The following is a 131,392-nucleotide window of genomic DNA, read 5'->3' as shown; positions in this document are numbered from 1 at the left end:
AAGACAATTTTGAAAAAGAGCAAAGTTGAAGGGCTCACACTACCTGATTTCAAGATGTACTAAAAGCTACCACAATCAAAACACTCTGATATTCATGAAAGGAGAGACAGATGTATAAATAAATAGAACAAAATTAAGAATGTAGAAATAGACCCACAAATATATGGTCAATAATTTTTTTGATAAATATGCAAAGACAATTTAATGGAGAAACTATATTCTTTTCCAGAACAAACTGTTTTGGAACCACTAAACAGCCACATACAACAACAACAAAAACTTTGGCTGATACCTCTCACCTTATTCGTAAATTTAAAAATAGAATCATACTATAAAGGAAAAAAATGTTAGTTTGGCACAATCTTGGCAACCCTATGTGCAGTAAAGCAGGAAAGCAATATCTTCAATCTTCTTACATAGAAATTCAGCTAACATTGATTGAACATCTGTGTCAATAAACCTAATGAACACAGAATTTACCTTCCTTCCATCTAGTGCCAAACACAAATAAATGCCACATAAAATGCAACATTAAAAAATAAACACTAGGCCAGCATGGTGGTTCACACATGTTATTCCAGTACTTTGGGAGGCCAAGGCAGAAGGATCTTGAACTCACTTGAAGCCAAGAGTTCAAAACCAGCCTGGGTAAAACCCTCTCTCTATGAAAATAAAATTTTAAAAAACCTTAGCTGAGGGTGGTGGCATATGCCTGTATTCCCAGTAACTTGGGAGGCTGAGTCAGGAGGATCACTTGAGCCCAGGAGTTTGAGGTTACAGTGAGCTGTGATCCCACCAATCTACACCAGCCTGAGTGATATGAGCAAGATCCCAACTCAAAAACAAAAATAAAAATAATTTTTAGAATAAACACTAAACTTACTCATTAAAAGGTGGGATTACCCTAGTTTCATAAACCCAAATTAGAGGGATCAGTGAAGCAGAGCTGAAAAGCCCTTGAGGGAATTGTAACTACTTATGGGTTAACAATTGCCAGCTGGGACTTTATTGTCCAAATAGGGAACAGAGTCAGACTGAAACCTCATAAGCAAGGAAAATAGGGCATTGATTACAGGAATCCTACAGATCAGTCCCATGTATAAGCAGGGTTTATGATTAATAGATATAAAAAGCAAATGAACATTTCAAAAAAGCATCACTTTGGGTAAAAAGACAAAATTCCCCAAAAGAGGCCAGGCACGGTGGCTCACGCCTGTAATCCCAGCACTTTGGGAGGCTGAAGTGGGTATATCACCTGAGGTTAAGAGTTTGAGATCGGCCTGGCCACAGGCTGAAACCCCATCTCTACTAAAAATACCAAAAAAGAAAAATTAGACAGGTGTGGTGGTGGGTGCCTGTAATCCCATCTACTCGAGAGGCTGAGGCAGGAGAATCGCTTGACCCTGGGAGGTGGGGGTTGCAGTGAGCTGAGATAATGCCACTGCACTCCAGCCTGGGTGACAAGATCAAGACTCCATCTCAAAAAAAAAAAAAAAGAAAAAAGAAAAGAAGAGGCTGGGCGTGGTGGCTCACACCTGTAATCCCAGAACTTTCGGAGGCTGAGGTGGGCGGATCACCTGAGGTGGAGACCAGCCTGACCAACATGGAGAAACCCCGTCTCTACTAAAAATACAAAATTAGCTGGGCGTGGTGGTGCATACCTGTAATCCCAGCTAATTAGGAGGCTGAGGCAGGCGAATCACTTGAACCGGGGAGGCAGAGGTTGTGGTGAGCCGAGCTCACGCCATTGCACTCCAGGCTGGGCAACAAGAGTAAAACTCCATCTCAAAAAAAAAGAAATTTCCCAAAAGAAATCAGAGTTCCAGGTCAGGACCATGGTTACATATATGATTTGAAATCACATTTACACTACACACATGGGATTGGTGTCTAAAGTAAAAATTAACAACAACAACAAAAATATTCTTGAACAAGAGAAACATCACTGAATGCAAATTACCAATTGTGTATAAAGAAAAACAATTCAGATATATAAGCTAATGCAATATGAATAAATATGCACTTAAAAATACTAGAGAGTTGGGCGCAGTGGTGTGTACCTGTAGTCCCAGCTACTTGGGAAGCTGAGACAGGAGAATCACTTAAGCCCAGGAGTTCGAGGCTATAGTACACTATAATTGTGTTTGTGAATAGCCACTATACTCTAACCTGGGCAACATAGTGAGACCCCATCTCTAAACAATTATGAACAGGTAAATAGATAAACAAATTGTGGCATAACCAGAAAATAGAATAATACCCAGTAATAAAAACAATGAACTACTGATATACACAAAACATGGATATCTCAAAGATAATATATTGAGCAACAGAAGTCAAAAAGAGATGAAGGGCCTGGGATCATGCCTGTAATTCCAGCACTTTGGGAGTTCAAGGTGGGAGGATCACTTGAGGCCAGCAGTTCGACAGCAGCCTGGCCAACATGGTGACATCCCATCTCTACTAAAAATACAATAATTAGCCAGACACAGTGACAGGCACCTGTAAACCCAGCTACTTGGGAGGCTAATGCAAAAGAATCTCTTGAACCTGGGAGGTGGAGGTTGCAGAGAGCCGAGATTGTGTCACTGCATTCCGGCCTAGGCAACAGAAGGAGTCTCCATCCCCCTAACCACCCTCAAAAAAGAAACAGACCAAGGCAGTGGCTCAAGCCCATAATCCCAGCACTTTGGGAGGCTGAGGTGGCAGATTACATGAGCCAGGAGTTTGAAACCAGCCTGGGCAAGGCAAAATCCCATCTCTATAAAAAATACAGAAAAAAAAAAGAAAAATTAGTCAGGCATGGTAGTGTACACCTATAGTCCCAGTTACTTGGAAGTCTGAGGTGGAAGAATGCTGAGCCTGTCAGATCGAGGCTGCAGTGAGCTGTGATCACGCCACTGCACTCCAGCCTGGGCGAAAGAGCAAGACCCCATCTCAAAAGCAAAACACAACCTTAAAATGTTCAGTTTTCAACAACAGAAAAATAGGTATGCAAAGAAACAAGAAAGTTTCTACACAACCAAGGACCTCAACAAATCCCAAGAAGGATAAGCTCAAAGAGATTCCTACTGAGACAAATCATAATCAAACTTTTTTTTGAGACAAGGTCTCATTCTGTCACCAAGCCTGGAGTGTGGTTGCATGAACATAGCTCATTGTAACCTCAAAATCCTAGGCTCAAGCAATCCTCCTGCCTTGGCCTCCCAAAGAGTCGAGATTACAAGCATAAGCCATCACGCCAGGCCATTATCAAACTATTCAAAGCTGAAGAAGGAATTCAGAAGGTAGCAAGAGAGAAGCAATTAATTATATACCAGTAATGCTCAATAAGATTAACAGCTAATTTTTCATCAGAAACCATGGAGGCCAGGTGGTACTGGAATAACATAAAGTGTAGAAAGAAGGGAAAAACTCTCTAAACCAAGAATTTTATGTCCAGCCAAATGATTCTTAAAAAGTGAAAGGAGGGCTGGTCACGGTAGGTCACGCCTGTAATCCCAGAACTTTGCGACGCCAAGACAGGCAGATCACTTGAGGTCAGGAGTTTAAGACCAGACTGGCCAACATGATGAAACCCCATCTCTACTAAAAATACAAAAAATTAGTCGGGCATGGTGGTGGGCACTTGTAATCCCAGCTACTCAGGACGCTGAGGCAGGAGAATCACTTGAACCTGGGAGGCAGAGGTTACAGTGAGCCAAGATCATGCCATTTGCACTCCAGTCTGGGCAACAAGAGCGAAACCCTATCTCAAAAAAAAAAAAAAAATTAAAAGAAAAAGTGAAAGGAAAACATAAGACCTAAAACTATAAAACTCCTAGATGAAAAACATAGGGGAAAATCTTTATGTCATTGGATTTGTCAATAATTTCTTATATATAACACCAAAAGCATATGTAACAAAAAGAAAAAATAGATAAATGGGACTACATCAGACTTAAAACTTTCTGTGCATCAAAGGCCATAACCAATAATGTGAAAAGGCAAGCTACAGAATGGGAGAAAATATTTGCAAATCATATATCTGATGAGATTAATATTTAAAATATAGAGAGAACTTCTCAGCCTGGGCAACAAAGTGAGAATCCATATCTACAGAAAATAAATTAATTAGCTGGGCATACTGGCACACACCTGTAGCCCCAGACTCTCAGAAGGCTGAAGCAGGAAAATTGCTTAAGCCTAGGAGTTCAAGGCTGCAGTGAGCTATGATCGTGCCACTACACTGAAGTCTAGGTGATAGAGCGGGACCCTAGCTCTTAAAAAAGAAAAAAAACTATAATAAAACAAATAACCTGGCTGGGCACAGTGGCTCACACTTGTAACACTTTGGGAGGTGGAAGTGGGAGGATAATTTGAGGCCAGGAGTTTGAGACCAGCCTGAGTAACATAGCAAGGCCTCATCTCCCACAACATATGCACATACTCTTAAGTTGATTTTAAAATGGTCAAAGACATGAAAACATTTTTCCCAAGAAGATACACAAATAGCCCACAAATATATGAAAAGATCCTCAATATCACTAATTATCAAAGAAAAAAACAGAATGAGATATCACCTTGCACCCATTTGGCTGGCCATAATTTAAAACACACACACACACTGCACACACACATAGAGATACACACAACCAAGAAATAACTTGTGTTGGCGAGGATGTGGAGAAATGGAAAGCCTTGTGCACTGTTGGTGGGAATGTAAAATGGTACAGGTGCTATGAAAAATAGTATGGTGGTTCCTCAAACAATTAAAAATAGAATTACCATAGGATCTAGCACCTATGGGATCTCACTTGTGAGTATATGTCCAAAAGAACTGAAAGCAGAATCTCAAAGAAATACTTGAACACACATGTTCACTGCACCATTATTCACAAGAGTAAAAAAAGGGAAACAGGCCAGGTAATGTGGCTCACACCTGTAATCCCAGCACTTTGGGAGGCCAAGGCAGACGGATCAGGAGGTCAAAAGACTGAGATCAGCCTGGCCAATATGGTGAAACCCCATCTCTACTAAAAATACAAAAAAATTAGCTGGGCGTGGTGGTGCGCACCTGTAGTCCCAGCTACTCTGGAGGCTGAGGCAGGAGAATTCCTTGAAGACCCAGGAGGCGGAGGTTGCAGTGAGCTGAGATCACGCCATTGCACTCCAGCCTGGTGACAGAGTAAGACTCTGTCTCAAAAAAAAAGGAAAGAAAAGTGTCTATCCGTGGACAAATGTCCATAGATAGATGAATAGGTAAAGAAAATGTGCCACACACAAATGATGAAATATTATGCAGCCTTTAAAAAGAAAACAACTCCTCTCTCATGCTATATCATAGATGAACCTTGAGGACATTATGCTAATTGAAATAAGCCAATCACAAAAGGACAAATGTTGTATGATTCCACTCATACGAATTATGTAAAGTACTCAAATTTATAATGGTGGTTGCCAGAGTCTGAGGCAAGCGGGAAATAGGGAGTTATTGATCTATAGGTACAGAATTTCAGTTTTGCAAGATAAAAAAGTTCTGTAGATATGTTACTTACACAACAATGTGAATACAATTAACAGTACTGAACTGTACACTTAAAAATGGTTAACATAATAAATTTTATGTTATGTGTTTTTAACTATAATTTTAAATTTCTTTTTAAACAAAGGAAAATTAAACATATTCCCAGATAAATACAAACTGAGAGAGTTATTTACTAGTAGTCCTGCTCTACACGAAAAGGTAGTACGTCAGGCTGAAATGAAAGGACACGGCCACTGCCACTGCACGACCTGTAGGAGGAAGGTGCAAGCAGTAGCAGCAGGAGCCGCTGCAGGAGCAGCAGTGGCGGCGGTGGGTCCCCTGTGCCCTGCGTCCCAAAGGCAGCTAACTGCGCCACACCCACCCTTGCGCAGCCGGACAGGACCCGCTCCTAGGCCTCGCCGGGAGGGAACCAGGAGGACTTGGAGCTGGGTCCACGGCGGTGCCGCGCTCCACGGAGATGGCGGGAGCCAGGGACAAGCGGGAACCCCCAACCAAAGCCCACCGCCCTGGGGGTCTCTGCTATGGGGCAAGGCGGGGCTGCCCGTCCGTGGGGGAGAAGCCATTCGGGTACAGAGGGTTGGGCAGAGAGGGGCCCAGCGAGGAGCTGGGGCCCCGCCCCAGGCTGTGAGGAGGCGCAGCCAGGGCTGCCAGCATACTCCATGCAACGGGTGGGAGCCCCGCCCTTCCAAGCACAGGACCTGGGCGTCTCTGCAGTCTGCACTATGGAGAACCGGGGAAGACCCCCTTCTCCCCACAGGTTCGGGAGTGTCTGGTCCCACTGCCTGGCTCTCCCCACTGCCTGGCTCTCCCCACTGCCTGGCTCTCCCCACTCCCGGCACTCGCGCCTATCTCAGAGTGAAATTGGGGCTGGGCCCGGGTGCTGTCACAGCCTGACCGGGTGTGCACATGCTCGGGCAGCCCTGATATGCCAGGCCCCTGTCACCTCAGCCCCTCTGGACTGTGGGTGCCCATGAGCGTCAGGGGGAAGCCAAGAGGGAGCTGAGGGCAGCTCAGCACTGGCCTGCAGGTGTCCCTGGGTGCAAGCAGCCTGGGCGCCATGGACGGCAGCAGGAGGCAGACAGGCTCCTTGGGCAGAAGAGGGCAGGTAACTGGTGAGGCCCTACCTTCAGGCCAGGGAGGTCCTGAAGGCTGAGGGCCAAGCTGCCAATCCTGTGGACTGGAGTGGGAACTTGTGGTGCCCTTCTGGGGCCTGCCCATGGCTGCTTCTCCTCTGAGGCCAATAAAAGCCTTGGGATCAGCTAGAGGTGAACAGACCACAGGACTACCAGCTGTAGAGAGGCGCTACCTTCTCTGCTGAGAGAAGAACACTTGTTGGGATGACCAACTGTAGAGAGGAGCTACCCTCTCTGCTGGGAGATGAACACTTGTTGGGACGATCCACCTGCAGAGAGGAGCTACCCTCTCTGCTGTGAACTGAACACTCAAATGGACACCCTGGCTATGGAAAGGAGCTGCCCCTGTGAGTCTCCTCTGAGCTATTCTATGGCTTAATAAAGCTTGCTCTTCCTCCATTTGTCTGAGTACCTCATTCTTCCTGGTCACAGGACACGAACTTGGGGCCCACCAAATGGTGAGGCTAAAAGAGTTGTAACACAAACAGGGCTGAAACATGCCCCTTGCTCACCATGTTGTGGGTGAAGAGAAGATCTGTGGCTCTTTGGGGAGTCCCAACCTGGGAGCTCCCCAGGTCAGGGCTGTGACTCCCTCTTTGGGGCCCTGTGGTTCCTGGCATCTCCAAGCTTCCAGGCACCTGGGTTTCCCAATGCCAGCTGTGGAAGCTGCTTGCCATGCGCCTTATCCAGCTGCAACCTCGCAGAGAGTTGGAGCCCGTGCTGGCACCTGAAGCTGCCTGCCCCTCTGCAGCAGCCAGGGTGTCTGACTGTGCAGTGGCCAGATCCCAGAGTCAGCTCCACGCCTGACTCATTCACACACACCTCACTACCCCATGCCTGACTCGTCCTTGGCAAGCCTGGGATCCAGACCGGTAGCATGAGCCTAGCACAGCCTGCCAGGTCCAGTGGGCGGAACGAGCCCAGTGGGCATAAGCAAAACTTGGGCAAAGGCACCACCAGCCACAGAGGTTACCAGCCAGAAAAGCAACAAAGATCCTGTAACAAAAACCATATGAGGAAATAAAGAATTCTAGTAAAGGTAACTACCTAGGTAAATATTAACGTCAGTATAGGCCGGTTGCAGTGCCTCATGCCTGTAATCCCAGCACTTTGGGAGACTGGGGCAGGCGGATCACTTAAGGTCAGGAGCTCGTGACCGGCCTGGTCAACATAGTGAAACCTTGTCTGTACTAAATGTTTTGTTTTTTCTAAGACCACCAGAACGGGCGTAAAGGAACCAGCGACTAGGCAAGGGTAGGAGCAAAACTGCAAGTTTATTTTGGTCACCTAAGGTGTGGGGAAGAGGTCTGTCGGCCTCTGGCAAAGAAGGCGGACAGAGTTCCCCCGTGGGGCTCTCGGACGGCGTTCCTGGAGTCCTGACATCCCGACAGGAGTGAAGGACTGAGGAAGGCCGCGCGTGGCGTCCCTCCAGAGCAGCTTTTCTAGGAGTGGGAGGGCAATAGGCGGGGCACGGGCGTGTCGGGGGGCGTTCCACAGGTGAGACCAGGTAAATCTTGGTCTCTTCAGATTGACGTCACCTGGCGCATGCCCAGTTGGTCTGCACCTTCCCGGGCGTCGGCTGCATTTTCGCGCGCACGGGAAAAGTTGGGGGGGATGAAGAACCCGAAAGTGCGCCATCTTGCCTCCGTTCGTCCAAACAGTCCAACCTTTTATTGATAATAGTGATAAAGGGGCGCCGTGGTCTGTCTGGCTACTTCCTGCTGTTAAGGGGCGTCGTTAAGGTCAGGGCCCATGGTTGGCATTTGGACGTACGGATGAAGAATAAAATAAGGCACAGTATTAGTATAGGAACGAGGTATGGAAGCATTTGTCGGAATATGGGCAAAACCCAGAAGGAAGGTCCCGGCAAGGTTGGGGTGTTAAGGTTTTGTATCTCAGTTTTTTATTTTATTGAGGGTTTGAATGTTAGTGTCTACTAGGCCTGACTTGCTAACATAATAGCAGCACTCTTCTCCAAGGAAGAGACAAGTGCCTCCTTTTTCAGCTGTAAGCAAGTCTAGGGCTCGCCTGTTTTGGGCAGCTACTTAGGCTATTGAGGTAGTTCGGCGCTGCAGGGAGGCCAGGCTTTCAGCTGATTCCAATAACTAGAGGGAGGAAAACAGCCCGTTTTTTTTATGGGGGTGGCGTAGTGGCATGGAAAGTTGCTGGAAAAGCTCTGCTACTTCTGCCTGGCTGTATAAAGTTAGACTGGGGACCAAGGACACGGGGACATAGAGGGATCAGTTAATGGCTGTATGGTTAAGAGTTTTAGAGAGAGAGATCAGTTGCACGAGAAATAGCCTTCAATGGGGGCTGTTTGGCCTCCATTGGGTGCCTGAGTATGATTACCTCAGGATGAATTTGGAGTTGAATAACGGAAAGGAAGGATTGGGCAGTTTGGACGAGAAATAGCCTTCAATGGGGGCTGTGTGGCCTCCATTGGGTGCCTGAGTATGATTACCTCAGGATGAACTTGGAGTTGAATAACGGAAAGGAAGGATTGGGCAGTTTGGATTTCTGGTATAGTGGCGCCTGGAGCGTAAGTGAATTGTGGGATGTTTGACCAGTTGTGTTGAAGGCCATGGGCAGGGGGCTGCCACTAGGTGGGGGCCTTCTAAAGCCTCACAGAGGAAGCAGTGGGAGAGATTGGTTATATTCACAGTGTAGGTTAAGTCTAGCCTTTGGCAGATAAGTGCGAGCCATGAGAAGGGGTCTCTATTGTGTGGAGAGAAGTTTGATAGCCTTAAGGAAGACAACTGGCAGAACTATGTACTACTGAGTGTGTTCGGCTGTCTTGTGGCCAAGTTTCAGTGATGAGAAAAAAATTGCCATACAGTAGGCGGACTAGCAAAGGTCTGAGTGTATGAGTGAAACAGCAATATAAGTATAAAATGAGACTTCATTGACTAGCCTAAGATCCTGTACTAACCTATACGTTCCGTCTGCCTTTTTAACTGGAAGTATTGGAGTGTTACAGGGGGAATGTGTGCAGACAAGAATATGTTGGCTAAGTAGTCGCGTGATAATTGGCTTTAAACCTTGTAGATGTGTCAGAGAGAGAGAGAATTGGGGGCGGTTTGGGAAACGAGTGGGATCTTTGAGCTTGACGAGAACTGGTGGGTGGTGGGCAGCTATGACCGGGGTGGAAGTGTCCCACACTTGAGGGTGTACAGAAATAGGGAAGATGGGGGGTGGGGGCGACATAGGAGGAGCCTGTGCACTTGCACAAAGCATGAGCAACAGGTCATGAGGGGGTTGAAGGGGAGTGGATGAGTTGGTGGGAATGTATATGGAGGCCTTTAAGGTGCTCAGGATGTCTCGGCCTAGTAAGGGGGTAGGGCATGAGGGTATAATGAGGAACGAGTGCGCAAAGTAGTTGTTGGCCAGGCAGCAATTAAGGAGTGGAGTTTTTGTGGAGTGGATGGCTTTCCACTTACTCCTACTACAGAGATATTGGATGGAAGGCTAGGTCCAGAGAAGGACGGCAAAACAGAATAGGTAGCCTCGCTGTTGATTAAAAAATTGATTGTCTTACCCGCTACCAGGAGAGTTACCCGCGGCTCGGCGAGGGTGATGGGGGTCCCCAAGTCTCGGCACCTTCAGTTGTCGTTGTCGTCCAGATGTAGGAGCTGGAAGGAGCTCCCAGGATCCTGGGAAAGGGGGTCACGTGGAGACGCAGCACCTGTTCTCAGGGTGGGGCAATCAGACTTCCAGTGTCCTCCCTGCTGGCAAGCAGGGCAGGGGGGTTGCTGGTGGACGAGGCTTAGGACATTCATTGGCCCAATGTCCTGACGCCTTGCACTTATGGCAAGGCTGCGTTGGGGCTCGGGGACCTTGTGGACACCTATTGGCATAGTGTCCCGCCTTGCCGCACTTATAGCAGGCTCCTTTCGTAGCCTTGGAGTCTGCGGAGTGTGTACTCTCTGGTCTGGGGTTACAATTGGGCCGTAAAGCCGCTGCTAGGAGTTGGGCCTTCTGTTTGAGGCGTGCCTGTCGCACTGCCTCAGCCGTCTCCTCTCTGGAGTTATAGACCTTAAAGGCTAATTTAACCAGATCTTGTATTGGTGCCTGAGGACCATCCTCTACCTTTTGAAGTTTCTTACGAATGTCAGGAGCTGATTGAGAAATGAAATAAGACGCCAAAATGGTGGCCCCTGTAGGGGAGGCCGGATCTAACCGGGTATATTGGGTTAGAACCTCAGTCAGCCTATTTAAGAATACGGCTGGATTTTCTTCTGGATTTTGAATAATTTCTTTTAATTTGTTAAAATTTACAGTTTTGTTTGAGACTGTTTGCATACCAGCCAACAAACACTGAACCATTATGTCTCACCTACGGCGCCCAGGCTGGTTTGCTTGGTAGTTCCAGTCTGGGTCTGCCGAGGGTACTGCTTGCTCCCCTAGTGGGATGGTGGCATCAGTTAAATGTAGTTGGTTGGCGTGCTGCCTGGCGGCCGCTAGGATGCACTCTTGCTCCTCAGGTTTAGGGTGGAGGTTAGGATAACCTGGAGGTCATGCCAAGTTAAGTCATAGGCCTGACAAAGATATCTAAATTCCTTTATGTAAACGGTGGGATTAGCTGAGAAATCCCCTAAACGCTTTTCAATTTTGGAAAGATCGGCTAATGAAAAAGGGACATGTACTCTGACTACCCCCTCCGCCCCAGCCACCTCTCGCAAAGGCGCTAACACTGTAGGAGGGTGTGGGGCAGGAGTGGAGGCATCAGCAGGGCACTTAGAGCGGGTGTGTGCAGAGACAGGAGACTCAAGACAGCCAGTTGGGGGCCCCGAAGGAAGCACGGGACTGAGTGGATTACTAGTAGGTAAGGAAGAGGAAGGAGGAGTCCGGGCGGAGGGAGGAGAAGTATAGGGCGGAAGTGAGGGAAACCCTAGATCCTCCGGCTGAACAGAAAGGAATGAAGACTCCTCTTTCGGGTTCCTGTGAGCCGGCGTCCTTGGCTAGCATAACTTGGGCCGAAGAGCACCGGCTACACAGGTCGGGACGAGAGCGTAAGGCCCAAAAGCCTTGTATGTACGTAATTTCAGACCACTTGCCTAGCCACTGGCAGAAATTGCTGAGGTCGATCACGCCACAGTGGAAAGGAAAATTAACCGCTTCCTCCTAAGGTCTTGTTCAAGCTGTAAGGTTTTTAAATTGGCTAGGAGGCACCCCAAGGGGGTGCTCTTTGGAAATTTGGACTGGGGGTTTCCCATTTGTTTCCTCTTTACCGACACAATGGACCCAATGGACATGGGAATGGATCCCTGCCTGGCTTCAAAGCGTCCTTTGGAACCAGCAGAGACAGACGAGAGGCTCTTGAAGCCTAAGTGGAGATTACCTTCAGGCGGACGTCTCCATCCTGAACGGGTCTCCCGAGCCACGTGGTGGCTCCAAATGGACCCCGGACCTGTGCAGGATTTCTGGCCGAGGGAGGTAAAGAGGAGACAAGGGCACTTACCCCAGAGAGGCCGTGACAGTGAGGGAAGCGGGTCTCAGGTCCTGGTCCGTCTGCGGCGTGGAACGAGGAGGAGGAGGAGGCTCCCCAGACCCTGGGGGCCCCGAGGAGGGGTCTCCTCCCGGGTTTCGGCACCAACTGTTTTGTTTTTTCTAAGACCACCAGAACGGGCGTAAAGGAACCAGCGACTAGGCAAGGGTAGGAGCAAAACTGCAAGTTTATTTTGGTCACCTAAGGTGTGGGGAAGAGGTCTGTCGGCCTCTGGCAAAGAAGGCGGACAGAGTCCCCCCGTGGGGCTCTCGGACGGCGTTCCTGGAGTCCTGACATCCCGACAGGAGTGAAGGACTGAGGAAGGCCGCGCGTGGCGTCCCTCCAGAGCGGCTTTTCTAGGAGTGGGAGGGCAATAGGCGGGGCACGGGCGTGTCGGGGGGCGTTCCACAGGTGAGACCAGGTAAATCTTGGTCTCTTCAGATTGACGTCACCTGGCGCATGCCCAGTTGGTCTGCACCTTCCCGGGCGTCGGCTGCATTTTCGCGCGCACGGGAAAAGTTGGGGGGATGAAGAACCCGGAAGTGCGCCATCTTGCCTCCGTCCGTCCAAACACTAAAAATATAAAAATTAGCCAGGTGTAGTAGCAGGTGCCTGTAATTCCAACTACTTGGGAGGCTGAGGCAGGAGAATTGCTTGAGCCTGGGAGGCGGAGGTTGCAGTGAGCCGAGGTCGTGCCATTGTACTCTAGCCTGGGTGACAAGAGTGAGACGCCGTCTCAAAAAATAATAATAATTAATTTAAAATAAATAAATAAATAGGCCTGGTACAGTGGCTCACAACTGTAATCCCAGCACTTCGGGAGGCCGAGGCGGGCAGATCAGCTGAGGTCAGGAGTTCGAGATCAGCTTGGCTAACATGGTGAAAAATGTTTCTACTAAAAATACAAAAAATTAGCCGAATGTGGTGGCGTGTGCCTGTAATCCCAGCTACTTGGAGGCTGAGGCAGGAGAATCTCTTGAACCCAGGAGGCAGAGGTTGCAGTGAGCCGAGATTAAGCCATTGCACTCCAGCTTGGGCGACAAGAGTGAAACGCCGTCTCAAAATAATAATAATAATAATAAAAAATAAAGTCAGTATAAAATATATTTTTGGACTGGGTGGAGTGGCTCACGCCTGTAACCCCAGCACTTTGGGAGGCTGAGGTGGGCGGATCACCTAAGGTCAGGAGTTAGAGACCAGCTTGAGCAACATGGTGAAATCCCGGCTCTACTAAAAATCAAAATTAGCCAGGCGTGGTGGCACATGCCTGAAATCCCAGCTACTCGGGAGGCTGAGGCAGAAGAATCGCTTGAACCTGGGAGGCAGAGGTTGTAATGAGCCGAGGTCACGCCATTGCATTCTAGCTGGGGAAACAAGAGCAAAACTCCATCTCAAAACAAAAACAAAAACAAATATATATATATACAAAATTTGGCTTATAACCTTCCCCTTTACATAGGCTGGGTTTGGTTTGGGATTACATGCCTGTAATCCCAGGCATGAGCCTCCTTGGGAGGCTGAGGCAGGTGGATCACAAGGTCAGGAGTTCGAGACCAGCCTGGCCAATATGATGAAACTCTGCCTCTACTAAAAAAATACAAAAATTAGCCAGGTGTGGTGGTGCACACCTGTAATCCCAGCTACTTGGGAGGCTGAGGCAGGAGAATCACTGGAACCCAGGAGGTGGAGGTTGCAGTGAGCTGAGATTGTGCCACAGCACTCCAGCCTGGGTGACAGAGCAAGATTGCATCTCAAATAAATAAATAAATACAACTACACAAAACTGTAATTATAAATCTATGCTGATAGGCACAATGTATAAAGCTAAATATGTGACAATAACAATATGGGAGGGGAGATAAAGCTATAAACAGTAAGGTTTTTGTATACTATTGAAACTAAGTTGGTATTAATTCACCTAGATTGTTATAAATTAAGATGTTAATTTTACTTTCCAGGGCAATCATTAAGAAATTAACTTTACAAAAATGCCAATCAAAATGACAATCATTTGATTGTGGCTGAGCAAGGTGGCTCACACCTGCAATCCTAACACTTTGGGAGGACAAGGCAGGCCTGAGCAACACAGCAAAATCCCGTGACTACAAAAAATACAAAAAATTAGCTGGGTGTGGTGGCATGCATCTGTTAGTTCTAGCTATGTGGCAGGCTGAGGTAGGAGGATCACTTGAGCCCAGGAGGTCAAGGCTGCAGTGAGCCGTGATCGGGCCCCTGCACGCCAGCCTGAGTGACACAGTGAGACCCTGTCTCAAAAAAAAAAAAAAAAAGATATTACTTCACACCTACTAGAATGGCTGTAATTAAAAAACAAAAGAGAAATTAACTGTTGGGGAGGATATGGAGAAATCTGAACCTTGCTGGTACAAACGTAAAATGTTGCAGCAGCTGGAGGGAACAGTTCAGTGATTCTTCAAAAAGTTAAAGACACTGAATTATATGACCCAGCAATTCTGTTAACAGCATAATCAATTCAATCTGGTTCAACCTTTGTGTAACAAAGTTCTGAGCAGTTTCTCAGTGGACCCCCAGGTTGCAAGTTATATAACCTAAGCATGCCCAGATGAGCCAAATGTGCCCCATTGGACTTAGGAGCCAGGACGAATGAAAAAGTTCATCACAAGCAGAACCAAAGTGCTTGGATCAAGGAACGGGGACCAAATTCAGAAACAAGGAGTGCCCTATTTTGTTGCAGTACAGACTTAAGAGCCAAGGACCCTCAGCATGACCCAATCAGATCATATCTCATTGCATTTTTCCTTTTTTTTTTTTTTTTTTGATGGAGTCTTACTTTGTCTCCCAGGCTGGAGGGCAGTGGCGCGATCTCAGCTCATTGCAACCTCCACCTCCCAAGTTCAAGTGATTCTCCTGCCTCAGCCTCCCAAGCAGCTGGGACTACAGGTGTGCACCACTATGCCTGGCTAATTTTTTTATTTTTAGTAGAGATGAGGTTTCACCATGTTTGTTAGGTTGGTCTTGAACTCCTGACCTCAAGTGATCCACTCACCTGGGCCTCCCAAAGTGTTGAGATTATAGGTGTGAGCCACCACACCTGGCCTACCTCATTGCATTTTCCTATCTTCCTCATTGTAACTATCTGCCTATAAAACCTGTCCCCATTCTCCAGCTCAGGCAGACAGATTTGAGCATGGCAAGTCAACTTTGCAATAAAGGTTTCTATTTTCTCAAAAGCAAGTGCCATGGTATTGTTACTGGTGAAGGGTCTTGACTATGTTGTCCAGGTCTTGACGAGTTGTCCAGGTTCTTGGTGTGTTGAACAAAGAATCAAACGAAATGCACAAACAAAGCAACAAAAGAATGAAGCAATGAAGCAGTGATTTATTGAAGCGAAATTACACGCCACAGAGGGGAGCTGGCTTGAGCAAGCAGCTCAAGAGCTCCTGGCTGCAAAATCTTCTGGAGTTTAAGTACCCTTTAGAAGTTTCCTATTGGTTACACCCTATGTAGATGAAGACTTGGCCCCTGACCAATTGGAAGCTGAAGTAAGTTACACTCTATGCAAATTAAGACTTGGCCTGCGACTAATCAGAGGCTGAAGTGAAGGCTCCCTGTCTCCACACCCTATTCTCCTGCCTCAGTATTGGCTTCTATGCCTATCAGGCAGTGAGCCCTTGCTCCGTAACAATTCCACTCCTGGGTGTACTTTATACCCCACAGAACTGAAACTTAAAGTGAAAATAACCCAAATGTCTACCAGGTGATGAACTGATAACTAAAATGGGATATATCTATACCACAGACTATTACTCAGCAATGAAAAGGAATGAAGTATTAATACATGCTATAACATGGAGAATCCTTGGAAACATTATGCTAAGTGAAAGAAATCAGACACAAAAGGTCACATATTGTATAATTCCATTTATATGAAATGTCAAAAATAGGCAAATCCATAGAAACAAAAAGTAGATTTGAGGTTTCCAGGGGCTGGGAAGAGGGGAAAATTGAAGTGATTGCTTAATAGTTACAGGGTTTCTTTCCGGGCTAATGAAAATGTTCTGGAACTATATAGTGGTAATGTCTGTATAACCCTGTAAACATATTAAAAGTCACTGAATTGTATACTTTAAAATGAATAAAATGGTGAATTTTATGCTATGTAAATATACCTCAATTAGAAAAAAATTTGCCCAGCATGGTAGCTCACACCTGTAATCCCAGCACTCTTGGAGGCTGAGGCAGAAGGATTGCTTGAGGCCAGGGTTTCGAAAACAGCCTGGGTAACACAGCAAGACCCAGTTTAAAAAAAAATAAGATAGCCAGCACAGTGACACATGCCTGTAATCTTAACTACTCAGGAGGCTGAGGCAGGAGGATCACTTGAGTTCAGGAGGCTGAAGCTACAGTGAGCTATGGTCACCACTGCACTCCAGCCTGGGCCACAAGAGTGAGACTTTGGTTTTTTTTTTTTTTGAGGTGGAGTTTCACTCTTGTGGCCCAGGTTGGAGTGCAATGGTGCAATCTCAGCTCACCACAACCTCTGCCTCCCGGGTTCAAGTGATTCTCCTGCCTCAGCCTCCTGCGTAGCTGGGATTACAGGCATGCGCCACCACGCCCAGCTAATTTTTGTATTTTTAGTAGAGATGGGTTTTCTCCATGTTGGTCAAGTTGGTCTCGAACTCCTGACCTCAGGTGATCCACCCGCCTAGGCCTCCCAAAGTGCTGGGATTACAGGCATGAGCCACCGCACCTGGCCTGAGACCATCTTTTTTTTTTTTTTTTTTTTTTTTTTGAGACAGAGTCTCGCACCGCTCCCAGCCTGAGACCATCTTTCTAAAAATAAATAAATAAATGAATAAAATAACTGAGTTATACACTTAAAATGGATTATTATAGGTAAATTATACCTCAATAGTGTTTTTAAAAAATGTTAATGATACCAGGTTCTTATTCAGGAATGTTTTGGCTCTTTTCTGTCATTTTCTCTTCTGCATCAATCTTAGACTCAACTTTCAAAATTCCTCCAAATACCTGTACTTGTTCAAATTAATGTTGGTTTTGAATGACAAAAAACCTGAAATAACGGTGGTTTAAACAACAAAGAAGCTTATTTTTCTCTGTTTCTGTTCCTAGAACAGGTCAACTTCTTTTCTGCTTAAAGTCTTGGCACACGTGATTCTCTCTCTACCTGAAACTCTTCCCACTCTCCTTGTATAACTGGCTCCTCCTATACTTAAAGTCCTTACTTGTCACGTTCTTAGAAAGACCTCCCTCGACCAGGGACTGAGGTGGTCTCCCTTTTTTATTTTCTTCTCTTTTTTCCATGTCAGACAGGTCACGTGCACGGAACAATGTTTGAGGGTAGCACATCTCAACCCTGTGCATGAACACGCATTCTTCACACTTAGGAACTACAAAAGGATTTCTTTGTTATTTTCTTCCCTTTTTTTGAGACAGTTTTGCTCTCATTGCTCAGGCTCAAGTGCAGTGGCACAATCTTGGCTCACTGCAATCTCCGCCTTCCTGGGTTCAAGCAATTCTCCTGCCTCAAACTCTGGAGTAGCTGGGATTACAGGCATGCGCCAGCACCCCTGGCTAATATTGTATTTTCAGTAGAGACAGGGGTTTCTCCATGTTGGTCAGGCTGGTCTCAAACTCCCAACCTCAGGTGATTCGCCCGCCTCGGCCTCCCAAAGTGCTGGGATTACAGGCATGAGCCACCGCACCTGGCCTTGTTATTTTCTATCACAGTACTCTGATTATTTACTTCACAATTTTCATTCATTTACCTAACAATTATTTACTAAAAACGTTCTATATGAAAGTTTCAGGCCGGGAGCAATGACTCATGCCTGTAATCCCAGCAATTTGGGAGGTGGAGGTGGGTGGATCACCTATCTCTACTAAAAACACAAAAAAATTAGCCAGGCATGGTGGTGCATGCCTGTAATTCCAGCTACTTGGGAGGCTGAGGTAGGAGAATCGCTTGAATTGCTTGAAACCTGGGAGAATATTATTTTCATTCTATTCAAGATTAGGGACATAAATGAGGCAATCACCTCAAAGAATGATAAACCTGATTAGAAAACGGAATTGTTAGCCATTACCAAATAAAATAAATCAAATATATTTTTTTAATCTCAAAAAGCTCAAGGCCAGGCACAGTGGCCCACGCCTGTAATCCCAGCAGTTTGGGAGGCTGAAGCGGGTGGATCACTTGAGGTCAGGAGTTTGAGACCAGCCTGGCCAATGTGATGAAACTCCACCTCTACCAAAAAATACAAAAGTTAGCTGGGTGTGGTGGCACGCACCTGTAGTCCCAGCTACTCAGGAGGTTGGGGTGGGAGAATCACTTAAACCAGGGAAGCGGCCAGGCGCAGTGGCTCACGCCTGTAATCCCAGCACTTTGTGAGGCCAAGAAGGGTGGATCATGAGGTCAGGAGTTCAAGACCAGCCTGGCCAAGATGCTGAAACCCCATCTCTACTAAAAATACAAAAAAATTAGCTGGGTGTGATGGTGGGCACCTGCAATCCCAGCTACTCAGGAGGCTGAGGCAGAGAATTGCTTGAATGTGGGAGGCGGAGGTTGCAGTGAGCTGAGATCGTACCACTGTACTCCAGCCTGGGCGACAGAGCAAGACTATGTCTCAAAAAAAACAAAACAAAAACCAGGGAAGCAGAGGTTGCAGTGAGTTGAAATAATGCCACTGCACCCTAGCTTGGGCGACAGAGTGGGATGCTCTGTATTAGTCCATTTTCACACTACTGATAAAGACACACCCGAGCCTGAGTAATTTATAAAGAAAAAGAGGCTTAATGGACTCATAGTTCCTCGTGGCTGGGGAGGCCTCACAATCATGGTGAAAGATTAAAGGCACGTCTTACATGGTGGCACACGAGACAGAATTAGAGCTAAGCGGGGCCGGGTGCGGTGGCTCAAGCCTGTAATCCCAGCACTTTGGGAGGCCGAGACGGGTGGATCACGAGGTCAGGAGATCCAGACCATCCTGGCGAACATGGTGAAACCCCGTCCCTACTAAAAAATACAAAAAAAATACAAAAAACTAGCCGGGCGAGGTGGCGGGCGCTTGTAGTCCCAGCTACTTGGGAGGCTGAGGCAGGAGAATGGCGTGAACCTGGGAGGCGGAGCTTGCAGTGAGCTGAGATCCGGCCACTGCACTCCAGCCTGGGTGACAGAGCGAGACTCCATCTCAAAAAAAAAAAAAAAAAAAAAATAAGAATTAGAGCTAAGCAAAAGGGGAAACACCTTATAAAACCATCAGATCTCATGAGACTTATTTACTACCATGAGAACAGTATGGGGGAACCACCCCTATGATTCATTTACCTGCCACTGGGTCCTTCCCACAATTCATAAGAATTATGGAAGCTACAATTTAAGATGAGATTTGAGTGGCGACACAGCCAAACCATATAACCCTGTCTCAAAAAAGAAAAGAACAGAACAAAACAGAACAGAACTCAGTCTCCAGCTCCCAGCAAGCAGGCAGGCCTCATTTTTGCATCTCAGTAAGGATCCTCTGACATGCAAACTTCATACTTTTCTCCATGTTCTACTACACATAGAGTGGTCCTACATTGTCCAAACTGGAACCTTTTAGAGAGATAACAGGAAGACACTGAACACGTGAATGAAAAATGGCCAGACCATATGCAAAAATAGAACTCTGACTCACAATCTGCAGCAACCAGACCAGAAAACCAATCTATCATCTACAAGTCAGACATGTAGGAAGTTAGATCACTATCACTAACAAACAATCCAGGAACCCAGCAACAACCCCTGTAACAAATGGCCCCAGATGTCAAGAACTTTATTAATAAATGATAGCTTTTTAAATTTTTGGACCTGCTGTCAACATAGGACCAAAAGAAAACCAACTGTGCATCCCAACCAAACACATAGGATGCTCTGCTAGTTCTAGTTACCCCACCTATAGCTTCCCTATGACAACAGTCTTCAGTTAGGGCACACCTGAAGCCTTCCCGTATTCCCCACTGTAAAGTTTTCCCACTCCTCTGTTTTTGAGGCTCTGACAAAACGCAAGTGATGGTGGTTGACTCCCTTGTTAAAGCAAACTCTGAACAAATAGTCTTCACCTCTTCTCATGTAGTCTTCAAATAGTCTTCATGTATTTCCACAAAGGGGATACTAGTAATAATTTTGCTGAATCAACAGACAAAAATCAGGACTGCCCTAAGCAAATCTGGACATAAATCACCCTAGTTAAGAAGCACAATTAGACCAGAAGCTGTTTGCTAGTGAAATACTGTATGAGGTTTGGGAGAATTAAAGTGTGAAAGACAAAAGATAAAATATGCCACCACCACTAGGTGGGGTTACACCACTAAAGAATGGAGGATGTTTCAATTAAAGAGGGAAGTGCTTGAAGTGTACATGCTCTTAGGTTACTGTTCAGTAATATTTTTGGTTTTGATGCATGATACTGTAAATCCAAACATTGGAATCAATGTAAAATGGTCTTCAGGGCAATAATTGATGAACTAATTCCAATGGGAAATGTTTGAGCATATTATCATCTAGTATTAATTCACTTTCAATTATTGCCTTCTGCACCTGAAGCAGTAATGAGATGAACAACACATTCCCTGCCTTTAAGAAGGTGGCTGGGTGCAGTGGCTCACGCCTGTAATCCCAGCACTTTGAGAGGCCGAGGCAGGCGAATCACAAGGATAGGAGTTCGAGATCAGCCTGGCCAATATGGTGAAACCCCGTCTTTACTAAAAATACAAAAATTAGCTGGGCATGGTGGCGTGCACCTGGAGTCCCAGCTACTTGGGAGGCTGAGGCAGAAGAACCGCTTGAACCTGGGAGGCCGAGGTTACAGTGAGGCAAGATTATACCACTGCACTCTAGCCTGGCAACAGAGTGAGACGCCACCTCAGAAAAAAAAAAAAAAAAAGGAATAAAAAGGCAGCATTCTAGAGTACTTCAAGTTTACATATGAAGGGCTGGTTACATAAGTTGTAAGACCCAGTGCAAAATGAAAATAAGGGACAGCTTATTCAGAAAGTATTTCAAGATGGCAACAGTAGAGCATTGAACCACCTGTGGGGCCCTTCTGAGGACAGGGCCCTGTGTGACTGCACAGGTCACACACCCATGAAGTCAACTCTAAGTGTAGGATAGTATTCTATGACAAATTATAGACTAATAAACTATGTTGCTTAGTACACGTTGTGATGCTACTAGGCCTTTCAATGTGGTTATTTGTTTATTTGAGATGGAGTTTTGCTCTTGTTGCCCAGGCTGGAGTACAATGGCATGATCTCAGCTCACTGCAACCTCTGCCTCCCAGGTTCAAGTGATTCTCCTGCCTCAGCCTCACAAGTAGCTAGAATTACAGGCATGCGCCACCATGCCCAGATAATTTTGTATTTTTAAGTAGAGACAGGGGTTCACCACATTGGTCAGGCTGGTCTTGAACTCCTGACCTCAGGTGATCCACCTGCCTCTGCCTCCCAAAGTGCTGGGATTATAGGCATAAGCCACCATGCCCGGCCTCAGTGTGTTTTCATTCTATGTTGGACATTTGGCATGCAAAGAATTACACTTCATTTTAAAAATTACTAAGCATTGACTACATTTGTACTATATGCTGTAGAGAATCTTTCCTACCATTTAATGTAATCAAGCATATAAATAACTAATCTAATTTTTTAAATGTTATAAAAAATATATTAAAAAATTTTTAAATGTTATATAATTCTTCCACTTTTCCCCATAAGCCTAAAGCGCAGAGCAGAGACTGAAACTGGTAGGCACTCAATAAACACTTGTCAAATGAATGCAAGGAGGCTGGAAAGTCCCATATCAAGAAGTTGTTATTTGGTGAGAGCCTTCTTGCTGTGTCATCCCATGGCAAGAGGCAGAATGGCAAAAGAGTCAAATTTTACTCGCCTTAAAAGTGAAGGAAAGGCCAGGTGCAGTGGCTCATACCTGTAATTCCAGCACTTTAGGAGGCCAAGGCAGGTGGATCACCTGAGGTCAGGAATTCGAGATCAGTCTGGCCAACATGGCAACATGCCATTTCTACTAAAAATACAAAAAATTAGCCAGGCATGGTGGCACACACCTGTAGTCCCAACTACTCAGGAGGCTGAGGTGTTAGAATCTCTTGAATCCAGGAGGCGAAGGTTGCAGTGAGCCGAGATTGTGCCACTGCACTCCAGCCTGGGCAACAGAGCAAGACTCCCTCTAAAAAAAAAAAAGAAGAAAAGAAGGAAATTCTAACACATGCTATATGAGGGCATTAAGCTAAGAAACAAGCCACTCACAAAAGTCAAATATGGGAAGATTCCACTTATACGAGGAAGCTAGTGTAGTCAAAATCATGAAGACAGTAAGTAGAATGGCAGTTGCCAGGGGCTGGGGGGAGGGAGGAATGGGGAGTTATTTTTTAATTAGTATAGAGTTTCGGTTTTACAAGATGAAAAGAGTTCTGGAGCTAGATGGCAGTGATGCTTCCATATTATGAATGTATTAATATCACTAAACTGCACACTTTAAAATGTTTGATTGTAAATGTTCTTATATTTTACCACAACTAAAAAAAATAAAAATAAAACAGTACATATAGTGAAGAAGTAAGAAATGAAGTTGCAACCAAAGGGACCAATATTTTGGGTGAGAAATCTAATACTTAATTCAGTGCTAATTTTTATATTTTTAGTAGAGACAAGGTTTCACCATGTTGGCCAGGCTGGTCGTGAACTCCTGACCTCAAGTGATCTGCCCGCCTTGGCCTCCCAAAGTGCTGTGATTACAGGTGAGAGCCACCTCGTCCGGCCTCACACCCTTGTGTGTGATTCTCTTAATTCCATTTTCTCTCCTCCCCTCTGCCCCTTAATATACTGCACTTCACCTTGTCATCAGCCAAGTAGGACCTGAAATAAGAATACTCAAAACACGATAGAAATAAACAAGAAGACAGAAACTAAAGCCTGTATCTTTTTTTTTTTTTTTAGTGCTTGGTAACTGTCCCTTTGTGTCTCCCTAAGTGCAGGATAAACTTCTTGGGGCAAATACAAATGTTCGATAAAATTCTGGGCCAAGGAGTCTTGCACTGGATATATTCAACAAATTACCTGCCGATGATAACAGCGTAAGTAAAACGAGCTCTAAAAGTGACAAATGACTTAGTTATCCTCAGTTATAAGGATAAATCCGTCCTTCCTTTTCTTTTTCACCTAGCCCTTTTGTTGGGCCTCTAAAATGTAACTACATGGGAAAGCAAGCAACAGCTGGTGGTGTGTTTTTACCCTGATTTTATCACTCCAATTATCTACCGTCGCTGGCTTTGCTGAGACTAGCTTTGTACCAGAACGAGGTGTGGCTGGAACGCCTGAGGAAAGCAAACCAACTTTCCCAGCCGACGCCGTTGACAGCGTGTCCGCACGCTGCGCGGGGGTAGGAACTTCCTTCCTCCAGCCTGGTTCGCCCGGCGGGGAACCAATAAAGTTGAGCGCGTTCAAAGGGGTCCTAATCTTCCAGGGCCCACTGGGCAGGCCTGCAAAATAAGGGCCCTAGAAACTCCCTGAGGTTTGCAAGTCTTCTCCCGCTCCTCGGAATTTTTTCCCCCTCATTCGCATTACTTTTATTCTGACGGAAACGGGGCGGGCTAGGCCCCAGGAGGGGCGCTTTTCAGGTGCAACTGGCCCGGCGATCGCGGTGGGCAACCCCTACGAGGCCCCCGGTTGACTGGGAGCTGGCGGTCCGAGCTGTGGCTTGGAAGACCCACACGATGAAGCCTAGACCCGCCGGGTTCGTGGATAATAAACTCAAGCAACGAGTCATCCACGTGTGTATTCTGCACCGCTCGGTCTCGCCCAGGGCCCCGATCACTGCCCCAGGGTGCCACTCCCCTTTTTTTCGGGTGGCGTCCACGTGGAACTCAACTAGTCTTCTTTCCCCAGTCTGGGTCTGGGCGTGCGTCTGTTCCTCCTTTGTTGGTGGTGCCGGGGCCTTCCCTACCCACGTTGGTGCGGAGTCTCAGGAGAAACCGGGGACGGTGGGAGGGTGCAGCTTGGTGGGGCTGCCGAGGATGTCTGGTCGTCTTCAGCGCAGATCATTCAGTAGAGTGGAATTAACCTTTGAATTTTAACCTCTTTGACTTGTGAATTTAATACAGGAATGGTCTTCAAATGCTCGCATTGTAAGAGGTCCTTGAGAAGGGGTGGCATAAATAATACGTTAATTTCCGCTCTCAAGGAACTTACACACTAAAACGAGGTAACATGGGTCTGGCAACAGTAACAGGCACTTTGCCTACGGTTTTCTCATTTTCATGACCATCAGTAAAAAGCAGTGTGGGCAAATACCTTAGAATGTAAACAAGCAGTCTGAGTTAAAAGGCGGGAGAGAATTTTCTTCACTTAGGAATTGGTGAGCTACACATTCTCCTTGTTTTTCTTTCACTTCACCAGCCCCTAAACAATCTCCTTTTCGGACCCATCTTTTCCTACCAACTTGTAAATGTTGGAAGTGCTCTGAGCCCTGTTCTCTTACCTCCCCTTCCTCCTCTTTCCTCATACACCTTTCTTATCTATCCATACTTCCTATGTGATCTAATTTAGTCTAATAACCTTTGAATAGTGTCTACATATTCTATTATCTATATATTTATTTCATTTTGTTTTTATTTTTCTGAGACACAGTCTCGCTCTGTTGCCCGGGCTAGAGTTCAGTGGCTGTTCATGGGCACAATCATAGCTCACTGCACCCCCGGCCTCCCTGGCTCAAGCAATCCTCCCTCCTCAGCCTCCCCAGTAGCTGGGACTACAGGTGTGCACCACCACATCTGGCCAATTTATTATTATTATTGTTATTATCATTTGTAGAGACGGGGTTCCACTATGTTACTCTGTCTGGTCTTTAACTCCTAGGCTCAAACGATCTGGCCTCAGCCTCCCAAAGTGCTGGGATTACCGGTGCAAGCTGCTGTCCTGTCCTCTATATATTTATGACTGCTAAATTTGTATCTGCCGTCCAGATTTTATCTTGAAGTACAGATTGATATATCCAGCTGCCTAGTCAGCATATCTCCAAATTAAAATGGCCAAGTGGAACTTGTAATTTTTCTTCCTTCAAACCTGCCCTTTCTTAGTGTTCTGTATCTCGGTAAATGATACCACCGTTTGTTCAGTTGTTAAGACCAAAAGCCTTAAGGATCATTCTGAGTCTCATTTCCTGTATACCATCCATCAACAGCCTGGTTTGCTTTACTTTCAAAATATATTCCAAGTACTTCTTACTGTCTTTCCGTATAACCATCTTAGTCCAAACCATCATCTCTACCTTATACTATTGCAATAGCCTCCTAACTGGTCTTTCTGATTCTGCTTTTACCTAAAGCCTGTTCCCCACAGAGCAGCCAGAGACATCTAATTTTTTTTTTTTTTCGCTCACTGCGACCTCTGTCTCCTGGGTTCAAGCGATTCTTCTGCCTCAGCCTCCCAAGTAGGTGGGATTACAAGTGCATGCCATCACGCCTGGCTAATTTTTCTATTTTTAGTAGAGACGAGGTTTCACCATGTTGGCCAGGCTGGTCTTGAATTCCTGACCTCAGTTGATCTGCCCGCCTCAGCCTTCCAAAGTGCTGGGATTACAGGCGTGGCCAAGACATCGTTTTAAAGGGAAAATTTAGGCTACGGGAGGGATAGCATTAGGAGAAATACCTAATGTAAATGACAGGTTGATGGGTCTAGGAAACCACCATGGGCCTTGTATACCTGTATAACAAACCTGCATGTTCTGTACATGAATCCCAGAACTTAAAGTATAATTAAAAAAAAAAAGGGAAAAATCAGAGCTTGCCATAGCCCAGCTCAAATCCTTTCAGTGGAGTCACAGATATCTAGAGTAAAACCCAGTCAAAAAAGCCCTGCGTATTCTGGCCTCTGTTGTCCTAGTTTACTTTTCGTCTCCTGTCCCAACCACACAGACCTTCTCAAACATGCCAAGCACAGGACCTTTGTTCTCGTTGTTCGCTCACTCTGAATTACTCTTCTTCTGGATGTTCCCGCGTCCCACAACTTACTCCTTCACTTTATTCAAGTTTCTGAGCAGTGACTCCTAATTACTGGATCTAGTGGCCTCTTCTCTGTCCTCACACTTGACTGCTTTTCAGCATTTGACATTATCAGTTTTCCTCTATAGCTTTCACTTCGGTTCATTATAAAAGTACAAATTGAATATCCCTTATTCTAAATGCTTAAGACCAAAAAAATGTTTCAGATTGATTTTTTTCAGGGTTTGGAATGTTTGCGTATACATAATGAGATATTTGGGGATGGGACCCAAGTTAAACATGAAGTTTACTTATGTTTCATATGCACCTTATACACACGGCCTGAAGATAGTCTTACACAAGATTTTAAATAAATTTTCACTTAGCTATATATTTAATTTAATTTAATTTTAATTTTTTATTTTTGAGACTGGGTCTCACTCTGTCACCCAGGCTGGAGTGCAGTGGTGTGAACACTGCTCACTACCACCTCAAACTCGTGGGGTCAAGTGATTCTCCCACCTCAGCCTCCCATGTAGCTGGGACCACAGGTATGCACCATCATGCCTGGCTAATTTTTAAATTTTTCGTAGAGATGAGATCTTACCATCTTGGCCAGGCTGGTCTGGAACACCTGGACTCAAGCAATCCTCCCGCTTTGGCCTCTCAAAGTGCTGGGATTACAGGTGCAAGCCACCATGCTCAGGCTATTTTATTTATTTTTGAGACAAGGTCTCGTTCTGTTATCCAGGCTGGAGTGCAGCGGCTCTATCATAGCTCACTGCAGTCTCTAAGTCTGGGCTTAAGCGATCTCCCACCTTGGCCTCCCAAAATGCTGGGAGTATAAGCACAAGCCACTACACCCAACCAATTTTTAAATTTTTTTGTAGAGATGAGGTCAAACTTTGTTGCCCAGGGTGGTCTCGAACTCCTGAGCTCCCAAAGTGTTGGGATTACAGGTATGAGCCACCATGCCCAGCCAAAAGGTGATTTAATATTGAAACTAAATTGCCTCAAGCTAGTAGTTCTGCAGTATCTGACAGATGTCAAATATCACTGTGTTCCTTAAAGTTTAAAATATCCCCTGCTGCCCTTATGAGTTTATTGCAGTGTTCTAGGGTGTTTGGAAACCTAGGATATTAGTAAGTAAGTCATCACTTACTGCCTTGTAACTATGCTAATAATAATATTGTGTTATAGTGATTAATAATGTTAATTAAAATTTTTGATTTCAGACTTGACAATTATTGGTTACTTTTATTTATGTTTCTGGTATGCTTTATTAATGAAGAGTTTATCTTAAAGTATAATGTGTTCAGATAGCTCAATCTGTTGATTAAAATCACTGAGTTTGAAATATTGAGTGTTTTATATTTGTTATATTTTCTGTTTTAGTACCTTACCGGTAACAAATGTGGCAAATATGTGGACATTGGAGTCTTAGCATCTGATTTACAAAGAATGTACAGGTAAATAAATAGTTTCCAGATCCTTGAATTTTTATTTCCCCTTTACCATTTTAAAAGTTTATATCCTGCTTAAATTTCCAGTTGATATCAATAACTGCTGGCATTAGTTCACCAATCCATAATCTTGGAACTCAATTCGGTTATGCATACATTTATCAAATACCTATTATGTGCAGTAAGATGTCTTTTGTATTGTGGGAAATGGTCGCTGCTTATCTTTTAGTACCTCACAGTCTGGTCAAGAGATAGAGATGTTATTATATCACTTCCTTTCCTGCTTCATTAGAAAATTAAAACCGGGCCAGGCATAATGGCTCGTGCCCGTAATCTCAGCACTTTGGGAGGCTGAGGTGGGAGGATGGCTTAAGCCCAGGAGTTTGAGACCACCCTGAGCAACATGGTGAAACTCCATCTGTACAAAAAATATACAAAAATTTGCCAGGCTTGGTGGCATGCACCTGTGGTCCCACCTACTTGGGAAACTGAGGTGGGAGGATCACTTGAGCCCAGGAGGTCAAGGCTGTAGTGAGTTGTGGTCACGCCACTGTACTCTAACCTCAGTGACAGAATGATATCCTTTCCCAAAAAAGAAAGAAAGAAAATTAAAACCATCACCAGCAGGTATGATCTCCCTGAGTTTTCTGACTCCTTTTTTTTTTTTTTTGAGACGGATTTTCGCTCTGTTGCCCAGGCTGGAGTGCAATGGTGCAACCTCAGCTAACCACAACCTCTGCTTCCCAGGTTCAAGCAATCCTCCTGCCTTAGCCTCCCAAGTAGCTGGGATTACAGGCATGTGCCATCACACCTGGATAATTTTGTATTTTTAGTAGAGACAGGGTTTCACCATGTTGGCCAGGCTGGTCTCAAACTCCTGACCTCGGGTGACCTGCCCGCCTCGGCCTACCAAGGTGCTGGGATTACAGGCGTGAGCCATGGCACCTGGCCTCTTTTTTTTTTTTTTTTTTTTTTTTTTTTTTTTTTTTTGAGGCGGAGTCTCGCTCTGTCGCCTGGACTGGAGTGCAGTGGCCGGATCTCAGCTCACTGCAAGCTCCATCTCCCAGGTTTACGCCATTCTCCTGCCTCAGCCTCCCGAGTAGCTGGGACTACAGGCGCCGCCACCTCGCCCGGCTAGTTTTTGTATTTTTAGTAGAGGCGGGGTTTCACCGTGTTAGCCAGGATGGTCTCGATCTCCTGACCTCGTGATCCGCCCGTCTCGGCCTCCCAAAGTGCTGGGATTACAGGCTTGAGCCACCGCGCCCGGCCTCTTTTTTTTTTAAATACAATTTTTAGTTTTATTTTTTGTGGAGACAGGACCTTCTGTATTTGCCCAGGTTGGTCTTGAACACCTGACCTCAAGTGATCCTTCCACGTTGGCCTCTCTAAGTGCTAGGATGATAGGCATGAGCCAGCATGCCCAGCCAGCTTCCTGAATTTGTTTTTTTTTTTTTTTTCAAGACAGAGTCTTGCTCTGTTGTCCGGGCTGGAGTGCAGTGGATCTCGGCTCACTGCAAGCTCCGCCTCCTGAGTTCAAGTGATTCTCCTGCCTCAGCCTCCTGAATAGCTGGGATTACAGGCATGTGCTAACCACCCACCCAATTTTTTTTTTTTTTTTTTTTTTTTTTTTTTTTTTTTGAGACGGAGTCTCGCTCTGTCGCCCAGGCTGGAGTGCAGTGGCCGGATCTCAGCTCACTGCACGCTCCGCCTCCCAGGTTCACGCCATTCTCCTGCCTCAGCCTCCCAAGTAGCTGGGACTACAGGCGCCTGCCACCTCGCCCGGCTAGTTTTTTGTATATTTTAGTAGAGACGGGGTTTCACCGTGTTAGCCAGGATGGTCTCGATCTCCTGACCTCGTGATCCGCCCGTCTCGGCCTCCCAAAGTGCTGGGATTACAGGCTTGAGCCACCGCGCCCGGCCATTTTTGTATTTTTAATAGAGATGGGGTTTCACCATGTTGGCCAGGCTGGTCTTGAACTCCTGACCTTAGGTGATCCTCCTGCCTCGTCCTCCCAAAGTGCTAGGGTTATAGGTGTGAGCCACCCCACCTGGCCAAGAATACCTTAATTATTTCTAAAGGCCCTATCCCCAAATATAGTCACATTTTGAGGTACTAGGGGTTAGGACATCAACGTAAGAATTTAAGGGAAACACAATTCAGCTTATTGGACTCTGCTGTGGCTCCCAAAATTCATGTCGTCGTATGCAGATACATTCATTCCATTCCACAAGCCCCAAAAGTCTTAACTCATTTTAGCATTGACTCTTAAGTCCAAACTCTTATCTAAGTATCATCTAAATCAGGCCAGATGCAAGGACTCACACCAATAATCCCAGCATTTTGAGAGGCCAATGGCTTAAGGCCATAGAGTTCAAGACCAGCCTGGGGAACACAGTGAGACCCCCGTCTCTACAAAATAAAAATAGAAATAAATAGCTGGGCATGGTGGCATGAACCTGTATTCCTTGCTGTTCCAGAGGCTGAGATGAGGGGATCACTTGAGCCCAGGAGTTCAAGGTTGCAATGAGCTGTGATTGCACCAGTACACTCCAGCTGGGTAACAGAGCAAGACCCTGTCTCTAAATATGAAATAAATAAATAAAAATAATGTTATATAAATTAATTGGTAATGGCTGAGATTCAAAGTATGATTTATCCTGGGGCAAAATTCCTCTATTAACCTGTGAAACCAGACAAGTTATCTGCTTCCAAAATACAGGCATGTCCTGTATAACAATGTTTTAGTCAATGATGGACCTCATGTATGATGGTGATCCCATAAGATTGTTACATCGTATTTGTACCGTACCTTTTCTGTGTTTAGATGTGTTTAAATACACAATACCATTGTTTTACAGTTGCCTATAGTATTTAGTGCAATAATACGCTGTATAGGTTTGTAGGCAGAGTAGGCTATACCATGTAGTCTAGGTGTGTAATAGGCTAGCCCATCTAGGTTTGTGTAAGTACACTCTCACTTATTTTTGTTTTCATACAATGAGAATGCCTAATGATACACTTCTCAGAATGTGTCTCCATTGTTTAGTGATGCATGATTGTACAATGGCAGGACAGGCATAGGTGTAGGTTAGACATTCCTATTCTAAAAGAGAGCGATTGGAAAAAAGAAAGGGTCATGGGTCCCAAGCAAGTCCAAAACCAAGCAGGGCAAATGTCATTAGATTTTCAGGCTTTAGAGTAATCCTCCTTGGCTTGATGCCCTGCCCTGTGGGCTCAGTAGGGTGGTGATCCTGCCCTGTTACCTAGGAGGAGACAGCCCCACCTGCCACACCTGTGCCCTCTGGGCCTGTGTTAGCAGTGGCAGCCCTGCCTTCTTTTGAGCCTCCTTAAGGGTATTCTTCCCTTTCCTTAAAGGATAACTTGTGTTCACAGCTGGATAGTTTTATTAGCCCTGTCCTATAGATTCCTGAAAGTCCAACAGCCTTCCTTAATTTTGTCCCCATCTCTGTCCCTTCAGTCCAAGCTGGCAGTGTTTCTGTTGCTTTAACCCCGTCTCTATTCCTGGCTTCTGCTGAGATGGCTGACTGAATCCATAAGTCATATGCTGGTAATCGCTTTAGCAAATTGTTGTCCCCCCACACTCTTGATGTCCTCTTTAGATTATGCTTTTTCATTTTTTACAATGTGGATAAACTGAGAATTTTCTAATCTTCAGGTTCTGGTTTCCTTTTTGTTGAACAATTCCTTCTTTATCTCTCTTTATACTGTAAAATTTCACTATAAGCAGCAAGGAGAAATCAGGCCACACTTCAGCACTTTGCTTGGAAATCTGAGTGAAATATCCAGATTCATCACTTACAAGTTCTACTTTTAAAACAATAAAACACAAGTCCTCTGCCACTTCATAACATGGACTGCCTTTCTTCCAGTTTCCAATAACATGCTTCTCATTTCTGTCTGAGACCTCACCAGAAGCATCCTTAGCATTCAAGTTTCTACTAGCATTCTCTCTCTATATATGTAACTATAGAACCTTCCTGTACAACTCTTCTCTTGTTTTTCTGAGCTCTTACCAGAATTGCCTTCAGTGTCCGTTTTTTGTTTTGTTTTTTTTTTTCTTTTTTGTGAGATGGAGTCTCACTCTGTCACCCAGGCTGGAGTGCGGTGGTGCAGTCTCAGCTCACTGCAACCTCTGCCTCCCAGGTTCAAGCAATTCTCCTGCCTCAGCCTCCCAAGTAGCTGGGACTATGGGTGCACACCGCCATGTCTGGCTAATTTTTTGTATTTTAGTAGAGACAGGGTTGTTTAGTAGAGACACCGTGTTGCCAAGGCTGGTCTTAAACTCCTGAGCTCAGGCAATTTGCCCACCTCAGCCTCCCGACATGCTAGGATTACAGGTGTGAGCCACCACGCCCTGCAGTGTTCATATTTCTAACAGCAGTCACTTCAGAGCCATCTAGGTTTCTTCTAACATGCACCTCAAAGCTCTCTGGCCTCTATTACCTAGTTCCAAAACCATTTCTACATTTTAAGGTGTTTGTCACAGTAGCACTATACTAACCAGTACCAAACTGTATTAGGAAGGAAGAAAAGAAGAGAAACTAAGACAGAAGGCTTTTTAAAACAATAGTGTACCTCACTTTGGCTACCACCCAGTAGTATTTTTCCTTCTCTTTATCAGAATTTATTTAACGAGTGGTCTAAGGCCAAGGCACAGTGGCTCACACCTGTAATTTCAGCACTTAGAGAGGCTGACACAGGAGGATCGCTTGAGGCCAGGAGTTTGAGACCAGCCTGGGCAACATAGCAAGAATCTGTCTCTACAAAAAAAATTAAAAATTAGCGCGTGACATGCAGCTGTAGTCGGTCCTAGCTACTTGGAAAGTTGAGGCAGGAGGATCCCTTGAGGCCAGGAATTCAAGGCTACAGTGAGCTACGATCGCACCACTGCACTGAAGCGTGGGTGACAGAGCAAGACCCTGTCTTTTAAAAAATAAAAATAAAGACTCAGCTAAGATTGTTTCTATCCCCACCACTCACTCCATTGAAATCTATGAACTGTGTTTTGTTGGTAACCTTTTTTCTTAGTTGATGGTATGACTGTTACTCAGCCAGTCACCCAGGTTAATCTATCTGTTGTCTACTTCCTTCTACCTAGCCTTGAATCCCCCTGCCATGTCTATAATAAGTCACCAAGAAGCCTTGCTGTTGTCTCTTAAATAGTTCATGATGCCTGTTCTCTCCTTTCCTTACCATTACTAGCCTAATCCAGAGCCTCATTATTTCTTGTCTGGACTACTGTTTCAGGTTTTTTTTTTTTTTTTTTTTTTTTTGAGATAGACTCTCACTCTGTTGCCTAGGCTGGACTGCAGCGGCACAATCTCGGCTCACTGCAGCCTCCACTTCCTGGGTTCAAGTGACTCTCCTGCCTCAGCCTCCCGAGTAGCCAGGACTACAGGTCCATGCCACCATACCCAGCTATTTTTTTTTTTTTTTTTTTTTTTTTTTTTTGAGACGGAGTCTCGCGCTGTCACCCAGCTGGAGTGCTGTGGCCGGATCTCAGCTCACTGCAAGCTCCGCCTCCCGGATTCACGCCATTCTCCTGCCTCACCTCCCGAGTAGCTGGACTACAGGCGCCGCCACCTCGCCCGGCTAGTTTTTTGTAGTTTTTAGTAGAGACGGGGTTTCACCGTGTTAGTCAGGATGGTCTCGATCTCCTGACCTCGTGATCCGCCCGTCTCGGCCTCCCAAAGTGCTAGGATTACAGGCTTGAGCCACCGCGCCCGGCCTATACCCAGCTAATTTTTGTATTTTTAGTAGAGATAGGGTTTCGCCATGCTGGCCAGGCTGGTCTTGAATTCCTGACCTCAAGTGATCCTCCCGCCTTGACCTCCCAGTGTGTTGGGATTATAGGCATGAGCCACTGCGCCTGGCCTGTTTCAGCTTTTAAACATTCTTCCTACATCTATCTGCCATCTTCTCTTATCCAGGTGTTGGCAAACTATGGCCCTCAAACCGGTTCCTGCCTGTCACCTTGTTTTGTATGGCCCATGAGCTAAGAATCATTTTTACATCTTTCTTTCTCCCTTTATTTTAATTTTTAATTTATTATTATTATTATTATTATTATTATTTTGGAGACACAGTCTTGCCCTGTCACCCAGGTTGGAGTGCAGTGGCGCAATCTCGGCTCACTGCAGCTTCAGCCCCCTGGGCTCAAGTGATCCTCCCACCTCAGCCCCCAGATAGCTGGCACTAAGCACATGCCACCATGCCCCGCTAATTTTTTGTATTTTTTGTAGAGACAGGGTTTTGCCATGTTGCCCAGGCTGGCCTTGAACTCTTGAGCTAAAGTGATCCTCCCGCCTCAGCTTCCCAAAGTGCTAGGATTCCAGGCATGAGCCACCACGCCAGGTCCCAAGTTGCCTTTTTAAATGGTCATGATTTAGTACAATATTTGCCTCATCTAAAACTTTGTGTTTTGATGTAATTTCACATTTAAGAAAAGCTGACCCAGACCAGCTTAGACAACATAGTGAGACCCCCGTCTCTACAAAAATAATCGAAAAATTAACTAGGTGTGCTGACACGTATCTGTCATCGTACCTACTCGGGAGGCTGGGGTGGGAGGATTGCTTGACACCAGGAGGTTGAGGTTGTGGTACGCTCTGATTGCACAACTACACTCCAGCCTGACTGAGAGAATGAGACCCTGTCTCAAAAACATAAAGAATTTTTTTTTTTTTTTTTGAGATGGAGTCTCACTCTGTCACCCAGGCTGGAGTGCGGTGGTGTGATCTTGGCTCACTGCAACCTTCACCTCCTGGGCTCAAGCGATACTCCTGCCTCAGCCTCCCAAGTAGCTGGGATTACAGGCACCCACCACCATGCCTGGCTAGTTTTTGTATTTTTAGTAGACATTGGGGTTTTACCATGTTGGCCAGACTGGTTTTGAACTCCTGATCACAAATGATCCGCCCACTTTGGCCTCCCAAAGTACTGGGATTACAGGTGTGAGCCACTGCGCCGGCAAGAATTTTTATAAAGAGGAAAATGGAAAGAATAGAACAAAGAACACCCATATACTCTACCTAGAATGTCCCTTTATCCATGCATACTATCTATTCCCTAAGGACAAAGGCTTTTATTATATAACCACAGTTTATTTATTAAAACCAGAAAATGTAATCTTGATTCAATAATGTTATCAAATCCACCATTCATATTCAGAGTTTGCCTGTCTCAATAATGTTCTTTGTAGCTGTTATTTTATGGGAATTTTTTTTCCAGAACTGAAATCCAACCCCTAAATTATGCTTGTTTTGCTTTTTAGTTTCCTTTAATCTGCAACAGTTCCTCAACCTTTTTTTGTTTTTCATGATCTTTACATTTTTGAAGATTACTGGTAGTTATTATATTAGAATATCCCTCAATTTGGATTTTTCTGCTGTTTCCACATGGTTGGAATCAGGTTATATGTTTTTGGAAGGAAAACCAAAGAAGCAATTTGACTTCAAAAGGCACAGAATATCTGTGTAGGGTGTTATTCGGTAATGTTAGTTTTGATCCAGCCCGGGCAACAGAGCAAGACTCCACCTCAAAAAAAAAAAAAAAAAAGAAATTAATAAATAATTTATAAGAAGATACTTTCAGATTATATTAATATCCTGTACTCATCATACTTTCACCCATATTTTTAGCAGATGGTCTTGCTAAAAATATTTAACTTGAATTTAATAATGAGGAGACATAAATTCAGATTGTGGGACATTTTATAAATTAGCTGGCCTGGATCCTTCAAAAATGTTGGTATTATATGCACAAAGGTTACAAGTTAAAAGAGTTCAAAGAGAAACAACAACCAAGTAAATGCATGAACCTTGACTAGACACTGGGTCAAAGAAAAACAACTATAAAGACCATTTTTTGGAAATAATTTGAGAAATTTTAATGTGGACTATATATTAGATAATTTACCAATATTAAATTTCTTATTTGTGCTAATTGTATTGTGGCTGTGCAGATATCTTTTTTTTTTTTTTTTTTTTTTTGAGATGGAGTCTGGCTCTGTTGCCCAGACTGGAGTACAGTGGTGCAATCTCGGCTCACTGCAACCTCTGCCTCCCGGGTTCACAGGATTCTCCTGCCTCAGTCTCCTGAGTAGCTGGGACCACAGGTGTGTGCCACCACACCCAGCTGATTTTTTTTTTTTTTTGAGACAGAGTCTTACTCTGTCACCCAGACTGGATTGCAGTGGTGTGATCTCGGCTCACTGCAAGCTCTGCCTCCCAGGTTCACGCATTCTCTTGCTTCAGGCTCCCGAGTAGCTGGGACTACAGGCGCCTGCCACCACACCTGGCTAATTATTTTTTTATTTTTTTATTTTTAGAAGAGACGGGGTTTCACCGTGTTAGCCAGGATGGTCTCGATCTCCTGACCTTGTGATCTGCCCACCTCGGCCTCCTGAAGTTTTGGAATTACAGGTGTTAACCACGGTGCCTGGCTGCAGATATTCTTTTTTACAGAGATACATGCTGAGAATTTTTGAGATGAAGGGTCTGTAACTTAGTTTCTTCTTACTAGTTTTTTAATTTATTATTTTTTTTGAGATGAGATCTTGCTCTGTTGGCCAAGCCAAGTGCATTGGTGCAATCACGGCTCACAGCAGCCTTCACCTCCCAGACTCAAGCTGTCCTCCCACCTCAGCCTCCCAAGTAGCTGGGACTACAGCCATGTACTACCATGCCTGGCTAATTTTTTTATATTTTGTAGGGACAGGGTTTCCCTATGTTGGCAGGGATGGTCTCAAACTCCTGGGCTCAAGTGATTCTCCCACCTCGGCCTCCCAAAGTGCTGGGATTACAGGCATGAGCCACTGTGCCTGGCCTAGAACTTATTTTCAAATGGTTCTGCCCTATCCCTCCAAAAGAAATCTCTGTATACGGACAGAAGTAAAGTAAATGTGGCAGCTTGAGAATACCACAGGTAAAGAATATATGAGTGTTAATTAGATTATTTCTTTAATATTTTTAGTAAGTTTGAAATTTTAAAAATATTTGAAGCAGAGAAGGTTAGTTAAAAAAAGGGAAAAAATAGGCCAGGCACGGTGGCTCAAGCCTGTAATCCCAGCACTTTGGGAGGCCGAGACGGGCGGATCACAAGGTCAGGAGATCGAGACCATCCTGGTGAACACGGTGAAACCCCGTCTCTACTAAAAAAAATACAAAAAACTAGCTGGGCGAGGTGGTGGGTGCCTGTAGTCCCAGCTACTCGGGTGGCTGAGGCAGGAGAATGGCATAAACCTGGGAGGCGGAGCTTGCAGTCAGCTGAGAGCGCGCCACTGCACTCCAGCCTGGGCGACAGAGCGAGACTCTGTCTCAAAAAAAAAAAGGGAAAAAATGGAAAAGGGTCACAATAGTAAATATATAAACTTAGAAGTTTGAAAATAGGTTTATGGCAAGCATCTATACTGTAACATAATGAAATATTCATGCAAATTTATTTGATCCATGTAGATTGAACTTAATGGAAAAATATTGGTGGAAACTTCTATGCTAAACTTCATGTTTTCTTTTTTCAGTATAGACTATGGTCGAAGAAAAAGAAATGCTTTTAGGATTCAGGTAGAAAAAGGTGAGTCTTTTATTGTTAGAGCTAAATTATCAATAAAGTTATATAAACAATTGTTTTAGCTCATAGCATTTTTCTTTTTGTTTCAGTATTTAGCATAATTAGTAGTGAGAAGGAACTTAAGAATTTAACAGAATTAGAAGATAAACATTTAGCAAAAAGAGCAAGACAAGATGAAGAGGACAATGAGTAAGTATACAAAATGCAGCGTTTTTTTAAACCATGAACCTTGTCACGTTACATTCCTGCTTGTAAAACTTTCAATGGCTCTTCCTTGCCAACAAAGCCCTGCGTAGTATTTACCTAACCTCTTCAGCCATATTGAATGTTCTTTATTCCCCAAAGAGATCAAATTCTCTGTGGCTGTGGTTTTCTTGAGTTAGAGTATCATTTCCCTTTCACAAACTCCCACTCAGCCCTCAAGAATCAGTTGAAATGTTACTGCCTTTATTAGGCCTAAGACCCCTTTTTAAATGTTTCCTTAGCTTCTAGTTACGGATATTTGTTATAATCCTTATGATATCATATGGCATTGAAATTATTTGCTTACTTGTTTGCATTACCAACAGTACTGTCTCATTACCTTCTTCTGCCCTAACACAATGTCAGATATATAAAAAGGTGCCAATTAATTTTGTTTAAGAAATAGTATTGAGAGTTTTAAAAATATCTTTATTGAGATATAATTGACATCAGTAAGCTCTACTTTTTTTTTTTTTTTTTTTGATATTAAGTCTCACTCGGTCACCTAGGCTGGAGTGCAGTGGCACAATCTCGGCTCACTGCAACCTCCGCCTCCTGGATTCAAGTGATTCTCCTGCCTTAACCTCCCAAGTAGCTGGGGTTATAGTCATGTGCCACCACACCCGGCTACTTTTTTATATTTTTGGTAGAGACGGGGTTTCACCATGTTGGCCAGGCTGGTCTCAAACTCCTGACATCTAGTGATCCACCCACCTTGGCCTCCCAAAGTGCTGGGATTACAGGTGTGAGCCATTGCGCCCACCCAGCCAAGCTCTATGTTTTTAAAGTGTACAATTTGTTAAGTTTTGACGTAGGTATATACTCATTGAACTATCACCATAAGCAAGATACCGAACCTTTCCGTAAATATCAAAAGTCTTCTTGTTCCCCTTTGCAATTCATTTCTCCCTCCACCCCTGTTTCTAGGCAAACTTTTTTCTTTTTTTTTTTTTTTTTGAGATAGTGTTTTACTCTGTCACCCAGGCTGGAGTTCGATCACAGCTCATTGCAGCCTTGACTTCCCAGGTTACTTGATTCTTCTACTTCAGCCTCCCAAGTAGCTGTAGGCACATGCTACCACACCTAGCTAATTTTTTGTAGAAATGGGGTTTTGCCATGTTGCCCAGGTTGGTCTTGAACTTCTGGGCTCAAGCAGTCTGCCTGCTTCAGCCTCCCAAAGTGTTGGGATTATAGGTGTGAGCCATAGCACCCAGCTTTAGGCAACCATTGATTTGCTTTCTGTCACTGTGTGTTACGTTGTATTTTGTAGAATTTTATTTGGAATCATACTTTTAAAGTCTGGATTCTTTCATTCTTTCACTTAGCATAATGATTTTGAGATTTATCAATGTTGTGTGTATCAATAGTTCATTGCTTTTTATTGATGAGTATGTGTGGACATGCCACAATTATTTTATCTGTTTATCTTTGGTTTTTGTTTTTGTTTTTTTTGAGACAGGGTCTCACTTTGTTGCCCAGGCTGGAATGTAGTGGAGTGGCATATCACAACTCACTGCAGCCTCTACCTCCTGGGCTCAAGTGATTCTCCCATACAAGTGCATGCTACCATGCCCAGTTAATTTTCTGATTTTTTGTAGAAACAGGGTCTCACTATGTTTCCAGGCTGCTCTCATACCACTGGGCTCAAGCAGTTCTCTTGCCTCAGACTCCCAGAGTGCCGGGATTACAGGTGTGGACTACCTTGCCTGACCTATCTGTTTATCTCTTGTTGGGCAGTTGGTTTGTTTCCAGTTTCTGGCTATTACAAATTAAGCTGCGATGAACATTTATGTCCAGGTCTTTATGTGGACAGTATTTTCATTTCTTTTATTAAATATGTAAGATTGGAATAGCTGGGTCATGTGATAGATGCATATTTAAGAAATTGCCAAACTATTTTCCAATGTATTTGTACCATTTTACTTTTACATTAGCAGTTTATGAGAATTCTACTCTTTCCACAAATTGCTAATATTTGGTATGGTCAGTGTTTAATTTTCAGTAGTATTTCACTGTAAATATGACATTAGCTTTAGGTTTTTTTGTAGATGTCCTTTGTCAGATTGAGGAAGTTTCCTAATATTCCTAGATTGCTGAGAATTTTTGTCATGAATAGATACTGCATTTGTCAAATGCTGTTCTGCATCTGTTGAAACATCTCATTATGGCCTTTCCCCTTTAGTCTATTAATTTGGTGAATTACATTGGTTCCCAGTATTAAGCCAATCTTGCATTCCGGGGATAAACACTACTTGGTCCTGATATGTTATCTTTTTAATGTATTGTTGGCAGCCTGAGCAACATAGCGAGACTCTGTCTCTACAGAAAGTTTAAAAATTAGCCAGGCATGGCGGTGCATGATTCTATCCCAGCTTCTTTGGTAGCTGAGGTAGGAGGATTGCTTGAGCCCCGGAGTTGAAGGTTACAATGAGCTATAATTATGCCACTGCACTCCAGCCTGGGTGACAGAATGAGATCTAGTCTCTGAAGAAAAAAAAAAAAGAAAAAGAGTATTTGTTTGATGTTGTTTTCTTGAGATGGAGTCTCGCTCTTGTTGCCCAGGCTGGAGTGCAATAGCGTGATCTCGGCTCACTGCAACCACTGCCTCCCGGGTTTAAGCCATTCTCCTGCCTCAGCCTCCTGAGTAGCTGGGATTACAGGCACCTGCCACCATGCCCGGCTAATTTTCGAAAAAAAGTGTATTAATTGGATTCAGTTTACTAATCTTTTTCTACAGATGTTTGCATTTGTATGTCATATTGATCCGAATTTTCTTTTGTTCATTTTTGGAATGTCGGTCATGTTTTGGTGTTAGGGTTACACCGGCCTCATGATATTAGTGGGAAAGTGTTCTTTTGTTCTCTATTTCTTGAAAACAAATTATGGAAATTCTTTTTTGAATATTTATTAGTGTTCACCCACAGTTTATCTAGGCCTAGAATCAACTTCCCCCAGAGTCTTCTTTTTCTGAAGGATTTTGATAAATTTTAATTTTGCTAGATATACAGCTCTTCTTTACATCTCTCCTTATGTCAATTGTGATAAATTGTATTTTTAAATCATTTGTTCATTTTCTTTCAGGTGTGGAGTTTGTTGGCATAATGCTTCTGCAATATTCTCTTGTCATCCTTTTAATGTCTATAGGATTTGGGGTGATAGCCCCATTTTACTGTTTGTAGCTCAGCCTTTTTCATTTAGATTTATCATAATTTTCTTCAGTTCCATATTCATGAGTATTTGTTTGTGTTACACTGTTGCATAATAAATAACTCTTTACTGCATATATCTTTGTACACATCACTTTTTTTTTTTTTTTTTTTTTTTTTGAGATGGAGTCTGGTTCTGTGGCCCAGGCTGGAGTGCAGTGGCGTGATCTCGGCTTACTGCAAGCTCCGCTTCCCGGGTTCATGCCATTCTCCTGACTTAGCCCCCCGAGTAGCTGGGCCTACAGGCGCCCGCCATCACTCCCGGCTAATTTTTCTATTTTTAGTAGAGTCGGGGTTTCACTGTGTTTGCCAGGATGATCTCGATCTCGTGACCTTGTGATCCACCCGCCTCGGCCTCCCAAAGTGCTGGGATTACAGGCGTGAGCCACCGCGCCCAGCCCACATCACTTTTTTTATGTTGAATTTTTGAGGTGGAATTTCTCAAAGATTGATATTTTTGAGATTTCTCGTGCATTTGGACTTACCTTCCTAAAAATGTTGCCTCAGTTTATATTCCCAACAACTTTGTATAAAGGGCACATTTCTCTGCATCCCTGCAATCTTAGTTATACTATAATTTGTCTTTGCTGTTTTTATAGGCAAAATATTGATCTTTTTTTTTTTTTTTTTTTTTGAGACGGAGTCTTGCTCTGTCACCCAGGCTGGAGTCCAGTGGTGCGATCTCAGCTCACTGCATCCTCTGCCTCCCGAGTTAAAGCAATTCTCCTGCCTCAGCCTCCGGAGTAGTTGGGACTACAGGCGTCCACCACCACTCCTAGCCAGTTTTTGTATTTTTAGTAGACAGGGTTTCATCATGTTGGCCAGGCTGGTCTTGAACTCCTGACCTCAGGCAATCCGCCCACCTCGGCCTCCCAAAGTTCTGGGATCACAGGCTTGAGCCACTGCTCCTGGCCTTGATCATATTTTTCTTTGTAATTTTATGATTACTGAGGTTAGTTTTTTTGTTATTTCATATTTGTTTTGTGAATGGCTCGCTTTATGGGTTTTTTTCTATTTCATTTGAGAGGTATTTGAATTTTCCTTATTAGTTGTCGGAGTGTTTTGCCTAAAATATACCTCTTTTTATATGTGTTACAACTGCTTTCCCCATGTTGCCACTTCCCTTTTAATTTTTGTTTGCACAGTCTTTTGATTAGAGAAGTTTTGCGTTTTTATGTAGTCAGATCTCTCAGTCTTTTTCGTTTTGGTTTATGCTGATATGCTTAGAAAGACCTCTCTCACAAGAGTGTGTAAAATAATTACTTACACTTTTTTCTTCTTTCTTTATGATGTTTAACTCTTTAATCCACTTGGAATTTTTTTCTTTTTTTAGGGCATAAGTTGTAAGGCAAAACTTTTTTTTTCCAAATAGTTGAATGATATACCTTATTTACATTGATTAGAATTGCTCCCAAGTAATACTGATTAATTTTAATGTACATAGAATTTGCTGGTTATTTTTTTTTTTTTTTTTTGAGACAGGGTCTTGCTCTGTCACCCAGGCTTCAGTGCACTGGCGCAATCATGGCTCACCACAGTCTTGACGTCCCAGGCCCAAGTGATCCTCCCACCTCAGCCTCACAAGTAGCTGGGACTACAGGTGTGCACCAGCATGCCCAGCTAATTTTTTAATTTTTTTTGTAGAGACACAGTCTCCCTTGGTTGCCCAGGCTGTAATTTGTATCTTAATATCTTAATTATAACAGCATTTCGTTGCATTCATATGAAGCTTTCTACAAAAAAAAAAAAAAGTCCTTTTCTTTTTTTTTTTTTTTTTTTTTTGAGGCGGAGTCTCACTCTGTCGCCCAGGCTGGAGTGCAGTGGCCGGATCTCAGCTCACTGCAAGCTCCGCCTCCCGGGTTCACGCCATTCTCCTGCCTCAGCCTCCGGAGTAGCTGGGACTACAGGCGCCCGCCACCTCGCCCGGCTAGTTTTTTTTTTTTGTATTTTTAGTAGAGACGGGGTTTCACCGTGTTCGCCAGGATGGTCTCGATCTCCTGACCTTGTGATCCGCCCGTCTCGGCCTCCCAAAGTGCTGGGATTACAGGCTTGAGCCACCGCGCCCAGCCAGTCCTTTTCTTATTTAAGTAATTTTTTTTTTTTTTTTTTTTTTGAGACAGAGTCTCATACTGTCGGCCAGGCTGGAGCACAGTGGCACCATCTTGGCTCACTGCAACCTCCATATCCTGGGCTCAAGCAATTCTCCTGCCTCAGCCTCCCGAGTAGCTGGGATGTGCCACCACACCTGGCTGAGTTTTGTATTTTTAGTAGAGACGGGGTTTCACCATGTTGACCAGACTGGTCTCTGTGAACTCCTGACCTCAGGTGATCCACCTGCCTCGGCCTCCCAAAGTGCTGGGATTACAGGCGTGAGCCACCGCGCTGGGCCTATTTAAATAATTTCTGAAGAAGTTTTAAATACTAGCAGAGTCCTGAAGTTACTTGAAGCTATTAGATAACAACTTTCAGTTATAATGAATTAAGACTACATTCTCAGCTTGTAGTTTATTAGGATTTATACATCTTTTTTGATCCAGGAAATTTATTTGCTCCTTCATCCCTGATGAACAGTCTTGGAGAAGTTGCATTTGGTTACATGGTTTGGTCATGTTGACTTTGTGAATTTGTTACTAAGAGTGCTTAATTATAGGTTGCTGAAATATTTCCTCTACCTGAATCTGATATCCCCAAATGAGACCCTTGGGCCTGAGGGAATTTGTATCTTTTATTTATTGCTAGGATAAATATAACTATAATATATTTTGCATTTATTATATATTGTAAATGCATAAGGACTTTGCAAGCGTTTATTTAATCCTTTGATAACTCTGGGAGACAGACATTACTTATTAAATCTCCGTTTTATAGATAAGGAAGCTGACACTTAGAGAGGTTAAGTAATAACTGGTTAAGTTGGATTTTGAATCCTAGTTTCTCTGATTCCAGAGTTTGGACTCTTAACCACCATAATCGTTTGCCTGAATATATTTACTTGTGTTGGGTAATCTTTTTTTTAGGATATGGGAGAGGAAGTCTTTAAAACATTTTTCCCTCTTTTTACTGAGGTATACTGAAAGCTATTCTGATGATGATTCAAGTATGGAAGACTACCAAGATCCACAGGTAAGCCAAACATTTAGTGGGTCCACTTTGATATTTTCTTTTTTAGTCGTTATGATACCTCCTTTCAAAAACTCAGTAAGAGCTGGGCATGGTGACTCACACCTGTAATCCCAGCACTTTGGGAGGCTGAGGCATGCAGATCACTTGAACCCAGGAATTTGAGACCATCCTGGCCTACATGGCAAAACCCTGTATCTATAAAAAGTACCAAAAAATAAGCCTGGCCAACATGGTGAAACCTTGTCTCTATAAAAAATACAAAAATTTGCCGGGCATGGTGGCATGCACCTGTGATCCCAGCTACCTGGGGGGGCTGAGGTGGGAGAATCACTTGAGCCCCGGAGGTTGAGGCTGCAGTGAGCTGCAGTGAGCTGTGATTGTGCCACTTTACTCCAGCCTGGGTGACAGAGTGAGACCCTGTCTTTTAAAAAAAAATAAGGTTAGCTGTCGTGGCTCACACCTGTAATCCTAGCACTTTGGAAGGCCAAGGAGGGTGGATCACTTGAACCGAGGAGTTTGAGACCAGCCTATGCAACATGGCAGAACCCCATCTCTACCAAAAAAACCCCCCGAAATTAGCCAGGTGTAATGAATGCCTTGCACCTGTGGTCCCAGCTACTCAGGAAGCTGGGGTGGGAGGATCACTTGAGCCCAGGAGGCAGAGGTTGCAGTGAGCTGGGATTGCACCACTGCACTCCAGCCTGAGCAACAAAACCAGATCCTGTCTCAAAAAAAAAAAAAAAAATTAGTAAGGAATAGAATAAAAGGCCAGGTGCTATGGCTCACGTCTGTAATCCCAGCACTTTGGGAGGCTGAGGCAGGAAAATCACTTGAAACCAGAGGTTCAAGACCAGCTTGGGCAACACAGCAAGACTCTGTCTCTACAAAATACAAACAAAAATTAGCTGGGTCTGGTGGCATACACCCATAGTCCTAGCTACTGAGAAGGCTGATGCTGGAGGATCGCTTGAGCCTAGGAGTTTGAGGCTGCAGTGAGCTATGATTGTGCCATTCTACTTCAGCCTGGGTGACAGACCTTATGGCAAAAGAGAGAGAGAGAAGAGAAGGAAAGAAAGAGGGAAAGAAAAAAAAAGGATTAGGGCTAAAGGGAGGGAGAGAGGAAGGACAGGGAATAGACTAAGAGACTTTAGACATCTTCATCAATAAATAATTGAACACTTCCTGTGTTCGTTCAGTATTGGTGATGGATTAACCATCCTTCCAGTATTTGTGTTATAAGTCAGTTATACAAGGAAAAAGAAGGGAAGAGGATAGCTAGAAATAAGGGCAGACAAGAATAGAGTAATTAATAGTAAAAATGGAAAAAGGGATATACTTTTTGTCAAGGAGATGGCATTACTAATGAAGAGGCTTGATTAAAGGAGAATATGGAGATAGTATAGTCAGCCCTCACCCTCCATGGGGGATTGGTCCTAGGGCCCCACATGAATACCTGCAAATGTTCAGGTCCTTCATGTAAAATGGCATCATGTTTGCATATAACCTTATATACATTCTCTTGTATACTTTAAATTATCTCTGGATTACTTGTAATACCTAATACAATGTAAATAAGATGTAAATAGTTTTGACACTATTTGTTTCTTTTTTTTTTTGAAAGGGAGTCTCACTCTGTTGCCCAAGCTGGAGTGCAGTGGTGCAATCTCAGCTCACTGCAACCTCTGCCTCGCAGGCTCAAGCAATTCTCCTGACTCAGCCTCCTGAGTAGCTGGGATTACAGGCAGGGTCTCACTTCGTCGCCCAAACTGGAGTGGAGTGGCGTCATCTTGGCTCACTGCAACCTCTGCCTCCCAAGTTCAAGTGATTCTCATGCCTCAGCCTCCTGAGTAGGTGGGATTACAGGCATGCACCACCACACCTAGCCAATTTTTGGTGTTTTTAGTAGAGATGGGGTTTCACCATGTTGACCAGGCTGATCTTAAACTCCTGGCCTTGAGTGATCCACCCACCTTGGCCTCCCAAAGTGCTGGGATTACAAACGTGAGCCACCATGCCCAGCCTACACTGTATTTCTTAATATTTGTATTTTTATTGGTTTTTTTTTATTGCTTTTTGTTTCCCAAATATTTTCGATTGAGGTTCATTGAATCCCTGGATGCAGAACCCTTGGATATAGAGGGCCAACTGTTTGTCAAATTGTTTATAATCTGCTTTTTATTTTTTCCCTTGGTGTATCAGTTTTGACTTTATTATCAAAATATTTGATCCAATTTTTATGGGGACAGGGTCTCGCTCTGTCACCCAGGCTGGAGTACAGTGGCATGGTCCTAGCTCACTGCAACCTCAAACTCTTGGACTCAAGTTGTTCTCCTACCTTAGCCTCCCAAGTAGCTGGGATAACAGACATATGCCACTATGTCTGGGTAAATTTTAAATTTTTTGTAGAGACAGGGTCTCCCTGTGTTGCCCAGGATAGTCTCGAACTCCAGGCCTCAAGCAGTTTTCCCAGTTTGGCCTCCCAAAGCGTTGGGATTACAGGGCATGAGCCACCACGCCTAGCCCCAATTTTGATTTAATGGAATAATAGTGACTCTCACTGGCAACCAGCTCATTTTCATACTTCTTTAGTGTATTTTTTTTAGAAGCAACCATACTTACTTATTTTATTTAACCACCAATTATGAATTGGTTTTTCATTGGAACGAAGTCTTTTTGAATAGTAAATGCTTGTTTGCAAGTCATCTTATTGTGAACACCCATATATTCTTTTCTTTTTTTTTTTTTTTTTGAGGTGGAGTCTCACTCTGTCACCCAGGCTGGAGTGCAGTGGCTCGATCTCGGCTCACCGCAACTTCTGCCTGCCAGGTTCAAGTGATTCTTCTGCCTTAGCCTCCCAAGTAGCTGGGATTACAAGTGCCTGTCACTGTGCCCAACTAATTTTTGTGTTTCTAGTAGAGACAGTGTTTTACCATGTTGGCTAGGCTGATCTTGAACTCCTGACCTCAAGTGATCTGCCCACCTCGGCCTCCCAAAGTGCTGGGATTACAGGCATGAGCTACTGTGCCCAGCCTAACACCTATATATCTGATTATAAATGTTCTGAGAGAAGTTGTTAAAAAACAAAATAAAGAAAACATTACTATAGGCAGTACAACTTTTATGAGTACCTCTTGAGTAATTTATGCTTAAATTTTGTTTTATGTTTCTGCCAGTCAGCAAATCACATGAACAGTTCCCTGCTGTCTTTGTATCGAAAAGGAAATCCTGATTCTGTTTCAAATACTCCTGAGATGGAGCAAAGAGAAACCACCTCTTCAACACCACGGATAAGTTCCAAAACAGGCTCTGTTCCCTTGAAGACCCCTGCCAAAGATTCTGAGGGAGGATGGTTTATTGACAAAACCCCAAGTGGAAAGAAGGACAGTTTTTTCTTGGACCTATCAGATGAGAAAAGTGATCCTAAGAAGTCAATAACTGAGATACAGGTATTTTTGTAATGAAATTTTAGCCCCATATCATCGAAGTACATTTTGACCTTTTAATTGAATACAGTATCAAGCAGATACTTGTGCTTTGTGGAAGACATAAGAACTTTGAAATATATGGAGAATTTGATCACATCGCGCTACTTGCCATTCTTTCTATCCTAGTCTAAGCCTTTTCTTGTTCTTGACTTAATTATTGAAACAGCCTTCCAGCTGGAGTCTGTGTCCTTTCTTGTTCCCCTAGTTTATTCTTCACACTGAGATAGCTTTTTTTTTTTTTTTTTGAGACTGGATCTGGCTCTGTCACCAAGACTGGAGTGCAGTGATGTGATCTTGGCTTACTATAACCTCTGCCTTCTGGGCTCAAGCCGTCTGCGACCTCAGCCTCCTATGTAACTAGGACTACCGGCATGCGCCACCACACCTAGCTCACTTTTATATCTTTTCTAGAGATGGAGTTTTGCCGTGTTGCCCAGGCTGGTCTTGAACTCTTGGGGTCAAGCGATCCACCCGCCTCAGACTCCTAAAGTTCTGGGATTGTAGGCATAAGCCATCACATATTATCATTCTTCTATTTAAAACCCTCCAGTGGCTTCATTCAGTCTCAAATCCAAAGGCCTGTGACAGCCACTAAGGTCCTTCATGATTTGGCTGTCTGGCTTTCTCTTCAGTTTCATCTCCTACCACCCTTTTAGGTATGTGAATCTATTTCCTCAGCTGTAAATTTTACAAACTCTTAAGTACAAATCAAGTGTTTCCCGTGAAAATTTAGTGTCCAAATTGAGATGTGCTATTAACTTAAAGTGTACATTAGACTTTGAAGACTTACTAAAAAATATAGAACGTGAAACATCTCATTAATAATTTTTTATATTGACTGTTGAAATGATAATATTTTGGATATACTGGGTTAAGTAAAATAGATTATTAAATGAATTTCGTATGTGACTCACATATTCCTCATGGACAATGATGCTTCAACTGGTTTCTAAGAACCAAGCCCTTTGATTTGGCAGAACCTTTCCCCTTTTGATTTATTAATAGGGCTGTCCAAATCTCTTTGCTTTAATTATCCGTGTCGTCCATCTATAGAGAACATTGTTATGGTGGGCAAGAACTCGAGTCTTAATGCTGAATTACTTTTTTTGGTTTGAGACAGGGTCTGCCTTGTCACCTAGGCTGACATAGTACAGTGGCATGATCACAACTCACTGTAACCTCCACCTCCTGGGCATAAGCCATCCTCCCACCTCAGCCTTCCAAGTAGCTGGGACTACAGGTGCCCACCACCACACCTGGCTAAGTTTTGTATTTTTTGTAGAGATGGGGTTTGGCCATGTTGCTCAGGCTGGTCTTGAACTTCTGAGCTCAAGTGATCCACCCACCTCAGCCTGAATTATACTTTAAAAAAATTTTTTTTGGCTGGGCGTGGTGGCTTACACCTGTAATCCCAGCACTTTGGAAAGCCGAGGCGGGCGGATCACAAGGTCAGGAGATTGAGACTATCCTGGCTAACATGGTGAAACCCCATCTCTACTAAAAATACAAAAAGTATTAGGAGGCTGAGGCAGGAGAATGGCGTGAACCCAAGAGGCGGAGCTTGCAGTGAGCTGAGTTCGTGCCACTGCACTCCAGCCTGGGCGACAGAACGAGACCCCGTCTCAAAAGAAAAAAAAATTTTTTTTTAAGAGTTGGAGTATTGCTGCATTGCCCAGGCTGGAGTGCAGTCACTTTTCGCAGGCATGATCACAGAACATTATAGCCTCGAAACCCTGAACTCAAGTGGTCCTTCTGCCTCTCAGGTAGCTGGGGCTACAGGTGTGTCCCAGTGTGCTTGGCTGAATTTGTTATGACTGTCAAAGCAACTCTATAGTCATATTTAATTTAGTGAATCATCAGCTGTCAGATGAAGACAACTATGTAGAAGACTCAGTGAGAAATAAAAGGCAAATATCAGTGTCCTTAATCAAGGAGCTCACGATTCAGAGAGAGAGACAGAGATAAGTAAATCACTCATACAAGGCAGATTATGCTAACTGATAATAGTTGCAAATGCAGTGTCCTGGGAATGTGAAGACGAGGTTAAATCTAACTGAAAGAGGGCCTTGCAGTGTGTCTCACGCCTGTAATCCCAGCACTTTGGGAGGCTGAGATGGGCAGATCACCTGAGGTCAGGAGTTCGATACCAGCCTGGCCATCATGGCGAAACCCCGTCTCTACTAATAATATAAAAATTAACTGGGCGTGGTGGTGGGCATCTCTAGTCCCAGCTACTTTTGGGAGGCTGAGGCAGGAGAAACGTTTGAATCTAGGAGGCAGAGTTGCAGTGAGCTGAGATCACGCCGTTGCACTCCAGCCTTGGTGACAAGAGCGAAACTCTGTCTCAAAAAACAAAACAAAACAAAACAAAACAAAAACCTCTAACTGAAAAAATCTGGAAAAGAAGTGGCATTCAAATGTTAAGAATTCTTTTTTCTTTTTTTCCCCCCATATGGAATGCTTCACAAATTTCCATGTCATCCTTGCACAGGGACCATGCTAATCTTCTTTGTATCATTCCAATTTTAGTATATGTGCTGCCAAGGCCAGCACCAAATGTTAAGATTTAAATTGAGCTTTAAGTGCATGAGGAGAAGGACATTCCCAATAGACAACATCTTTGAGCAAAGAGATTGGTAATAGTTAACAGAGGTGAAAGTGCTAAGGCAGGAATTAATTTTCTTTACAATGCCCCTCTTTAAAAAATAAAACAATTATTGGCATAGAATTTGAAGCATGGCATATTTAAATTTATTTTCTTTTCAGAGTTCAAAAGATTCTTCTCTTTTGGAGAGTGCTATGAAACGGAAAGGCAGGCTAAAGAATAAAGGAAGCAAAAGGAAGAAAGAAGATCTTCAGGAAGTAGATGGAGAAATTGAAGCTGTCCTGCAAAAGAAAGGTAAGGTGTGAGTCTTGTTGGTGGCAGTGGTCGTGTTTGCTGTGAGAGAAACATCATTCTGTTCCAAGCTGTTTTGCTTGAGGGACCTTCTATGTACAGAAATGTTTATTAGAAAATGTTTCTATATTTAATGGACCTTTGTTTACTTAAAGACTATTCATTATAATTATGAGTTACTACTGAACCATTAATCTTTTCATCTCCTTATTTTTGTTTACCAGCTAAAGCCAGGGGGTTAGAATTCCAGATCTCCAACGTGAAGTTTGAAGATGTGGGAGGCAATGATATGACATTAAAAGTTAGTGCAAATTCTGAATTTTACCTCAAATGGATATATTACTAATCAGTTATGAAAAAAAAGCCTACCTCTTTGTTTCTAATATGATCTGAGTATAGAAAAGGAAACTGGGAAGGTTGAGAAGGGCAAACCTGACCTGTACCCTTTAGGGCGTTGCAGGAGAAAAGATGCATACTATTTTGAACTTTTCTATTATTTTGATTATAGTATATATATATAAAGATCCATGTTTTTTAAAGATCCATGCTTTATAGGTAATATTGTCTTAATAGTACTAATAGTAATGGTAACTGTATTTATTTTTTATGTTTTTGTTTTTGTTTTGTTTTGTTTTTTGCTTTTTTTTTTTGAGGAGTGTAGCTCTGTCACCAGGCTGGAGTGCAGTGGCGTGATCTCAGCTTGCTGCAACCTCCGCCTTCCAGGTTCAAGCATTTCTCCTGCCTCAGCTTCCTGAGTAGCTGGGATTACAGGCACACGCCGCCATGGCCAGCTAATTTTTGTATTTTTAGTAGAGACAGGGCTTCACCATGTTGGCCAGGATGGTGTCGATCTCCTGACTTCCTGATCTGCCCACCTCGGCCTCCCAAAGTGCTGGGATTACAGGCATGAGCCACCACGCCCGGCCGTAATGGTAACTTTATTTTTAATGCCTATTCTTTTTCATCGGCCATGTTCTTTAACTTTGCATTACATCCTCAAGGTACATAATGTTACACTTTAGGAAATAGCTCCTCAGAGAGGTTATTGCTGAAATCACACAGTAGGTACCAGAGCCAGGATTCAAACTCTGATCTAAGTTTAAATTGTATATTCTACCTATCTGTTCCATTTTGCTGCTCCGAAAAATAGGACATTTCATTCTACTTTGATTCTTCTGCCTTGAAAGACGTCTTTGTGCTTTTCCTCTGCTAGGAGGTCTGCAAGATGCTCATACACATGCGTCACCCGGAGGTGTACCACCACCTGGGCGTCGTGCCCCCTCGTGGAGTTCTCCTTCATGGGCCACCAGGCTGTGGGAAGACTTTACTTGCACATGCAATTGCTGGGGTGAGGCTTGCTGACACTTGTTTGCTTTTGCTGTTTTTGTTGTTATTATTTGTTTTTGTTTTTTCTCTTTGGTCAACGTAAACCAGACATGGTATTCTTCAGGAAGAGAACATAGTCATTGGAACTGATCCCTTTGTTATCATGCTGATATTATTTGTGGTATTTATTCATTTAGTTTATTTATTGTTTCTCAGAGCAACTTGAGGGTTTTTTGTTTTTTTTTTTTAATGTATGTAATTGTTTATATGGCAAGAGTTAGGCAGAAAGTAAAATAATACAGTTCTTTTTTTTTTTTGGAGACGGACTCACTCTGTCGCCCAGGCTGGAATGCAGTGGCGTGATCTTGGCTCACTGCAACCTCCGCCTCCCAAGTTCAAGCAATTCTCCTGTCTCAGCCTCCCCAGTAGCTGGGACTACAGGCACACGCCACCACGCCCGGCTAATTTATTACATTTTAGTAGAGACAGGGTTTCACCCTGTTGCCCAGGCTGGTCTCGAACTCCTGAGCTCAGGCAATCCGCTCATCTCAGCCTCCCAAAGTGCTAGGGTTACAGGTGTGAGCCACCGCGCCCAGCCATAATAATACAGTTTTAAACAAACCTTTTTATTAACACATAGCTTACATTTTAGTTACTTCGCTTTCCCTTTAACCCAATACTTATTTTATTTTACTTATTTTTTTGAGATAGAGTTTCACTGTCGCCCAGGCTGGAGTGCAGTGGTGCAGTCATGACTCACTACAGCCTCAACCTCCCAGGCTCAAGTTGTCCTCCCACCTCAGCCTCCCAAGTAACTGGAACCACAGACACACACCACCACGCCCAACTAATGTTTTTGTTTTTTTTATAGAGATGGAATCCCACTATGTTGCCCAGGCTGGTCTTAAACTCCTGGCCTCAAGCAGTCCCCCTGTCTCAGTCTTCCAAAGTGCTGGGATTACAGGCATGGGCCACAGCACCTGCCCTCCCAGTGGTTCTTAGGAGCAGTAAAATAAGAAAATTAGGGTTATATTATTTTCCATAGAGCTAAATTTATTCAAAATTTCTATTTAGAGTCATGTTCTTATACTTTTTAGTTTTAAAATAATTCTTTCTGAAATGGTAATAATAGACACTTACTTTGTGAAATTAAAAGTTTGCAATCTTATTTTAACCCTCTCAGATTTTTCAGAAACTGTAGGTGGCAGTAATGTAAAATATCCGAGTAACTTCAATTAGAAAAATAGCATGCTTGCCGGGCACAGTGGCTCATGCCTGTAATCCCAGCACTTTGGGAGGCCGAGGCGTGTGGATCATCTGAGGTCAGGAGTTTGAGACCGGTCTGACCAACATGGAGAAACCCCATCTCTACTAAAAATACAAAATTAGCCTGTAATCCCAGCTACTCGGAGACTAAGGCAGGAGAATCGCTTGAACCAGGGAGGCAGAGGTTGCGGTGAGCCAAGATCACGCCATTGCACTCCAGCCTGGGCAACAAGAGTGAGACTCCATCTCAAAAAAAAAAGAAAAAGAAAAATAGCATTTTATACCAAGCACTAATACAATAATGTTCTGTGAAAGAAAATCATTTGTAAAGGGGGACTTGATTGGTTTGCTTCATTTTTGTTGAATAATTCCATTACATGACTACCGCATGCCAGACTTTGGAATATAGTGTTAAGTACCACAATCCTAGTTCTAATATGAGAGAGACATTAAACAGTCCTTCATATAAATAAATGCTGTACGTAATAACAACTATAATAAGTGGAAGACAAGAAGTGCAAAATGCTATGTGGTATGTTGGGATTCCCAAATTAGAGTTGGATTCAAGGAAGGTATGGTTGAGGAAGTGAAATTTTAAGATAAGCACAAGAATGAGAGAACAGTAGTATCTCTTCTCTCTCTCTTTTTTTTTTTTTCCTTGAGACAGGTTTTCACTCTGTTGCCCAGGCTGAGTTCAGTGGCACGATCACAGCTCATTGCAGCCTTGACTTCTCAGGCTCAAGTGATCCTTCTGCCTCAGCCTCGCAGGTGACTGGGACTGCAGGCATGCATTAGCATGCCTGGCTAATTTATTATTTTTTGTAGAGGTGGGGTCTCACTGTGTTGCCCAGGCTGGTCTCAAACTCCTCTCAATGTGCTGGAATTACAGATATGGGCCTCCACACCTGGCCTCTTCTTAAAGTAGCCTCTGACTAGCAGCTGGCTACTTTCTGGGTTAGGATTTGGAGAAATACTGGCAGGATGTGTGGGAAACATCTGTGTCACAACCCTTGTATTATCTCCTCAGCAGATGGGTAAGAATTGTTTTGATAGGCCAGGAATGGTCACTCCTGTAACCCCAGCACTTTGGGAGGCTGAAGTGGGAGGATTGCTTGAGGCTAGGAGTTTGAGACCAGCCTGGGCAACATAGTGAGACACAGTCTCTCCAAAAAAAAAAAAAAAACAAGAATTGCTTTGGGTCAGCCCTAAGTGGGGGTAACATATCTCTTGAGAGTCAAGACCCTTTATTCAGAAAAGAGAACATAATTTTATAGTGACATGTATAAAATAAAAACAAGTTAAATGTGTTTGCGTTAAACCATTGATTTTTTTTTTTTTTTTTTTTCTGAGACGGAGTTTCGCTCTTGTTGCCCAGGCTGTACTGCAATGGCGTGATCTTGGCTCACCGCAACCTCTGCCTCCCGGGTTCAAGTAATTCTCCTGCCTCAGGCTTCCCGAGTAGCTGGGATTACAGGCATGCACCACCATGCCTGGCTAATTTTTGTATTTTTAGTATTAAGATGTAGTTTCTCCATGTTGGTCAGGCTGGCCTCGAACTCCCGACCTCAGGTGATCCACCCACCTCGCCTCCCAAAGTAGTGGGATTATAGGCCTGAGCCACTGTGCCCTGCCAGAACTATTGATTTTCAAATAGTGTTTTTCACTGAGCCAACATAAAAAGATGAAGTTCCTCAGGAAACTAGCCATTTTAAAAATTTGAGGGGACTGGATAAAGAAAAAGTAGGGCCATTAAAATTTGAATATTTGGTTATTCTTTTATGTGTCTGCATAGGAACTTGACCTGCCGATTTTGAAAGTGGCTGCTCCAGAGATTGTGTCTGGAGTATCCGGAGAGTCTGAGCAGAAGCTGAGAGAACTATTTGAGCAAGCTGTGGTGAGTCAGTTAATGACTAATGCCAGGTGGTCAGACGCTACCAGCTTATATTAGAGATCCTGCTTTTTCTGATGCTAGTATTTGTTAAGCCACTCACTGGCCATTCTTTTATTAATATAAACATGGTAATTTGCTATGCATGATGGCTAAATATTTAAAGTAGATTTAGTGATACCCACTGTTGGATAAATAACCCTTTTCATTTGAAATCAAACATAAATATAATTGGTGAGAAATTCTGGCCTGTCATACTGTAGTCATATGTTGAAAATATATTATCCTTATGATATTTTCCACTCACTTTTACTTTCCTCAACTTAAGTTTGGCCAAAAAAAAAACTTGTAAGCAATGTAAAAATTGTTATTTAGGATATTATAAAAGCAACTATAAAAATGCCAGAGTAAATTCTGTCATTCCTTACTAGTAAACTAGGGCAATAGTAATATCCAAATCTCATGTGGCTATTGAGAGTATTAAATGAGAGAATTCTTATAAAACCTTTGATATGGTGCCTTGCACACAGCACAAGCCCTGTAAATATTAGCTGTAATATTATTCACACTTGAACAAATATCACTGTGTTTAAAACTAAAAAATGGGGAAAAGTTTAATTTTATGTCATTATTAGCACTGACAATATATAGTGGCTGATGAATATCAGTACAACTGCTAGATGCCTGTGTGAAATTAGAAGAGAAATTATATTTAAGCAGTAATTGAGAAAAAAACATTTTAAATAACAAGAATGGGTAGGCCATCTACTTAGTTATTGTGTGGGCTGACATTGAAAAAGCTGTGGGCAACACTAGGAGGATAAAGAGGAAAAGGGTGGAAAGGGCAGGGTGCAGAGCAAAGCTGAACTTTTTCAGGTGCTGCCTGTTTTCCAAAACGCAGTGGATTCCATTGTTAAATTGGCAGGGATAGCCAGAGACAAGTAGTAAGTTTTGTGTGTATGGTAAACATGATGAATAAGGATAAGAGACAAATGGCATCTTTAGGTTGTTAGTTCTGTGTTTAAACCTCTCACTAAACCAGTACTGAGCCAGTACAGTACCTCACAGTAGATGCTCAGTAAATATGTGTCCTAGCACCCCGCTTTTCCTGGTCCCCTCTTCCCCAATGAGAATGAGTACAGTAAAGCATGTGGATCAGAAAACAAAAAGGTGAAATCCAATCAAGTGATACTTGGTTGAAAACTATGCTTTCTTTAGGCCACATTCTGATGACCATCATTTATTCTTTTTTTTTACCCCATTCAACTTTCCAGGTCACTGACAAGTACTGATGTGCTTGTTTTCTGATGCTTTTGGCCCCTGTAATTTTACTCCTTTGTAACTGGGTAATATATCTAGCAGTCATAGGCATCTTTTGCAAACATTGTCATAAGGATGATTAGGGAAGACAGCCAGCTAGTGATAGGCTAAATATCTTTCCCTTTAAGATGTGGTGGTTCCCATGGTTTTGAGATACCTTAAGTGACGCTGACAGCCTTACTTAGCATAATCACTGTTAGATTGTAAATCTAGATAATTTTCTTCAATTTTTTTCATTTTAACTGATCCTTATCTCTTTTTTGTGGTAAAATATATGTAACAGAATTTACCATTTTAAACATTTTTTTAAGTTTTTGTAAATTATTTAATTTCTTCCATGATGATTTAGAGGGACTATCTTCAAACCAGTACAGATACTTCATAAATAATACCTGGCTGTTTTCAAACCAGTTGAGTAATTTGTTGCACAATAAGCCACTTCACATCTTTCAGCAAGAAATACATTAAATTTTAATAGTAAAGACATTACACAACGAATTAGGACAATAATTTAAATTTGCTTGAAGTGTTTCTTTGGGGGAGAGGACACTACACTTTTACTCAATGAAGAGAAACATTTTTACAGTCCAGAGGTCTTTTATTTTTTAACACCTATTATGCCATGAATTCACAGGGAAGAGGTTCCAGCAGCTCAGGCTCCTTCCTTTTGGTTCTCAGAGTGCACTTCTCTGGGTGGAGCACGCTGATGCTTTCCGTTTTGCTTCTTTTTTCTGATCATTTTCCTCCACACATTTCAGAAAGCTATCTCGGCTCTTAGAGAGAGTGCTTAATGTGCTCAATACGCACATTGATTCTCATACATTGATTATTTTCTTGGCAAGAATCTTGCCCTTAACTTGCTGCTTTACAACAATGCCAGCAGCATGCTGGATAACGTTATAAACTCTTCCAGTTTTGCGGTGGTAACACTTGTGGGACATTCCTTTTTGAACAGTACCCATTCCCTTGATGTCTACAGTATCACATTTCTTCCTTTCCTTTTCCTTTTCCTTTTCTTTCTGACAGAGTCTTGTTCTGTCGCCCAGGCTGGAGTGCAGTGGCACAGTGTCGGCTCACTGCAATCTCCGCTTCCTGGGTTCAAGCAATTCTCTTGCCTCAGCCTCCCAAGTAGCTGGGATTACAGGCATGCACTACCCACCAGGTAATTTTTTTTTTTTTTTTTTTATGAGATGGAATCTCTCTCTGTTGTCCAGGCTGGAGTGCAGTGGCGTGATCTCAGCTCACTGTAACCTCCGCCTTCCGGGCTCAAATAATTTTCCTGCCTCAGCCTCCCGAGTAGCTGGGATTACAGACATGCACCACCACGCCCGGCTAATTTTTGTATGTTTAGTAGAGATGGGGTTTCGCCATGTTGGCCAGGCTGGACTTGAACTCCTGACCTCTGGTAATCTACCCGCCTTGGCCTCCCAAAGTGCTGGGATTACAGGAGTGAGCCATGGCGCCCAGCCTACAATATCACATTTCTTATAGATTTGCATATATATAGCCAAAAGAACAGCTCCATGTTTTCTGAAAGGCTTAGAGAACAACTATCAGGTGCCTCTCCTCTTTCCCTTTGTGTTCATCATTTTGGTTAATGACTGGCAGATGGCAGTTCCAACTGAAAAGGCCATTTTAAACATTTTTAAGTGTACAATTCTGTGGCATTAAGTACATTCATATTGTTGTGTAATCATTACCCACATCCATTTCCAGAACGTCTTCATGTTCCCACACAGTAACTCCCCATTCCTCTCTCCCACCAGTCCCTGGCCACCACCACCATTCTACTTTTTGTCTCAATGAATTTGACTACTCTCGGTAGCTGATCCTCACCTCTTAACTTATTCTTTCTGAACCGTATCTAGTTTATTTCTTAAAAACAAAACAAAACAAAAAGCTGGAGGTGATCTTTACACTGATGTATTAGAACTTTACCATCCTTCCTTATTCAGTGTAGCCTTTAAAATAAGCTTCTGGTACTTTTAAGTGTGGATGCTGGGAAAGTTCTGGAGATGGATAGTAGTGACGTTTACACAACAGTCTGAAAATATTTAATGCCACTAAACTATATACCCAAAGTGGTTAGAATGGTAAATTTTATGTGTATTTTTCACAGATTTTTTTAAAAGCTTCTGGTGCTTCTCCAATTTCCTCGTATAGCAAATTATAGAGAAAGGCTTGGAGATTCTTATGTTGGTAGAAACCCTCATAAAGTTTCTAGTTAGCTTGGTTTTGCTAATTTAAAGTTTATAAACTTGTTGTCTTAATTTTTTTTTCTGTGCATATGCTTATCCAAAATCATTGTTTCTGTTTCATAGCATAGCAAATGTATCTAATTTACAAAATAATTTCAATAGATTTATCACAAAACATGCATTGATGGAGAGACTATGAATGTGTAACCCTATCTGTGGTCCCTTACTGTGTACTTTTAATCATCTTGGTTCTCTTAAGTCAGATAAAAATCGGAAGTAATACATGTGAACTGCCTTTTTTAGGGTTATTCTTTTGGCAAATGATCCTTGACCTTTAAGATTTTTTAAAAAACGTTTATGCTTAACTGTGCTTCAGTATAGGGGATGTATTTACGGTTGTCTTTTTGTGATATTTTTATTTCTAGTCAAATGCACCATGTATCATTTTCATTGATGAAATTGATGCTATTACCCCTAAAAGAGAAGTTGCTTCAAAAGATATGGAACGAAGAATTGTAGCCCAACTCCTAACCTGCATGGATGGTTAGTTTAAAATAATAAATTCATTTTAAGAGAATAAATTTTTTAAAATAGTGTAATTAGTACATGAAGATATAAAATAATATTCAAATAATAAATATCAAATAGTGTAAAAAAAAAGTCATACTGGGCACAGTGGCTCATGCCTGTAATCCTAACACTTTGGGAGGCTAAGGTCGGAGGACTGCTTGAGCCTAGTAGTTTGAGGCCAGCCTGGGCAACATAGCAAGATGTTACCTCTAAAAATAAATAAAAAGAAATAGCACTTGTTTTGTGTACACAAGAAAATTTGAAGTATATTTTATGTTTCTTGCATTAGCAAGTTGCAGGTTGCTTCTTCTTCTGATTAGTGGATTGATTGATTGATGAGATAGAGTATTGCTCTGTCACCCAGGTTGGAATGCAGTGGCACAATCGCAGCTCACTGCAGCCTTGACCTCCTGGGCTCAAGTGATCCTCCCATTTAAGCCTCCCAAGTAGCTGGGACCACAGGTGTGCACCAGCATGCCTGGCTTTTTTTTTTTTTTTTTTTTTTTTGAGACAGAGTCTCTCTCTGTTGCCCAGACTTGAGTGCAGTGGCATGATCTCAACTCACTGCAACCTCTGCCTCCTGGGTTCAAGCTGTTCGCCTGCCTCAGCCTCCTGAGTAACTGGGATTACAGGCACGTGCCACCACACCTGGCTGATTTTTGAGACAGGGTGTTGCCATGTTGTCGAGGCTGGTCTTTTTGTGATATTTTTATTTCTAATCAAATGAGGCAGGTTGATCACTGGCCTCAGCCTCCTAAAGTGCTGGGATTACAGGTGTGAGCCACTGTGCCTGGGATTTTTTTTTTTTTTTTTTAAAGACAGTCTTACTATGTTGCCCAGGCTGGTCTTGAACTCCTGGGCTTAGGCTTTCTGCTTCAGCCTCCCAAAGTGCCGGGATTCTGTTTCATTTTTATCTAAAATGTTCTTGTTATGTCTTTGAGGCCTGTATTCTGAGAAAAAGCTTTCATGGCTTCCTGCTGGCTAAAGAACACACTGTATAAATTTATACATGATTTCATGATTTCCTTATGATTTCATCTTACTACTTTCTTGTTACCTGTGAGGGAAAATAACCTCAGACTCCCTGCTGTTCAATCCTGGTTCAGTTGAGAGAAATAATACTTAGGAAAGGTAAGATTTAAGCCCTCAGTTTTGTCTGTTCCTAGAAATACATTCCTAGATTAAGCCTGAACAGCTGAAGACTATTTTGTATTCCCCTGCTCGAATTAATTTTATCAGTCTATTCTGAGCCACACACCTCAGCCTCCTCCCCAGCCTCCCTGTTGTCCTGCTCACCTTGCATGGATTTGCCATGCATGCTCGACCCTCTGTGCTTTCACTCATACTCTTCTACATAGAATTCCATTAACCTATATATCTACTTGTTAAAATTCTATTTACCCTTCAAGCCTTTTCTGAAATGTTACCACCTCCATGAACCCTCCCTTATTCCTCAGTTGGAATTCATGATGTCTTTTCTTGTATTACCATGGTGCTTTGTTTATATCTGTTACTATACTTCACAAAATTTGACTGATGCCATTTTTTTATTTACACACTCGATGTTTCTCAGTAGATTGTGAACTGCTGAAGACAGAGTTTGTATTTTATTTATCCTCCTCATACCTTTTACATATTTGACATTTAATAAATGTTGATTTTATATGTACGTTGCTGTCAAAATCTGTAGTACTTTCTCTTTAACCATGAAATGATTTCTGTAACCATTATTGCCCTCAATGTCAAGTGCTTTGTTCACCACTCTTTCTCTGTCTTAATAGATCTGAATAATGTGGCTGCTACAGCCCGGGTCCTAGTTATTGGAGCTACTAATCGACCAGACTCGTTAGACCCTGCTTTGAGACGTGCAGGAAGGTTCGACCGAGAAATATGCCTAGGTATCCCAGGTGAAGCATCCAGAGAAAGGTATATTCTTTTTTTTTTTTTTTTTTTTTTTTTGAGACGGAGTCTCGCTCTGTCACCCAGGCTGGAGTGCAGTGGCCAGATCTCGGCTCACTGCAAGCTCCGCCTCCCGGGTTTACGCCATTCTCCTGCCTCAGCCTCCTGAGTAGCTGGGACTACAGGCGCCTGCCACCTCGCCCGGCTAGTTTTTTGTATTTTTTAATAGAGACGGGGTTTCACCGTATTAGCCAGGATGGTCTCGATCTCCTGACCTCGTGATCCGCCCGTCTCGGCCTCCCAAAGTGCTGGGATTACAGGCTTGAGCCACCGCGCCCGGCCGGTATATTCTTATAGAATGAAGTTTGTATGCCACTAAGTCATCTTAACTGAATGGTTTGAAAGTAAGAGGTGAGAAATACCATGTAGCCTTTTCTTTCTCTCTCACTTTCTTTTTGTACCAATTAAATTGATTTGGAAAAGGAGAAGCCCACATTAAGAAAATGATTTATGCTTGGGTGCAGTGGCTCAGGCCTGTAATCCCAACACTTTGGGAGACTGAGGCAGGAGGATCACTTGAGACCAGGAGTTTGAACCTGGGCAACATAGTGCGACACTGTCTCTACAAAAAATCAAATTAGCTGTGCACACACCTGTAGTCCTAGCTACTCGGGGCTGAAGCACAGGAGGATTGCTTGAGCTCAGGAGTTCGAGGCTGCAGTAAGTCATGATTGTGCCTCTGCACTCCAATCTGGGCGACAAAGGGAGGCCCCACCCCTGTAAAAAAAAAAAGGGGGGGGAAGAAAACAATTTACTCATCAGTAGGATAATTGTTTTTCAGAAGTAGTAATGGACTTATGTATCCCTACTCATTTGTCTAGTCTTACTAACAATGGCTTGCATTCTTTAGTTGGCTGACCAGATTAGTGGCAATGTCTGGAGCTATGGAATACAGCAGAGCCATTTGGTCCGCATACAGGTTAAATCTGAGTACCATACTTTCACCTATTGTACTAACCTGTGTGAGACCACAGGTCCTGTTACCAGTAATGAAATGGCGGCCAGACAGTTGAAAGCTGTTTGCTGCAGCACCAGCCTTTCCTAGTAATTGAGCAAATGAATAATGTCCATAGAGCAAATAAACATCCACCAATAACCAGAAATACAACTTCATAATCAAGACTATCTCAGGAAGCACTGTTGAGGTGGTAGAGTGGAAATCGAGGTAAGAAATGTTCTGAAATATTAGGCCAGGTGTGGTGGCTTACACCTATAATCCTAGCACTTTGAGAGGCTGAGGCGGATGGATCACCTGAGGTCAGGAGTTCGAGACCAGCCTGGCCAACATGGTGAAACCCCGTCTCTACTTAAAATACACAAAAATTAGCCGGGCGTGGTGGTGCACGCCCGTAATCCCAGCTACTCAGGAGACTGAGGCAGGGGAATTGCCTGGAAGGTGGAGGTTGCAGTGAGCTGATGTCACGCCACTACACTCCATCCAGCCTGGGTGACACAGCAAAACCCTGTCTCAAAAAAATAAAAAAAAGTATTTAATGAGGAAGGGGCGAACTGAAGATGAAGATCTTGGTGAGGTCCAGGAACAGTGTGGGAGTAATAGCGAGTAATAGCACATATTAGCTCAGACATATGAGACTGGGCAGAGTGCCGCGTGTGAGATTGTGATCTCAGACAGGGGCCAGATCCAGGTGATGACAAGGTCCAGGGTGTGAGTAAGTGTAAGTGAGGGGAAAGGCCTGACCTGGGCAGGATTGGGGTGCAGAGGCAATGAGTAGATGCCCAAACTTTGAGTCAGCGAAGGAAAATTATTCCACCTCTGCCTCCTGTTATCCTTGTCCAATGTTTTTAACATTTCCAAGCTTTAGTTTATTTATCTATAATGCAGTAATATTTATCTATAATGCAGTAATAATAACAGTAATAACTTTATCTGTAAAGTGATAATACTATAAATTAAAGGCTTCCTGTGAGTATTGAATTAACATAACCTAGCACAATATCTGACACATAGAATTTTTTGCACAATATCTGACACATAGAATTTTTTTAAATAAGGTAGCTATTGATATCTGTCTCTTTTATTATTATTTTTTTTATATATAGAGAGAGGGTCTCACTATGTTGCTCAGGTTCATCTTGAACTCCTGCCCTCAAATGATCCTCCCAATATCATCCAGTACTTCAAAAGCATAAAATTATGGAAAAGTTTCAGCATACATAAAAGGATACCCGTATAACTGTTCCAGTTTCTATTGGTGTAAAACAGACCACACCAAAATTTAGTGTCTTACAACAGTACTCATTTTATTGTGTCTCACAGTTTCTGAGGATCAAGAATTTGGAAAGGTCTCAGCTAGATGGTTCTGCCTCACAGTGTCACGTGGCTGCAGTAGCTGGAGCTAGAACAGTGGTAGCTTTCCCCTCTTTTGGAGTTTCTACAGTATAATGAGCAGAAATATCCACTTTTTTTTAGGGATAGAGTACAACTATGAAAAGGATGTTATTATTTTTTGTTAGCCATTTTCAATGTTCTTAGTACAGATAGTCCCCAACTGACAGTGGTTTGGCTTATAGTTTTTCAACTTTACAAAGGGTTTATCATGATGTTTTTGACTTAGGATGGGTTTATCAGGACGTAAACTCATGGTAAGTCGAAGAGTATTTTGTATTCTTATCCATAGTAGCAAATTGGATCTGTGTCTTTTGGAAATAGTTCTTTAGTGGAAAGTTTTCTTGATTCCCATTATTCAGAGTGTCCAAGTGAAATTTTAAAGAATTTGTCAGTAATGTTTATCTGCTTCTATTCTGCTCACTTACATGATCCCAAATGATTTTTCTAAAATCTTTATTAGCTTGACATTTGAAATTATTAGTCTTCTTTACACATTTATTAATTTTAAAATATATTTGCTTGTCCAAGTTAGTTTATAATATCAAAATATGTAAATAAGAATTAACATTCATTGGTGCATGCCTATAATCCCAGCTACTTGAGAGGCTGAGGCAGGAGAATCACTCGAACCCGGGAGGCAGAGGTTGCGGTGAGCTGAGATTGCACCATTGCACTCCAGCCTGGGCAACAAGAGCAAAACTCCATCTCAGAAAGAAAAAAAAAAAAAGAATTAATATTCATTGGTCACTAACTATGGATCAGCCACTGTTTTATGTGCTTTGCGTGTATTCATTTGTAGCAACCGCCCTCTGAATAAGTGCTACTATACTCTAGATTGAATAAATGAAGAAACTGAAGCACAAAGGTTAAGTAACTGGCGCAGATTACAAAGGGTAACAGAGCTGGGATTCAAACTGTTGCAGTTTGGCTTCAGACCTTTTATCCTGAATATCTTTTTTTATTATTATTCGAGATGGAGTCTTGCTCTGTCATTCAGGCTGGAGTGCAGAGACACAATCTTGGCTCACTGCAACTTCCACCTCCCGGTTCAAGCAATTCTCCTGGCTCTCCTGTAGCTCAGGCTCTCGGCTCTCGTGTAGCTAGAATGCCAGGTACCTGCCACCACGCCCAGCTAATTTTTTTTTTTTTTTTTTTTGAGACGGAGTCTCGCTCTGCCGCCCAGGCTGGAGTGCAATGGCCTGATCTTGGCTCACTTCAAGCTCCGCCTCCCAGGTTCACGCCATTCTCCTGCCTCCGCCTCCTGAGTAGCTGGGACTACAGGTGCCCTCCACCACGCCTGGCTAATTTTTTGTATTTTTAGTAGAAACAGGGTTTCACTGTGTTAGTCAGGATGGTCTCGATATCCTGACCTCGTGATCCGCCCGCCTTGGCCTCCCAAAGTACTGCGATTACAGGCGTGAGCCACTGCACCCGGCCACTCCCAGCTAATTTTTGGATGTTTAGTAGAGATGGAATTTTGCCATGTTGACCAGGCTAATCTCAAACTCTTGACCTCAAGTGATCTGCCTGCCTCAGCCTCCCAGAGTAATTGCAGGCGTGGGATTGCAGGCGTGAGCCACTGCACCTGGTCTCATCTTGAATATCTTTACTGCTTTTAAGTTTTTATTTAGTAGGTCTTATCAGAAATTGTTCAAGAGATTCCTTTAACAACAATTATCTAGAAGTCCAGATTTTTTTTTTTTTTTTTTTTTTTTTTTTTTTTTGAGACGGAGTCTCGCTCTGTCGCCCAGGCTGGAGTGCAGTGGCCGGATCTCAGCTCACTGCAAGCTCCGCCTCCCGGGTTCACGCCATTCTCCTGCCTCAGCCTCCCGAGTAGCTGGGACTACAGGCGCCCGCCACCTCGCCCGGCTAATTTTTTGTATTTTTTTTAGTAGAGACGGGGTTTCATCATGTTAGCCAGGATGGTCTCGATCTCCTGACCTCGTGATCCGCCTGTCTCGGCCTCCCAAAGTGCTGGGATTACAGGCTTGAGCCACCGCGCCCGGCCTAGAAGTCCAGATTTTTATAGATACCATGTTGCCAGTTAGGTTGAACAAGATTTTTCACATCTGTAGTACAGGGGATGAACAGTAAGTAAAGATAAAGTTGGAGATGTAACTGTCCTCATATAAAATGGGAAGTATATGGCAAGATAATTTTCAATGATGAAGATAATTAATGGTTTGTGTGAATGTGGGCGCTTTTATTTCTGGTAGACATCCATTTAATCTACTCTAAAAGTACCCCCATACGTTATTTATCTTATTTCCCCTGTAATGTTATAAATTCTTAAAGGCAAAATATTTTTTAAAAATTCTATGTATTCCTCACAGCATTTAGCATGGTTCCTAACAAAGCAGATATTTACCATAATCCTTTCTGGAATAAGATGGAACATGTAAATGTAACTTAGCATTTGTTGAGTGAATGAACTATTTGATCTTATATAGTATCCATTTTGATACCTTTGGCAGATGTGAAGGACTTCGAATAAATAAATATAGTTGGTGACTTGTTTTTACTATTAGATTGGGAATCAGAAATTTTTTCGCCTGTCTTTTCTACAGAATACTTCAAACGTTGTGCAGAAAACTGAGGCTTCCTCAAGCTTTTGATTTCTGTCACTTAGCACACCTAACTCCAGGCTTTGTTGGTGCTGATCTGATGGCACTGTGCCGAGAGGCAGCAATGTGTGCGGTCAACAGAGTCTTAATGAAGCTACAGGAACAGGAGAAGAAAGATCCTGAAATGGAAGATTTGCCATCTAAAGGAGTCCAGGAGGAAAGTCTGGGAACTGAGTCCACTTCTGAAACACAGGTGCTTTCTCTAAAGGCATTTTAAATTGTCCTTTTAATGTTCTTTGTGTTATTTTACATTGAAGCAAGGGTCAGTATAGTTGAGGTTTGTTACTTTCTGTTTTATTGGCATTTAATCTATAGAATAATTATCATTTATACCCATAATGTGTATCATTTCAAAAATACGAGTTGTTTTATGTTTAGTTTATTCTGAATAAATTCATTTTACAATAATGATTATGAGATTCTGGAATGGGGTTGGCAGACTGTGTGGCCTACCCACCCACCACCTGTTTTTGTAAATTAAAGTTATATTGGAACACAGCCATGTTCGTTTATACACATGTTGCCTCTTTCTGCTTTCGTACTTCACGGCAGAATTCACATAGGAGTCTGCAGCAGAGACCATGGCCCACGAAGCCTACAGTGTTTACGGTCTAGTCCTTTACAGAAAAAGGTTGTCAACCCCTATTTCAGCATTGGCATTTAATTATATCTCCTGATTAACTTTTGGCTAGGTAGATTACAGTGGTCTGTTGACACAACTATATCCACGTCGGTAGCTGCAAACAGCTCTGGAAGACAGTCATATGAATAATAGGGGACATTTATCAATCTAAGATCAGTATTAAATTTTTTAGTTTTGTGAGTCATGAAAATTCAATATATATAGCATTTTATGTAGCATTTTATAGCTTGCACAGATGGCTTCTGTATGTTATATAATTTAATCCCTGTAACCTTATATAAATATCATTATTTTCCCCATTTTATACTCAAAGGCACTAAGCTTAAGAGGTTGTGATTTGCCCAAGCCCATACAGCCTCTACTTTATAGAGCAGGGGCTTAAATCCAGATCTTTTGTTCTCACATAATTTTTTTTTTCTTAGACATTTGAAACTGCAATTGCTTCTGTAAAAAATAACAAACTCATTTGTTTTATAATATTGCATATAAATTAATATTTTATAAATTGAATTAATCGGTTACCTATTTTTTAGACTTATCCTTTCATCTTCACAAAGCAAGAAATCTGCCTTTTAAGATTTGATAGTAATAGGAAAATTGCCTTCCCTCTACTTAGTTGATAAGCCATTAAGGAACCATATTAATGAATTATACTACCTCCAGCGTAACTTTTTTTAATTTCATCAGGATTCAGCTGTTTCTTGAATATTTATAAATGAAACATGGGAAATATCATGGTTGCTGAAATGAATATTTGCCAACTGCTTATATTTGCTATACCTAGCCCTAGTATATAGAAATCATTCTTATATATTTAATTACAATTGGTGTATCTTTACTTGACCAGAGCATATGATCCTTTAGAATAAAATGAGTTTGTCTCATGTCAGAGAGAAAATTATTAAAATACATAGAAGTTCAGGATAGCTTACGGAAATACTACAGTAATAATTTTTACAAGTAGAAAATGTAACTTTTCTATAGCTGTTGTGGTGTTTTTTTATCTTCCCCTCAATTGTTCCCTTCAAGGATGAATTACAGAGGCTGCTGGGGTTGCTAAGAGACCAAGATCCCCTCTCAGAGGAGCAGATGCAAGGCCTGTGCATTGAACTGAATGATTTCATTGTTGCTCTATCCTCAGTCCAACCCTCTGCCAAAAGGGAAGGCTTTGTCACTGTCCCTAATGTGACATGGGCAGATATTGGTGCCCTGGAAGACATTAGAGAGGAGCTCACCATGGCAATATTGGTATGTATATCAGCTGCCAAATATTATTGGCATGTCATGGATTAAGGATCAGAGATAAAGCTCCATGCATGTGTACTAGGTTCTGTGGCTAAACTGACTTAATCACTGTGTCTAAATTGACTTGAATGTAGCACTTCTTTCAAGTGCTAAGCCCCCAACAATGGTTTTTCTTTTGTTTGAGATCTGATTTTTTTTTTTTAATTGATATATCACAGTTGTAAATATTTTGGGGGTACATGTGATATTTTGATACATGTATTAAATGTGTAATGATGAAGTCAGAGTAATTGGGATATTCATCACCTCTAATGTTTATGTTTTCTTTGTGTTGGGAACATTATACTTTTTTTCTTCTAGCTGTTTTGAAATATACTTTTTTCTTCTAGCTATTTTGAAATGTAATTTCCCTACTGGGTTATTAAATACCAGAACTTATTACTCCTATCTAACTATATTTTTTTACCTGTTAACCAACTTCTCTTCGTCATACTCCTCTCTGCCTTGCCTTTCCAGCCTCTGGTAACCATCAGTTTGCTCTCCATTCCCATGAGATCCACTTTATTAGCTCCTACTATGAGTGAGAATGTGCAATATTTGCCTTTCTGTGCCTGGTTTATTTCACTGACATAATGACCTCTAGTTCCATCCATGTTGCAGCAAATGACAGGATTTCCTTCATTTTTGTGGCTGAATAATACTCCATTGAGACCTATTTTGTGCTGATCCTTTTGGTTGTGCTTCATTGCTATAGGAGTGAGTTTAAACAACCACAAAAACCTTCAGGTTTCATTCAGTCAAGACCAAATTGTTTGACAAAGACTTTCTGAACCTGATCTTATGGGTCAAGGCAATTTTAATGCACGTAAAACTTTGGATTAATTTTTATTTACTTTACTTTTCTACTCATCGTTCTGTGATTCATTAATTGAAATATGATCGATTTAGAGGTATGTACTACTGAAAGAGAAAATACACTGGAATTATAGTCAACAGGTATCTCTGACTTTTAACTATGCAAAAGTTACTGCTGTGTCTGATTTCTTAGAGGAGACCATTGTCTAAACATTTTATAACCTAGATATTTAAATGGTTTTCTAAAAAATATTTGTCGAAATATTATATTGTTATGTCTAAAATGTTCTTAGATGTTACGTTCAAGTATACATTCCTCAGGCGCGGGGACTTTTCTCTTTATCACCACAGGGCATGAACAGGTAAACAGGTACTGTTCATATCTTCAGGCCTCACAGTCATGTTGAAAATAAGCCTGAGAGGCCGGGCACAGTGGCTCCTGTCTGTAATCCCAGCACTTTGGAAGGCTGAGGCAGGTGGATCACCTGAGGTCAGGAGTTCGAGACCAGCCTGGCCAACATGGTGAAACCCCGACTCTACTAAAAATACAAAAATTAGCCAGGCGTGGTGGCATGTGCCTGTAGTCCCAGCTACTCACAAGGCTAAGGTAGGAGGATCGCTTGAACCCAGGAGGCAGAAATTGCAGTGGGCCGAGGTAAGGCCACTGCACTCTAGCCTGGGTGATAGAGGCACACTCAAAAAATAAAAAAATAAAAAAACATAAAATACGTATCTGGAGATAATTTGAACCTGCAGTATAAAATAGACATGTAATGGATCACCATTGGTATCATTCTTTCCAGGCACCAGTACGCAACCCAGACCAGTTCAAAGCTCTTGGATTGGTGACTCCAGCTGGGGTCCTCCTTGCTGGTCCTCCTGGCTGTGGGAAGACTCTGCTGGCAAAGGTATATATGTTCAATTGCATGTAATTTATTTCTTACTATCAGATATGAATTTAACTTTAAATATTACAGTTAGGTAAGTCTTATGCATAATTTTTATCAGAAGTTTATTTTAGCAAAACTGACAACTTCATGAAAATTTCCTGCTTTTTTAAATTACAAAGGCACATGATTGAAAAATGTTTATATCAACCATAATCCTATCAATTTTAATGTACAATTATATATTTTCTGTGTATTATATTTTAGCTTTTTAGTGAGTATTATTCCATAGTTTAAGTTTTTACTTGACTTGGTTTCCTGCTTTGGTATTGTTATTGTTTGTAACTTAAATATTTTCCTTTATATTTCTTGTATTTTCTAAAATTGTTTTTTCATAATAGAAAATAAACATAATGGCCGGGCGCGGTGGCTCAAGCCTGTAATCCCAGCACTTTGGGAGGCCGAGACGGGCGGATCACGAGGTCAGGAGATCGAGACCATCCTGGCTAACATGGTGAAACCCCGTCTCTACTAAAAAAAAAAAAAAAATACAAAAAAAACTAGCCGGGCGACATGGCGGGCGCCTGTAGTCCCAGCTGCTTGGGAGGCTGAGGCAGGAGAATGGCGTAAACCCAGGAGGCGGAGCTTGCAGTGAGCTGAGACCCGGCCACTGCACTCCAGCCTGGGCAGCAGAGCAAGACTCCGTCTCAAAAAAAAAAAAAAAAAAAAAGAAAATAAACATAAGCAAAAAGGAAAACCATTGTGTGTAATTCACTGCTATGTATACTATTATTTCATTTCATTGTCAATCCTTCAGATATTTTTCTGTGCATACATATCAAAATAATATCTTTTACATTTTTACATGTATGTTTACAAACATAAGCTTTTTTTTTTTTATCCTCTTTTTGAGACAGAGTCTCATTCTGTTGCCCAGGCTGGAGTGCAGTGGCGTGATCTTGGCTCACTGCAACCTCCGTCTCCCAGGTTCAATCAATGATCTTGCCTCAGCCTCCTGAGTAGCTAGGATTACAGGCACACGCCACCACGCCTGGCTAATTTTTGTATTTTTAGTAGAGATGGGGTTTCACCATGTTGGTCAGGCTGGTCTCAAACTCCTGACCTCGTGACCTGCCCGCCTCAGCCTCCCAAAGTGCTGGGATTACAGGCATGAGCCACTAAACCCAGCCACAGATATAAGCTTTTTTAAACATATTTTTCTCACTTAGTTATATTTCCTGAGCATCGTCACATGTCAGTATATATTGATACACATCAATATTTTTAATGCCTGCATAATATTCTACCATAAAGATAGATGTTCTATAATTTATGGAAATGATCCCATATTGAAACAACACTACTTTAAATGGTCTTGCACTTATATGTTTGTACCTTGACTAATAATTATATTAGAATGCATATCTAAGTAATTTTCCAGTCAAAGGAATGTATGTTTTTAAAGCTTTTGAGCCGTATTATTAAAGTGCCTTCCTAAAGGTTTTCACCAGTTTTTACCTTTGTATCAATAGGATATGAGTATCAATTTTCCCACACCTTAAACTAGTGATAGCCATGAACGTTGCTTTTAATAGTGGACAATTTAATAGGTAAAAATGCTATCTTGCAGTTTAAGTCGCATTTTAAAAATTACTAGTGTTTTTTTGGCCAGGCGTGGTAGCTCATGCCTGTAACCCCAGCACTTTGGGAGGCCGAGGCAGATGGATCACTTGAGGCCAGGATTTCGAGACCAGCCTGGGCAACATGGTAAAACCCTGTCTCTACTAAAGTAAATTACAAAATTAGCCAGGTGCAGTGCTGCATGCCTGTAATCCCAGCTACTGGGGAGGCTGAGGCACAAGAATTGCCTGACGCAAGGAGGCAGAGGCTGCAGTGAGCCAAGATCATGCCACTGCATGCCAGCCTAGGCAACAGAGTGAGACTGTCTCAAAAAAAAAAAAAAACTAATATTTTTTTAATTTAAATATGTCTATTAGCTATTTTTCTTTGTGAATTGTCTATTCATATCCTTTCCTATTTTTCTAATGGCATACATGTGATTTTCTTTCTTATTTATAATCACTTCATATATTAAGATTTGTTATTTATAAATGTTGATGAGTTTATCTTGACTGTAATCATGTTTGACACCTTGAGCTTTTTTGGTTTTATTTTTATGTGGGCAAATTTCTGTCTTTTTGTGCTTTTTTTTTTCCTTTGGACTGATGCTTATTAGAACTGTCTTCCCTATGTGTAAAGTATGTTATCCATCATTTTCAGTGTCTGTATAATATTACATCTATAGCTAACCCTTATCAACTTTTAAAAATATTTTGAATTACTTGTAAGAAATTGAAATAATAGGCCGGGCGCGGTGGCTCAAGCCTGTAATCCCAGCACTTTGGGAGGCCAAGACGGGCGGATCACGAGGTCAGGAGATCGAGACCATCCTGGCTAACCCGGTGAAACCCCGTCTCCACTAAAAAATACAAAAACCCCGTTTCTACTAAAAAATACAAAAAAAAAAAAAATAGCCGGGCGAGGTGGTGGGCGCCTGTAGTCCCAGCTACTCAGGAGGCTGAGGCAGGAGAATGGCGTAAACCCGGGAGGTGGCGCTTCCAATAAGCTGAGATCCGGCCACTGCACTCCAGCCTGGGCGACAAAGCGAGACTCCCTCTCAAAAAAAAAAGAAAGAAATTGAAATAATAACATTTTTAATAAGTACCACAGCAACCGAATTATAACTCCTCAGTAAATATCAAATGTCCATAGTGCTGTATGTAAAACTTACGTTTATTTATACTACTAATTTTCCTTGTTTAATGTGCTCAGTATTCTTACAAGGCATTGCTTTCAGGGAGCTGGGTATGGAGTTAGAAGAGAACGACACAGTCATTGATCTACATTTTTTTCACAATAGTTTTGGAAAAACATAGCCAGAAAGAAGGTTCTGCATGCTGGTGTGTGAATTCTCCAGGTCAATGCATTCCCTTTCGTGTGTGTCTTATAGTGTTTATTATTTAATTAGTTACATCTGCCTTTGAGTAGTCCTGTTCACAGCAGAGAGGAGGTAGCTTGGATAACTTGAAAAGCATATATGGTACTAAAACACCATAGATCCACATTTCTCCTCTTCTTCTCCCCCCTACTGAACTGCCAACAATTGAGGACCACTCTGTTTAGTCAGATTTCTTTGTGTGTGTGTGTGTGTGCGTGTGTGTCTGTGTGTGTGTCTGTGACAGAGTCTTACGCTATCGCCCAGGCTGGAGTGCAGTGGCACAACCTCGGCTCACTGCAAGCTTCGCCTCCCGAGTTCACGCCATTCTCCTGCCTCAACCTCCCGAGTAGCTGGGACTACAGGTGCCCACCACCATGCCCGGGTAATTTTTTGTATTTTTAGTAGAGACAGGGTTTCACCGCGTTAGCCAGGCTGGTCTCGATCTCCTAACCTCGTGATCCACCCGTCTCGGCCTCCCAAAGTGCTGGGATTACAGGCATGAGACACTGTGCTGGCCTTAGATTTCTTATATCTGACCTTTGGGAGCGGAGACTCTTACCTAGGACTCCATGGATAGACTTCACAGCTTCACTGAATCTATGAGCCGAGGCAATGTATTGTGTGTATATGTATTGTTTCTGGGGAAGAGTGTTCACAACTTTCATCAGGTTCTCCGAAGGGTGCAAGACTACGTGCCCAAGAATCCAGAAATAGAAAATGTCCTTGAATGGCAGAGGCAAAGTGTGGCCTAGGATAAACTCATGGAACAATTTATAGGTCAGAACCTAGAAACCTAGAGATGCATATAAAATTAGGTATTTGGCTGATCTTGATTGTTTTATTTACTCAGGATAACAAAATAATACAATTTTTATTGGCACCTGCACATACTAAGTATGTAACTAGCATAAAGTCAGGGCATACAATTGCTGGAGTTGGAGAGGTTTGAGAGAGTAAGAATTGGGAGTCCAGTTTTGGAAGTGATAGATTTGAAATGCTTGTGTGATCCAAGTGGTGATGCTGAGGAGTAGTAAGTGGAACATAGATCGGGAGCTCAGATACCAGGTTCTAAGAATAGGAAAGGACTCTCTTCCATGATCATTTTGAAGTTCTGATTGATTTTATTCAGATTTCACCTCTGCATTCAGATTGTAATTCTTAGACTCTACACATACAACTATGTGTTTCTCAACATTGACCCTTGGTAAAGACTGATAACTGATGTTATTAAATTTTCATTTGTAAATGAATGAATACTTTCACCCCATGAGGTATTTCTTGAGTACAGAGACTAGCATTTTCACTGGAATCCCACATTAGGGCTGTAAATGTATTTGTATTTACATAAGCATGTTTATGTAAACAAATGTTCACATAAATATTTTGTGTCATTTCCATTTGATTTGTAGCCTTAGTAATTCTTAGAAAGTCCTAGATTTCAGCCTGGGCATTGTGGCAAAACCCTGCCTCTACCAAAAAAATACAAAAATTAACTGAGTGTGGTGGCAGACTCCTGTAGTCCCAGCTCCTCAGAAGGCTGAGGTGAGAGGATTGCCTGAACCTGGGAAGTCAAGACTGCAGTGAGCTGTGATCTCATCACCACACTCCAGCCTGGGTGACAGTAAGATTCTGTCTCAAAAAAACAACAAAAAAAATTCAAAGTGAAATTAAAAAAAAAAAGAAAGTTGTAGGTTATCCTTTGATTTTACCTTTATGTATTCCCCTTTTCTCATTTGTCTTTTATTGTTTTTCTTTTCTTTTTTTTTTTTTTTTTTGAGACAGAGTCTTGCTCTGTTACCCAGGCTAGAGTGCTATGGCACAATCTTGGCTCACTGCAACCTCTGCCTCCCGGGTACGAGCAGTTCTCCTGTCTCAGCCTCTCGAGTAGCTGAGACTATAGGCACATGCCACCATGCCCGGCTAATTTTCGTATTTTTAGTAGAGATGGGGTTTCACCATACTGGTCAGGCTGGTCTCGAACTCCGGACCTCAGGTGATCCACCCACCTCAGCCTCCCAAAGTGCTAGGATTACAGGCGTGAGCCACCGCATCCAGCCCTTTTTTCCTTTTAATAAGAAACAAGTCACTATTAATATAGGAAGGGAGACACAGACTTCAGACCACAAAAAGGGCTGGGCGCCACTCACGCCTGTAATCCTACCATTTTGGGAGGCCGAGGTGTGCGGATCACGAGGTCAGGAGATTGAGACCATCCTGGCTAACGTGGTGAAACCCCATCTCTACTAAAAATACAAAAAATTAGCCGGGCGTGGTGCGGGCACCTGTAGTCCCAGCTACTCAGAAGGCTGAGGCAGGAGAATGGCATGAACCTGGGAGGCAGAGCTTACAGTGAGCCGAGATTGCACCACTGCCCTCCAGGCTAGGCGACCGAGCGAGACTCCGTCTCAAAAAAAAAAAAAGAAAAGAAAAAAAACACAAGAAGTCCTTTGTCACACATCATCATTATTATTGTTGTCATTATTACTGTGTATTGGCCTTACTTGTGTCTTTTTGTTTCCTCTTGCTAGGCTGTTGCAAATGAGTCTGGACTAAATTTTATATCTGTCAAGGGCCCTGAATTACTAAACATGGTAAGTTATTGAGCATGAGTCATTATTTTAGATTAGAAAAAGTAATGGTCATGCAAGCTACGGGGTAAAATGTTCTCAGATCTTTCAGCAATTGTGGTATTTTGGTATTTAAAATCAGTGCCGTAGGAGTGAGGAGGTTGAGCTTTGCTCTCCTTTGCTACTTTGGGTGTATAAATGCTTTCTCAATTAAGTCTGTTAACCTCTGAGCCTGAATTTTCCCACAGCTAGAAGCAGTAGAGCAAAGATTTCAGTCTGAGTTGTCTGACTCCTGATCTACTTTTTGTCCTGTTGTCATGTGGCTCAGATGAGTTCCGTATTAATAAATAAAAATACTTCTGGAGATAGAAGTCACTCAAGTGCTGTATCTTCCTTCTGCATTTAAGCAATTTATTATCCAAATTTAAGACACTTTGAATTTCTTATTTTTTGTCCTTCTCTATGAAAAGTAAAAATGCCATTCTATGATATATTCCAACAAAGAAGAAATGAGGGTAACATTTGTTTTAAAAGGTTTTTAAAATTTATCTCTACCCCAACTTTTAAATCTTTCCTATTGTGTATTACTTTCTCCCTAAAATAAGGGGGTTATACTTAAGTATTTCCTATGGACTTTTTACATACCTCGTAACTTTTCTTGTGCTTCATTTTGATTTTCCAGCAGAGGTGGTATTAGATGTGAACCTTGAAGCAGAGGGTGTTGGTGGGAACTGGGATTGGAAAAGAACGTTATAGCCAGACGCTGAAGGGCCTTTATACCGAGCTAGAATTTGGATGTTAACTTCAGAATATCAGAGAGCTAATAGAGGCTTTAAAGCAAGATTGTAACATATTTTTAAAGATGGTATTTAGTAAAAATTTTATTATAAAAGTTTCCACATATAAGGAATTCCAAAGAGTAATATAATGTACCCCTATGTATCTATCACCCAGCAAAAAAAAAAAAAGTGCACTTAAAGCTTCTTGCAAACCCTTCCTCGTGTTGTTCCCTGTTCTGTCTCCCATGGAACTTCCCACAAGGCTGAATTTGGTGCTTATTAGTTGCATGCACTTCTTTCTATATTTACTATGTATGTATTTATCCCTAAACAATATATAGTATTATTTTATATGTTTCAGAAGTATGAGGCCAGGCACAGTGGCCGACACCTGTAATCCCCAGCACTTTGGGAGATTGAGGCAAGAGGATCACTTGAGGCCAGGCATTTAAGACAGACTAACGTACCAAAACCCTATCTCTACCAAAAAAATTTTTTAATGTAATTTTTTTTTTTAAGTATGAGGTTTATGAGATAATTGGAAATGTTAGTGCTTACTGAATGTTTGATATTAAGGAAATACTAATTTTTAAGTGTAATAATGACATGCTAAAATCATATTTTGGAGATGCTGAAATATTTATAAATAAAATAAGACATCTAGGATTTTCTTCAATAAAACAAGGAAAGTGGACAGGAGTATAGATGAAGCAAGATTGGTCATACACTGAGTTGATAATAATTGAAGGTCAGTGGTGGGTACATTTGAAGTTTATAACTGTTATATCTACTTTAGTTATACGTTTGGAACTCTCCTTATACACTCTCCATGGTATAAAGCAAAACAAACAAAAAAGCCCTTTAAATAGTGTGTGGCCGGGCGCGGTGGCTCAAGCCTGTAATCCCAGCACTTTGGGAGGCCGAGACGGGCGGATTACGAGGTCAGGAGATCGAGACCATCCTGGCGAACACGGTGAAACCCCGTCTCTACTAAAATACAAAAAACTAGCCGGGCGAGGTGGCGGGCGCCTGTAGTCCCAGCTACTCGGGAGGCTGAGGCAGGAGAATGGCGTAAACCCGGGAGGCGGAGCTTGCAGTGAGCTGAGATCCGGCCACTGCACTCCAGCCTGGGCGACAGAGCAAGACTCCGTCTCAAAAAAAAAAAAAAAAAAAAAAAAAAAAAAAAAATAGTGTGTATTCGTTTGCAACTTGATTTGGTTGGGTTTTTTGGTTTTGTTTTGTTTTGTTTTTTGAGAGAGAGGCAGGGTCTCTGAAAGCAGAGGTTTTGCTATGTTGCCTGGGCTGGTCTCAAACTCCTGGCCTCAGGTGATCCTCCTATCTCAGCCTCCCAAAATGCTACGATTACAGGCGTGAGTGACTACACCTATTCTTGGTTGTTATTTTTGTTCAATATTTACTTATAATACTTATCTCTGTTGATGTATTTTTAGTTCATTAACTTTTTGTGTGGCATTTCATTGAATGACTATAACCATACTTTAAAAATCAGGGTTTTTTTCCTGATGAATTTTTAGGTTGAATATTATATATGTATATCTTTGCATATATTTGTGAGATTTTTTCCGCTTAGCGTATATACCCAGAAGGAGAATTGCTGAATCTTAGAGTATGTGCACTTTCAAAAATATTAGGTATTGGCTGGGCACGGTGCCTCACACCTGTAATCCCAGCACTTTGAGAGATCAAGGGAGGAGGATTGCTTGAGGCCAGTTTGAGACAAGCATGGGCAACATAGTGAGACCCTATCTCTACAAAAAAAATCCATAAAATTAGCCAGATACACACCTGTAGTTCCATCTCCTTGGGAGCCTGAAGTAGGAGGATTGCTTGAGCCTAAGAGGTCGAGGCTGCAGTGAGCTATGATCGCGCCACTGCTCTCCAGCCTAGGCAACACTGCAATGTCCTGTCTCAAAAAAAAAAAAAAAAAATTGGATATTGCTAACTGTTTTAATAAAGTGATTGTATCAGATTGTCCACATTCTCAACAGCAGTATTGGTGTCAGATATTTTCATTTTTACCAGTCTGGTGAACATGACATTTTGCCTCATTGTGGTCTGATTTGTTTTTTATGGGTGGGTAGGGGGAAGAGGTCTATGGAAGAGTGCAGAATGTCTCTCAAAGAGTAGATGATCTGGGCTGGGCACAGTGGCTCACGCCTGTAATCCCTGCACTTTGGGAGGCCAAGGTGGGTGGATCACTTGAGGTCAGAAATTCAAGACCAGTGTGGCCAATGTGGTGAAACCCCATTGTAAAAATACAAAAAAATTAGCCAGGCAGAGTGGTGGGTGTCTGTAATCTCATCTACTCAGGAGACTGAGGCAGGAGAATCGTTTGAACTCAGGAGGTGGAGGTTACGGTGAGTGGAGATCACGCCACTGCACTCCAGCCTGGGCAACAGAGTGAGACTCTGTCTCAAAAAGAAAGATTAGATGATCTAGTGAGGAAGATGGGCATCTTGGGATTGGAAAATGAGTTCACTCTAGGACATTTTAGATTAAACAGCCATCTGGAGATGTCTAGCAGGCGGTAGGAAATGTGAATCTGAAGCTCTGAAGAGATTTGAAAGTCAATATCATCCGAGTGGTACCTAAAACCATGGGAATGGGTTCATTCTGGTAGGACAAGTTTATTAAGTAAAAGAACAATTACATTAAGGGCCTCTGACTGAACCCTGAAAGATTCGAACAATTAAGGGATAAAGAAGCAAGATCTGGCAAAGGAGACTGAAAGTACTTGGTCCTAAGATGCAGGACACCCCAGACCAGCTAAGCCTGAAAATCAAGGGAAGATGAGTTTTTCAGCCTTGTCAGTATGACCAAACAGTGTAAAAGATATTGAGAGTGGGACTTGGGATTTAGTTATTAAAAGGTCATTGGTGGCTTTAGGGAAAATATGTTTAATAATGATGTTTGCAAAAGCCAGACTAAAATGGTCGAAAATTTGATGGACAATAAAGATTTTGAGATAATAAATGTAGGATCTTTACTTGAAATGTTACATGTTTCAAATAAAGGATAAGATGGGCTTTTCTTTCATTTACTTATTTTTAATCACTGTTGCCTTGTTAAGATTAAATAGGTTTTAATATGTCCTTGTTGAAACTTTAGGTTTACTTTTCCCTAAATTAAATTTCCTTTTACCTAGCTACTACCTTGGTTTGCCATTTCCAAAGTCACTTTGCCAACGGTATTGATTGTTCTCTTCTATTCCTGTCTGAAACTTTATGTCTCCCAGCCCCCTGAGATGCCTTCTTTTACAACAGTACTGAATATTTTGCTTCAGCATTACAAGTGTAGTTTTTGCTAAATTAGATTTTCCAGGAAAGTCTACTATATTTGTACACTATTGTATTTGCACACTGTGTGCTGTATTTCTACACTGTGCACTATATTTGTATACTGTGCAGGATGTTAGGACAGAAAAATTTGAATGGGACTCCTGCTTTCCAAGAGCTATGTAATATAATATAGTGAGGGTAGAAGAGCTCAAATGTTATAATAAGGATAAAATCTGAGTATCTGAATAGGACTCCTGCTTTCTAAGGGCTTTGTATAATATAATATAATATAATATAGTGAAGGTAGAAGAGCTCAAATGTTGTAATAATACAAAGTACTTTAAGAGCAAAGAAATACTTTGGGTTTGGTTTGGGTCAAATGACAGTAAAACAGTTTTGTGTATCAAATTCTAGAAAGTATCAGGATGAGCCATATACATTTGCTGATATTTAACCATTTTTGACCTGTTATAGCCAACTGCATATAGTTCAGCTTAATCAAATGAGCTATTATGGGAAGAATGATTAATGAGGATCTTTTAGAATGTAAGAAGAAATGTTTGGAGGTAGGTTAGAAAGCAGTTCAAGTAAGGGAAGCAGAGTGAGCAAAAGTTTAAAGAAAAATACCAAAAGGATATGAGGGAAAGAAATTTCTCGTCAAAGGAAAAAATAGCACTTGAATCGCTGTCATCTGCAGTGTATTCTTTGCCTTGATTATTCTGGCCATAGAGTCATTATAGCAGAGGTGATATGAAATAGTTGGCACTGTAGGCCGGGGGTAGTGGCTCATGCCTGTAATCCCAGTATTTTGGGAGGCTGAGGCGGATGGATCATTTGAGGTTGGGAGTTTGAGACCAGCCTGGCCAACATGGTGAAACCCCGTCTCTACTAAAAAGACAAAAATTAGCCAGGTGGTAGTGGCAGCATGCCTGTAATCCCAGCTCCTCGGGAGGCTGAGGCAGGATAATTGCTTGAGCCTGCGGGGCGGAGGTTGCAGTGGCCGAGATCGCTCCACTGCACTCCGGTCTGGGTGACAGAGAGACCCCTATCTTAAAAATAATAATGATTGGCACTGTAAAGATGTTTTTTGGATTCCATCTTATTTAGCAGTTTCATTAAGAAAAAACTCTTTCTTAGTCATCTGGTTTGACATTTTACAAGAAAAATTTTTTATGCCTAAGCTAAAAGCGAAATCATCCTTACATGTGGCTTTTCATATTGCTTAGTCCTAATGTTATAGTTGCTTGTGAATTGCTATATTTCTTGCCTTATCTTAATGTTTTATATTTTGATTTAGATTTCAACATAGAGTAAGCCATTATGAAACCTGTTAAATGCCTAGTTGGCTCACTTTGCCTCCTCTGATGCTGTATGACAAAATAGTTATTCCTTTATTTAGTAAGATGACTTTTATAGAAATAACAATAAAATAGTAATTTGACTTATGTGCACGTAAAATACTGTTGAATTAATGAAAATTACTGCTGGATATTTTATATGCACAAGGCTTACAAGATTAGTTCTAAAATACAATTGAATTTTGGTGATTTTTTTTGAGCTAGAGAAGACCTTACGTTTCACTTAAGTCTTCATTTTATAAATAAGGAAATTTATAGTAGGCTTAAATAGTTGCTACTTTTATTAAGTTGAACTATATACAGTTGACTATTACAGGTCAAAAATGGTTAAATATCAGCAATTGTATATGGTTCATCCTGATACTTTCTGGACTTTGACACATAAACTAGTTTTATGTCACATAAAACTGTTTTACTGTCATTTGACCCAAACCACAAAGTTGAACCGTTGGTATTTTATTTCCTTTCTGTGTATGTTTAGTACGTTGGTGAGAGTGAACGTGCTGTGCGACAAGTTTTTCAACGAGCCAAGAACTCAGCACCCTGTGTGATATTCTTTGATGAAGTGGATGCTTTATGTCCTCGAAGATCAGACCGAGAGGTAATTACCATGGTCCAGTGGTTTACAGATTCTTTTAGCACAATAAACCTTTTCTATGTTCTAAGCCAGGTATTTCTTATGAAGTCATCCCTTAGGAGCATTGAGACTCTTAGTGAAGACATCTAGTAATTTGAAATCAAATCTTAGAGATAGCAGTTGTATTCTGTATCTGCCTCTGCATCCATTTTTTTTCCTGTTTATTATTTTGGTTGCACAATCTGTAGGTCATCCTAATTCACACAAATGAGTAGGTGAGTATGGAAATGATATTAGTTTTAAATAGCTTGCCTTATAATCTTGTTATCCTACAACATTCTTGAGCTAAAAGGGTTCTTGAGACAGGAAAAAAAACAATTTAAGATATCATGCACTCAAAATAGGGTCAGGTTATTAACTTTAAGACCCAAAACCTTTTCTCTTAAATAAGATGTTAAAATGAAGAAGATAAAAAAAGACCCAACACCCATTTATATCTGGAGAAGATATAAAATTGATCTGCATTGAATACCACTTGATTCAGCCACACTGAGTCACAGTCCTTAGAGATTTCAGTACAGAGTACCAGAAACAGTTGTTATTAGGAGTGCTATTATATAACAATTTGAAGCTTAGTGAAGCATAACATAAACCATAAATATATAACCTTTTTGAAGCAGACAGCAGCTACTTTATTTATTTATTTATTTATTTATTTATTTATTTATTTTTTGAGACGGAGTTTCGCTCTTGTCTCCCAGGCTGGAGTGCAATGGTGCGATCTTGGTTCACTGCAACTTCCACCTCCTGGGTTCAAGCGATTCTCCTCCCTCAGCCTCCTGAGTAGCTGAGATTACAGGCACCCGCCACCATACCTGGCTCATTTTTGTATTTTTAGTAGAGACAGGGTTTCCCCATGTTGGTCAGACTGGTCTTGAACTCCTGACCTCAGGTGATCCATCCGCCTCGGCCTCTCAAAGTACTGGGATTACAGGGTTGAGCCACCACGCCTGGCCACAGGTACATTTCTTGTAAGATGACTGAGGGAATGGTTACATTTCTTTTGTTGTTGTTGTTGTTGTTGTTGTTGTTGTTGTTGAAATGGCGATTCACTCTGTCACCCAGGCTGGAGTGCAATGGTGCGATCTCGGCTCACTGCAACCTCTGCCACCCAGGTTCGAGCGATTCTCCTGCCTCAGCCTCCCGAGTAGCTGGGATTACAAGCGCCCGCCACTGCACTTGGCTAATTTTTGTAGTTTTTAGTAGAGACGGGGTTTTACCATCATTTCTGAAACCTAGGAAATCTTTTGTGATTTATTTTCAATAAGTGTGTGTGTGTGTGTGTGTGTGCGTGTGTGTGTGTGTCTTGGGTCATAAAACATTATATGCTTCATTTTGCTAAAAATCTCCAAAAACATTCAAAAGTCACAAAAAAAGCTGACTGATACAAATAAATAAATAAATGTGACTCACATTTTAGCGGTTTTGTTTCTTCATCCAGTAGTCATTGATACCGTCATAGAAAATTCTTATTACAGGCTTATCTTTGATAGTGATGTCAATGACTGAGGCAGAGATCCTTCCCAGGTTCCGCAGTCATATTCCAAAGTCTACTGTGGGCTATGGAGCAAAACACAGTACTTTGATATCTCCAGCTGGTTAGGGCACGGCATGCTCTGGATTTTATTCTTTTCCTTTTTATTCCCATCTCTTCTGCCATGAATAAACCCTTCATTTGTCCACAGCCCCTTCATTGGTTTGCAGCTCTCTACTGTCAGCTGGTAAATCTAAATTTGGAGAGGTTCATTGTCAACTGTTGCCCTCAAAGAAGTCTGTAGCTGTATGAAGTACATGTCTGACTTCTGGTTATCTCTCTTTTTTTTTAAAGAATGAAGAATGGCTGCTCCATAGGCAGAGCGGTGTTATTTGTTTCTTGGATGTCTACTGCCATGTATTTCTTTCTTTTCCTTTCCTTTTCCTTTCCTTTCCTTTTTTTTTTTTTTTTTTTGAGAAAGAGTCTTGCTCTATCACCCAGGCTGGAGGCTGGAGTGCAATGGTGCTATCTCAGCTCACTACAACCTCTGCCTCCCAGGTTCAAGTGATTTTCCTGACTCAACCTCCCGAGTAACTGGGATTACAGGTGCTTTCCTTTCCTTTCCCTTTCCCTTTCCCTTTCCTTTCCTTTCCTTTCCTTTTTTTTTTTTTTTGTGAGAAAGAGTCGTGCTCTATCACCCAGGCTGGAGGCTGGAGTGCAATGGCGCTATCTCAGCTCACTGCAACCTCTGCCTCCCGGGTTCAAGCAATTTTCCTGACTCAACCTCCCGAGTAACTGGGATTACAGGCGCCTGCTACCATGCCCGACTAATATTTGTATTTTCAGTAGAGGTGGGGTTTCACCATGATGGCTGGGCTGGTCTCGAACACCTGGTCTCAAGTGATCCACCAGCCTCGGCCTCCCAACGTATTGGTATTAGAGGCATGAGCCACCACACCCAGCCTACTGCCATACATTTCTATACTCTGATATATATGGGTTTCTTTTCTTGTGGTTTGTTTGTTTGTTTTTGAGACAGTCTTGCTCTGTCACCCAGGCTGGAGTGCAGTGGCGTAATCTCAGCTCACTGCAGCCTCCGCCTCCCAGGGTCAAGTGATTCTCCTGTCTCCGTCTCCCAGGTAACTGGGACTACAGATGTGTGCTACCACACCTGGCTAATTTTGCATTTTTAGTAGAGATGAGTTTTACCATGTTGGCCAGGCTAATCTCAAACTCCTGACCTCAGGTGATCCACTCGCCTCGGCCTCCCAAAGTGCTAGGATTACAGGTGTGAGTCACCATGCCCGGCCAGAATATTATGGCTTTAATACAGAAAAATCTATCAGTCATTCTTGTATTGACTCTCGTCTTGCTTATGTAGAACAGTATTTTTTACCCTTTACTTCCTTATATTTTTGAGTATGGATTATGATTCTGTTAGTGTTATGTTCCCCAGGAGTGATAATAAGGAGCACCAAATTTTTTTTTCTAGAGAAATCAGTGGGGTAAGCTGGGCATGGTAGCTTATACCTGTAATCCCAGCAGTTTGGGTGGCCAAGGCAGGCAGATTGCTTGAGTCTGGGAGTTCAAGACCAGCATGGGCAACATGGTGAAATCCTGACTCTACACAGAAAAGAAAAATTAGCCAGGTGTGGTGGTGCATACCTGTAGTCCCAGCCACTCGGGAGGCTGAGGTAGGAGGATTGCTTGAGCCCGGAAGGTACAGGTTGCAGTGAGCTGAGAGCCCACCACTGCACTTCCAGCCTGGGCGACAGAGCAAGACCCCCGTCTCAAAAAAAAAAAAAAGAAAGAAAGAAATGAGGTAAGCCCATTACCACCTCTGTACGTAAAATTTATGGTGAAGAAAAGCAATTAATGACCAAAAACACAGCACCACTTTTCTCATTTCCTTCATTTAAAACTTTTTTGTTGTTTCTGTATCTAAGTGATTTATCCCTCTCCCTAAATGTATACCAACTCCCTGGATGTTTCCTTTCACCTAGATATTGCTGAGGTAACTGTACTTTGTATTATTTGCTTCAAGGAAAAGAGAAAATACCTCATCAGTGTCCCAGATACTCCTGTATGTGTTGCACTAAAAAGATCTGGAACACCTGGCTGGTCTGATGTTGGTGGGTTATCAGAATTTATTAACATTAGTGTCATCCAGGTGCAGTGGCACAAGCCTGTAATCCCAGCACTTTGGGAGGCCGAGATGGAAGGATCGGTTGAGCTCAGGAGTTCGAGACTAGCCTGGGCAATATAGCAAGAGGATCTCTAGAAAAAAATACAAAAATTAGCTAGGCGTGGTGGCACACACCAGTAGTACCAGCTACTTGGGAGGCTGAGGTGGGAAGATTACTTGAGCCCAGGAAGGGAAGGCCGCAGTGAGCTGAGATCACACCACTACACTCTAGCCTGGGCTACAGAGTAAAACCCCACCTCAAAAAAAAAATTAGTCTCACCAAAGCTGGTATACAACCTCCCACTGTTAAATTTAAGAATAAAATAAGATCTAGAATACCTGATATACTGGGAAATTTGGGGTTCAAAAGCTTAGTCTAGGGCTGGGTGGCTCACTCCTATAATCCCAGCGCTTTGGGAGGCTGAGGTGGGCTGATCACCTGAGGTCAAGAGTTTCAAGACCAGCCTGACCAACATGGTGAAACCCCATCTCTACTGAAATTACAAAATTATCCTGGCACCGTGGCACATGTCTATAATCCCAGCTACTTGGGAGGCTGAGGCAGGATAATTGCTTGAACCTGGGAAACGGAGGTTGCAGTGAGCCGAGATCACACCATTGCACTCCAGTCTGGGCAACAAGAGCGAAACTTCATCTCAAAAAAAAAAAAAAAAAAAAAAAAAGCTTAGTCTGGGTGGGGTGCGGCTCACACACCTATAATCCCAGCACTTTGGGAGGCTGAGGCAAGAGGATTGCTTGAGGCCAGGAGTTCGAGACTAGCCTGGACAGCATAGCAAGACCCATCTCTACCAAAGAAACAAAAGCTAGCTGTAGATTTGCCCCAAGGGAAGTGTATTGTGATGGTTAGATGTTTGAGTAACTCAGAAACATCAGACCTTGGGATCCATTCAGCCTGAGATTGAGTCTCATCTCTTCCTTTATCTAGTGATGAGAACTTGGACAAATAATTCCTCTAAGCCTCACTTTCCTCATTTAGACTGTGGATAATAATAGGATTGCTGGGGAGGTCCACTGATGAGAACACATTTTGCACAGTGTGTGCGTATAGTGGCTCCTTGGAAAATGATCATTGTTATCTCTTTTGCATGGGGAAATGTATTATTTTCATGGGGAAGAAAATTTTTTTTTTTTTCCTTTGTATTGAGAGCTGATGGAACTAGATTTATGTCTTTTTAGACAGGGGCAAGTGTCCGAGTGGTGAATCAGCTCCTTACAGAGATGGATGGTCTGGAAGCACGCCAGCAGGTTTTTATTATGGCAGCCACTAACAGGCCAGGTAAGAAATAAAAATTTTGTAACACAGATGAATCTAAAAACTTACAGCATTTCCATAGAAGAGATTCAGATAATTAAAAGTAAAAACTTGTAGCATTTATAAACAATATAATTCACACACATCCTAGGAAAGGAAGATTAAATTTGAACAATCCCTTTTTGGTTCTGTGAAAGGAAACTTCGTAGTTGAAATAGACTTAGAAAGCTTTTGCATAAGCTGTAGTAAAAAGCATAGTATTACTGCTTGCATCCCATGAGATTGCTTTTCTGTGTTGATGCTTAGAAAGCTCTTTTTGGCTGAGAACAGTTGCAGCATACACTCTTTTCTTTTTTTTTTTTTTGAGACGGAATCTCACTTTGTCACCCAGGCTGGCATGCGGTGGCATGACCTTGGCCCACTGCAACCTCTGCCTCCTGGATTCAAGTGATTCTTCTGCCTCAGCCTCCTGAGTAGCTGGGATTACCAGTGCTGCCACCATGCCCAGCTATTTTTTGTATTTTTAGTAGAGATGGGGTTTTGCCATGTTGGCCAGGCTGGTCTTGAACTCCTGAACCTCAGGTGATCCACCCACCTCGGCCTCCCAAAGTGCTGGGATTAGAGACATGAGCCACACCCGACCAGCATACACTTTTGACCACAAAAGTATTTTCAGAATTTGTGTTTTATGGTTTCTCGCTAGCTGATAGGAAACAAAAACCATACTCTTCACTCTACTAGAAGTTAAAGATAGATTTTTAAGGTTTTATGCTGGAGCCATGCCCTCATATCTGCCCTTAATGATTACTGAAAATTGTTTTCAAGGTTAAGCATTCTTTGAGAGATTCAGAAAAGGGCTCAAGCCTACAGAAGGGCAGAAGGTGGCTCAGAGTTACAACTCTAATCACATGCTTGATCTTTCTGGTGATCAGTCCCCTGCCTGAAGCTATCTGTGGGGCCACTATGCATCACCATGTTAGCTCAACAAAGATATTCCTGGCACTCAGGAAATTGCAAGGATTTTTGAAGTTCTATGCCAGGAATGGTGGGCAAAGACCAATTATATTCTGTATTATACCATAGTAACCTTGGGACTATATTACTTCATCTTGCTGACCATCATTTTGGCACTTTTAAAATGAGGATGATAATACTTAATTGGCAGGATTGCCGCAAAGGTTAAGTGATGTTGGTAATGTATCTACCACAGTGGTAGTAAACAGCAGGTAGCTATTTAGTAATTATTATCATGTTCATAAGCAGTTTGGTAATAGTAGTGGGAACAGTCATTAGGTCATAAAATCACAGAGTCATCCTAGAAGAAAGTCCCTCAGTTGAACAGAATCACATCTTCCCTTTCATAAGAAGATACAGATCTTTTCTCACATATTTCAAGAAGATGCTTGTCTTAGTCTGTTTTGTGTTGCTATAACAGAATACCTGAAACTGGGTAATTAGTGTTAAAAAGAAAAGAGATTCAGTTCTTCTAGTTCAGGAAGCTGGGAAGGTCAGATTGAGTGGCCTGCATCTGTCAACGGCCCTCTTGCTGCATCATCCCAAGGTGAAAGGGTGGAAGAGCACAAGAGCATGCATGAGAGAGCAAAAGGAAAGTGGCCTGGACAGGAAGAAACCATGGTCCCATGAATAAGGGTGGACAAATAAAGTTTAATTAATTTTACCCTATCTTTCGACGTTTATCTCAACTGCCTGAGCTGAACAACTGACTGTTTTCCTCAGCCTACCAAAAAGCATTTTGTATAGCAAAAGATTGGTTTCATTGGAGGAAACCTGGAGAAGAGAGAAGCAGAGAGGAAGGGATCCTGGGGAGTAGGAAATGAGGGCCGTGTTTCTCTCAAAAAAGCCTCTTTGAAGAAATACATTGATCTAGTTTTTTCTGGTGTATGATCATCCTTTTTAAAGTGAGGAGCATAAATTAGTAAGGATGGGCTTAATATCTGTTGGTGGTGAGACAAGAAAATGCTAAAATTATTATCTGTTACTTTATTTAATTGTACTGTCTGGTTTTGACGTATGGCTTGTCATGTATGCAGTGTATTAATAACATCATACAGAAACATAGTTAATAAATGATTAGACATTAAAAAAAAGAAAGAAAGTGGCCAAGCTGGGCATGGTGGCTTATGCCTGTAATCCTAGCACTTTACGAGGTCGAGACAGGAGGATCGCTTGAGCTTGGGAGTTTAAGACCAGCCTGGGCAACCTAGTGAGACCTTGTCTCTATTATTTAAAAAATAGAGAGAGTGGCTAAACATATCCTTTGATCAAGAGTCCACTCCTGCAATAACTTGCCCACTCCCTTGGAACCAGCATTATTCATGAGGCAGAGCCCTCATGACCTCATCACTTTTTAAAGGCCCCACCTCTCAACACTGTTTTATTGGGAATTAAGTTTCCAGCACGTGAACTTTGGGGAATACATTCAAACCACAGCATCAGTCTTTTGTTTCCTGTAATAACATATTCTATCGTTAACAGCCCTCACCATATTTTAAGTTTATTTTATTTTATTATTATTTATTTATTTATTTTGAGACAGAGTCTTGGTCTGCTGCCCAGGCTGGAGTGCAATGGCGTGATCTCAGCTCACTGCAACCTCTGCCTCCCGGGTTCAAAGGTTTCTTCTGCCTCAGCCTCCCAAGTAGCTGGGACTACAGGCACGTGCCTCCACGCCCAGCTAATTTTTTTATTTTTAGTAGAGACAGGGTTTCACCATGCTGACCAGGCTGGTCTCAAACTTCTGACCTCAGGTGATCTGCCTGCCTCGGCCTCCCAAAGTGCTGGGATTACAGGCATGAGCCACTGCGCCTGGCCTGTTTATTTTAAAACCTGTGTTAAGAATGGCAGATGAATCATAATGTGGTACCAGTGTCTTGTTTTTTTCCCTATGTGTGTATATTGTTTTCCCCTAAAACTCTTCCATCCTTTTTTCCCCTTTAACAAATCTGTTGCATTAATGACCTACATTTAAAAATAAATGATCTGGCTGGACATGGTGGCTCATGCCTGTAATCCCAACACTTTGGGAGGCCGAGGCCGGCGGATCATAAGGTTAGGAGATTGAGACCATCAGCTAACACGGTGAAACCCCATCTCTACTAAAAATACGAAAAAATTAGCTGGGCATGGTGGCATGTGCCTGTAGTCCCAGCTACTTGGGAGGCTGAGGCTGAGGCAGGAGAATTGCTTGAACCCAGGAGGCGAAGGTTCCCGTGAGCCAAGATTGCACCACTGCACTCCAGCCTGGGCGACAAAGCAAGACTCTGTCTCAAAAAATAATAATAGTAATAATAAATGTTCTAGATCTTCTTCACTTGTTTTCATGCTTTTTTGGCAGTTCTGCTCCATTGTATACTATCATGTGACATTGTTTTGATTGCTTATAACTTCTTGTCTGCTTAGCTTTAAGAATTCCTCCCTTGTTTGATGTTCTGGTTAGCCTTTGCTGCATATGCAACAAACTACTGTAAAGCTTAGTGCTTTAAAATCACCATTTGTGGCTGGGTGCAGTGACTCACACCTGTAATCCCAGCACTGTGGGAAGCCAAGGATCACCTGAGGTAAAGAGTTCAAGATCAGTCTGCTCAACATGGTGAAACTCCATCCCTACTAAAAATATAAAAATTAATTGGGTGTGGTGTTGGGCACCTGCAATCCCAGCTACTCAGGAGGCTGAGGCAGGAGAATCACATGAACCCAGGAGGCAGAGGTTGCATTGAGCCCAGATTGCACCACTGCATTCCAGCCTGGGCAACAGAGTGAGACTCCGTGTTAAAAAAAAAAAAAAATCACCATTTTTGCTTGGCTCATAATTTTTAGGTCAGGAATTTGGGATGGGCTTGTCTGGGTGGTTCATCTTGGATCCACATGCTATCAGCTGGAGTGGCTGGACCAGAGAATCCATTTCCACAGTGGCCTCTTTACTCACAATGTCTTCACAATCCTTGGTCTCTCTCCCAACTGAGCCCCCAAATAATTATCTTCTTTTTGGGGTTTGTTTGTTTTGAGGCGGAGTCTCACTCTGTCGCCCAGACTGGAGTGCAGTGGTGTGATCTTGGCTCACTGCAACTTCTCCCTCCTAGGCTCAAGTGATTCTCCTGCCTCAGCCTCCCAAGTAGCTGGGATTACAGGCATGCACACCACCCCCAGCTAATTTTGTATTTTTTAGTAGAGATGGGGTTTCACCATGTTGGTCAGGCTGGTCTTGAACTCCCGACCTCAAGTGATCCGCCTGCCTCAGCCTCCCAAAGTGCTGGAATTACAGATGTGAGCCACCGTACCTGGCCCCAGTTATCATCTTTTAATGCCTCTTCATGTGACTTGGGCTTCCAGTAGCATGCTTCTCTCAGGGTGCTTGCACTTCTTACATGGTAGGCAGATTCTAAGCATTGAAAATGGAAGCTGCCGTTCTTCTTAAAGGCAAAGTCCAGACTAGGTAAACTCTATTGTTCAGGGTACTGACAGAAAGGCCCAGCTTCAAAAAGAAGAGAAAATGGAAGTGTAAATATATTTGCCGTAGGCTGGGTGCGGTGGCTCACACCTGTAATCCCAGCACTTTGAGACGCTGAGGCAGGAGGATGACCTGAGGTCAGGAGTTCGAGACCAGCCTGGCCAACATGACGAAACCCTGTCTCTATTAAAAGTACAAAAATTAGCTGGGCGTAATGGCGGGCACCTGTAATCCCAGCTACCCAGGAGGCTGAGGCAGGAGAATAGCTTGAACCTGGGAGGTGGAGGTTGCAGTGAGCCGAGATTGTGCCACTGCACTCCAGCCTGGGCAACAAGAGCAAGACTCCGTCTCAAAAATAAATAAATTGATTAATTAATTTAATTAAATAATAATTATATATATATTTGTGGTCAGTTTTAATTCTTAGTACTTATATTTCTCTTTTTAACACATTCTCCCTTTATTGTGCAAGTTGTTTAGTCATCTTAAGGTTTGGTGTTATGGATCAGTCATATTAATACAGTTTTCTTCAATCTGTAAGGAGATTTGCTCTTTCATTCACCAAATAATTACTGAGTTTTTAATTGTATACCTCGTCCTGCTGAGCTTTGGGAATTCAAAGATGAAAAATCACAAAATTCGTTGCCGGCATATATTCTGCTTTGGAGCTGGGGAACAGGGTGGGGTGGGAGTAATAAATAAATAAAATGAGGCTGGGCGCGGTGGCTCACGCCTGTAATCCCAGCGCTTTGGGAGGCCGAGGAGGATGGATCACCTGGGGTCAGGAGTTCAAGACCAGCCTGACCAACATCGTGAAATACTGTCTCTACTACAAATACAAAAATTAGCTGGGTGTGGTAGTGGGCACCAGTAATCCCAGCTACTTGGGAGGCTGCGGCAGGAGAATCTCTTGAAAATCCAGGAGGTAGAGGTTGCAGTGAGCTGAGATCGTGCCTTCGCACTCCAGCCTCAGCGACAGAGCGAGCCTCTGTCTCAAAAAAAAAAGAAAAGAGTAACAGGGTGAGAGGATAGAGAGTGACTAGTGGTTAGGGAGGGGAGGCTAATTTAGGTGCTGTTGCCTGGGAAGACTTCTTCAGAAAATGGCATGTGTACATGAACCCAAAGGATGTGAACCAAGCCATGCAGAAATCTGGGAGATGAGGGTATTCCAGATACAGAACAAATGGTATACCGGCCCTGAGAGGAAAACAAGCTTGGCATGTTGGAAAACCAGCAAGAAGACCTGTGTGCCTAAAGCAAAATGAGTAAGGGGGACAGTGATAGAGAAGCGCAAGGGGCCTTTTAAGCCACTGTAAGGGGTGTGGATTTTATTCTGATGTGATGGGGAGCTATTGGAGGGTAATGAGCAGTTTTCCTAACAGTTTGGTAGCTTTTAATACCCTTGACTTCCTTGTAATCTTTCTGATGTATTTTACTTTATACATTGAAAAACGTTTAAGAAGCAATCCATAAACTTTCTGTATTCCAAAGAATTCCTTGACACACAAGATACTCTGAACCAGAAGATCTACGGTCAGTCCGTGGAGAATTTGTGTGAGCTTAATGGGAGAAAGTAAGAAGTGGTAAAATTTGAGACATATTTTGAAAGTAAAACCAATAGGATTTTCTGGAATTAGATGTGAGATAAGAGAAAGAAAATAGGCCGGGCGCAGTGGCTCAAGCCTGTAATCCCAGCACTTTGGGAGGCTGAGACGGGCGGATCACAAGGTTAGGAGATCGAGACCAACCTGGCTAACACGGTGAAACACCGTCTCTATCTCACTTCTGAGATAGGGGACACTTAGATAAAAGTTAGTCTATTTTCAGTTCTAAAATGTCTGTTCAAGGAGATGAAAATAAGTTTATTTCATTTTCTTTACAAGTCCCTATTATTATTATTATTTTTTTTTTTTTTTTTTTTTTTTTTTGAGACGGAGTCTCGCTCTGTCACCCAGGCTGGAGTGCAGTGGCCGGATCTCAGCTCACTGCAAGCTCCGTCTCCCGGGTTCACGCCATTCTCCTGCCTCAGCCTCCCGAGTAGCTGGGACTACAGGCGCCCGCCACCTCGCCCAGCTAGTTTTTTGTATTTTTTTAGTAGAGACGGGGTTTCACCGTGTTAGCCAGGATAGTCTCGATCTCCTGACCTTGTGATCCGCCCGTCTCGGCCTCCCAAAGTGCTGGGATTACAGGCTTGAGCCACCGCGCCCGGCCTAAGTCCCTATTATTTAAAACAATCACCAGTAATAACAACTAGGTTTTTGGAGCACCTACTACGTGCCAGGCCCTCTGTTGGATGCTTTACTGTGTTAAACCTCACAACAGCCCTACGAGGAAACTACACGTGTGCAAAAGTTGAACCTTGATCAGTGATATGGTTTGGTTCTGTGTCCCCACCCAAATCTCATCTTCAGTTGTGATTTTCACATATAGAGGGAGGGACCCCAGTTTCAAATCAAATGTCAGGAAAAGCTTATAACAAAAACTGTAGTTTTCTGTCCCATCCCTTCTAATCCCCTGAGAGGCAACCACTTGAGCTGTTTTTTTCATATTTTCAAATATGCTCATATAGCTATTTCTTATCAATTTTAAACACTGCCCATTAACCTCATTTTAAGGTAGATGAAGATTTAGTTATCTTACGTTCACCCTTTCTCCATACCCTCCACTCCCGCCATCACTGCCACATCATCTGTCCTCTCCCCTATTCTCCCAGTATTGTAATATAGTTTGATCACAACTCTTGGTTAAGTCACTAGTGTTTACATTACTATGGCTGTGTGAATATTTCTCTCTGCTGACCCAAGCATGACACTGATTAGGTTTCCTTTCTCATATAACTCTTGTTCTTGGATTCAGTGGCCCTCGTTCTTTTCTTTTGCTTTGTTTTCTGTTACTGTTCATCACATATTTTATACAGCTGTCGATGTTATTTATTCAAATGATGTACCAGTTCCATTTGTTTGTTTGTTTGTTTCTGGAGCCCTCCCTCTAGAGCTTTCCACCTTCCTTCTTTAATCTGGAGTGGTTGCTTTAGGCCTGTGGTCTAAACAGCTGTTATTTCAGTATTTCCTTGACTGTTTTCCTTTGTTTGTCCTTTGTTTCTGATCTCATGGGTTTTTTGTGTGTAGTTTTTCTACCTTGCTCACACCCTCATTTTGCTGGCGCTTACCTTTCAGTGGCTTTTCTAAGAAAGATTATGTAGGAAGTAGGTTTTTTTTGACTGCTTGTATATTTGATTTGTTTTTCCAAATGTGAGACAATCCCCTATAGTTCTTTTATATTTGAAAATATCTTTATTCCACTGTAATTTTGATTGGTAACCTAACTGGGATATAATTTTGAGTTTAAAATTATTTTTCTTCATAATTTATAGACATTGCTTTTTTTCTTTTAAAGGTTCCATGTCATTCTCATTCTTTCTATGTGACTTTTTGTTTGTTTGTTTAATTTGTGTGCTTGGCACTTGGATGTTAAACCCTCCTGGACTGATATCCTAAATGTCCTCTTTTTTCTTATTTTTCATCTTCTTGCCTTTAACTTTTTTCCCAATTATTGAGGTATTAATGCTTAGAAAGTAAATGAAAATACTGTCCTCTCACCATTCCACCTTTGGTTATTCCGAAGAACTGGGACAGACCTCTTCTTTTATTTAATTTATTTATTTGTATTTTTGAGACAGGGTCTCACTCTGTAGCCTAGGCTAGAGTACAGTAGTGCAGTCACAGCTCACTGCAGCCTCGACCTCCTAGGCTCAGGAGATCGTCCCACCTCAGCTGGGACTACAGGCACGTACCACCACACCCAGCTAATTTAAAAAAAAAAAAAAAAAAGTCTTTTTTGTAGAGATGATGTCTCACTATGTCGCCCAGGCTGGTCTTAAACTCCTGTCTCAAGCGATCCTCCCGCCTCAGCCTCCCAAATGTTCTGGGATTACAGGCGTGAACCACCGGGCACTGCCCTAGCCCTCTTCTAATGTGTGCTATATCAAAGTCCGTATTCTCTTCTGGAAATAAGCAACTGCCTTGTGCTTAACCAGAGGAAATGCAGTTCCTTGTACCCTAGCCTTAGTCTCTCCTACGCACATCTTGCATTCCCTTCTTCACATACCAACTCCTGTAAAGGATGTTCTCAGTTAGGAAACTGCTTGTTCCCCCTTAATCTATTATCTAGCTGTTTAAAAAAGATATTCCTGGCCGGGCGCGGTGGCTCAAGCCTGTAATCCCAGCACTTTGGGAGGCCGAGACGGGCGGATCACGAGGTCAGGAGATCGAGACCATCCTGGCTAATACGGTGAAACCCTGTCTCTACTTAAAAATACAAAAACTAGCCGGGCGACGAGGCGGGTGCCTGTAGTCCCAGCTACTCGGGAGGCTGAGGCAGGAGAATGGCGTAAACCCAGGAGGTGGAGCTTGCAGTGAGCTGAGATCCGGCCACTGCACTCCAGCCTGGGTGGCAGAGCAAGACTCCGTGTCAAAAAAAAAAAAAGATATTCCTGCACAATTATGAAACCCAAGTATCTTAGTACTTTCTCTTCTACTCAATAATTATCTATTTTCTACTAGTAGCAGTATACAATCCAGAAAGAATTTCTGCCTTCTATGCATGGCTCAGTTGAAAAATAAATAAGGGCTGAGTGTGTTAGCTCACATCTGTAATCCCAGCACTTTGGGAGGCTGAGGCAAGAGGATCTCTTGACATTAGGAGTTCAAGATTAGCCTGGGCAACAAAGCAAGACCCCATCTCTACAAAATAAAATAAAAATTAGGCTGAGTGCAGTGGCTCACGCCTGTAATCCCAACACTTTGGCAGGCCAACGCAGGCAGATCATGAGGTCAGGAGTTCGAGACCAGCCTGGCCAACATTGTGAAACCCCGTCTCTACTAAAAATAAAAATTAGCCGGGCATGGTAGCAGCACGTGCCCGTAGTCCCAGCTACTCGGGAGACTGAGGCAGAAGATTCGCAGGGGTTGCAGTGAGCCGAGATCACGCCACTGTACTCCAGCCTGAGCAACAGAGCAAGACTCCATCTCAAAAAAAAAAATTAAAATAAAAATTAGCCATATGCACTGGTGTGTACCTGTAATGCCAGCTACTTCAGAAGCTGAGGCAGGAGGATCACTTGAAACCAGAAGTTTGAGGCCGCAGTGAGCTGTGATTGCACCACTGCACTCCAGCCTAGATGACAGAGCAAGACCCTGTCTCAAAAAAAAAAAAAAAAAGAAAAGAAGTAAATTATGATTATGATGTGCAACCTTCTGCAGGGCAGGGATTTATTCTGCACTTTTATATGTGAGAGGTAGGTTCTAGTTAGAGTCTCTGTCCGTTCTAAGCCCTTAATAATTATCAGATGAAGGCCGGGTGCGGTGGCTCACGCCTGTAATCCCAACACTTTGGGAGGCTGAGGCGGACAGATCACGAGGTCAAGAGATCGAGACCATCCTGGCCAACGTGGTGAAACCCGTCTCTACTAAAAATACAAAAATTAGCTGGATATGGTGACACGCACCTGTAGTCCCAGCTACTCGGGAGACTGAGGCAGGAGAATAGCTTGAACTCGGGAGGTAGAGGTTTCAGTGAGCCGAGATCGCGTCACTGCACTCCAGCCTTGCAACAGAGCAAGACTCCTTCTCAAATAATAATAATAATAATAATCAGATGATAGAGTGGATAGCTCACAGAGAAGGTATTTATTTCATTGTACAAAGATATTTACCACTGAAGTTCCAAGCTAAATGGAGTGTTTCCTTACACATCTAGTCTGGATGCTTGGGTCATTGTTTTTTTTTTTTTTTTTTTTTTTGAGACGGAGTCTCGCTCTGCCGCCCAGGCTGCAGTGCAGTGGCCGGGTCTCAGCTCACTGCAAGCTCCGCCTCCTGGGTTTACGCCATTCTCCTGCCTCAGCCTCCCAAGCAGCTGGGACTACAGGCGCCCGCCACCTCGCCCGGCTAGTTTTTTCTATTTTTTAGTAGAGACGGGGTTTCACCATGTTAGCCAGGATGGTCTCGATCTCCTGACCTCGTGATCCGCCCGTCTCGGCCTCCCAAAGTGCTGGGATTACAGGCTTGAGCCACCGCGCCCGGCCATTGGGTCATTGTTGAATGCATTTGAAGGTAATTGAACAATGACTTGGTACCATGGTCAACCCTGTATGTTTTGTCCTTTGGCACAGTACTTCCCTTTTAAAATTAGGTTATGCCCAGCCAGAACTTCGGCTAAGATAGATGCCATGGTATGTAGTAGAGCTCAATAATTATTTGTTTACAGCTAGGTGCAATGGCTCACGCCTGTAATCCCAGCACTTTGGGAGGCCAAGGTGAGCAGATCACTTGAGGCCAGGAGTTGAAGACCAACCTTAGCTAACATGGGAAAATCTCATCTGTACTAAAAATAAATAAATAAATAGCCGGGCGCGGTGGCTCACGCCTGTAATCCCAGCACTTTGGGAGGCGGAGGCGGGCGGATCACGAGGTCAGGAGATCAAGACCATCCTGGCGAACACGGTGAAACCCCGTCTCTACTAAAAATACAAAAAAATTAACCGGACGTGGTGGCGGGCGCCTGTAGTCCCAGCTTCTAGGGAGGCTGAGGCAGGAGAATGGCATGAACCCGGGAGGCGGCAGAGCTTGCAGTGAGCTGAGATTGCGCCACTGCACTCCAGCCTGGGCGACAGAGCGAGACTCCGTCTCAAAAAATAAATAAATAAATAAATAAATAAATTAGCTGGTATGGTGGCACACACCTCTAATCCCAGCTACTTGGGAGGCTGAGGCACAAGAATCGCTTGAACCTGGGAAGAGAAGGTTGTAGTGAGCTGAGATTGTGCCACTGCACTCCAGCCTGGGCAACAGAACAAGATTCTGTCTCAAAACAAACAAACAAAAAACATCATTCTTCTTATTTGTTTAATGCATCATGAGTAGAAACCTATTTCATGAAGGTTGTCTGATCTTGTAATTATTTTCATTGTATATATTTATAGTGTTGCTAGTCTGAGGATTCATTTCTTTAAAAAGCTTTACTGAGATATAGGTGGCATATAAAATTTACCCGTTTTAAGTATACCATTCAATGGTTTTGGGTATATTTACATATATTTACACCCATCCCAACAATCTAATCTTAGAATATTTGCATCACCAGGGCCAGGTGTGGCTCATGCCTATAATCCCAGCACTTTGGGAGGCTGAGGTGAGTGGATCACTTGTGGCCAGTTTGAGACCAGCCTGGCCAACACAGTGAAGCCTCGTCTCTACCAAAAACATACAAAATTTAGCCGGGCATGGTGGTACGCACCTATAGTCCCAGTTACTTAGGAGGCTGAGGCAGGAGAATCGCTTGAAGCCAGAAGGCAGAGGTTGCAGTGGGCAGAGATTGCGCCACTACACTCCAGCTGGGGCAACAGAGTGAGACCCTATCTCAAAAAAAAAAGTTCATCACCTTTAAAAAATCTTATGCCTGTTAGCATTCCCTTTAACTTTTCTCATCTCCAGCCTTAGGCAACACTAATCTACTTTGTTTTTTGTTTTTTTTTTTTTTTTTTGAGAAACAGGGTTTCATTATGTTAGCCAGGTTGGTCTCGAACTCCTGGCCTGCAGCATGCCCCCTGCCTTGGACTCTCAAAGTACTGAGATTTTAGGCATGAGCCACTACTGGCCATCATCTATTTTCTGTCTATATAAATTTGTCTATTCTGGATATTTTATGTAAATAGCATTATACAATGTGAGGGCTCTTGAGTCTGGCTTCTTAAGCATAATGTTTTCAAGATTCATATAGAATGTATCAGTACTTCATTCGTTTTTATTATGAAATAATATTCCATTGTATGGATATACCACATTTTGTTTATTCACCATTTGGACATCTGGGCTCTTTCTGCTTTTTGGCTCTTATGAATAATGCTGTTATGAGCATTCATGTATACATTTTTGTATGGACATATGTTTTAATTTCTCCTGAGTTTATACCTAGGAGTGGAATTGCTGGATCATATGGTAACTCCATGTTTAACATTTTGAGAAACTGCTAAACTCTTTTCCAAAGTGGCTGCATCATTTTTATATTCCCACTAGTAATTCTGACCTTAAAAGATATGAGAATTCTAATTTATTCACATTCTTACTAATACTTGTTATTGTCTTTATTATAGCTATTCTAGTGGATGTGAGGTGGTATTTCATTCTGATTTGATTTGCATTTCCCTGATAACTGATAGTGTTGAGCATCTTTTTTTGTGCTTGTTGGTCATTTGTGTTGTCTTCTTTGGAGAGATGTCTGTTTGAATCATTTTTCAGTTAGGTTATTTGCCTTGTCATTGAGTAGCTTCTTTGTTCTAGGTACAAATCTAAAATCAGATATGTGATTTACATATATTTTCACTCAATCTGTGGATTGTCTTTTCACTTTTTTGATGTCATTTGAAACACAAGTTTTTAATTTTGATAAATTCCAATTTATATGTTTTTTCTTTTACTACCTGCAATTTTGATGGTATATCAATGGTATAAACATCACTGCCTAACTGAAGGTCAATTAACTCCTGCATTTTCTTTTTTCTTTCTTTTTTTTTTTTGAGACGGAGTCTCACTCTGTCGCCCGGGCTGGAGTGCAGTGGCCGGATCTCAGCTCACTGCAAGCTCCGCCTCTCGGGTTTACGCCATTACGCCTCAGCCTCCGGAGTAGCTGGGACTACAGGCGCCCGCCACCTCGCCTGGCTAGTTTTTTTTTTTTTTTGTATTTTTTAGTAGAGATGGGGTTTCACAGTGTTAGCCAGGATGGTCTCGATCTCCTGACCTCGTGATCTGCCTGTCTCGGCCTCCCAAAGTGCTGGGATTACAGGCTTGAGCCACTGCGCCCGGCCCCGCATTTTCTTCTCATAAAATTGTTGTGCTTACATTTAGGTCTTTGATCCATTTTGAGTTAATTTGTGTGCGTATTGTGAGGAAAGTGTGCAAATTGATTCTTTTGGGTGTCAATATACCTTTCAGGCCCAGTGCAGTGACTTATGCCTGTAATCCCAGCACTTTGGGAGGCCAACGCCAGAGGATTATTTGAGCTCAGGAGTTCAAGACCAGCCTGGGCAATATAGTGAGACCTCACCTCTACAAAAAATACACAAAAACAAAACAAAATTAAATGGGCATGGTGGTGCATGCCTGTAGTCTTAGCTACTTGGGAGGCTGAGGCGGGAGGATTGCTTGAGCCCCAGAGATCAAGGCTACAGTGAGCTATGATACACCACTGCACTCCAGCCTGGGCTACAGAGTGAGACCCTGTCTCCAAAAACAGAAACAAACAAACAAACAAAAAACCACTTGTCCTAGCACCTTTGTTGCAAAGATTAATTACTCCCTCATTGAACTGTCTTGTTACCTTTGTTAAAAATTGAGGGTCCATTTGTAACAAAATAAATGTTTTCCTAAAGTTAAAAGTTGCTACTGTTACCTCTCAATTTTAACTTTTTTTCTTTTTTAATTAATGTTTTTTTACCCATGGCAAGCTGTGATAGCTTTTTTGAGGGGAGGGAGGAGCTTGATATAGAACAGTAGGTGCTGCTTATCAACAGATGAAAGGAGGGTTCTTTTTCAGGCAACCATCTCATTTGTGAGTGAATGGACTTTCTCTTTAAAGTGTTGGGATTTTTAGTGCCATTTTTATTGTAAATATCAGAATTGTTATTTTTTGTCTTCTACCTAAGAATTCTGTCTCTTAGGCTTTCTCTTCCCAGTTTTCCCAAAGTTGGGAAAAGCTGGGTTGAGAGGGCAAAAGGAAAAAAAAAAAGAATTCTGTCTCTGACACAATTAAATAGGGAACCAGTTGGGAAGCTGTGAGAATAATGCAGGTGCAAGATGGTGGTGGTTTGAGCTGGGTGATAGCTGTGGATGTAGAAAGAATCTGAATATATTGTGTCATAGGGTTGACCTGATTTACTAATGGAGTAGTTAAGGATGTGGGAAAGTGGAATCAAGCATGGCTGCAAGGTCTGGGCTTGAAAAACTGGGAGAATGAGTTCACATTAACTAAGATGGGAAAGACAATGGTAGGGGCCTGTTTAGGGAAGAGATTAGCATCTCATTTCTAATGTTGTAATATGTAGCATCTTGCAACAGCCTTTGGTGAAGTGTAGTTTAAGTCGTCTAATACTAAGATGTATATAAAGTGTCCAGAATGTCTTTTACTGTAAATAACTTATTAAAATAATAAACTACATAATATTAAGTGTGATATTTGTCAGAGATGTTAAGTGATTGTAGGACTCCCAAACTAAGAATGCTTTCTAATTATCATCAGTATGCCCTTTACCTTGGGGCATGTAGAGCTGGCTTTAAGATTTGTTTTTGTGGTGGGGAGTTCTTTGTGGTTTTTCTTTTTTTTTTTTTTAGATGGAGCCTCGCTTTGTTGCCCAGGCTGGAGTGCAGTAGCATGATCTGGGCTCACCACAACCTCGCTTCCCAGGTTCAAGTGATTCTCCCGCCTCAGCCTCCCAAGTAGCTGGGATTGCAGGCACATGCAACAACATGCTCAGCTAGGTTTTTAATTTTTTTTTTTTTTTTTTCTGAGACGGAGTCTCGCTCTGTCGCCCAGGCTGGAGTGGAGTGGCCGGATCTCAGCTCACTGCAAGCTCCGCCTCCTGGGTTCACGCCATTCTCCTGCCTCAGCCTCCCGAGTAGCTGGGACTACAGGCACCCGCCACCTCGCCCAGCTAGTTTTTTGTATTTTTTAGTGAGGCGGGGTTTCACCGTGTTAGCCAGGATGGTCTCGATCTCCTGACCTCGTGATCCACCTGTCTCGGCCTCCCAAAGTGCTGGGATTACAGGCTTGAGCCACCGCGCCCGGCCTGGTTTTTAATTTTTAATAGAGATAGGGTTTCACCATGTTGGCTAGGCTGGTCTTGAATTCCTGACCTCAAGCGATCCACCCGCCTCAGCCTCCCAAAGTGCTAGGATTACAGGCGTGAGCCACCGTTCCTGGCATGTATTTATATGTTTAAATTAAAAGATGTTTCAACAGCATGGTAATTGGCATAGAACTGAGACAGATAGATCAAAGGAAGAGAAAAAAAATCCAGAAATATTGCTATGCATATCTAGATAGTTGATGTTTTCAAAAAGCACAAAGGCAATGCAGTGGAGAATGTATAGTCTTTTCAACAATGGTACTGGAGCAGTTGAATATCCATATGCAAAAAGAAAAATTGAACCTTAATTAATACCTTTTACCACATACAAAAAATAACTAAAAATGGATCAAAGACCATTGAAAATAACATTATAAAACTCTTGGAAGAAAACATTGGAGAAATTTTTTCTACCTTGATTTAAGCAAAGGAATTTCCTATATGACATTAAAAGCACAAACCAACTAGATAAACTAAACTGCTCTTCAAAAACTGCCAATAAGCCAGGTACAGTGGTGCACACCTGTAAACCCAGCTACTCAGGAGGCTGAGGTGGGAGGATCCCTCGAGCTCAGCAGTTCAAGGCCAGCCTGGGCAGCGTAGGGAGACCCAGTCTCTTAAAAAAATGCAAATAAGAGAATATAAAGATAAACCAAAGACTAGGAGAAAATATTTGCAAAGCATATATCTGATAAAGGATTAAAAACTATACCATTTTAGGTCAGGAGATCAAGACCAACCTGGCTAACACGGTAAAACCCAGTCTCTACTAAAAATACAAAAAAAAAATTAGCCAGTTGTGGTGGTGGACACCTGTAGTGCCAGCTACTCGGGAGGCTGAGGCAGGAGAATGGCGAGAACCTGGGAGGCAGAGCTTGCCATAAGCCAAGATCGCACCACTGTACTCCAGCCTGGGAGGCAGAGTGAGACTCCATCTCAAAAATAAAAATAAAAATAAAAAACCTATACCATTTTGGGCCAGACTCAGTGGCTCACACCTGTAATCCCAGCACTATGGGAGGCCAAGGCATGCAGATCACGAGGTCAGGAAATCAAGACCATCCTGGCCAGCATGGTGAAACCCTGTCTCTACTAAAAATACAAAAAGTAACTGAGCATGGACGGTGCCTGTAATCCCAGCTACTCAGGAGGCTGAGGCAGGAGAATCACTTGAACCCGAGGTTGCAGTGAGCTGAGATCATGCCACTGCACTCCAGCCGGTGACAGAGTGAGACTCCATCTCAAAAAAAAAAAAACTATACCATTTTAAAAGTGGCCAAAAGGTACTTGAAAATTGCCAAGAAAGTAGATTTTAAGTGATCTCACCACAAAAAACGTAATAAGAATATGAGGTAATGCCTGCGTCAGTTGTCTCAACTTGGCCATTCCACAGTGTATACACATTTTAAAAACACATGTTGGCCGGGCTCGGTGGCTGACGCCTGTAATCCCAGCACTTTGGGAGGCTGAGATGAGCGGATCACCTGAGGTTGGGAGTTCGAGACCAGCCTGACCAACATGGAGAAATCCTGTTTCTACTAAAAATACAAAAAAAAATTAGCCGGGTGTGGTGGTGCATGCCTGTAATCCCAGCTACTTGGGAGGCTGAGGCAGGAGAATTGCTTGAATCTGGGACGCAGAGGTTGTGGCAAGCCGAGAATGCACCATTGCACTCCAGCCTGGGCAACAAGAGCAAAACTCCGTCTCAAAAAAAAGGCTGGGCGCTGTGGCTCATGCCTGTAATTCCAGCACTCTGTGGGAGGCCAAGGCAGGTGGATCACGAGGTCAGGAGTTCAAGACCAGCCTGAACAACATGATGAAATCCCATCTCTACTAAAAATATAAAAGTTAGGCCGGGCGCGGTGGCTCAAGCCTGTAATCCCAGCACTTTGGGAGGCCGAGACAGGCGGATCACGAGGTCAGGAGATCGAGACCATCCTGGCTAACACGGTGAAACCCCGTCTCTACTAAAAAATACGAAAAACTAGCCGGGCGAGATGGCGGGCGCCTGTAGTCCCAGCTACTCGGGAGGCTGAGGCAGGAGAATGGCATAAACCCAGGAGGTGGAGCTTGCAGTGAGCTGAGAACTAGCCACTGCACTACAGCCCGGGCGACAGAGCGAGACTCCGTCTCAAAAAAAATAAAAAATAAAAGTTAGCCGGGCATGCTGGTGGTTGCCTATAATCCCAGCTGCTCGGGAGGCTGAGGCAGGAGAATTGCTTGAACCGGGGAGGCAGAGGTTGCAGTGAGCTGAGATTGTGCCACTGCACTCCAGCCTGGGCGACAGAGTGAGACTCCATCTGAAAACAACAACATGTTGCACAACCTAAATATATACCATTTTTCTTTGTCATTTTACAAAATTATTTAATCAACTTTAAAAAATAAAAATGGCCAAAAGATTTGTACAGTTACTTCACCATAGGAGTTGTACAAATGGCACATAAACTCATGAAAAATGCTTCACACCATTGGTCACTAGAGGAAGTCTAGAGGCAGAACCAATTAGGAGGACTTATGTTTTGCCTTGACTGAGGGTTGACATAATCAGAGGAATGCTTGATGGAAATTGGTTAGAGGGAAGGGAGAAACCTGCCTGGTATTTGGGAGGTACGGTGGGGTAGAGTGGTGTGGTGATCATTATCTGAGATAGGGAATCCTGGAGGAAGAGCAGTTTGGGGCCAGAAGGTGAGGTGGACTTTTCATTTTCTTAAGGAGATTTTTTATTTTTTTGTTTGTGTTTTTGAGACGGAGTCTCACTCTGTCACCCAGGCTGGATTGCACTGGTACGATCTCAGCTCGTTGCAACCTCCGCCTCCCAGATTCAAGAGATTCTCCTGCCTCAGCCTCCCAAGTAGCTGGGATTACAGGTGTGCGCCACCACACCCAGCTAATTTGTGGGGTTTTTTTTAGTAGAGACAGGGTTTCGCCATGTTGGTCAGGCTGGTTTCAAACTCCTGACCTCAGGTGATCTGCGACTACACGTGGCCAAAGAGATGTATTTTGATGAGCGGAAGTTTTTCATTTAAATAAAATGCAATTTATTAATTTTTTATTTTTTAAAAAGAGGTTCTTCTCATCTCATTTTAATTGCTTTTTTTTTTTTTTTGAGACAGTATCGCTCTGTTGGCCGGGCTGGAGTGCAGTGGCACGATCTCAGTTCACTGTGACCTCCGACTCCCGGGCTCAAGCCGACTCAAGCAATCAAGCAATTCTCCTGCCTCAGCCTCCCGAATAGGTGGGATTACAGGTGTGTGCCACCATACCCAGCTAACTTTTGTATTTTTAGTAGAGACAGGGTTTCACCATATTGGCCAGACTGGTCTCAAACTCCTGACCTTGGGTAATCCACCCACCTTGGCCTTCCAAATTCCTGGGATTACTGCTGTGAGCCACCCCGCCCAGCCATTAATTGTTTTTTTTGTTTGTTTGTTTTTTATTTGAGACGGAGCCTTGCTCTGTCGCCCAGGCTGGAGTGCAGCGGTGCAATCTCGGCTCCCTGCAACCTCCGCCTCCCGGGTTCACATCATTCTCCTGCCTCAGCCTCCCAAGTAGCTGGGACTACAGGCACCCGCCACCACACCCGGCTAATTTTTTGTATTTTTAGTAGAGATGGGGTTTTACCGTGTTAGCCAGGATGGTCTCTATCTCCTGACATCGTGATCTGCCTGCCTCGGCCTCCCAAAGTGCTGGGATCACAGGCATGAGCCTCCGTACCCGGCCTAATTGCATTTTTTAAAAGATTTTATTTGTTTGGTCTGAGCACGGTGGCTCACATCTGTAATCCCAGCACTTTGGGAGGCAGAGAAGGGTGGATTGCACTCGGGAGTTCAAGACTACCCTGGGCAACATGGCAAAATCCTGTCTCCACTAAAAATACAAAAATTAGCCAGCCAGACGTCGTATGTGCTCACTCATAAGTGGGAGCTAAGCTATGAGGACACAAAGCATAAGAATGATACAGTGGACTTCTGCGGACTCGAGGGAAAGGGTGAGAGTGGTTGAGGGATAAAAGACTGCACACTGAGTACAGTGTGTGCTGCTCCAGCGATGGGTGCACCAAAATCTCAGAAATCACCAAATAACTTACTCATGTAGCCAAACACCACCTGTTCCCCAAAAACCTATTGAAATAAAAAATTAATTAATTAATTAAAGTAAGTAAAAGAAAAAAAATTAGCCAGGCATGGTGGCATGCATCTGTAGTCTTAGCTACTCAGGAGGCTGAGGTGGTAGAATCATCGGAGTCTGGGAGGTTGAGGCTGCAGTGAGCTGAGATCATGCCACTGTACTCCAGCCTGGGAGACGGAACAAGACCCTGTCTCTAAAAAATAAAAATAAAAGGTTTTATTTAAGACTTTTTTTCTCCCTTCTTCTCTAGATATAATTGACCCTGCAATCCTGCGCCCAGGCCGCCTGGACAAAACACTGTTTGTGGGTTTACCACCGCCTGCAGATCGCCTTGCCATCTTAAAAACTATCACAAAAGTGAGTAAAGGAAATGGTATATTTTTATATGTGTTTCTCTTGTTTTAAATAGAGACAGTTATAAGAGGTAGTAATTTAGTTGACTGATTAACTTTTCTTTTCTGTAACTGTTTGCCCAGCCTATATCTCCCAAAGGGAAGGTGAACTGATCTTCAATTATTACTTTAAAATAATTTACATCAGATCATATTTGAAATGGAGTAGAAACTTTTGGAGAAACTCTAGCACTTTGGGAGGGCGAGCTGGACAGATCTGAGCCCAGGAGTTCAGTACCAGCCTGGGCAATATAGTGAGACTCTGTCTCACTATAGATAGAAAAAATTAACCAGATATGGTGGCATCCGCCTGTAGTACCGTGTATTCAGAAGGCTTAGGTGGAAGGATTGCTTGAGACCAGGAGGTCAAGTCTCCAGGGAGTTGTGATCACGCCACTGCACTCCAGCCTGAGCAACAGAGCAAGACCAATCTTTTTTTTTTTTTTTTTTGAGGCAGAGTCTCACCCTGTCGCCCAGGCTGGAGTGCAATGGCGAGATCTCAGCTCACTACATGCTCCGCCTCCCGGGTTCACGCCATTCTCCTGCCTCAGCCTCCCGAGTAGCTGGGACTACAGGCTCCTGCCACCACACCTGGCTAATTTTTTGTATTTTTTAGTAGAGATGGGGTTTCACCATGTTAGCCAGGCTGGTCTCAAACTCCTGACTTCAAGTGATCCGCCCACCTTGGCCTCTCAAAGTGCTGGGATTACAGGCATGAGCCACCATGCCTGGCCTCCTTGCCTCTGTCATTAGGAACTATGATCGTGAGATTTTGTTTGCTTTAGTCAATGTATGTGGGTGTGTATGTATATACAAATAAGCACACACATATCCAATCATAAGAATTTCCTGTAGTCATGGTGACATGATAATGCTTTCACACTTGTCCTTGGGATTTCATGAACTAAAGAGAAAAGTTGGATTGGTATTTATTTCTAGACGTGCCAGAGATGAGGCATGTGGTATTCAGAGACTTACAGATTTTGAACCAAAAGAATGATTGGCTCATTCTTCCTGCTGTGTTTCATTCAATGTATGGTACTCACACCAGAACAACTTTACACTTCATTAATCTAGAATTTCAGTGCTATTTGCCAAAATCATTAGGCCTCAGACCAAGTGGTGAATATTCAAAGTACCCCACTTTGGCTAGGCACAGTGACTCATGCCTGTAATCCCAGCACTTTGGGAGACTGAGGCAGGTGGATCAGTTGAGGTCAGAAGTTCAAGACCAGCCTGGCCAACATGGCAAAACAGTGTCTCTACAAAAATACAAAAATTAGCTGGGCGTGATGGTGTGCTCCTATAATCCCAGCTACTCAGGAGGCTGAAGCACAAGAAGCACTTGAACCTGGGACGTGGAGGTTGCAGTGAGCCAAGATTGTGCTCCAGCCTGGGCGACAGAGTGAGACTCCATCTCAAAATTTAAAAAAAAGTATCCCACTTCATCAATAAGTATTTGTTATAAACTAAATACATCCTTGATTGTATAGAGACTGAGAAACGTAAGACATTGTCTTACCTATCAGGAGCTTGCCTTCTAGATGATAATAGGAATGTTTATGAAACAATGACAAATATTAATTCATTCCTGAGGAGAAGTAAATAAAGGTGACTGAATAGTGTGGCAATTTCAACTATATTTATAAAGACATACAGTGAAAAACATCAAGAAGGAAATATGCCAACATACAGTGCTTGCCTCTGGGAGATGGCATTATGCATCATTTTTCCACTTTGTTAGTGCTCTTCAACCAAACCCCACCAAGAGCACACATGTAGTTGAACAAGTTGGGCTTATTACTCTTTGCAGTGCAGGAGAATGTACTCCATGGGGAATTGGGGGCATATCTCAGTAAGAGGGTATTAGAACTTAATTATTTGGGATTTGTGTTAGATTTGGGAAGGATTTAATAACGGCCTTTGCCCTGAATGGCTGTTAAAAAGCAAGCATAATTCTATATTTGGGTGACTTAATAAATCTTGCCTAAACGGAAGGAAGATTAGACCAAGGCTAAAACTGTGATTGGCAAAGAAACAGTAGTTATATTAGCTAAGATGGCAGATGTTTGGTAATTTTTGTGTCTTGGACAGAGTTTATGCTTTGTCCATGTTCAGACTTCATTACAGAGTGTTCTCATTTCTGTCTTGATCCTTCACGGTCGCAGAATGGCCTTGTCTAATGTCCGTATTCTGTGGAATTATTTATGTGTAATAGGAGAGCACCACAGCTTCATTGTAAGGGCCCAGCCAGCTTGGAGCAACAAGACCTACCTGATATTATCAGCCTACATGTCAGACGTTACTCTACTCACTGCAACCTCTGCCTCCCAGGTTCAAGTGATTCTCCTGCCTCAGCCTCCCGAGTAGCTGGGACTACAGGCATGGGCCACCGTACCTAGCTAATTTTTGTAGTTTTAGTAGAGTCGGGGTTTCCCCATGTTGGTCAGTCTGGTCTCGATCTCCTGGTCTCATTTGCCTGCCTTGGCCTCCCAGAGTGCTCATTTGCTTTATATTTTCAGATTTTCTCTCATGACTATATATGTATGTATGTATGTATATATGTATGTATTTGGTTTGTCTGTCTGTATAGAATAGTCATCTGGCCGGGCGTGGTGGCTCATGCTTGTAATCCCAGCACTTTGGGAGGCTGAGGCAGGCAGACCACCTGAGGTCAAGAGTTCGAGACCAGCCTAACCAACATGGAGAAACCCTGTCTCTACTGAAAATACAAAATTAGCTGGGCATGGTGGCGCATGCCTGTAATCCCAGCTACTCAAGAGGCTGAGGCAGGAGAATAGCTTGAACCCGGGAAGCAGAGGTTGTGGTGAGCTGAGATCATGCTATTGCACTCCAACCTGGGCAACAAGAGCAAAACTCTGTCTCCAAAAAAAAAAAAAAAAAATAGTCATCTGGTATAAATGGTGTGGGTAACAGAGAGGAGTCCTACAGCTTCCAAGCACAAAGTTGTGAATATGGAAGAAGAAAAAAAAAAAAAAAAACAGAAAAGACATTTCAATAGAGGTCAACTTTGGCTGAGCATGGTGGTTCACACCTGTAATCCCAGCACTTTGGGAGGCCGAGGCGGACGAACCCCACCTCCCGAGTAGCTGGGACTACAGACACGTGCCACCACACCTGGCTAATTTTTGTATTTTTAGGGAAATGAGGTTTCACCATGTTGGCCAGGCTGGTCTGGAACTCCTGACTTCATGATCTGCCCACCTCGGCCTCTCAAAGTGCTGGGATTACAGGCGTAATCTTGGCCATCTTGCCTGGCCAAAAGCAACTTTTGTAGATTGTGGTTTAGACTGCTGCATAGTCAGTCCTCAGCCTCTGTCTATGCCAACAGCAGAAGGGCTTTTGTTAGTTTATTCTCTTTGTCTTGAGAGTGCATTTTTGCTTCAATTCTTACTGTGTCCTATTCTAAGACTTGGAACCTCATTGGGCAGAGTTGCCTAGGAGCAGGACCCACGTGCAGCCTCCCTGTGCCCTGTCTGCCTGCGTTGGCCTGGTGCTCTCTCAAGAGGGCTATTAGCACTGCAATTTCACATCCTTATCTTAACCTCATCCTTCAGAGGTCATGAGTGTTTTTGTTTAAAAAACTTTGTTGATGGCTAAAGCAGGGCAGAGTGAGAGGAAGAGGAAGCACAATATCTAATTTCAGAGGGAAGAAGTCACAAGGCAGACTTCCTGCCCATGTATGTTGTTTGTAAGTCAACAAAGTGAGGAAAATTGGCATTTTGAATGTTTACCCTTTCTATTTCGGTTTGCTGGCTTTTGACTTTAATTTCCCAGATTGTTTTATATACAGTTTTCTCTTTCTCCTATTAACATCTGAAATATTATAAAGAGATTAGAATAAAGATGTTTAGTCCTGTTCTTAAAAGTCTGAAAAAAATTTGTGAGTCAAAGCAACTTCTTCGTATCTTTTGGGATCTAAGTTTCATAAAAGAAGAGTGAGTGGGCCAGGTACGGTGGCTCACGCCTGTAATCCCAGCACTTTGGGAGGCTAAGGCGGGTGGATCACGAGGTCAGGAGTTCGAGACCAGCCTGGCCAACATGGTGAAACGCAGTCTCTACTGAAAATACCAAAAAAAAATTAGCCAGGCATGGTAGCCAGGCATGGGGTACCTGTAATCCCAGCTACTCAGGAGGCTGAGACAGGAGAATCGCTTGAACCCAGGAGGCAGAGGTTGCAGTGAGCCGAGATTGCACCATTGCACTCTAGCCTAGGCAAGGAGAGCGAAACTCCATTTCAAAACGAAACAAAACAAAACAAGAAAGCATTAATGATTCTAAACTCTGATATGTAATTAAGAATAGATTTAAGGGGCCGGGCGCGGTGGCTCAAGCCTGTAATCCCAGCACTTTGGGAGGCCGAGATGGGCGGATCACGAGGTCAGGAGATCGAGACCATCCTGGCTAACACGGTGAAACCCCGTCTCTACTAAAATATACAAAAAACTAGCCGGGCGAGGTGGCAGGCGCCTGTAGTCCCAGCTACTCGGGAGGCTGAGGCAGGAGAATGGCGTAAACCCGGGAAGCGGAGCTTGCAGTGAGCTGAGATCCGGCCACTGCACTCCAGCCTGGGCGACAGAGCGAGACTCCGTCTCAAAAAAAAAAAAAAAGAATAGATTTAAGAATAAAGTTGATTGGGCATGGTGGCTCACGCCTGTAATCCCAGCACTTTGGGAGGCCGAGGTGGGTGGATCACCTGAGGTCAGGAGTTTGAGACCAGCTTGACCAGTATGGTGAAACCCCATCTCTACTGAAAATACCAAAATTGACCAGGCATGGTGGCGTGCGCCTATAGTCCCAGCTACTCGGAAGGCCAAGGCAGGAGGATGGTGTGAACCCAGTGAAGCGAGATCATGCCATTGCACTCCAGCCTGGACACAGAGTGAGACTCCATCTCAAAAAAAAAAAAAATAGATTTATATGACCAAATGAAAATATTTGTTAAAAGTAGTAGCATGTCTTGAATTACTTTTTGAACTTGAGTATTTCATAACATATAATGCTTAATAAGAATTATAGGAAGATATCGGCCGGGCGCAGTGGCTCATGCCTGTAATCCCAGCACTTTGGGAGGCCAAGGCGGGCGGATCACGAGGTCAGGAGATTGAGACCATCCTGGCGAACGCAGTGAAACCCCGTCTCTACTAAAAATACAAAAAAATTAGCCAGGCATGGTGGCAGGCGCCTGTAGTCCCAACTGCTCAGGAGGCTGAGGCAGGAGAATGGCGTGAGCCCGGGAGGCGGAGCTTGCAGTGAGCCGACATCACGCCACTGCACTCCAGCCTGGGCGACAGAGCGAGACTGTCTCAAAAAACAAAAAAAAAAAGATTTATAGGAAAATATCAGTGTAAATGAGCCATAACTTTTTTCAAATTTTAGTAAAATACTATAGATATATAACATAAAATTTACCATTTTAGCCATTTTTAAGTGTATATTTCTGTGGCGGTAAGTACATTCACATTGTTGTGCAACCATCACCACTACTCATCTCCGGAACTTTTTCAGCTTCCCAAACTGAAACTCCATCCCCATTAAACACAAACTGCCCATTCCTTCTTCCTTAGCCCCTAGCAACCACCATTCTACTTTCTGTCTCTATACTTTGCCTATTACTAGGTACCTCATACAAGTAGAATCATACAATATTTGTGGGATAACTGTTTTTTTTTTTCCTTTGAGACAGAGTTTTGCTCTTGATGCCCAGGCTTGAGTGCAGTGGTGTGATCTTGGCTCACTGCAACCTCTGTCTCCCAGGTTCAAGTGATTCTCCTGCCTCAACCTCCTAAATAACTGGGGTTATAGGCACCTGCCACCACACCTGTTTTTTGTTTGTTTGTTTGTTTGTTTGTTTGTTTTGAGACGATGTCTCGCTCTTGTTCCCTAGGCTGGAGTGCAGTGGTGTGATCTCGGCTCACTGCAACCTCTGCCTCCTGGGTTCAAGCAATTCTCCTGCCTCAGTGTCCCGAGTAGCTGGGATTATGGGCACCTGCCACCACACCCGGCTAAGTTTTGTATTTTAGTAGAGATGGTGTTTCACCATGTTGGCCAGGCTAGTCTCAAACTCCTGAACTCAGGTGATCCGCCAGCCTCGACCTCCCAAAGTGCTGGGATTACAGGCATGAGCCACCACACCCAGCCTACACCAGTATTTTTAGTAGACACAGGGTTTCACCATGTTGCCTAGGCTGGTCTCGAACTCTTGACCTCAGGTGATCCGCCCGCCTTGGCCTCCCAGAGTGCTGGGATTACAGGCGTGAGTCACCATGCCCGGCCTATAATTTCCTTAAGGACTATTTTCCTTCTTTTTCTAATAATTCCTTTAGCTTAGCTTTCTGTAGTTACCAAATTATTTGAGATTTCCATTAAGGCCTTTATTAAAAAGTAATATAATATTATTGTAATATAACATATTATTAAGAGAAAATGGCATAAAGAAAAAGCAAATTAGTTTAAGCTTCTAAATACTTGATATCCTGGTACCATTTCAATAAATGATTTTCTGAAATACTTATATTTTGTTTTATAAGCTCTTTATTATGCCATTTAAAATTCGTCTCACCGGGCGAGGTGGCTCATGCCTGTAATCCCAGCACTTTGGGAGGCCGAGGCGGGCGGATCACGAGGTCAGGAGATCGAGATCATCCTGGCTAACACGGTGAAACCCCGTCTCTACTAAAAAATACAAAAAGTTAACCGGGCATGGTGATGGGCGCCTGTTGTCCCAGCTACTCGGGTGGCTGAGGCAGGAGAATGGCGTGAACCCAGGAGGTGGAGCTTGCAGTGAGCTGAGATCGCGCCACTGCACTCCAGCCTGGGCGACGAGCGAGACTCCATCTCAAAAAAAATAATAATAAAATAAAATTATTCTCATTGCTCTCACTTGAGAATAAATAGAATTCATTTTAGTTCTTACTATAAGTCGGAAACATTACCATATTCAATGAAAGAATAGTTTGATTTCAGTGATCCAAAGATTCCTTAGCCCTTATTTCTACTAATTAGAAAGTAATGTTGCTATAGAAACTTTTGGAGGTATCCTAGGTAGAGTACACCTCATGCCCTCAAATAAGGGAGAGTTTGGCTGAGCGTGGTGGCTCGTGCCTGTAATCCCAGCACTTTGGAAGGCCGAGGTGGGTGGATCACGAGATCAGAGATCAGCCTGGCCAACATCGTGAAACCCATCTCTACTAAACATACAAAAAATTAGCTGGGCATGGTAGTCCACATCTGTAATCCCAGCTACTTGGTAGGCTGAGGGAGAAGAATCTCTTGAACCCAGGATGGGGAGCTTGCAGTGAGCCGAGATCACTCCATTGCACTTTAGCCTGGGCCACAGGGCGAGACTCTGTCTCAAAAAAAAAAAAAAAGAAGGACAGTTTGTTACTTTCTTTCGAGGGTATTTGAAATTATTTTTCTAAAGGTTTAATGTTCTAAGAATTAGGAAACTTCTGAGAGTATCTAAATGTGTAACAATGAATTCATTTTCTGAAGCTCATACCCCACCTCATTTATTTATTGTGTTCCTTTATATACTGAGCTTTCTTTCACAAAAGATTTTTCTTAAACAAAGGGTATGCTAAGAATAGAAAGCCAACAATTGCTCCCACTATGCAAATGTGAGAAGAATTCCTCTGCTGGGCGCTGTGGCTCACACCTGTAATCCCAGCACTTTGGGAAGCCGAGGCGGGTAGATCACGAGGCAGGCGGATCACGAGGTCAGGAGTTTGAGACCAGCCTGACCAATATGGTGAAACCCCATCTCTACTAAAATACAAAAATTATCCAGCGTGGTGGCGCATGCCTGTAATCTCAGCTACTCAGGGGGCTGAGGCAGAAGAATCACTTGAACCTGGGAGGCGGAGGTTGCAGTGAACCGAGATTGCGCCACTGCACTCCAGCCTGGCGACAGAGTGAGACACAAAAAAGAAAAATTCCTCTGGGTCCTCACAAAGAGAACACTAAGATGTGATGCACAATGTCTTTAATAATATTTCTGACATAAACACAATAAGCCTCTCGGGACTGAGGCTTGTTGTTTTCTTAATATAAACTGAGGGTATTACTCAAAGCCAGTTCATTAAACAATCTGATGAAGGTCCAAGAAATGCACTCTGAGGGTGCACAGGACCTCGTGGAGGTCCGGCTTAATCCAAGGGTAGAATTTAGATATTGAGAAGTATGAAATAATTGTCTTCTTATGATTGAGCTTTTGATTAAAACAGGACACTAGATACTTTGAGATTAGATTGTCTAACAGCACGTGGAGTGTCCTTAGGGAAGATCCATACAGTTAATGTGACAGTGTGACAGTTGAGGTAAGTTGATGGATTCTTAAAATCACAGAAAGCACCTAATAAGGGCTCCTACCTAATGTGGCAGCCCACCACCATAGCAAGAAAGTCTATGCTAGTCTTCATTTTAAGAAATCACGATTGTATGTTCACTGATGCCCCCCCTTCCCTCTCAAATATAGCACAAAATTATATATACTCATCTGGAGATAAGATACTGGTTTCTTATTATCAAAAATATTAAATAAATAATAAAGTTAACAAACTTCCATAAGGGCCATTCAGTTGCAAATCTGAACTTTAAAACTCAGGTTTTCTAATTCCTCGTCCAGTGTTATTTCCACTTTTTAGCCCTTTTTATTGAAGTGTGATACACCTACAGAAAAGTGGTAAATGTAAAGTAGATTTAGAGAGTCAAAAAAAAAAATTAAAAAGTGGTAAATGTCCGGCTCCATGAATTGTTACAAACAAAGTCTCCAGATCAAGAAAGAGAACACTCCAAGTCTAATTCATAGAATTATGAAGTAGAATGGTGACTGCCAGGGATTGGGAGGCGGGGGCAGGAGGAATGGGGAGTTACTGTTTAATGGATGCATTGTTTTCTTTTGGGAAGACAGAAAAGTTCTGGAGCCGGATAGGGGTGATACAACAATGCGGATGGATTTAATGCCACTGATCTGTACACTGAAAGATGGTTGAAATGGTCAGTTTTTTGTATGTTTTGCCACAATAAAATAGAACATTCCCACACCTACAAAAGCTGCCCTTCTGCTTCCAGTCACTGCCCACTCCTACCTGCCCCCAGGATTGACCACTATCCTGACTCAGTTGAAAATTGTTTACAGTGAAAGATGCTTAGCAATCCTACATTCTGACCCTTTAGTTTTACTACTCAGAGGAAAAAGCACAAGGTTGTTTGCCTAAGATCATAGTTTGGGTCCCAGGTCAAAATGGATTGAATGGGAAATTAACTGTTTCTTGAACCTGTGGTAGATAACATGTCCATTTTATTTAGTGATAGCAACTAACAGATGTATAATTTATGCAGTTCTTGAACATGCCCTGCAGGGATTTAGTAAGAGGCTGGTATGTGAGTGTGGGCAGAGCAACAGGTAACTAGTACACAAGGCCGGCAACTCCAGTCCTCTCAGCCAGGTCACCGAACCCTGTGCCTGGAGCACTTTGCCAGGCTGACGCTTTACACTAAGAAAAGCTTACTGGGCAGGTGCTGTGGCCCACACCTGTAATCCCAGCACTTTGGGAGGCCAAGGTGGGCAGATCACTTGAGCTGAGGAGTTTGAGATCAGTTTGGGCAACATCGTGAAACCCCATCTCTACAAAAAATACAAAAATTAGCCAGGTGTGGTGGTGGGTGTCTGTAGTCCCAGCTACCCAAGAAGCTGAGGTGGGAAGATGGCTTGAGCCCGGGAGGTGGAGGTTGCAGTAAGCCAAGATTGCGCCACTGCACTTCAACCTGGGTGACAAAGCCAGACTGTCTCAAAGAAAAAAAAAGAGAAAAGCTTAATGGCTTGTGTTTATTTACTTTTGTGTGTGTTTCTTCTTTTCTTTTTTTTTTTTTTTTTTTTCGAGACCAAGTCTCCGTCACCCAGGCTGGAGTGCAGTGGTACGATCTTGGCTCACTGCAGCCTCCGCCTCCTGGGTTCCAGTGATTCTCCTGTCTCAGCCTTCCGAGTAGCTGTAATTACAGGCACACGCCACCATGCCCAGCTAATTTTTGTTTTAGTAGAGACGGGATTTCACCATGTTGGCCAGGCTGGTCTCAAACTCCTGACCTCAGGTGATTTGCCCTCCTCGGCCTCTCAAAATGCTGGGATTACAGGTGCGAGCTGCCGCGCCCGGCCGTGTTTCTTCTTAAAATAGTTACTTAATAATACAGTATTTGCTACACAGGAAAGAACATATGCAATGTATATATAAGTTATGAATCAGAATAATAAGCAAATACTCATAAGCTTACCATCCAACTGTCACACATTTTAAATAATTAAAAGCTGTTTTGATTGGGTGCAGTGGCTTATGTCTGTAATCCCAGCATTTTGGGAGGCTGGGGCAGGAGAATTGCTTGAGGCCAGGAGTTTGAGATAAGCCTAGGCAACATAGCAAGACCCCATCTCTGAAAAAAAGTAGACCCGGTAGCTCACACCTGTAATCCCAACACTTTGGGAGGCTGAGGTGAGCAGATCACCTGAGGCCAGGAGTTTGAGACCAACCTGGCCAAACCCCATTTCTACTAAAAATACAAAAAATTAGCCAGGAGTGGTGGCATGTGCCTGTAGTCCTAGCTACTCAGGAGTGCAGTGTTGCGATCTTGACTCAGGCTTAGCCAGGCATGGTCGCATGTAGTTCCAGTTCCTCCGGAGGCTGAGGTAGAAGGATCTCTTGTGCCCAGGAGGTCAAGTCTGTTGTGGTTGTTCCACTGCACTCCTGCCTGGGCGACAGAGCAAGACCCTAGGGGGAAGACAAAGCTCGTTTTGTTTGCCTCTGCAGTTTGTCACTAAAAATATTATTAAACATAATGTATGCAAGCAAGGTACTGGGTTAAGTGTTAAAACTCTGGGTTGGTTTGTTTTCTCTACATCCAGTCTCATGAGAAATTCTGAGTTCTAAGTTGCAACATACTTGTCATTGCTAATGTCTCTTGAAATGAGCTGAAGGGGAATTGGCACCCAAATCAGGATTGAGTGTTAGATAAATGATTAAGAAAGAATATACTGAGCTCAGAGGACTTTGTGCTTTTATTATAGAGCAAATACTGCTCCTTCTCTCCTGGCCAGGTTCAGTATTATTTCTCCCGTCCTAGCCAGCCTCATACCAACACTAAGCATTGCTTAAGTATTTGCCTTATTTAAGCTGGAAAGGAAATGTGTTTCTTCACCTTTGGAAAGATCGAGGTGCTGGTTCATTCTTGTTGATGGTGTTTAGTATTTGCTGCAGCTGTACACAAATTCCTCAAACTTCATGAGCATAAATTGTTTGCCTTTAGCTTTCTCAAGTTTGGAATCTGCTTCTTAGCCTCATTTCTCAATATTGAAATTTGTATAAATCTTAACAGCACTGGTCTAGAAGTCAGTTATACTCATTTAGTCAAACAGCCATTATTAAGAACCTATTATGTAGATGAATATGGTCTTTATCTTTATTTTGAGACTCGGTCTCACTCTGTCGCCCAGGCTGGAGTGCAGTGGCGTGATCTCTGCTCACTATAACCTCCACCTCCAGGGCTTAAGCAGTTCTCATGCCTCAGCCTCCTGAGTAGCTGGGACTACAGGTGTGTACCATAATGCCCGGCTAATTTTTGTATTTATAGTAGAGACGGGGTTTCACCAGGTTCCCCAGGTTGGTGTCGAACTCCTGACCTCAGGTGATCTGCCCACCTTGGCCTCCCAAAGTGCTGGGATTACAAGGATGAGCCACCATGCCTGGCATGGTCTTTAAAACTTCAATGAAAAATCATTTTTCTCTCTTACTTAGAATGGTACCAAACCACCACTGGATGCAGATGTAAATTTGGAAGCAATTGCTGGTGACCTTCGCTGTGATTGCTATACGTAAGTGTTTAAATCTTAAGTCAATTCACTCTCTGGGGTTCAATTTCCTCATCTATAAAATGAGGTGTGATGATGCTCACCTCAGCAGATTGTTGGGAGGATTAAATGAGGTATCCCATGAAGCATATAAAGTGTCTGGCATCTCCCTTCTTAGAGAAGAGACTGCACATTTGGAGGCTCTGAAGGAATTCCCGGGAACAGGGGAGTCCTTTCATATGTTGACTCTTGGTACTTAACCTACCCTAATCAGCATTGCTGTCCTTCACAAATGTACTGGTGCGTCAGCATTTAAAAGAGACTGATCTACAATTGCCACATTTTCCAGCCCTCAGGATGCATTTTCACTGCACACCTTTTTACCTCCACATAGCCTGTAGTAACATCAGGAAATCTGACATTTCTGCCTTCTTCCTTCCTATGTTTGTGGTTGTTACAGTTGTTAGTTTTTCTTCATGTGTTTTGAAGTAAATTTGTTAACTTTCCCAATTTGGGTACACAGAGTTTAACTAACAGAGACAATACCCCCTATGGCTTTTTGTTTTGTTTCTTTCTTTTTTTTTTTTTCCAGACAGGGTTTCCCTCTTTCACCCAGGCTGGAGTACAGTGGCATGATCATGGCTCACTGTAGCCTTTACTTCCTTTGTTGAGAAACAGTCCTCTGACCTCAGCCACCCGGATAGCTGGGACTACAGGTGCACGCCACCATGCCCAGCTAATTTTTTTAAAAAATTTTGTAATTATGGGGTCTTGCCATATTGCCCAGGCTCGTCATGAACTCTGAGCTTAAGTAGTCCCTCACGCCTCAGCCTCCCAAAGTGCTGGGATCACAGGTGTGAGCCACCATGCCTGGCCCTTTTTTTGCCCTATTATGTCCTTCTAATGTAGCAGTGATTCTCAATGAAGAGAAATTCATCAGTCTCAGGGAGGGGTGGTGAGATGCAGATGTAAATGCCCCTACCTTCCCTTAAATAGGATGTGCCTCACCCCCTAGTTAGGAATCAAATCCGTACCAGTCTTTATTTAAATGATGTGGCCAGGCACGGTGGCTCAATGCCTATAATCCAAGCACTTTGGGAGGCCGAGGTAGGTAGATCACTTGAGTTTAGGAATTTGAGACAAGCCTGGCCAACATGGTGAAACCTTGTCTCCACTAAAAATACAAAAATTAGCCGGGCGTGGTAGCGCACGCCTGTAATCCCAGCTACTAGGGAGGCCGAGACAGGAGAATTGCTTGAACCCAGGGGGTGGAGGTTGCAGTGAGCTGAGATCATGTCAGTGCACTCCAGCCTGGGCAACAGAGCAAGACTCCATCTCAAAAATAAATAAATAAATAAAATTAAAAATAAATGACCTTACTGCTCAGGGGACTACTTCTTGAGTAGTTTACTGCTTTAAGGGCGAGAGCAGTGGCTCACAGCTGTAATCCTAGCCCTTTGGGAGGCCAAGGTGGGCAGATTGTTTGAGGCCAGAAGTTCGAGACCAGCCTGGGCAACATAGTGAGACCCCATCTCTACAAAAAATAATAATAATAACAGCTTTAAGTGCTCAAATCTGAAAAGATTTTCAGTAACAGAGGTGGTTTTGGTGGCGGAACTTGCCCTGGTCTAAATCTTTTGGATATACCAAGTAGGCTGTCAGTCTGTGAAGGGGTTAGGGCTAAAGTTGAATGGTGTACATTTTGGATTTTCTTGCCACTATAATCACAGTTTGAGAGATACTACACTACTACAGTCTTTAGCTGTCTGTTTGCGTTAGTTAATGGTGTCTCCATCAGTGTTAGATTTCATACTGGGTTAAGGAATGAATACCCCAGCGGGCATATGATTATTAAAGAATGTTACAACCCTAACATTTAGCCAACAAAACACCAGATTCAGTTAAACATTTAAGCTCTGTGGGTCTTTACTTTTATATAGTATGTGTCTGAGGCAGGAGAATCACTCAAACCCGGGACGTGGAGGTTGCAGTGAGCCAAGATCGTGCCACTGCACTGCAGCCTAGGTAACAGAGCAAGACTCCATCTCAAAAAAAAAAAAATTTATATAGTATGAGGATTATCAACATTATATAATAAGTTTAATGTCCAGAGATGAGGTTTTTTTTAAAAAATTCATTTTTTATTTTCATCTTTTCTTTCCAAGACTTCTGAATAATAGAAGTGAGGTTTTTATCCCCAAATTCAAACTCTTTCTCAAAGAATCTCTAAGAATCCTGTTTCAGCTGTAAAGTAGTGCAACTCCAGTCAGCATGAGTGTCTTTCATTTAACTCAGAACTGTGCTGACTCAGCATATTATTACATGAAATAATTAAATAAGTGAAGGCCTGTTTGTATTTGTCATATTTTAAGTAACTTATGATGTGTTCATTCAGTTTTAACTTGAGTCAGCTGCATTAAAGACTTTCCAGGGTTTGTATTTTTCCCTTCTGAACTTGGAGCCATAAGTGACTTTTTTGGGGTTTTTTTGAGACAGGGTCTCACTCTGTCACTCAGGCTCACTATAGCCTATGCCTCCCAGGCTCAAGCAATTCTGTCATCTCCACCTCCCAAAGTGCTGGAATTACAGGCACGACCCACTGCGCTCAGCCCATAAATGACTTTTTAATAAGCTTACTTTAGACGTTATGTAATATATGAATATGCTAGTCAGCACTTTAGCCTTTTATGCATTGTATTGTTTCCTCCATCATTTCCATTCTTCTTGAGTTTAGTTTTTTGTTTTTGTTTTTGTTTTTTAATTGGGACAGAGTCTCACTCTGTCGCCCAGGCTGGAGTGCAGTGGTGCGATCTTGGCTCACTGCAACCTCCACCTCTTGGGCTCAAGTGATCCTCCCACCTAAGTGGCGTGAGCCACTGCACCTGGCCTAGAAATATCTTATGTAAAAGCTAAGAGCAGGCTGGACACGGTGGTTCACACCTGTAGTCCCACACTTTGGGAGGCTAAGGCGGGCAGATCACAAGGTCAAGAGATCCAGACCATCCTGGGTAACACGGTGAAACCCCATCTCTATTAAAACTACAGAAAGTTAGCCAGGCATGGTGGTGGGCGCCTGTAGTCCCAGCTACTCGGGAGGCTGAAGCAGGAGAATGGCATGAACCCGGAAGGCAGAGCTTGCAGTGAGCCGAGATTGTGCCACTGCACTCCAGCCTCGGCGGCAGAGCGAGACTCCATCTCCCCAAAAAAGAAAAAAAAAAAAAAAAGCTAAGAGCTCTTTCCTACTGATTCATAATCAATTTATTTCTCATCTTTATTGGTCGCTTTCTTTCCTCATTATTTAATATATAACTTATATGGGTTTTTTCTGGGATTTTGCAGTATCTAGGAATATAAATCACTATTATTTTATTGTAGGGGCGCAGATCTCTCTGCTTTGGTAAGAGAAGCTTCTGTCTGTGCCCTGAGACAGGAAATGGCAAGACAGAAGAGTGGAAATGAAAAAGGTACGATTCTCTCCAGAATCTCTCAATTCTGATTATGATACTTAAAACCACGGTTGCCCTGGAAAATGACCATTTTCTAGTGTCTATTATCTATGATATTAAAGCTAACGTTTTTCTAATGAGACTGTTAGAAGCTGTTCTGAAATATTAGGCTCTGTTGCTGACAATTATAATAATAGCAAAGTTATTTAGTACCGCTCTAATAAAGAGTACTGTCCCTGTAGGCAAATGGATCCCTTCACTGTCTTCATCATGAGTTTGGGCTGCTTATCAATTCTGGAAAACCTTATTCTTTTGCTAAGGTGATATCTACTTGCCTGTTAAAATGCGGCCTAAATTGGAGACCTTAGAAAATATACAAGATAAGTGAAATTTGGAATAACTTTCCATATACTGAGACTTCCCTTTCAAAATACAAACTCTGTGTATTGTATTATTTGATGCTTTGGGGTCGTCTCAACAGCTTTGCACCATCCTTCACATTTGACAGTCTCTTTAATTTTACTATTTGAGTGCATATGCGGAAAAAAAACTGTCTGCTGGGTGTGGTGACTCACATCTGTAATCCCAGCACTTTGGGAAGCTGAGGCAGGAGGATTGCTTGAGCCCAGGAGTTTGAGAGCAGCCTGTGTGAAAAACCAAGATGCCATCTCTATAAAAAATTTAAAAATTAGACTGGCATGGTGGTACATGCCTATAGTCCTACTTTTGAGAGTGAGGCCCAGGAGTTTGAGGCTGCAATGAGCTATGATTGCCCCACTGCACTCCAGCCTGAGTGACAGAGCAAAACCCTGTCTCTTTTTTTTTTTTTTTCAGAGACGGAGTCTTGCTCTGTCGTCCAGGCTGGAGTGCAGTGCTATGATCTGGCTCACTGCAACCTCCACCTCCTGGTTCAAGCGATTCTCCTGCCTCGGTCTCCCGAGTAACTGGGATTACAGACGTGTGCCACTACACCCAGTTAATTTTTTTTGTATTTTTAGTAGAAACGGGGTTTCACCGTATTGGTCAGGCTGGTCTCAAACTCATCTCGTGATCCACCCACCTCGGCCTCCCAAAGTGCTGGGATTACAAGCCTGAGCCACCACGCCCGACCTAAAGCTCCCTTCTAATCCAGTGCTGAGATATTTTATATATAAAATATTCTATGATATTATGGTTTCATAAGATCTCATTGTGTGTTGCATACTCTTAAATATTAATACTATGGAATCCTACATTCTATTCCCAGTTAAATTTATTTGAATTATCTGAATAATTCTGGTTCTTCTTCATAAACATCACCATTAAGTTAAACAATGCAAAGAAGCCTACAAAAAGTACCAACTTATGAGTGGTAGGTCTCTTTGGGTGGTTTTGGATTAAAATCTGATGAGCAGAATATATCTGGCTAGAATACTGTTCTGAAAAAGAATAGAGCCCATCTCAGCACTGATCTCTTTAGTGGACCCCTTGAAAGCTTCGAAGTCTTTCTTTTTTTTTTTTGAGACGGAGTCTCACTCTGTCGCCCAAGCTGGGATCTCAGCTCACTGCAAGCTCCGCCTCCCAGGTTCACACCATTCTCCTGCCTCAGCCTCCCGAGTAGCTGGGACTACAGGCGCCCACCACCTCACCCGGCTAGTTTTTTGTTTTGTGTTTTTTTAGTAGAGACGGGGTTTCACCAGGTTAGCCATGATGGTCTCGATCTCCTGACCTCGTGATCCGCCTGTCTCAGCTTCCCAAAGTGCTGGGATTACAGGCTTGAGCCACCGCGCCTGGCCAACTTCGAAGTCTTTCAAAGGAAGTTAAGTTCTAAGTCAGTTAGCATACCATACTGAGATGTGTATATTTGTGCATTTGCTCCATAGGTGAACTCAAGATTAGTCATAAGCATTTTGAAGAAGCTTTCAAGAAAGTAAGATCATCTATATCAAAAAAGGTAAGCAATGCTGTTAAATGTATAAAGGAAACTAGAATTTTAGACCAGTAGATATGACCTCATGAATTAAACTCTTTTACAGATTGTTTTGTATACTACTTCTACTTCCTTAAAAAAGAAATTACATGGTTCATTTTGATCTGAAAACAAGCAAAATAATTGCCTTTGTGAGAATGTTCTTGAGAGATTTTAATTTTATATGTTTCTTAGGGACTGGAGCACAGTTTTCCTAACTAGATTCTCTAACAACTGTTTATTCAGAGAGAGAATGACCTCTTCTGCCTCCACAGTCTCAGAATTTTTAATCATCTAATTCAAGTATCATTTGACCTACTCTACCCTTTTTGACAAATGGCTTTGTATTTCTTGGAGCTAAACTAAGCCATAGGGACTTACCCATACATTTCAGGGAAATAAAAACATCTTCACCATAGGTGGGAGAAGGGTTAAAAAAAATCACTCTGGAGCTGGGCACGGTGGCCCATGCCTGTTATCTCAGCTACTCAGGAGGCAGAGGTGGGAGAATGGCTTGAGCCTAGGAGTTCAAGATCAGCCTAGAAAACATGGTGAGACCCTGTCTCTACAAAAAAAATTAAAACTTAGCCAGACATGGTGGCATGCCCCTATAGTCCCAACTACTTAGGAGGTTGAGGCAGAAGGAATACTTGAGCCCAGGAGGTTGAGGCTGCATTGAGCCATGATCACACCATTGTACTCCAGCCTCAGTTACAGAACAAAGCCTTGTCTCAAAAACAAACAAATAAACACAGAAGAAAAACACACTTCAAGTATTTCTTTGGGATAAATACACAGGAGTGGAATTGCCACCCAACATTTAAAATGTTAATTTGCCAGTCGTGGTGGCTCACACCTGTAATCCCGGCACTTTGGGAGGCTGAGGTGGGGAGATCACGAAGTCAGGAGTTCTTGACCAACCTGGCCAATATAGTGAAATCCTAGCTCTACTAAAAATACAAAAATTAGCTGGGTGTGGTGGTGCACACCTGTAGTCCTAGCTACTTGGGAGGCTGAGGCAGAAGAATCACTTGAACCTGGGAGGCAGAGGTTGCAGTGAGCCAAGATTGCACCACTGCACGTCAGCCTAGGCGACAGATCAAGACTCAGTCTCAAACAAAAAAAAAAAAAATTTGACCACAGTGAGATTCTACTACACACCTACCACAATGACTAAAATTTAAAAGATTGGCAACACTAAATAGTGGCAAGGACATGAAACAGCTGGAACTTTTTTTTTTTGTTTTTGAGACAAGAGTTTTGCTCTTGTTGCCCAGGCTGAAGTGCAATGGCATGATCGCAACTGACCACAACCTCCGCCTCCTGGGTTCAAGCTATTCTCCTGCCTCAGCCTCCTGAGTAGCTGGGATTACAGGCATGCGCCACCATGCCCGGCTGATTTTTTGTATTTTTAGTAGAGAAAGGGTTTCTCCATGTTTTTCAGGCCGGTCTCCAACTCCCAACCTCAGGTGATTCACCTGCCTCAGCCTCCCAAAGTACTGGGTTACAGGCGTGAGCCACCAAGCCTGGCCTGGAACTCTTACACATTGTTGCTGAAAATGTAGATAAACCACACTGGAAAACATTCTGGCAATTTTTTTTTTTTTTTTTGAGACGGTGTCTCGCTCTGTCGCCCAGGCTGGAGTACAGTGGCGCGATCTCTGCTCACTGTCAGCTCTGCCTCCCAGGTTCACGCCACTCTCCTGCCTCAGCCTCCCGAGTAGCTGGGACTACAGGCGCCAGCCACCACGCCTGGCTAGTTTTTTTTTTTTTTTTTTTTTTGAGGCAGAGTCTCGCTCTGTCGCCCGGACTGGAGTGCAGTGGCTGGATCTCAGCTCACTGCAAGCTCCGCCTCCCGGGTTTACGCCATTCTCCTGCCTCAGCCTCCCGAGTAGCTGGGACTACAGGCGCCCGCCACCTCGCCCGGCTAGTTTTTTTATATTTTTAGTAGAGACGGGGTTTCACCGTGTTAGTCAGGATGGTCTCGATCTCCTGACCTCGTGATCCGCCCGTCTCGGCCTCCCAAAGTGCTGGGATTACAGGCTTGAGCCACCGCGCCCGGCCCATTCTGGCAATTTCTTATGAACAGTAATATAGTGTAAGAAGCTTCTACTTTCCCGGCCTGGCACAGTGGCTCATGTTGCAGCACACCAACATTGCACATGTATACATATGTAACAAACCTACATGTTGTGCACATGTACCCTAGAACTTAAAGTATAAAAAAAAAAAAAGAAACCCCATCTCTACTAAAATACAAAAACTTTGCCAGGCATGGTGGTGCACACCTGTAGTCCCAGCTACTCAGGAGACTGAGGCAGGGGAATCCCTTGAACCTGGGAGGCAGAGATGGCAGTGAGCCTAGATTGCACCACTGCACTCCAGCCTGGACAACAGAGCCAGACTGTGTCTCAAAAAAAAAAAGAAGAAGCTTCTGCTTTTGCCTCCTTTCCATCTGGATTCAGTTTAGTTTAGAATTGTGCTTTCTTCACTAATTAGATAGACATAAGAATCTTTTGACCTGATATTTTAGGAAAACTTCGGTCAACAATTTTGAGAGTCATGGGAGTCCCCTATGGAAAGCAGCATGTATAGGACTTAGATTAGGATTTAGATGCAGGAAAGTAAAATGTCACCTCTCTTTAATAGTAAATTAGTCAGCAAGAGCTACTATGACAAAGTGGCTTAAAAAATGGAAAATTTATTTTCTCACAGTTCTGGAGAGTATTGGGCAGGGTTGGTTCTTCTGAAGCCTTTGTCCTCACGATGGCTGTCTTCTCCCAGCGTGTGCACGTGCTCTTTCCTCTGTGCACATGCTCTTCCCTCCTGTGCCCTAATCCCCTCTTTTTGTAAGGACACCAGTCATATTGGATAAGAGTCCACCTGTATGACCTCATGTTAATCCAGTCTCCTTTACAAAGACCCTCTCTCCAGTTAGAATCACATTCTGAGGTCCTGCGGTGAGGACTGCAGCATGTGAATTCTGGGGGGCACCATTCAGCCCATAGCAAGCAGTGATGGACTCTATATTCTGTGTTCTCCCTCCTTACAGGATCAAATCATGTATAAACAGTTTCAGGACTCCCTCAGCTGGTGACATCTCCAGCAGCTGGCTTAGAGGAGCCCATCAAGCTGGCAGAGAATCCTCTACACACTCTGAAGGACCTGCTTTCAGCTGGACAAAGGTGCGGCCTCATGTAAATATTTTATTTTCAAGTGAATGAGGCCAAGCTGAAGCTGAAGATTCTTCCCATCTGGCCAGCCTTATGGGAAAATGCCTTCTTCCTCTTTAAGAAAAAGGAAAATTTTTAAACTGCTGAAATAAAATGACTGTTACATTTTTCAAATAAAACTTTTATTTGAGCTATTTTGACTATACAGAAAAGTTACACAGAACTCCTTCCCCGCCCTCCGCAACCATCTCCTACATAATCTTTCATCAAAGTCAGGAAATTAATACATAGAAACATCGCTGCCATCTCAATTCAGTCCTCCTCCATTCAAGTTTCTCTTTTTTTTTTTTTTTTTTTTTTTTTTTTTTTTTTTTTTTGAGACGGAGTCTTGCTCTTTCGCCCGGGCTGGAGTGCAGTGGCCGGATCTCAGCTCACTGCAAGCTCCGCCTCCCGGGTTTTACGCCATTCTCCTGCCTCAGCCTCCGGAGTAGCTGGGACTACAGGCGCCCGCCACCTCGCCCGGCTAGTTTTTTGTATTTTTAATAGAGATGGGGTTTCACCGTGTTAGCCAGGATGGTCTCGTCTCGATCTCCTGACCTCGTGATCCGCCCGTCTCGGCCTCCCAAAGTGCTGGGATTACAGGCTTGAGCCACCGCGCCCGGCCTCAAGTTTCTCTAGTTGTCCTGATAATGTCCTTTAAAACAGGTCCCTATCCCCAGGTTAGAGACCAGTACCTATCTGTCTCCTGTTAGGAACCAGGACGTACAGTGGGAGGTTAGTGGTGGGCGAGCGAGCATTACTGGCTTAGCTCCACCTCCTGGTAGATCAGCGGCAGTATTAGACTTTCATAGAAGCGTGAACCCTATTGTGAACTGTGCGCTTGAGGGACCTAGGCTGTATGCTCCTTATGAGAATCTTATGATCTGAGGTGGAACAGTTTCTTTCTGAAACCACCTCCCCCAGCCCCATCTGAGGGAAAATTATCTTCCATGAAACCAGTGCCTGGTGCCAAAAAGGTTGGGGACCACTGCTTTAAAAGGAGGCCACTGCAGTTAGTTGCTATGTTCTTTAATCTCTTTTAAGTGTGGAACAGTTCTTCAGGTTTGACTTTTGACACTTGTGAAGGTTTCAGGCCAGTTACTTTGTCAAATGCCTTCAGTGAGGATGTGTCTGATGTTTTCCTTGTGATTACACTCAAGTTATGCATCTTTGGCAGATTACAAAGTGACACTGTGCACTCATCATGTGGCATGCAATTTCAGTTTGTCCTGTTACTCGTGATGTTCACTGTGATCACTTAAGGTAGTTCTACCAGGCTTCTCACACTATAAAGTTACTCCTCACTCTTTTTTTTCACTTTGTAATGTATGTGTATTTTATGGGAAGTTACTTTGAAACTCTATAAAGTCCATTCCTCATCAAACTCAAGCATTACTATTTTTTAATATATTATCCTTTATTATCATTATGATACTCAAACTGTCCCAGATTTGACTCTCCTTTGGCCTCTATATAAGTCTGATGAGTCCCTAGGCAATACTTTGTAAAGGGCTTGATTTTTGCTGTGTTTAATCTCAACTTGTCATTTACAGTGTTGCTCACAATATATCCTGAAGCTATATATAGATGGGTCTGGTTACCTACTTTTCTTTCTTCTTAAATTTTTACTTCACTTCATTCTACAGAAATTTTTAGGCTGCTTTCAAGAATGTGGGCCAGGCACAGTGGCACATGCCTGTAATCCTAGCATTTTCGGGAGGCCTAAGTGGGAGGATCACTTGAGTTCAGGAGTTCGAGACCAGCCTGGGCAACATAGTGAGACCCCCCCCCCCATCTCTACAAAAAAAAAAAAAATTTTTTTTTGCAAGGCCGGGCACGGTGGCTTATGCCTGTAATCCCAGCACTAGGCCAAGGCAGGCGGATCGCCTGAAGTCAGAGTTCTTGACCAACCTGGCCAACTTGGTGAAACCCCATCTCTACTAAAAATACGAAAATTAGCCGGGTTTGGTGGCAGGCACCTGTAATCACAGCTACTCAGGAAGCTGAGGCAGGAGAATCGCATGAACCTGGGAGGCAGAGGTTTCAGTGAGCCGAGATGGCACCATTGCACTCCAGCCTGGGCAACAGAGCGAGACTTGGTCTCAAAAAAAATGAAAAAAAAAGTTTACAAAAATGTGATGAAAAATGTTACTAAACGCAAATCAGGGTTGCAAAGGTCAATAAAACACAGTCCTTTTTTTTTTTTTTTTTTTTTTTTGAGGAAGAGTCTAGCTCTGTCGTCCAGGCTGGAGTGCAGTGGCACAATCTCAGCTCACTACAAGCTCCACCTCCCAGGTTCAGGCCATTATCCTGCCTCAGCCTCCCGAGTAGCTGGGACTACAGGTGCCCACCACCACACCTGGCTAATTTTTTGTAATTCTAGTAGAGACAGGGTTTCACCATGTTAGGTAATATGGTCTCAATCTCCAGACCTCGTGATCCGCCTGCCTCGGCCTCCCAAAGTGCTGGGATTACAGGCCTGAGCCACTGTGCCCGGCCGACACAGTCCTTTTTTTGAGGAATTCGCAGAAGGATTCAGACATCTCAGCAGAGTATGACCATGCCCAGTGAAAGGGCATGAAGAAGAGGGTACCTTAGGACACCAGAAGAAGGAGCACCAAAAGAGAAAAAAAAGGCAAATCAGGATCACATACTAAAGGTAGGTGATTAAGAATGAAGGGAAGCTGGGTGCGATGGCTCAGGCCTGTAATCCCAACACTTCAGGTGGCCGAGGCGGATGGATCACGAGGTCAAGACATCAAGACCATTCTGATCAACATGGTGAAACCCCATCTCTACTAAGAATACGAAAATTAGCTGGGTGTGGTGGCATGCACCTGTAGTCCCAGCTACTCAGGAGGCTGAGGCAGGAGAATTGCTTGAACCCAGGAGGCAGAGGTTGCTGTGAGCCAAGATCGTGCCACTGCACTCCAGCCTGGTGACAGAGTGAGACTCTGTCTCAAAAAAAAAAAAAAATTGAAGGGAAAATTGGAATATGCACCAGAAGGTCTTAAATTTGAGGAGTAGATTCAACTCTGCTTGACATCCACCCAATCCTGAGAAACACAGGTATATCATAGATGTGGGTTATGAGAAAAAGCAAAAATCTTCTTGACAATTAAATATTAGGTCTAAGTATCCAACTTGCTGGTAGTTTAGCTTAACCTCGACATAAAATTTAGAATGCATAAGAGAGCAGACTGGCTGCGTGTTCGTTGGCTTTGCCAGTCAGGTATGGTACAGGTTGAACAGCAGGCAGATACTGCGACAGCTAGTGTGACAGCAGATGTTGCCAGCACTTCTGCAAATGGAAGGGAAGATCATATTTTTCAGCATGATCTGTGTACTACACACTGCCAAATGTTATCTTCTTTAACACTCCCAACTCATACTAGGGATCAAATAGCATTATCCCCATTTCATCAAAAAGAAAAAGGTTCAGAGCTTGTTCAAGGGGACTCGCGGAACCATCTGAATTCTGGTCTACAGTGGTCTAACTTTTATTTCTTTTATTGAAAAAGATCCAGTCCTCTGTTCAGAAACTCCCGGAATTATATCCTCTGTTCTAGCACTGTCAAAGATTTAGCCATTTCATTAAACACTTTGTACTGAGCATTACTGACATAATGGTGAACAAACTCAGAACTTAATGTCCAGTGTGGTGTGTGTGGCAGAGAGCTTATCGCCCCATAATGTCCATTCTTTCCTTCTACCTTTTAGTAAGAAGGGCTCTTGCTGCCAGGAAAGTGACTAACAAACATCTGGCTAGTATAATATAAACAGAAGTGATGGGAACAGCTTCTGGTTACATCCTTATAAGGAAGTGACTTGGGTTGCATTAACCCATCATTAACTCAGGGCAGGCTACATTAAACTCATACACCTTCTCCCAGAAGTGAAGACCCTGGCTATGTCCTTGAAAAGTCATAATTTGTTTAAAAAAGAAGGTGCTGCCTGTCATTTTAACTCCATGCTGCCCTTCCCGGGGCTAGAGAGTGATGAGCTGATGATGAACCTGTTTTGGCCTTGTAAATGGAGACAACATCCTAGGGAATGACAAAGTAATAAAACACAAGGAACCAGGATCGTGGGCAACCCTTGTGGCAGCTTCCTCACCCCTCAGATGGTCGATTTGCCTGACTTGTGTGTGTGATCTTTACGTTGCTTAAGCCATTTATATTTTGGTCTCTGTGGAAGGAGCCAAATATCCAAATTAATACAGCATTCAGACAGGTAAAGAGATAGTCACAAAACGGTGTGAAAAGGGTTGAAAAGGGATAAGAATAGTCACCAAGCGCAGAGCACAGGGCAGGAGCAGCTAGTCCATAATTTGGAATTGGAAAGTTCTCCCAAGAATGCAATATGTCAGCGGAATCCTGAAGGCCAAGAAGATGAAGGAAGGAGGTAAATGACCTGAGCAGAGAACAAAGGCCTGGATGAGGGAGGCGCTGGTGTCAGTGGGAAGAAGCAGGTGGCCTCTCATATTTGTATGTAGGTTATTGCTGAAAACATGCTCAAGTAGTAGTTACGGGAGGATCTTACTTCCAAAAGCTAAAAATGTAAAATTCCTTATTACCCTAAAAAGTATAAGTAGATATGATTTAGGTAAAAATATAGTACCCTATACTTTTTATCTGTCACTATTCAAGATCTCACTGTTTGAACTCAGGAACTGAATAGATTTGGATACATTTTTTGGATAAATCCCTCACTATTTGAAATTGAACTACTCACATTCCAAAGCTGAGAAGCCAAATAGATTTGGGTGAGATGATATTGCTTATGATTCAGACTCTAGCCTTATTGCTTTTGCTTTGGATCATGAGACTTATGCTTATCACTATTATCAACATTCGTTTTTCATTTTCTTTTTTTTTTTTTTTTTTTTTGTGAGACGGAGTCTTGCTCTGTCGCCCAGGCTGGAGTACAGTGGTGCGATCTTGGCTCACTTCAACCTCTGCCTCCAAGGTTCAAGGGATTCTCCTGCCTCAGCCTCCTGAGTAGCTAGGATTGCAGCCACGTGCTACCACGCCTGGCTAATTTTTGTATTTTTACTAGAGACAAGGTTTCACCGTGTTGACCAGGCAGATCTTGAACTCCTAGACTTAAGTGATTCCCCCACCTCAGCCTCCCAAAGTGCTGGGATTACAGGTG

The 131,392-nt window shown here is 42.8% G+C and overlaps 1 protein-coding gene and 2 non-coding genes across 4 annotated transcripts; 1 reads left to right on the top strand and 2 right to left on the bottom strand.

The window, feature by feature from the left end:
- Positions 1-17,448: 17,448 nt before the first annotated feature.
- On the bottom strand, positions 17,449-17,547 carry LOC117077102. Its single transcript, XR_004434684.1, has one exon. It is a non-coding gene; the product is annotated as a small nucleolar RNA U13 (small nucleolar RNA).
- Positions 17,548-23,576: 6,029 nt separating this feature from the next.
- On the top strand, positions 23,577-126,403 carry NVL (nuclear VCP like). 2 transcript variants are annotated; one of them, XM_033195683.1, is made up of 23 exons: positions 23,583-23,967; positions 27,571-27,644; positions 37,181-37,233; positions 37,320-37,419; positions 43,745-43,802; positions 46,976-47,248; positions 50,054-50,186; positions 50,408-50,484; positions 51,397-51,531; positions 54,568-54,669; positions 58,607-58,724; positions 60,533-60,677; positions 65,628-65,877; positions 67,357-67,575; positions 69,231-69,335; positions 74,841-74,903; positions 80,797-80,916; positions 85,809-85,908; positions 105,631-105,737; positions 117,580-117,656; positions 121,008-121,096; positions 122,941-123,011; positions 126,079-126,403. In XM_033195683.1, the coding sequence occupies exons 1-23, from the start codon at positions 23,911-23,913 to the stop codon at positions 126,121-126,123; spliced, it is 2,571 nt and encodes an 856-aa protein (XP_033051574.1). In that variant the 5' UTR covers positions 23,583-23,910; the 3' UTR covers positions 126,124-126,403. The 2 variants fall into 2 exon arrangements, with proteins under 2 accessions (XP_033051575.1, XP_033051574.1); XM_033195684.1 differs by lacking the exons at positions 122,941-123,011; positions 126,079-126,403 and adding an exon at positions 121,321-121,720 and having other exon boundaries at positions 23,577-23,967.
- On the bottom strand, positions 49,734-49,840 carry LOC117076959. The gene has a single exon (XR_004434567.1). It is a non-coding gene; the product is annotated as a U6 spliceosomal RNA (small nuclear RNA).
- Positions 126,404-131,392: the final 4,989 nt, after the last annotated feature.

This window comes from Trachypithecus francoisi, unplaced genomic scaffold (assembly GCF_009764315.1).
Source record: "Trachypithecus francoisi isolate TF-2019V2 unplaced genomic scaffold, Tfra_2.0 Lachesis_group5, whole genome shotgun sequence".
Lineage (NCBI taxonomy): Eukaryota > Metazoa > Chordata > Mammalia > Primates > Cercopithecidae > Trachypithecus > Trachypithecus francoisi.
This window is presented reverse-complemented; position numbering and strand designations above follow the sequence as displayed.

Coding starts and splice junctions, on each gene's coding strand:
- NVL (XM_033195683.1), top strand. CDS start 23,911: ATGAAGCCTAGACCCGCCGGGTTCGTGGATAATAAACTCAAGCAACGA. Junction 37,234..37,319: donor TAGGATTCAGGTAGAAAAAG/GTGAGTCTTTTA, acceptor TTTTTGTTTCAG/TATTTAGCATAATTAGTAGT. Junction 85,909..105,630: donor GGCAGCCACTAACAGGCCAG/GTAAGAAATAAA, acceptor CTTCTTCTCTAG/ATATAATTGACCCTGCAATC.